The following is a 144,179-nucleotide window of genomic DNA, read 5'->3' on the forward strand; positions in this document are numbered from 1 at the left end:
TCTTTTGAGGCCAAATAAAAGTGCAACATATGTGTTGTCCCCCTGTAACCCCCCCCCCCCAAATGGTTTTACCCACTAAATTGATGGAGATCAACGGTTTCGAAGGCCATTGGTTAAATTAATAAGGGACGTGAAATAATTTATCTTCTCACTCCTATATATTTTCATAAATACAGTGACTTCTAAAATATAAGAACAATCTTATTGCATGATCTCTCAATCCCCTCAAATAAAAATAATAATATGCCTGATTATTAACAAGCTCAAAGTCCAAATGAAACATACTGCATAACAATGTCAAACATTTTAAGCCAGTCCTTAACCATGAGTTATAGAGAAACCAGAAGAGTAGCCACAAAATACATTTTTTTATACCTGTATCTACTGCTCGAAAATACCTTTAAACTTTAAATCTAGGTAACCAAACATCTTACCTAACAAGGAACATATCTTTAAAACTAGAGGAGGATTCCAATCACATTTTAATCAGGGAATGAGCTTCATGACCCTCTATCAATAGGGTATTATACGGAATATATTCATAGCTGCAGCTGGTTGGATTCGTTTGGGAAAGGGTAGATTAGGGCCATTGCCAAATTAATGCTAGGAGGTATGCTGTTGGCAAGTATGAGGTTGAACTGGTTTCTTGTTGCTGTTTATTATTAGCAGGCTTTTAAAGTCGGTGAATACATCAGAAGAAGGATGCCGAAATCAAATATAAATTTGTTATAAATTATACAACCATCTTTGACCAGGGAAATACAGCTTGGGTGTATATTTTCTAAACTGGTAATAGAGATAGCATTGACATACATGTAAAACCTCCAGCTTATGGTATATAAATAAAAATGTATTTATTGTATTATTCTATCAAACTGGTAGTTTCATGAATTTTCTTGCTGGAGACAAACAAAATTAATAGTCTGCTGACCGGCTCCTGTTCACATGACCAGTTCCCAGGAGCGACGTTCCTTAGAACTTGGGCTATTAAGAGTTTTTCCTGAGGACTGATTTTGGAATCACTTTTGACAGAAGTCTTTCAAATCAAATATGGCACTTACAAGAAGTATGTTAAAGCTTATTAGAAAAAAATGTTAGTTAAGAGAGAGAGGGAAAAACACACCCAACTGATGGATAGTTCATTATAGGCCCTACCTACAAGACAACCACATATGTTTCGTTGAAAAGTAACAGTAAGCCTTTTTCCATGGAAAAATCTATTTCAATGTAAATACTGGTTTTTGAACAGTCCATTTTAAGTTTCCAACAGTAGTGAAACATGGCATTCAGAAAAGTCTTACTTTAACCCAATAGGTAAAATATCACCAAGACTTTAAAGGGATACTGTCATGGGGAAAAAAAAAATTTCAAAATGAATCAGTTAATAGTGCTTCTCCAGCAGAATTCTACACTGAAATCCATTACTCAAAAGAGCAAACAGATTTTTTTATATTCAATTTTGAAATCTGACATGGGGCTAGACATATTGTCAATTTCCCAGCTGCCCCAAGTCATGTGACTTGTGCTCTGATAAACTTCAATCACTCTTTATTACTGTACTGCAAGTTGGAGTGATATCACCCCCTCCCTTTTTCCCCCCAGCAGCCAAATAAAAAAACAATGGGAAGGTAACCAGATAACAGCTCCCTAACACAAGATAACAGCTGCCTGGTAGCTATAAGTACAACACTCAATAGTAAAAACCCATGTCTCACTGAGACACATTCAGTTACATTGAGAAGGAAAAACAGCAGCCTGCCAGAAAGCATGTCTCTCCTAAAGTGCAGGCACAAGTCACATGACTGGGGGCAGCTGGGAAATTGACAAAATGTCTAGCCCCATGTCAGATTTCAAAATTGAATATAAAAAAATCTGTTTGCTCTTTTGAGAAATGGATTTCAATGCAGAATTCTGATGGAGTGACTCTATTAACTGATGTGTTCTAAAAATGATTCTGATGACAGGATCCCTTTAACTAATTATGCTGCACTGATGATATAACAATAGTTGGAGAAACATGCATAAAATGTTATTCTACAATAATATGAGACATACAAATATGTATAATGCGCAATGAGTAACCTGTAAAATATATCCTTAGAAATGGGGCTTAGAAATGTCACAGGGCTCCTTGAAATGTCTCTCATACCCATTTATGACCAGGAACACTGCATTTAAATGTGTGCCTACCAGTAGTTGAATGCAAGAGCATGGTGAATGCAGTGTATTGCTATCAAAACCATCTGCTTTAAAGGGAGAGAGTTGTGTTGATTTATTTTTGTGCACTCTAATGTGATTCAATACGATGAGTAAGCAGTGAAGTACAATTCTCGCTTTGCGTGGATTCCATTGGAGAACTTAGAACTATATATATTAATATATAATTGCTGCTCTCCTTTAGGGGAGGGCTAAGACTCTCTATAAATGATCATTATTCTTTGCCTTTGAAGATGAACACTTGATTAAAACAATGTTCGCCATTATAGCCCTTGTATAGCCACTGGAAGATGTACATTTAAATGCACAAAAGCTTGTAAGGGGAAAAGGATGACTGTATTTCAAGCCACATCTGAGCATTTTTTGGCAGGATTTGGAGTGCTGAACTCTTTAAATAATGTATTTAGACCAAGTGACAATGAAAGGTGCTGAATTTTTCCTATGCGCATGTTATACCCCCTTGAGATTTTACAAATTTTCATATGCAAATTAGGGTACGAATTCAGTTCGAGTTTAAACCAGATCCGGAAGTTTGTAAAGCAGGCACTCAAAGGAGGCAGTCTTTCACCAGTCGATTGGAATCAAGTAAAAGGCATTTATTATAGCAATACATATACGGCCTTACGCGTACACAAACACATAGTCATAGGCTGTAAGTGTTTGTAACGTGAAACGCGTAAGGCTGTATATGTATTGCCTGGTGGAGTGCCTGCTCTACAAACTCCTGGTTTGATCCACTCCCCTTGCTGAAGGCTCGGGGTAGTGCACCTTGGCCTCTTCCTCAATTCGGTGGGTTATTATTTGATGTTGGACCATTGTATATTTGTCTACCTATTTATTAAACCAAATCCGTCATGGAAGATGCAGAAATCAGCCGAATTTGATTAAAAAAAAGTGGATTTGATGCGCTTAGTATATAAGCCCTCAAATAATTGAACCATGATCTAAATCCAATGACTTTTAGTGGAGTGCCCTAAATGAGACTGGCAAAACTACAATTACTATTAAATATTTTAACCAGGTTGCTTTTATACATTTCAGCCCTCTAAAATTCCATCACGTCTGAAAAATAATAATGGCAACATGTCATTACTATTAAAAAAAAAATCGTGAAGAACGATAAACTATGCAAACATATTGGGCATATCTTCTTAGTGAATAAAGGTTGTCCTTTAAGGGTCACTGCACCTACTTCAGAGGTGGTCAGAACTACGTGTGCCAAGGTCCTTAAGAATATTCTGATCCAGAATTCAACCTTAAAATGTATAAATTTGATTAATAAAATATATAACCAGGGCAAGAAGGGGCGGGGTTCCTATTTTTAAAGGCTTACTGACTTTTGAAACATGGATAGTAAAAAAAGAATACAGAGGAAACGTGAATGATACCCAGCAATGTTATTTAGACAATTCATCTACAAATGTGTACAATTATTTACAGTGGTGCTTTTATAAAAAAAAAAAAACAAAGGTAGCACTTCCTAAAAGATTTTGAAAATTATTATTTTTTTTTTTTAAAACGTTTTCAGTTTTTCTTAAAACTCCCTTGTCAGAAAAGCCAACTTACATTAAAATATACTTACTACAAGACAACACAACTAAAAATATATAATAAAACTTATACAGGTATAAAATTCTGAGGTATTTCTGGTTTGAGGTGGTCTATGGTCATGAGATTTGTATTGTGATTTTGTTTTTTTTACCTTTTATTTTTTTTAAATCTTTCTTTCGTTTATCATTGGCAGGGCCGGAGTTAGAGGTGTGGGGAGACCAAGGCTGGCACCCCATAATACCAGGATGTACAACATGCAACCCGTCCATTGTTATTAAACCAAACAGTAGATTGGAGAGCAGCAGGTAGGACATACTTGATGTTTATACTGTACATATAACGAATAACCAGGAAACAACATGGAATCTCCTTTGTTATTTTAACAGTTTACTGGGGGCCGAAGGCAAATACCCTTTCTGCCCTACCCCTAAAACCGGCTCTGAACATTGGCCACCAGCCTTTGCTTGATCAACAGCTACCGCTCAAGTCGGTGGTTGATCCAGCACAGGATTAGAGAGGCCTCGGAAGCCACGGAAATCTGAATGCTTTTACGGTTTGACAACATTGCTTGTTTTTTTTAGATGAACATAAAAAAAATGTATGCAAGTGTTTGATAATCAGCAGCATCAGAAAAATTCACGGACTTGAGCAAGATAATGTCAGATCTTGTGGGTTCTCTGAATATGCACCAAGCTAGATTTAAACTTAGAATACAGAGAAAGAGAGCCTTACACCAAAGAAGAAATGGAATCCTTTTTCCTCCGCCAGATGTTTTGAGATTAAATCAAGTGGTCTAATGTTTGGTAAGAGCCCCCAAAACATGGTTGCGGATATAAAAAAACATTACATCTAGGACAAAAACCATATGTGATTCCCCAACCTTTGCCTCACTGCCCTTCAGGTTGGGCTTCCAGTGGTATCTAGGAGAGCAAATAAGTTCTCACCTTGAAATTGGACTTCAACTATTTTGAGCCCCCCTAGATGGTCAGCCCCACAGTTTGGAAACCTCAGGTTTAGGCCATGATTAATTTGGGCCATGTGCCACTAGAGCATGATGGTTCATTCTGCTCAGCAGAAATATTACTATATATTATATCCAGAAATTCTGGTACTGTCACAGGCAGCGAATATATATTTTAAACTGGTGTTTGCATAAAAACTGCCTTTGGTGCACAAAGATTTTTCACACTGAGTCATATTTTTGTGTTACAATAGCCAAAAAGCATCAAGAACTCCCTTCTCTGTACCGCTGTTTCGCAGCAATGCTCTGCACTGGACAATAAAAGCATCCTTCCCCTTTAGAATATTTACCTGAGAAGTTGCTCCACAGCAGTTAATGCTTTTGCCAAATTCTACAAAGGGCACCCAACCCCACCCTCGAATCTACCCTGCCCACACCTAGAACCTCCCAAACAACTTAGTTCTCACAAATGAGAACATTCACTTCCAAATTCCTCTGCGTGTTACACCCGTTAGATCCGTTTAAAAAAAAAAAAAAGACACAACAGATTTTTTGGTGTGTTTTTTGGAACACACTTTCTAAACTAAGAGGGTGATTATGGTGGTTGGGATAAAATCCTTGTTTTCAGAAGGGGTATCCTGTGTAACAGTCTTCAGCGTACTACAAAGTTCTGCAGCATTTGCTTGACTTAGGTGTTTTCCTATGGGTCCTCTTCTGAGATAAAGGAAACCAGGAGAACATTCTCTAGAAATGAGTTTGTTGAGGTTCTGAAGTTCCTGCACCTATTGGCATTCATAAGTCGGCACCTGAATGCTTGCTGAGATGTCTGTTTTTGCTTTTTTTTTTTGTTTTTTTTTTTAATACTTTCGAATGACGTGCTGGTAAAATTGATCCGATCCAAGTAAAATCCAAGAAAAAAAATATTAAAAAGTCAAGATAAAATAGCAGCTGCATTCGTGAGTTTTTTATTTAAAAGTCACTGAGTCTGGAAAGACCAAAGAAACCTCAGATACTGGACTCTTTGGGCGGCAAGTCCACATTGGTGACAGATGTAACAATGGATACAAGGCAGTCCGAGGTAGTGCCGTTCACTGATTTACGGATTTGGGAAATACGCTCCTCTACGCAGCCTGCCGAAAGCCGTGCTTCCGCATCATGGTCCCAGCATTCTTCAATGGTGACGCACAGTTGGGCCAGACCCTGTTCAGGTAGAAAAATGGATGTTTCAGAAAATTTTTCATAAAAGCTAGGTCAATACATGGTTATATATTTGATCACGGAAAAATTCAATAAAACTGAGCTAAAACCCATATTGCTCAAATTTTTAGGGCTTTTTCCTCAAATTGCTCAAATTTTTCTGACTTTTTTCCCCGAATCAATAGATTTATCCCAGTTTTTGCCGAAACCCCCTCAAAAAAAAGTCGTATTTGGATTTGGGCTTTTTGCAGCATCGTGTATAATAAATCTCAAAAAATTCTAGTTTTTTTTCCTCTAAAAATTTGAGTTTTCTAGATTTGTTTTAACATTTGGATTTTAATAAATAATGTAATTTAAATTCTGCTTTCCTAAGATGCCCTTATATTGGCTGAAATTTGCTCTAGATCATGTCTACAGTTGATTGGCTCATGTATAAGGGAAATCGATCAGCCTGCCTGACCAATATTCCTGGCCAGATATCTACTGGGCAAGTTAGAAAATCCCATCAGATTAGGTGCTCTCCCGATGGACTTCCCAACGCACCTATTATGATGGCCACGACGCTGGCAAAGTCAGACAGTTATTGGTTATGACCACCAGCCAAGCAGATTTATACACATATGCTCATCAAATATCCACCAGTCCAATCAAAGGCATAACAATGGTATGCAGGACCCCCAGAAAAAAAATCTTTTGAGGGGCCCACGCACACCTCTCCTTCCAACTACCAGCCCAGAGGTTTCCCCCTGCTCCCTGCCACAAATGCAAATGATATAAGACATCGTCCGGGAAGGGTGAATTTCTTAAAAGTCATAAAGGAAGCAGAACCGATGGTCCCGGCCCCCCAGAGACCACGGGGTCTGCTTCCTCTAGTGTTACATCAATAAGTCCAATGAAACCAGTACAGTCTTACGGATTTTATCATACATTCCAAAGAACTTATAAGGAGTCTAGTCTACACAATAAGCCTTACAGGGTGTTTCAGCCAGTGGTCTTTGAATACAGGGCGTATCTTCTTGTGAACGACAACTTCTTGCAGATCCTCTAGGGAAGGATGTTGCCCAATCTCTTCTTCGAATGGGAGCAGATACTCATCTACTGGCCCTGTCGACAAGGATGAGTAAAAGTCAGTTTAACGCAGCGAAGTACAGACGGTTTCCTAAAGCGTAAATAGAGTCAGAAATGATTTTGCCTTTGGAGCTTATTGGTAGAGGAATGCAAATACCAGCTAGCTGTGGTTTTGCCCATGGCCCTGCATGAAAAAGCATGAAGGCCCAGGCCAGCAGTCACCTTTTTTGATAGAAAACATCTGATCGGTTACTAGACCTGGAGCAAACATTACATTTATGGTTATAAAGTATAGCAGATATGATGTTAATATTCCACATAATGTTCAGGAAATATGCTAATAATCCAGACTTAACAATAAAACAAACCCAGTTTTGCTGTATTTTATTTATATTAAACACAATCCACTGTACCTGAAAAGCAGCTTACAGTTATTATACAGTCGAAAGCTTGTAATAATGACCACAAGGGGGTAGCAAAGACTCACCATCTGCTGCTGTACATCGGGATACTATTTCCCAGAGTACCAGTCCCATGGCATACATATCTATCCTGAGAAAGGAATCTCGCTGAAAGTTAATTGCTCCCTCTAGAACCTCAGGAGCCATATACCTCCTGGTGCCAACCTAGAGAAAGAACATTTATTAAAGTATAACCGTCGGGCTTTTTAGTATAATTCAGATCTACCACTTTCTGTATGTAAAGGAGCAGTAACGGCAAAATGGTAGTGACAAATATATGATATATAGGATGTAGTAATGCACAGGCCGTCCCGAAACCCATGAGAGCCGCGGGTCAGGGCCGGTTCCTGCACAAAATCTTCGGGTCTTGGGCGGGTCTGGATTAAGCTCTTCTCCTGCTCTTCCAGTCTGTGACCTAGTACTGCTGGCTTCCCGAGCCTAAATTTATAGGCTCCCGCCCCACAGTGACATCACAAAAGGGGCGGGATGGGCACGGCTTTATAAATAGAGGGGGAACAGCAGGCTGGGCCAGATACGGGTTGGGAGGGTGCCAGTTAGGGTCGTGTGTAAGTGGAGAATTTCTCAACTCACACACCACTAATAGGTTGCTGTGTAGCCATGGGGGCAGTCATTCAAGTTAAAGGAGAACTAAAGCCTACAAATGAATATGGCTGAAAATGCCATATTTTATATAAAAAAAATTTACTGCACCAGCCTAAAGTTTCAGCTTCTCAATAGCAGCAATGATCCAGGACTTCAAACTTGTCACAGGGGGTCACCATCTTGGAAAGTGTCTGTGACACTCACATGCTCAGTGGGCTCTGATTGGCTGTTGAGAAGCTAAGCTTAGGGCTCGTCACTAATTATCCAGCAGAAAATGAGCTTCCCTGGCTGTAATATAAGCTGATGCTACAGGTTTGCTGATTATTAAATTCTGATGCTAATTGCACTCTTTTCTGTGCTGCCATGTAGTAATTATCTGTATTAATTACTAATCAGCCTTATATTGTGACATTTCTATTCTATGTGTACTGTATATTGTGAGTGGGTCCCTAAGCTCAGTAAGTGACAGCAGCACAGAGCATGTGCAGTGAATTAGCAGAAAAGAAGATGGGGAGCTACTGGGGCATCTTTGGAGACACAGATCTTTACTGCTAAAGGGCTGTGGTTGCCTTGGGCTGGTATAGAAGCACAAAACATAATGTACAACATTTCTAGCTACTTCTTTAGTTAGGCTTTAGTTCTCCTTTAAATAGGGCAATGGGGCATAGGATCAGATAAGGTGTACAGAAAACCGGTTTCTGACTGGAAACTGTGGCTTTTTTTATTTTTCAGGCAAGAATCCTACCCACGAGGCACAAGCAGCACAGTTCTGCTGGAAGGAATGCGTGTGTATAAAGACATCATACCTCTTGTACACAAAGGTATTTAGCATTTTTATTACAGATTTATTGCTGCGCAAGTGATTACCTGCCCGTGTGTATCTCCCGGAGGTTTTCCAGGCTCAAATCGTACGGCCAGCCCGAAGTCTGCTAATATCGCAGTCAGGTCGTTTCTTAGCAATACATTCTTACTTTTAAAATCTCTAAAATGGGACAGGAAAGAGACAGAAAAAAAAAAATTCAATTAACATACAGAGAAGATTCCCTATCTGGATAAAAGCAGTGTTGGATTAGGGTGTCTGGGAAGCACTGAGCGTAATAATAACTTTGTACATTTATTAGCCTTCCTCCCTCCCCCTTTGGGGCACTTGTGATTTGGGAGCCCATCACAAACCCCCTTGCTGCCCTTCCCTGGTGTTAGCCAGGCCATAATCCCTGTTTCTGTCATCTTGTGCATCTGGTTACAGGCCCAGATTTGTGGCGAGGCCACAAAGGCCAGGGCCTAGGGCGGCAAGTTGTTAGGGGCGGCATGTCTCCCAGCCACTTGCTGAAGAGCACCAGTGCTCCGGTACGCCGGCAATCCATATAGTGGTGTGGGAGGTGCGCGGCCTGACACTAGGACCACGCAGTGTAATCCGGCCCTGCCTGGTTATAAATGCAGCCCCAGCAAAGGGTACAAAGAAAGATAGTATCTGCTGCCTGCCATTAATACGGCACTATAAGGTTTGACTCCAGCCAGCCCCCGTCTCAGGTGGACTCAAATGCTCTAAATTTGAGATGTGTAATCGCCGGTCTTTCATCTCTTGTTGAACTGCTCCCAGAATGCATACAGAACTTTTACCATCATAACTACCCATTGGCAATAATGCCCTGGCTAGAATCAAACCCAGGACCCTTGATATGGTGGGGACTTAGGTTTCATTCCAGCCAGAGCACGAGAGCCATATAATTATTACCTTTGCATTTGTTTTTAGATGGGGTCAGTGACCCCCATTTGAAAGCTAGAAAGAGTCAGAAGAAGAAGAAGGCAAATAATTGAAAAAAATCAATGTCAATAGAAAAGTTTCTTATAATTAGCCATTCTATAACATACTAAAAGTTAACGTAAAGGTGAACCACCCCTAAAAGTTTGTTAGTTAAACATATCATATAAGAGGAACCAAAGCAGTTGCACTTTCCTCTTCCTCCTTCTCCCCCCCCCCATACACGGAGAACACTGGTTGCCAGGCAACATCACATATTCCCATCAGGACAGTTCATTGATAAGGAGAGGCTATATCTATTTAAATAGAGTCCAAATAACATAGCATTAAGGGGCACTGATCCCATAAATCCAGCAGGGCCGGCACAAAAGAATCCTATTTAAGTCCCTGGCGGCATCCACATACTAGCTGTGAGTTTTGTGCCTTATAAGGGGAAATAAATGGGGGGGCATTTAGTCACTAGATGGCATTTTTTAAACTCCCTTCAAAGATATATTAAAAAACAAAAAAACAGATAATGATCAGTCTTACCTGACAGTCTATATTTTTCTATTCTGTACATATAAAATTCTCTTTTTTGAAAACCGGGACTTATATGTTAAAGGGCCAGTAAACCTTGGTTTCATCAATTCCGCCTTATATGTTTGCCTAATGGAACTATTTAAACCTGAACCTAAATTTATTTTCTATTTTTCAGTCTTGCATAAGAAACAATGGTCTCTTAGTCTGGAGAGACTCCTTCCTGCCATATACCTCCCACAACGAACCTGTTCTGTTCATAATGCCACTAGAAAATGCCAGGAGACTGAGACATACTGTAGTATGACTGCTCATAGCCTGTATATAGAACTATGGCAGCATAGGTATTCCCCTGTACTAAGCACAATTCAGCAGGAACATCCCCTACATTTGCTCATAGTCTGTACAGAGAGATTCCATAAAACTATGGCAGCATAGGTATTCCCCTGTACTAAGCACAATTCAGCAGGAACAGCCCCTAAATTTGCTCATAGTCTGTACAGAGAGATCCCATAAAACTATGGCAGCATAGGTATTCCCCTGTACTAAGCACAATTCAGCAGGAACAGCCCCTAAGTTTGTCGTAGTCTGTACAGAGAGATTCCATAAAACTATGGCAGCATAGGTATTCCCCTGTACTAAGCACAATTCAGCAGGAACAGCCCCTAAATTTGCTCATAGTCTGTACCGAGAGATCCCATAAAACTATGGCAGCATAGGTATTCCCTGTACTAAGCACAATTCAGCAGGAACAGCCCCTAAATTTGCTCATAGTCTGTACAGAGAGATACCATCAGACCCGGACTGGCAATCTGTGGATTCTGGCAAATGCCAGAGGGACTACCCTAAGATGCCATAGAAAGTGACTATTCAGTGGGTTGGTGGGGATCAGAGTGGGCCTCTCTGTACTTGGAATGCCAGGGCCTATTTTGACTCCCAGTCCAGACCTGTATACCATAAAACTATGGCAGCATAGGTATTCCCCTGTACTAAGCACAATTCAGCAGGAACAGCCCCCTAAGTTTGCTCAGCCTGTACAAATAGAGCAGCACTGTTTTAACATATGAAGAAGCAATTTCTTTAGAAGACAAAAATCCCTCTGAAAAGCAGTGATATGGTTAGCAAATATTCAATTGTATTTATTTGCAGTGCTCAGACAATAACCATCTATGGCCTTAAGCATTTATTGTATCTGAAAAATCATTCAAACTGATCAAAGCTGAAAGGATGAAATAGAAACTCTGATGATAATGAGAAAGGAAAATGACTCCTGACATCTCTCTTGATTAATTTATATTGCCAGAAAAAGATGTTGGGGTGGGTGGATAGATCCTGCTTATAAATAAGGCTTGTCTTGCGTTTATATCCGTATAGTATAGGGATGCAAGGAATCCAGGATTTGGTTTGGGATTCGGCCTTTTTCAGCAGGATTCTGATTCAATCAAATCCAAGTGCCTGTCTGAACCGAATCGGAAAAAATCACGTGACTTTTCAGCACACAAACAAGAAAATAGACATTGTTTAATAGGGATGTAGCGAACGGCGGAAAAAATGTTCGCGAACATATTCGCGAACTTGCGTCAAAAATGCGAACGGTTCGCGAACGTCGCGAACCCCATAGACTTCAATGGGAAGGCGAATTTTAAAAGCTAGAAAAGACATTTCTGGCCAGAAAAATGATTTTAAAGTTGTTTAAAGGGTGCAACGACCTGGACAGTGGCATGCCAGAGGGGGATCAAGGGCAAAAATGTATCTGAAAAATACATTGTTGACACAGCGCTGCGTTTTGTGCTGTAAAGGGCAGAAATCACACTACGTCACTCAGGTGATGTTTCTGGACACGGAATGTGAAAAAGCTCACACAGCTAGGTGGCACTTGGTTAAAGACTGGGCAAACAATGCCTGCAAGGGCAACGTATACAGTAGTGGGTACGGAATATATTATTGCTGCTGTAAAAACATCACTCAGGTGATGTTTACGGACACGGAATTATTATTGTTATTTAGACAGAATGTGAAAAAGCTCACACAGCTAGGTGGCACTTGCATACCTCCCAACTGTCCCTCTTTTGACCACTCAACCCCCTGTCCCTCTTTTGTACTGGAAAGTCCCTCTTTTCTCTGCACTGAACAGCCAGAAAAAAAACAGTTTCTAACTTAATTAGCTTTTGGCAGAGAGCTCAGAACAGCTAACAGGTGCAAATAAGATACTTTGTAACAATTTTGACTCTGGTTGGTGCTGGTAGTGGTGAACTACTAGGAGGAGCAGCACACCAGTCCCACTCCCCAACACAGCTAGACTAATAGCACTGGGCTCTTATAGTAGCAAAGTAAAAAAACAAAAAAGAAAATAAAAGCAGTCCTTACAAGGACTATTGGGTTATTACAGCAGTCAGCAGATGAGAGATCAGCAGCAGTGCCCACAGCAGCTACATACAGAGCACTGCAGTAGAAGGTAGATTACTAGCCAGCAAAGCTACCTAACCTAAAATGTCCCTCAAATCCCTGCAGAGTTCTGTCCCTACAATACAGAGCAGTATCAAGTAGATTACTAGCCAGCAAACTTACTATCAACTGTCCCTCAAATCACTAACAGCTCTCTCCCTACACTAGCTCTTCCAAGCACACACAGGCAGAATGAAAAAACGCTGCAGGGCTTCAGTTTATATATGGAAGGGGAGTGGTCCAGGGGGTGTGGGGGTGGTCCAGGAGGGAGAGCTTCCTGATTGGCTGCCATGTATCTGCTGGTCTGGGGTGAGAGGGCAAAAATAAGCGTCAGCTAAGGCGAACCCAAATTGGCGAACGTCGCGCGACGTTCGCGAACATTCGGCGGACGCGAACAGTCGATGTTCGCGCGAATTAGTTCGCGGGCGAACAGTCCGCGACATCCCTATTGTTTAACCACGCATGCTCTCTTTCCCCCTTAATTTACATATGCAAATTCGGATACGGTTTGGTATTCGGCCGAATCTTTCACAGAGTATTCGGCTGAATCCTAATATAGTGGATTTGGTGCATCCTAAGTACAGTAGACTGGAATGTACATAAGTTCCTTTTGGACTTAACTTTTGGAACTTATCTGGAGATGCCATACTGCCACCCACTTGGTTCCTAATTTCAGAGTTTAAAAGAACAGAACCTGCCATAAAATGGGTAGGACTGGGGCAGATCGAAGAGAGGGAGGATAACGGGCTGGGTCTAATTATTGAGCGTTATTGTTTTTAACATTTTGATAGTAAAAAGCAGCATCCTTGGAGGAACATGGGGTGCTGCTCCTACTCAAATGCTTGAATGCAAACATACAGGCAAGGAAAGCTTTGTTCAGCTCAATAAACAATGTCCACATAATGTAGTGGGGATATATTGGGGTGTGGGGGTACAGTCAGGGGAAACATGCCGTTCTACGTGGAGTCTTGCAGAGCAGCAGTAGTATATGGGGGAAAATAATAGCACTAATCATTAGCTGCTCACACTATTCAGTATGACAGCTATACAGATGCTGCCCCAGCTGCTGGTTTATGATTGAGGCCGCATGTAATAATGTTGTGATTCTCACTGTATGATGTGATCAGATACAATGATGCCGCTATACACACAGATATGATGTTACAACACGCTCATACATGTTTCGTTTTGCAAACGGTTACTATCGCTTTGCTTTTTGATTTTTTACTCCTTATATTATTTGTGTTTCTTTTCTACACCAGTTGTGTCTTTTTATAGTTTGCTTGTTCCATTTCACTTGTCGATGCCATCCCACTACATTGACGTAATCTGACGTCATCGCCTTCACTTTCCTGCTTCGTTTTCCGAAGTCGCCCGATGTTTCCTCACGAGGCAGCTTAGGGAAACGAATCGATCCAAGGGGGAGATTAGTCGCCCCCCCGAAGAAGAAGAGATTTGTCTCAGGCGACCCCAATCGCATCGCGTGTCCTGTGAGTGTGAGTATCCTTCAATGTTCTCTCTATATTTTGGTACTTTGCACCCAGACATTTTTTTTTTACTATTTCTACGAGTGCCAGCATATACTATGTGCACAGTATATATATATATATATATATACACAGACATATATACATACATACATACATAATACATGAATATCTTGTATATTATATCCTTATAAACAGTGAGTTCTGATGTCATCAGTTATAAACGGTGAGTTCTGATGTCATTTCTGTCACATGACTCCCTAAAACTTGTGTATTATAATAAATAAAGTACCCCCTCTTGTAAAATATAAGGATATTATAAGTTACCGAGGAGTTTCATGACCATATAAAAACACGAGGCCTTCCGCCTCGTACTTTTATATGGTCATGAAACTCCTCGGTAACTTATAATATCCTTATATTTTACAAGAGGGGGTACTTTATTCAATATATATATATATATATACACACACATACACTTTTTTTACAGAGTAGAAAATGGTGATTTTGTGGAAATCGGAGTAATAAATTTGGGCCGACACATAAAACTCTTTTAGGAGCGATTGTAACGACTCCACACAAGGCTGAGAAATGGATGAAGGAACTAATCTGTCACACAACTCCTGATCAGAGAGCCCATTACCCAGAGAAAATCTCTTTTCCCAGCTTGAGTCCCACTCTTCCCGCACTAGGCGGCCATTACAGCAAGAGATAACAATGTTTTTTTCTAGGAGGATAATAGGAAAGATGAAATATAAGATAGCAGTCTCTCCTGCAGTGAACTGTCCAGATAATCCCTGTAGAAGGGCCCTAACAGATAACGTGTAAACATTGTATAGGAAAGTAACTAAAACAGATGAATGTCATGGATAACAGAACCGTAAATTCCCTGAATAAACATTCAATGTTTCTGCCCTCTATAACTCAGCCTGCAGCCTTGTGTCTTTATATGGTCACAGAACAACCCCTCAGTGACTTCTAATATCCTTATCATTTACAGTAGGGGGTACATTATCCCTTATAATACATGAGTGATACTCAGAGTTCCTGTATAACTCAGCCTGCAGCCTTGTGTCTTTATATGGTCACAGAACCCCTCAGTGACTTCTAATATCCTTATCATTTACAGTAGGGGGTACATTATCCCTTATAATACAGGAGTGATACTCAGAGTTCCCTGTATAACTCAGCCTGCAGCCTTGTGTCTTTATATGGTCACAGAACAACCCCTCAGTGACTTCTAATATCCTTATCATTTACAGTAGGGGGTACATTATCCCTTATAATACATGAGTGATACTCAGAGTTCCCTGTATAACTCAGCCTGCAGCCTTGTGCCTTTATATGGTCACAGAACCCCTCAGTGACGTCTAATATCCTTATCATTTACAGTAGGGGGTACATTATCCCTTATAATACATGAGTGATACTCAGAGTTCCCTGTATAACTCAGCCTGCAGCCTTGTGCCTTTATATGGTTACAGAACCCCTCAGTGACTTCTAATATCCTTATCATTTACAGTAGGGGGTACATTATCCCTTATAATACATGAGTGATACTCAGAGTTCCCTGTATAACTCAGCCTGCAGCCTTGTGCCTTTATATGGTCACAGAACCCCTCAGTGACGTCTAATATCCTTATCATTTACAGTAGGGGATACATTATCCCTTATAATACATGAGTGAGACTTACCTGTGAGCGATTGCAGGTTTGTGCCCTTCCCCTTTACAGCGGGGCACATCTTCATGTAAGTAGGCCAGCCCACGAGCCATTGTTTCTGTTATGTGACACAGTTCATTCCAGCTCACCAAGTTCCCTTTCAGGTAGTCCGTCAGAGAACCCTGCATTACACAGACACAGGAAAGGAAATATCTCTATAAGAGGAATAGTTCACATCGGGGGTTATTTTGGAATTGCAGATGTGCCAATAGAAGACCTGCCTTATCATGAAATGCAGTGATGAGCCACAGCTCCATCTCCAGGTTGCTTCCCCTCTTCTCAGCGGCAATGAACTCCAATAGGTTTTCATGTTTCATGCCCGGCGTGGTGAAGATCTCTTTCTCACACTGCCACGACTGCTTATCCTAAAAGAAAAACGGGATTTTCTTTATGACTGTGGGGTAACTAAATAACCCCCCCCCCCCCCACATCCACCCGTTTCTATGAGAATTGCCTGCACCCACTGTTGGCAGTGTAAATCACGCATTGGGTAAATTTATTACACAGGTATGGGACCCTTTATCCAGAACACATGGGACCTGGGGATTTTCAGATAACGGATCTTTCCATGATTTGGATCTTCATACCTTAACCTACTAGAAAATCATGTAAACATTAAATAGGCTTCCAATAATGATGAATTATTTCTTAGTTGGGATCAAGTACAGGTATGGGACCTGTTATCCAGAATGCTTGGGACCTGGGGCTTTCCGGATAAAGGATCTTTCCGTAACTTGGATCTAGTACACGAAGTCTACTAGAAAATAAAAACATTTAATAAACCCAATAGGCTGGTTTTGCTTCCAATAAGGATTAATTATATCTTAGTTGGGATCAAGTACAAGTTACTGTTTTATTATTACACAGAAAAAGGAAATAATTTTTACAATTTTGGATTATTTGAACAAAATGGAATCTATGGGAGACGGCCTTTTTGTAATGTGGAGTTTTCTGGATAACAGGTTTCCAGATAATGGATCCCATACCTGTACAAGGTACGCTTTTATTACAGGTATGGGACCTGTTAACCAGAATGCTCGGGACCTGGGGTTTTCCAGATAACTGATATTTTCCGTAATTTGGATCTTCATACCTTAAAGGCAGAATTCAGGGGTAAGACTTATCAGGGGGGAGGCAGGGAGGGGGGCCAATGGGGACCTTACATTGTGGGTGGGGGGGGTTAGTTCTCCTTTAAGTCTGCTAGAAAATCATGTAAACATTAAATAACAGGCTGGTTTTGCTTCCAATAAGGATTAATTATATCTTAGTTGGGATCAAGTACAAGTTACTGTTTTATTATTACACAGAAAAAGGAAATCGTTTTTAAAAATTGTGATTATTTGGATAAAATGGAGTCTACGGTAGACAGCCTTTCCGTAATTTGGAGCTTTATGGATAACAGGTCTCTGTATAATGGATCCCATACCTGTATTACAGAGAAAAGGAGATGGCCTTTCCGTAATTCATAGCTTTCTGGATAACGGGTTACCAGATAACGGATCCCATCCCTGTACAAGGTGCAGTTTTATCATTACAGAGAAAAAGGAAATAATTTAAAAAAAATTGGATTATTTGGATAAAATGGAGTCTATGGGAGACAGCCTTTGCGTAATTTGGAGCTTTCTGGATAATGGGTTTCTGGATAACAGACCCCATAATTGTACAAGCTACTGTTTTATTATTACAGAGAAAAAGGAAATGATTTTAAAAAATGTGGATTATTTGGACAACATGGAGTCTAAGGGAGATGGCCTTTCCGTAATTCATAGCTTTCTGGATAACGGGTTACCAGATAACTTATCCCATCCCTGAACAAGGTACGGTTTTATCATTACAGAGAAAAAGGAAATCATTTTTAAAAATCTGGATTATTTGGACAACATGGAGTCTAAGGGAGATGGCCTTTGCGTAATTCAGAGTTTTTTGGATAACGGGTTGCCAGATCACAGATCCGCATATACTCAGCCGCTAAGGTACTTACAGCTACATGTGTTTCGATGGCTCGGCAGGGATTTTATCCCGGACATATTCAATCTTTTCAGTTTGCATTAAGTAGCCATTGGGGAGCAGTTGCACATGATAACTTGTCGTTTCCAGATTGATTAAAAAAATCAATTAGTGAAGGGGGAAAAAAATAATGGAAGCCAGTTTAAAGGGCAAGTAAAAGCCAGATTAAACATGGGTTGTTTTTAATTAGGGTACAGAGCTGCTGTACTGCTTGTTGTTAGCAGCAGCCAAATGCCTTGCACAAGGACGTTAATGCCAAAAAGTTGAAATTATGGATGCACCGAATCCACTATTTTGGATTCAGCCGAAACCCCTGAATCCTTCGCGAAAGATTCAGCCGAATACCAATCCGGGTGGAAAGGGGAAAACATTTTTTACTTCCTTGTCCAAAAAGTCACGCAATTTCCATTCCCGCCTCTAATTTGAATATACAAATTAGGATTCGGATTTGGTTCAACCGGGCAGAAGGATTCGGCCGAATCCTGCTGAAAAAGGCAGAATCCTGGATTCGGTGCATCTCTAGTTGAAATGGCGCGCCCCTTAGGGGGGTCTTCATAAATGAGCCTTGAGAAATTGCCCCTTTCCAAGAGTAACCTGATGAATGAAGAATGACGAGTGCATCCTACCTGCACGGGGAAGATTTTCACTGCAACATATTCATTCAGCAGACGAGCTTTCCAGACGCAACCGAAACGGCCTCGCGCCTTTATCTCCAGCAACTGCAGCGGCTTCAGCCCGACCAGAGGAGATGGAGGAGGCAGACCGGGGTCCTGAGGGAGAAGAGGAAAATTCGCTCAGTATCTATCCGGAACATTGCTGCCTCCCAATTCCCCGTGTTTCTCGGAAGAGAACAAAGCTGTAATCGGATTAGGGAGCTAAAACATGAGATTTACCTCTGCAATAATCACAAAACCTTATGGGACTTATACTGGGTAACAGCTCTGATGCACACGGATGGGTTAACCCTTTCCTTGCCACAAACTGCTAAATCTGACCATAGCTTATTGGGTTACAAATAAGTCAATAGAAAACTAGGAGTTGCGTTGTGCCTGAACATGCGGAAAAAGAAGGCTAAGGGGCCAGTAAGCGAAACTATCAAAACCTGAATATGAATATATATTAATATATATATTTATATTTATTTAAATAAGGAGTTACTAGCAGAGTCTGTAGTTTCAGCCTTGCTCAACCAATCTAGCATAAAAACTATGCATAGGTATTCCCTTCTAATAAGCAAATTCAGCAGGAACAGCCCCTACATTTGCTCATAGTTTGTACAGAGATACCATAGGTATTCCCCTGTTCTAAGCACAATTCAGCAGGAACAGTCCCCTAAATTTGCTCATAGTCTGTACAGAGAGATCCCATAAAACTATGGCAGCATAGGTATTCTCCTGTACTAAGCACAATTCAGCAGGAACAGTCCCTAAGTTTGCTCATAGTCTGTACAGTGATATACCATAAAACTATGGCAGAATAAATATTCCCCTGTACTGAGCACAATTCAGCAGGAACAGTCCCTAAGTTTGCTCATAGTCTGTACAGAGAGATCCCATAAAACTATGGCAGCATAGGTATTCCCTGTACTAAGCACAATTCAGCAGGAACAGTCCCCTAAGTTTGCTCATAGTCTGTACAGAGAGATACCATAAAACTATGGCAGCATAGGTATTCCCCTGTACTAAGCACAATTCAGCAGGAACAGTCCCCTAAGTTTGCTCATAGTCTGTACAGAGAGATCCCATAAAACTATGACAGCATAGGTATTCCTCTGTACTAAGCACAATTCAGCAGGAACAGTCCCTAAGTTTGCTCATAGTCTGTACAGAGAGATACCATAAAACTATGGCAGCATAGGTATTCCCCTGTACTAAGCACAATTCAGCAGGAACAGCACCCTGCGATTGTTTATAGCGCAGAGAGACCCATACAAATATAAAAGAATAGGAATTCCCCTAAACTCAATTCTGCAGGAACAGCCTACTAAGTCTGCTTTTAGCCTGTAATTGATCAGTGCTGAATTGCTTGTCCCAGTCAGTTGCAGGGGTTAGCAAATGATACCCCAATTTTCCCTGCAACTGCCATGATCCCTGATTAGTTTTTGGATTTTGTAGGCCACAATGGCTTGAGGGATACCTGCTGACACCCCTGAATTCAGTTGCTCCAAACAGGTACAATGTGCATCCTACTCGTACACAAATGCACAACTGCTGTGTCATTGCAGTATAGTAAAGGACCCCCAGCCGTGAACATGATTTCCTCCTGTTAGAGCTTTACTGTATTTGTACAGAGAGAGAGAGAGAGAGAGAGAGAGGTTGGAATGCTGAGTGTACAGTAACAGGCTGCACTCTCCCCTTGTTTATTGTGCTGGCATTCGTACAAGAGCACCCAGGGCCTCTGCAATGTCCGTTATGCAACTGTTGCCTTGATAAATTGCTCCTCCTATAGAGGCCAACACTGCAGAGGAGCCATAAACCCTATTACTTTTTATTGTCAATTAGCACTTCGGCATTAAAAGTGCTGTAATTGAACTCTATTTAAAGATGCTGGGGGGGGGGCGCAGCCATTCCAACACACTCTCTTAAATTATGTTTAATGTCAAACGCATAAAAAAAACAACAACAACAGATCCGGTATTGATTCCCTATATCCTGCAGTTAAGGCTTTGCTTAATAAGGGCCACTTGGCGTTGAGTCAGGTGGAATTGTTCAGCAATTTGTTTATAGAAAAAATAATTTAAAGGACATTAAAGTTGCTCATTGCCAATGTTTATAACAGCTACAATAGCAGCTTGTGATCCTCTGCTGGGACTGCATCATTATAATTAATGGTGGGGGCCATCAGCCTTCCCTAGCCACTAGGGTCACCATATGATTCTTGAGGCACCTTGGGTCTTTCCAAGAAATCGCTTGTTTCCAGATCAAAGGTAAAAAGTGATGTACTTTATTTCAACATCTAATTAATTAAAGATAACGTCTAAGGTCTGACGCGTTTCGAGTGCTCACACTTCCTTTGCCCACATGGTCAAGCTGGCCCAATGGGGTACTACTGTCATAGGTTCATAGCAGCCGCCAGATCAAGCTCCTAGATGCCTGCTACTGCCTCCTCAAAGAGTTCAACAGAAGGCTTGGTTGTTGGTAGTGAAGAGCAAATTTATTCGGCAGCTATGGATTTGCAGCAAAATTCCGGCGAAAAGTTGCCGAGAAAAACGCCCATTGACTTTAATGCATTAGGACAAAAAAAGCCGCCATAAGAAAAAATGCCCATTGACTTTATTGCATTAGGACAAATAAGTCACCATAAGAAAAAATGCCCATTGACTTATGCATTTTGAGTTAGAAAAATTGTCATGTGCGTAAAAAAAAAAAGTCATGCGTAAGACGGGACAGCTAAACGGGACAGATTCGCTCATCACTAGTCATTGGGCATGCTCCCCCTGCAGTTGGTTCTTACAGGCAGCTTAGCCAGTAGGAATTATGGTGTTTCTCAATCAGTCATTCTTTTAACCTGCCCTTACAGTGGGCAATTCAAGTCTATATACCCCCATCTAAGCTCTATAATATGACCTCCTCAGGGGAAACACAGGCTTATAGTTCTTCTTCAAGGGCACCACAGGGTCTATGCTTTCAGCAGGTGCACCTTGGATATAGAAACTCCATATGGACAACCAACTGGGATATTGGTAGGCCCTACAGTAGGTACCCCAGTCCAACACTTCCCCTGATATACCAAAACCCACCTCTGATTTGCCCAAATTCCCCAATCTATCCAAACCCTTCCCCTTTTGTGACAGCCAAAGCCAATCTGGAACGCTGTTCTCATGAGCGGACGGAAAGTGTACGAGGAGCCACGCGTATTATTGGCCACCTTTGTACTGATCCAATCATTCATGCAAAACTTACAAACAATCAAGACAGCAGAAAGCAAAGAGGAGCTGAAGTTGCAGGCAGTCTCTCAGGCAGATTTACTAATACAGACCCCTTCCTAAATATCAACTTACCTCATTAATCTCTACATGCCCGTAGGGAGGCTTTCTATGACGGTACATCCAGAACGCCAGGAGAATTGCCATGGAAAGACCAACAATTGGAAGCAGGGAATAGATCAGAATGTTCAGTACGGAGGCTGACGGCTGGGGCTTCGGATCAAATGTTTCTACAAAGATCACAGGAAGGAGAAAAAAAATAAGTAGGGAGGGGGAGAATAGGAGATTTAAATTTTAGGAGCTTTTAATAGACAGTCTGTCTGAAGCAAAACTCCCATCCGTATATATAAATACATATATATATATGCAAAGAAGTAGTGCTTTATACACACCATATAGTTGAAACCTTCATACTATATGCAGGTGATCTGTCCTAATAATATCATTATTAATAATAATATTAACAGATTATATGGATTTTCTTGGTTAAATAAAGTTTAAAACATTTTCAGGAAAAGTGTATAAAAAAGTGTTATCATCATCAGCAGGCATTTAATACTGGATTGGACTTTGGGCTTCCCTCATCAGCTGTGTAGGGCAAGAGCTTCGCTGGACAATGTGAATGCTCGCTAATGCTGATTTATGTTTGTCTGCATTGCTCCTCTGGCTTTTACCCAAGCGAGGGACCTTGCAGGCACACAAAATAATGGGATACAGGAGCGCAAGGGCAAAAACAATTATTCCACCACCTCTGGGCCTTGCCCTTACTAGGATAATACAAAATAGCTACCTGGGGATGGAGACACTTTACTGAATGTTAAAGAAACGATTGTGAGCTTGGTGTGCAGTGTACTCTATGGGGTTGTATATAACCCCCAGCAATTCTGCTCTACATGCCAGGGGTCAAGGCCTGAAGACCGATGTATGGTGATGAGTCCCCTTCAGACTGAGTTTGCAGTTTATTGGCCGTGTATGAGGCACTCAAGAGGACATGCCCGACTGTTATTTACCAGGCAGATTTAAAAATCACATTGGTCAAGGACTGCACTTGTGTTCTGATGAGATCCTTGTGTGATGTCTACATAGGCCCGCAGTTTGATTAGATCAGCCTAATCATGTGGGTGGCCAAAATTCAAAGTGTATGGCCAGCTTGGCAAAGGAAGCCTGATTTATCAACAAACTCAATTTCGACTAAACTCGATTCGAATTTTTTTCCTCCGAAAAAAAAACAAATGTCAGGAAGGCTACTAACATGTCCAAACTGGTCCCTGGACCTCTCCCATTGACTTATACATGAACTCGGCAGGTTTTAGGTGGCGAATAGTCGAATTTGAGTTCTAGAAGGAGAACTAAACCCTAAAATGAATGTGGCTAAAAATGCAATGTTTTATATACTGAGCTTATTGCACCAGCCTAAAGTTTCAGCTTGTCAATAGCAGCAATGATCCGGGACTTCAAACTTGTCACAGGGGGTCACCATCTTGGAAAGTGTCTGTGACACTCACATGCTCAGTGGGCTCTGATTGGCTGTTGAGAAGCTAAGCTTAGGGCTCGTCACTAATTATCCAGCAGAAAATGAGCTTCCCTGGCTGTAATATAAGCTGATGCTACAGGTTTGCTGATTATTAAATTCTGATGCTAATTGCACTGGTTTCTGTGCTGCCATGTAGTAATTATCTGTATTAATTACTAATCAGCCTTATATTGTGACATTTCTATTCTATGTGTACTGTATATTGTGAGTGGTTCCCTAAGCTCAGTAAGTGACAGCAGCACAGAGCATGTGCAGTGAATCAGCAGAAAAGAAGATGGGGAGCTACTGGGGCATCTTTGGTAACACAGATCTTTCCTGTTAAAGGGCTTTGGTTGTTTGCGGCTGGTACAGAAGCCAAAACATAATGTACAACATTTCTAGCTACTTCTTTAGTTTAACTTTCCTTGTCCTATAAAGGACCAGAGTGTGATAAATCTCAAAATTCGAATTTGAATTAAAACTCGAAACGAGTTTGGATAATACAATAATTTGAGAGTTTTGACCATAAAAAAATTCAAGAATTCGAATTTTCAATTAAATCTGCCTCTATTTTTTTCCAACCAAACCATGCCTCCAATTCTAAAATAAGCACCTGCTTTGAGGGGGGCAAGGGGTTGGTGAGTAACATGTTACTTGCGAGCCACTGGTTGGGGATCACTGCTGTAGAATATGGTACATGTCATGAGTCGAATTGCTAAGTAGCTATGCAGCCTGTACATATGATATGCCTCCTGTTTCCAATGGGTGATGTTTCAACCCCAAAGCTGGTGGGACAGGCAGTATCAGAACCATAAAGTTCCCCCGGTACTAACCCTAGTTTTCACAGCAAGAATGGACCCCTTCATTTAATGGGTTAACAGCGAGCGCACACCTGGACACTTCAGGAGCTCACCGGCCGAGCATTCATCAGTCACTTACCGACTTCAGGCAAATGAGTAAATTTCTTGTTGCAGTAGTTTCCCTCGCAGCAGCAGAAAAAGACTTGGGGGTTTTCTTCCTTGGCAATACATTCCTGTCTGGGAGGCAAAGTAAGAATCATATGCAAGTGTCACTTTCGGGACGGGGGAATCCATCTTGTTTTGGGAGTTTATATCACGTTACCTACACCTGCACTAATGGAGGGGCAGTGGATAAGGGCGATTGCATCTCTGTTGAGCCCTAATGTCCTCGGTGAAGTGTATAGCTCTGCTTTTAAAGCGACAGCACAACCGAATTTAAAGAGCAAGAAAGTGCTATTTGCTGGGGGTTGGCAATGCACCACTTTGGAGTGCTTTGCCCCCATTTTCTAGCATTTACGAAGGGTCCCTAGCGGCGGTCTGGGACTGTTCACATGGGCAGTATGATCTGAAGAAATGCACCCCAACATGCTCAAGGTTAGCGACTATATTCACTGGTAGTGTTCCAAATGGGCACCCCCCCCCAATGAATATCTGTTCCTTTTCCATTAAGAGAAAAAGTCTCTGTACTCAGCACTAGTGATGAGCAATTTTCTTTGCCAGCCATGGATTCGCTGCAAAATTCCGCATTTCGCCATGCGAAACTGCATCAAAAATTCAGCGTCGACAAAAAGGTCGCCGTAAGAAAAAATACCTATTGACTTTAATGCATTTGGATAAAAGTCGCTATAAAAAAAAAAAAACGCCCATTAATTGTAATGCATTTGGTGCGAGAAAAATTGTTGCACGCGTAAAAAAAAATTGACACTCATTGACTTTTTGCGAATTTCTTTGTAGTTTTGCAACTACCGAAGCGAAACAGGACAGATTCGCTTATCACTACTTAGCACCTCACACATAGAACACATGATATAAGTCTAGCACCCCAACATATACTCTGGGGTAGCCCCAAACTACTACTTTATTGCTGCTATGTATTTATCCGCTCTCACACCATGCAATAGAAGTAAAAGGGGAGTGCCATTGCAGGGAAACAAGGATATTCTGGAGGGTCTGTTTGCTAAGGAATGAGTTTACGGCTCTTTAATGAGAGCGACATCCCTGATCATTAATAGGACACCACCCTATGTCAATAATAAGAGTATGTGTTGCTTTAAGTCTGACTCATCTAGTCTGGGGGTGATGGGAACAGGGAGAGCCTGTGCATTTAGGCAAAGCTTTCCATCACACGGTGCCTTGGCTCTCGTAGCTCCCGAGTCATAAATAACCTGCTGTATTATCTTGCAATTTATATTCTGCCAATGTGCAGCGGCAGCGCCCCATCCCATAGTATATTCTGCAGGATTTTAGCAGACAATTTTAGCTGCTCCGCCGCTCTGAATAAATTCAACCCACCTGTGCCTGCAGCTAAAGGAAATCAATTGGAAAACATCATCGAGCAGAAGCTGCCCTGGACCACGTAGAAACCCGACTCGTTTTTCATTTTACCAAACGCAGATCGACCGAGATTTAAGGTTAAAGCATTCCAAATGATATGCCTCGTTCACAAATGTTATAATTGTTTAATTGTTTAATGGGGCAATATATCCCCTTCAACGAATAGGGTTATTACTGAACATATTTCAATAGGCAAAACATATCTATGGTTCTCGTTATTTCATGCACTAAACAACTGAATCACTTTTGCTTTGCAACTTCCTAGTTCTGCCAAGTCGCTGTTTTAGGAGGAAAAGGTAGTAAAATAAGTCACCACTCCACAGATAAGCCCTCTGTATACTGAAATCCTTAACTCACACACTGGATAAGGAAATAGTTTCCTTTGCAAGTATTGCACTAGTTAAAAAGCAACTAAGTGGCAACTATGCCCATTGTATAGGTTGGAATGGTTATGTATACGCGAACACGGCATGTGTACAGTATCCACAGATAAGTCGAGAGCAATAGTGTTGGTAGACCTCAGTTGCTCATGAACTACAAGTCCCAGCGTGCCTTTAAGAAATTAAAATTATTGAGAAATGCTGTTGGCTGTAGTCTGGAAATAGCATAGGACACTTACATTAACTCTCTATGATGCTGCGAGTTCCTCTGGGAGTCTGGCTCTATTAATATGACATATTGGCTTCAAAGTAGCTGGAAACCTGTGTATGTTCTGTAATAAAATTGATGGGCAGTTTTTTGCCTACCTTGCTACATTTTGTTATATAGCCACAATATGTTTTCAACCTAATTAATGTTGTCAACCACTTTATTGTCTTCTTCTCTTGTACAATTTACATGCACTTCAAAAATAATATTTACATTGTAGCATATGTTATCCACTGACTTTTATGGAAGATTTATGGATGGTGCTTATTGTAACAATGGGATAATAGTCTCTGGGAAGGGAGTGTGACTGTGGGATAGCAGGTATAGTAGGGAGAGATGGTGCCTATAGCAACAGTGTGATAATAGTCTCTGGGAAGGGAGTGTGACTGTGGGATAGCAGGTATAGTAGGGAAAGATGGTGCCTATAGTAACAGTGGGATAATAGTCTTTGGGAAGGGAGTGTGACTGTGGGATAGCAGGTATAGTAGGGAGAGATGGTGCCTATAGTAACAGTGGATAATAGTCTCTGGGAAGGGTGTCGACTGTGGGATCGCAGGTATAGTAGGGAGAGATGGTGTCTATAGTAACAGTGGATAATAGTCTCTGGGAAGGGAGTGTGACTGAGGGATAGCAGGTATAGTAGGGAGAGATGGTGTCTATAGTAACAGTGGATAATAGTCTCTGGGAAGGGAGTGTGACTGAGGGATAGCAGGTATAGTAGGGAGAGATGGTGCCTATAGTAACAGTGGATAATAGTCTCTGGGAAGGGAGTGTGACTGAGGGATAGCAGGTATAGTAGGGAGAGATGGTGCCTATAGTAACAGTGGATAATAGTCTCTGGGAAGGGAGTGTGACTGTGGGATAGCAGGTATAGTAGGGAGAGATGGTGTCTATAGTAACAGTGGATAATAGTCTCTGGGAAGGGAGTGTGACTGAGGGATAGCAGGTATAGTAGGGAGAGATGGTGCCTATAGTAACAGTGGATAATAGTCTCTGGGAAGGGAGTGTGACTGTGGGATAGCAGGTATAGTAGGGAGAGATGGTGCCTGTAGTAACAGTGGGATAATAGTCTTTGGGAAGGGAGTGTGACTGTGGGATAGCAGGTATAGTAGGGAGAGATGGTGCCTATAGTAACAGTGGATAATAGTCTCTGGGAAGGGTGTCGACTGTGGGATAGCAGGTATAGTAGGGAGAGATGGTGCCTATAGTAACAGTGGGATAATAGTCTCTGGGAAGGGAGTGTGACTGTGGGATAGCAGGTATAGTAGGGAGAGATGGTGCCTATAGTAACAGTGGATAATAGTCTCTGGGAAGGGAGTGTGACTGTGGGATAACAGGTATAGTAGGGAGAGATGGTGCCTATAGTAACAGTGGGATAATAGTCTCTGGGAAGGGAGTGTGACTGTGGGATAGCAGGTATAGTAGGGAGAGATGGTGTCTATAGTAACAGTGGGATAATAGTCTCTGGGAAGGGAGTGTGGCTGTGGGATAGCAGGTATAGTAGGGAGAGATGGTGCCTATAGTAACAGTGGGATAATAGTCTCTGGGAAGGGAGTGTGACTGTGGGATAGCAGGTATAGTAGGGAGAGATGGTGCCTATAGTAACAGTGGATAATAGTCTCTGGGAAGGGAGTGTGACTGTGGGATAACAGGTATAGTAGGGAGAGATGGTGCCTATAGTAGCAGTGGGGCTAATAGTCTCTGGGAAGGGAGTGTGACTGTGGGATAGCAGGTATAGTAGGGAGAGATGGTGCCTATAGTAACAGTGGATAATAGTCTCTGGGAAGGGAGTGTGACTGTGGGATAGCAGGTATAGTAGGGAGAGATGGTGTCTATAGTAACAGTGGGATAATAGTCTCTGGGAAAGGAGTGTAACTGTGGGATAGCAGGTATAGTAGGGAGAGATGGTGCCTATAGTAACAGTGGATAATAGTCTCTGGGAAGGGAGTGTGATTGTGGGATAGCAGGTATAGTAGGGAGAGATGGTGTCTATAGTAACAATGGGATAATAGTCTCTGGGAAGGGAGTGTGACTGTGGGATAGCAGGTATAGTAGGGAGAGATGGTGCCTATAGTAACAGTGGGATAATAGTCTCTGGGAAGGGAGTGTGACTGTGGGATAGCAGGTATAGTAGGGAGAGATGGTGCCTATAGTAACAGTGGGATAATAGTCTCTGGGAAGGAATAGTAACTGTGGAATAGCAGGTATACGTAGGTCATAGAATATAATAAAAAGCACCTCACTTACCTGTCATAACAGTTGAAGTCATCCAGCCAGCATCCTTTTTTCACCAGCTCTATGAAGCCCGAATTGTTCCTCCAAGACGCGTAACAGTGGAGTCGCTTGTCCTTTTCCCCTTCGCAGCTTTCCACCCCACTTTGGTTGGTCTTCTCCAGTTCCCAGTTGGCATTGTAATAGATGCACTCTCTTGTCTCCACTTCATCGTGTCCTGAGCCTGAACCAGAGGAACAAGATCACATTAAATTCACATAAAACCATTAGCAGTTGTATGAACATTTATAGTTCAGTAAATTACTGACATGACTGGTGTTCCCAATATTCCAGCATGGCTGATGTCTTAAAAAAAGAAAGAAAGCTACAGAGACAGTTTATTGCCAATAAATTAGCCACAATAGTGCAAGCTATAACATTGTATTTATTCTGTAGAATGCTCTTGTTTAGGATAGCAACTGACATATTAGCTTGGTGTAACATCACTTCCTGCCTGAGTCTCTTCCTGCTCCCTCATAGCTCTGAGCTCAGATTACAGCAGGGAGGGGGAGAGGAGCAAACTGAGCATGCTCAAGCCCAAGCCCTGGAGGTTTAAGGAAAGAAATGCTGTTTCTTTTGACAGAGGACTCAGAGCAGCATTACTTTGAGGGTTTACTGGTATATTTATATAGACCTTTCTTAGTTTTAATCTTTCCTTCTCCTTTAAAGGGGAACTATGTTAAACGGGTTAGTTATATCCTAACCAGTTAAATAAGGAAGAATAAACTGGTGTATATATATATATATATATATATATATATATATATATATATATATATATATATATATATATATATATATATATATATATATATATATATATATATAACTCATGTAACACATTCTCAGAAAGTTTAATAGGCAAAAGCGAGAGGGAAAAATCTATTGTGAGAAAGCACGAAGTAAACGGAGACAAGAGCGGAGACAAGTAGACGGCATTTTCCTCGAAACAGCTTCTCAAGCACCGCCGCTGCCAAGAACGTGTAAACACTGGGCACAGAAATAGCAGCCATTGTCTGCGCTGCTCCTGGCACAATAACTCATTCACGCCAAGATTCCTGGTCCCAAAAGATTTTGGAGGAAAGGGTTGCAAAACTCTGTATTCTAAGGAGCGCATGCATAAAGCAAACCTGTATAAGTTACCATCACCATCATCGTTTATATATTTATAAAGTGTCAGGCACTTATAACAAACCAGCTCTTTCCAATAGTTTTACTTCTTTTTTTAAACATACCTGCAAATTTAAGGGCAAATATTCCCAATGGTTTACTTTCTCTTAGGTGGTGCTGCTTTATAAGGAGTAGTGAAAGCAAGGATCGGCTTACACTGAACATTAGTATCAACGGACATATCTCTTCCATCCTCTAGAGGGAGCACTTGTTCCATAAGGCAACCAAACCATGTAAAATGCATGTTCAAGAAACACAGTGCAGATTTGTACAAAGTTACTGTGCAGCCTTTCAGCTGTTGCTAAATACACTTCCCAGCATCCTCAGCAAGTCACTGCAGCCTTCATTAGGAATTGTCATATGGTTAATGAAACAACCCCTAATAATGCAGCTTTCGTACTGATATTGTATGTTGGTTAATAATACTCAACACTCTCTCCTTGCTTACCCCTACTGCTTTATGAGGTCTCCCAAATTACAGGTTTCCTGGCAGAACTCACAGTGGCCCTTCTTAACCTCCCCTCCAGCAATTATTTACCCCTAGTGATAGGTTCTAATCCTGCAAAATGTTCTCCCTCCCCTAAAGGCAGGTTAAAATTCTCCAACAGACATGAAAAGATAAGGTTCCAAAGTGCAACCAACTGCCTCCCCTGTCTTTGAAACATCGGCCACTTGAGATCCAACCCAGCCAGCTGAGAGTGCTAGTTCAGCTATAAATGAATGCATTGTTATTTCACAATCCGTAAAATTTGGGGAGGAATCATGGCATAAAAAATGAATACCATGATACAGGTATGAGACCTGTTATCCAGAATGATGGGGACCTGGGGTTTTCCAGCTAACCAATATTTCTGTAATTTGGATCTTCATACTTTAAGTCTGCTAAAAAATAGTGTAAACATTAAATAAACCCAATAGACTGGTTTTGCTTCGAATAAGGATTAAGTGCATCTTAGTTGGGCTCAAGTGAAAGCTACTGTTTTACTGTTACAGAGAAAAAGGAAATCAATTTTAAAAATATGGATAAAATAGAATCTATGGGAGAAGGCCTTCCCATATTCAGAGCTTTCTGGATAATGGGGTTCCAGATAACAGATTCCAATACCTGTATCAAAAAAAAAAAAAAAGTCTCATAGAGGCTATAATTAGGTGAAGCTGCTTCCTATTGATTTTCCCCACTGAGAAACCCAATTTGTTGTTGGAAATTTGGAATAAAAAAAAAGAAGAATAACGCAAGGCCACAAAAATCAATTGCAAAGTAAATTGCTTCACCCCCTACACCACCCCTGACTCGCCGCTCCGGTGTCATGTAATCAGCTCTCAGGGAGTGAACTTGTGAGCAAAACCAATGCGGGGGGCACAAAGAGAAAGCACTTCTCTTTAAAATACTTTCAAACCATTGGAAATGTATCAGATGTACGTGGGAAGGTTCCATGGGATTACATTTTCTTTCATTATACTTAAAAAAACTGATTTTGGGAGGAGTTCCCTTTAAAAGAGGATTCAACACTAAAGTTGAAAAAACCCTACCCCTCTACTCTACATAGACCACCCTCCGTGCAGATTTGTTCCAGCGGAGTTCACGGGCGGAATCTTCAGCCACTTCGGTAATCTTTGGAATGAGTGTGGTGCTTCGGCAATTCTCATGAGCACATGCGCAGTTGTCGCGCAACAAAAAATTGCTCCAACAGCACATGCGCCTCTACGCCAGTCTCATTCTGAAGATTACCGAAGCGGCTGAAGATGGCGTCCGTGAACTCCGCTGGACAGAATCTGCACTGAGGGTTAGTAAAGACTTAGGGGCATTTGCCCGGGGTGGCAGCTAGGCTGGGGGGGGGGGGAGGGGGTCTATGTGTAATTGGTAGGGTTTTTTTAACTTTAGGGTTAAGTTTTCCTTTAAATATCAGGTTAGTTCTAGATATACGACGAAGTTCATTGCAGACGACAAGACTTTTTTCATGTTATGGCAGTGTCCAAAGGAAGGCCCTCAGAGAATACCCAGGTCACGGTGTCTCATGAGCAAGTCCACGCATCCCTCAGGAGCATACCAAGAGGCAGATATATCAAGGGTCGAATTGCAAATTTGAATTTTCGAGTTATTTTTAAGGTCAAAACTGTCAAATTCGACTAGGGAGTTATTCAAATTCAATTTGAGTTTTTAAAAAAATTTAAAATTCGATTCCAGTTTTCAGGTCTATCCTATTCATCCGAGTTTAAAAAAATTAGTTGTTTTTTTTTAAATAAATTTCGATTGGTCGAATTTCATGAGCGATAAATGTGCCTTCCTGTGTTAAGAAAGTCTGACATCATAATGCAGCTTGTGAAAAAGAATACCTCGGCCATCTGTCCCTGGAATCTTTTAGGATGAATACAGCAGCCTTTCCCAATTTACTGTATTGCATATGGTCTCCTTCTGCAATGCAACCAAGCCTGGGAGCCATCATTCTTTATTTTATATACAGGTATGGGATCCATTATCTGGAAACCCATTATCCAGAAAGCTCCGAATTACGGCAAGGCACATTTTTAAATAGGATAACCTTTTTCTGTGTAATAATAAAACAGTAGCTTGTACTTGATTCAAACTAAGATATAATTAACCCTTATTGGAAGCAAAACCAGCCTATTGGGTTTATTTAGAGGCACATTTATCAAAGGTCGAATTTTTCATGTAAGTTTTTTTAAAATCCCATAAACTCGAAATTCGACCAAAATGTATTATTAATCGAATTTTTAAATTTTTAAAATCAAATTTGTAAACTCTGGTGAATAGGATCGACCCGAAAACTCAAATCATATTCAAATCAAATTTTAGTTTTTAAAAACTCCATTTGAGTTGTTTCTCCAAAAGAAATTTGAATGTCAGGAAGGCTGCAAACGTCTCCCATTGACTTAAAGTAGACCTGTCACCTACACATAAAAATCTATATAACAAAAGTGCAAATTAAACATGGAACACGTATTTTTTTTTTTTTTTTTAAAGCATCCATACTTGTTTAAAGGCGTTTAAATATCTGAGCTGTCAATCAAGTATTACCTGCCCCGCCTCTATGCCTGAGGCATAGAAGTGGGGCTGTCAATTAGTTTCACTTTCCATTCAGCACTTCCTACATGTCACTGCTCTCCCTACATTCCCCCTCCCTCCTTACACTCTTTAATTATGTAGGGCAATGTGTATGGGCATTAGGTCCCCCATTTAGTCGCATACACAAGATTTTGGGGTGATACACAACTTGTCTTAATAACAATGTCTGCAAAATGGCTCCAAAACTGTCAGATTCCCTAGTCGAATCTGCCAGTTTTGACCATAAGCAAAAAAAATCAAAAATTCAAATTTTGAATTTGACCCTTGATAAATCTGCCCCTTAATGTTTACATGATTTTCTAGTAGACTTAAGGTATGAAGATCCAAATTATGGAAAGATCAGTTATCCGGAAAACCCCAGGTCCCGAGCATTCTGGATAACAGGTCACATACCTGTATCTGAAATTTCTGTTCTGTTCATTGCCCCCTTACGGACCCTTATTTTGGGCCCCCTAGTTGGGGGCTATTGCCACAGTTGAGAGAGCACTGCTTTAGAAGGTTAAGAAAAACAAAAAACTTCCCATTAAGTACCATAAGAGAACCAATAAGATAATCTATTCTGCGCCTTCTGTCGGGTCAGCGAGGACAGAGGCAGCAAAGGAACATAATCCCATTAGCTCTTTACGTGGCAAGGCATCAAGCCATATACCGCTTCATTAGCTCCAATGTACAAACAGTGCAAAAAGAGCCACACAGCCATTCAACGTTATATAGACACAATGGATAAGTTAATGTACACTTCTCGGCAACATGGCCCTGAAGTCAAGGGGAGCAACATGTATGAAGGTTACAGTATAAAGAGACTCGTATAAATGCTCCTGCGGCTACAGGGCAACAGCTCTGAGAACAGCAGTTCTATTTTCTAAACCTTTTTCCATTTTCTGTCCATGGAAACCAATTGCCTCCAGATACCCACCACAGAATAATGGCAATCTTTATTATCTGTTATTCTTGAATAGATTTATAGATACTATACCACTACTGGCACCGTTTTTGAGGTTTACCAAAGGGATGGGGGTTTGGTGCAAGCTTGCAATATCTCAAGGTATATGGAGCCTTGCCAAAAAGATCTTGGTATCCTAACTGGGAATGAACATGTCCAAGCCCCAGTCTTATTGAACTTTGAGGACACTTGTGACCCATGCATTAAAGAATAAGATCTCAGTCAGCTGGGCCCTATGCATCGTGGGACAAAACATGGTCTATTGACACTTAGATGAACACCTAAATCTCAGCATTTAATAACTCACCATTGATTAACGGAAAGATCAGTTAAGGCCTAATGCCTCGTCAGTCGACACTGCATGCTACTACTCCTTTACTACCATACTAAATGTTTCTTCTTAAAGGCAATAGATCACCAACATGGTTTGCTCTCTCTCTCTCTCGCTGCAATAGAGACAGTTGTTCCTCTTGACCCAACTGAACCCGACTGGTTTCTTGTAAGGGGATTGCAACATAATAAGATGGCTATAATATTGATAATATGGAAGGTTGACATCAAAAAGCCTAGCAACAATGGAAGATTAGCCAACACTGAAACTGCCAACAGGCCATAAACACTTTCCATGAAGAGCTAAAGAACTTAGCATTGGCTTCTACCATCAGTGATCCAACCAAATAGTGTTGATGCCTCCAAATAGAATGGTGGAGAACTTGGGTTTTCCATGGACTCCATCCCATGAAAGAAGCTAAACAGCTAATGATGGTGCAGAAAAGCCGTCACTTCACAGGGGAATATATATATTTACAGCATTCTGCACCATACCCAAACTGAAGGAGCTTTGTTGTGTCTGAATGATCTGAACTTGCTGACTCATTTGGCCTGTGTGTGCAGTGGCCCGAGACTAGAAAACAACCACCAGCACTGTTTATTCTTCGTACAAAGTCCAGTTAAAGAGGAGTCAAGCCTGAATGATCTTTGGACGGCGACCTCAGAAAACCCCTTTGCGATTCAGAAACCCCCAGCTGTGTGTGTGTGATCAAAAAAGGTCTGCAGATTCCAGAGCACGTCGACTTTCAATTATACATCGGAGCTGCTCGGCAGTTCACCACCTGCACTAGGGCACAATATGTATTCATTGTTGTTTATGGGCAACGTGCCTCCTAAAGCACGGAGGGGGATTTTGTGGCTTCTGCCACTACCACTCGGAGGGAGAAAGGGGACATTTTAAAGCAAAAAGCTTGCGTGTCTAAGTGGCTGACACAAATGCATTCGGAAAACATGCCACTTCCAATGAAGCCAGCCGTGTATGAAGTGGGCTGGCTAAACAAGTCGGAGAGAAGCTTCACTAGGACTATGCATCTTTGACTCCCATGGGCTGTGCTGCATCTCTCTGGTAGGAGATTCCAATGGGCTTTGGTGCCCCACTGCCCCACATGCCAATTTCTCACCATGTTCCCAAGCTGTTTCTAAGAACCACCATACAGTCCTATAGCACCTATAGTCTGAAATATTGCAACACCAAACTATTAACCCACATCCTAAATCATCTCCCTCCTTGTCTGCTGTAATATTTTCTTTACCATTATATTCATCCAGATTTTGTGCCCACTCCATGGAGCCTCAATTCTTATATGTTGCCAATACCTACATTAGTCCCTCAAATACACCTCACTATGCCACCAGTTGTGTTTACAATTTTACTCCACCATACAAATGCTCTTCTAATGTGGGAGTGGCATGGGTGGTTTGGGGTGTTTCTCCGTCTTTTGTGATGAGGGGCATCCTTTGTTCTTTCCACAGGGATCATTCATTACCCCTACACTTAGGGGTTATTTATTAAAGGAAAACTATATCCCCCAAACAATGTAGGTCTCCATAAAAAGATATTGCATAAAACAGCTCATATGTAAAATCCTGCTTCATGTAAATGAACCATTTCATAATAATATACTTTTCTAGTAGTATGTGCCATTGGGTAATCATAAATAGAAAATTGCCATTTTAAAAAATAAGGGCCGCCCCCTGGGATTCACAGTGCACACAAACATACCAACAAACCATACTTGTTAGGTCACATGAGCCAATTAATAGACAGAGTTGTGTCTTTTGCTTCCACACTTCTTCCTGTTACAGTTGCAGTATTTCTGGTCAGGTGATCTCTGAGGCAGCACACAGACCATCACAAAATGGTGGCTCAAGGCAAGAGATGTAAAAGGGCAAGATTTACTTAAATATGTCACTTAATATGATGTAAACTATCTGTTGCTTAAGTATTCATTTTTGGGGTATAGTTTTCCTTTACGGTTCGTTTTCTCCAGGAAAATTCAAGTTTCCAAGGTTATTTTTTTGGTCAAAACTCAAGTTTTCAAGATTTATCATACCCCGACCCTGGAAATAGCTTGAATCTGAAAATACACCATCTAAGGGGTGAATTTATCAAAGAGTGAAGTTCCGCCACTAGAGTGAAATTCCGCAGCTCTCAATTCATTTCTATGGGATTTTGAAAGGCGTATTTATCAATGGGTGAAAGTGAAAGTTCACCCTTTGATGAATACGCCTTTAAAAATCCCATAGAAATGAATGGGGAGTGGCGGCATTTCACTCTAGTGGCGGAACTTCACTATTAACTTCACTCTTTGATAAATATACCCCTAAAACTTGTCAAGGTCATGTGGGGGTCAATGGCAGAGGTCACTGGAACCATTTGAAGATGTTAATAGCTTTAATAATGTTGAGTTCTTTCAGATGGTTTTGCCTGAAATCTCAATCAATTTGAGCAGAGTTTTTTTTCACTGAAGACTCAATTAATTTGAGTTTTCAGGTTACGCAACTCCTGCAGGGTAGTAGTCCACATGGGTTTATCAATTACCCTATCACATCCCTTATTTGTCACCCCATTGAAATTTTTCTTGCTTATGCGGCTCAACAGTTTTTAGATTTGAGTGTGGCTCACGGGGTTAAAAAGGTTGGGGACCCCTGCTCTAAACACACACCCACTCTCCTAAATAAATGTCACAGTTACGGAACAGAATGCTAATAGTCTTTATACTGTTCGGGTATTCACCTAACACTGTCTGCACCAATTATACCAACCCACTAATTTATCTAACATTACCCTTGTAGGGGTTATCTCAAGCTGTCTCACTAGAAAACCCTACCTAGGAAACGTCGGCTGTATTTTTATGTTCTTCTCTGCTCATTATGGACACTTACTGCTAGGGATGATTTCCTTACATTACTACATCCTAAAACTATTATATCTTATCACCTCTCCCTACTACTTGGTTTTTCTTTCACCCACCTTCTAGCTTCTCTATGGTGTAGAAGGAGCTTAAGATTCTTAAAGGGATACGGTCATCGGAAAACATGTTTTTTTCAAAACACATCAGTTGATAGAGCTACTCCAGCAGAATTCTGCACTGAAATCCATTTCACAAAAGAGCAAACAGATTTTTTTATATTCAATTTTGAAATCTGACATGGGGCTAGACATTTTGTCAATTTCCCAGCTACCCCCAGTTATGTGACTTGTGCCTGCACTTTAGGAGAGAAATGCTTTCTGGCAGGCTGCTGTTTTTCCTTCTCAATGTAACTGAATGTGTCTCAGTGAGACATGGGTTTTTACTATTGAGTGCTGTTCTTAGATCTACCAGGCAGCTGTTATCTTGTGTTAGGGAGCTGTTATCTGGTTACCTTCCCATTGTTCTTTTGTTTGGCTGCTGGGGGGAAAAAGGGAGGGGGTGATATCACTCCAACTTGCAGTACAGCAGTAAAGAGTGATTGAAGTTTATCAGAGCACAAGTCACATGACTTGGGGCAGCTGGGAAATTGACAATATGTCTAGCCCCATGTCAGATTTCAAAATTGAATATAAAAAAATCTGTTTGCTCTTTTGAGAAATGGATTTCAGTGCAGAATTATGCTGGAGCAGCACTATTAACTGATTCATTTTGAAAAAAAAATTTTTTCCATGACAGTATCCCTTTAAGGAAAATTAATAAAGTTTTTAACAAAATAATCCTAAAAACGTTTTCCCCATTCCCCTCGGGTGAACTCGTTTGGGACTCGATCCATCAGTCCATTTTGGAAGTGACACGAAAAGCCTTTGCAGCAGGTGCACAGTGTGACATCCTTGCCCAGGGAACTTGATTAATGATGACACTTGGGACTCAAAGCTGTAAAAGAATCTGCATAAAGTCCAGGCTGTGAGTATGTCGGTTCCACCCAGCCAAGAATTTTAGACAGATGATACTAGGGGATTTCCCTCCTCCCCACACTCTTTTCTCACTTCCTACTGTTTTTAAAAGGTCCATATTATCTGCTTTCCAACCTGAAAAAGGGATATAGGTGCGTCACTAAACTACACAATTAATTAGGTTCAACTTCAATTTTTTAAAATAACGGTTTGCACTGGGCTGCTGCTCAAGTTTACCACAAACAGCAGCTCTAATTAAATTAAGTTCTTGCCCATTGGCCAGCTTACCTTTATTGTGGGTCCTACCATCAGCTGGCATGATTAGAGTGCTCAAGTCTAGGAAGCTACTCATGAATAGCACTGTAGGTAAACTACAGTTTACTAACACTGTTTACACTCTCTAACTGTCATATTGATGGGCAGGTAATCTTACATTGGCTGCTCAGTAGCCACATACAAAGCAAAAAAAGAGAAGCGAGTGCTAAATATCAAGCTTTGTCACACTGCAAACACCTAACTAATCTGCTGAATTCATGCATGGAAGCATGTGCAGGTGTCCCCATGGGTTGAAAGCTCCAAGTACCATAACCTAGTTAAAAAGACCATGACGTAGTGGCAAAGTACACTTCACTGTTCATCTATGCATGAGTTCTTGCAGGGGTTCTTTAAGGTCCAGCATTCAGTCATAACCACTACTGTGGGTCAGGAAAAACTCAACCCACATCTGACCCTAACCCACAAAATGTTGCCATTGTAGGACCTGCACCAAACCCTACTTGTGTCTTCTCTCTTTGTACACTACTTCTGGGCACGTCTCTGGTTCCAAGAGAACCAATGTTTGGGAGCAATGGAGGAGCGCATGTCCCCAGTCTGATCTGCACCCAACCCTTAATGCAATGGTTGGCCAGATTTCAACCCAACCCCGTGGGTTTCAGGTCAACCCACACATCACCAATAACTGCCCTTAGCCTATAACATGGCCAGAGACATATGAAAGCACAGAGATCTCAGCCATTGAGCCATAGTTTCATAAGTCTAGGACAGTGTCCAACTAAAATCTCACCCAAATTAATCTTGGGGCTGTGGGCCTCCTGTACTGCCGAGGAGGGCAATAAGCCATTCACCCCAAGCCTCATCCTAAATTAAATGGATATATGCAGAAACTTCCAGCAGAACAAACTCAGAAAGCTCAGAATTCTGATGAATATATTCTCTTTCGAAGCAGATGATTTCATTGCCAAGAAGCAGCATCATTATATCTGAATTTAAACAACGGAGGGAAAAAAACTACTTTCGTGCTATATTTGTTCAGGTATTATTTCTCCCCCCCCCATCTCTGTCACTTGCATAGCCATATTACGCCTTTCAAAATGTCTGCTGGGGAACGCTTAAAGCGATGTCGACATCTCATTTCCTACGGTTCGCAGCTGTCACAGTTTCTCTGCGAGAGCAAGGGTTTTGTCGAGCTCTGAATCTAATGCTTTTACACAACATCGCTAAGTAGAAATCCAATTTTTTACTGATTTTCTGGCAGAAATCACAACCCTTCAAGGGGGGAAAAAAAAAATATGCGAATATCCTTCATGAGGGAAATAGCGGCAATCGAGCGAAGAACATCGGGGTAGCTCGTAAATGCCAAGCGTTTATTGAGAAGATAAAAGGATATCATTGAAATTATTATTGGAGACATACTATGAGCAAAACTCCCCCCCCCCCCACAGATGGAACGGATTAGACTGGCCAAAAGTTCAAGTTCATCAGCTCCTAAGGATATTGTTTCTACTGTGGCACCTGAAGCAGCATCAAGCGTTTTGCCTTCCACATGCAACAAAGCATCAAAATGCCCTAAATTGGCTCCAAATGCTTGCCCCACTGCTCCCCCACATGACTTTCATACAAACTTTTTTGAGCACATGGCGGAGCTTCTCGTATGCAGCAATAGGAGTCATTTTGGTCCAAGACGATGAATTTTTAGCATGAAATAGTCACTGTAGGTTAAATGGCTACATCTCATGTGCTATGGGTTTTAGGGCAATTCAAAAGGACAAGAGAAGCACAACACTGCCTGCCAGCCACAAGCCATCCGGCCACCCACCAGCATGTACCTTATTTCCTCTTCTCTCGGCCACAAAGTCAGGTGGGAGGTCACAATGACTGGGGCCCATCAGATTTTTTCCCAGTGTCCCGTCAGCCAAGTCTGAACTTGTTGATGATTCCTGACTACCCCCTAAAGCTTAGCTTCTTAACAGCATCCTGGAGCCTACTGAGCATGTGCTGTGCCACTGACACACAAATGGGAGCTTCTAGGGGCAAGTTTGAAAGCCTGGACCATTCCAGCTTTAGGGCTCTTCCTATTTGCTTGCACTGGTAGGGGCTAGAAGCACCACAACACAATCTTCTTCCTCATCTTCCTCATCTTAGATCTTCTCTTGGCCCCCCAGGCCAGTGTGCATGAGCAGTACAGAGAAAAGCCAGCTTTTTGCTTTTAACATTTTGGAATACCCTAGTGATTTTCCTTTTCCTTCTCTTTTAATATCTGGAGAGTTTTCCTTGTCATCAGGTGCTAAATAAAGCTAAGCACTTACAATCCAATAAACCCTGGCCGGGCATTCCCAGAGGAAACCCTTAGTGTCTCTGAAACAGATGAAAGGGACTCTGCACCCGACACTGCTCTGCCGCCCCCCCAGCACCCATGCTCTAACACACCAGTGACAAGCCTTCTGACTGTGCCATTGGGGCTCATCAGGGAAAAGGCAGTGACAGGAGAGCATTAGAGCACGGCAGTTTTATGTGACATTTATTTACTAGGCAATAGGGAAGCTGAGTTTATGGGGAAAGTCATTCCCGTGTACTGTACATTTAAATACACAGACTGTATAAAGGAGGACAAGTTCTACCCTGTGTTATTATAACAACAGATGGGTTGCTATTGGTTCCTAGACCAGGATAAAACTTGCCCCAATTTTTATACCTGTTTCTATTTTACAAGTACCTGCACATGTAAAATCATGGGGGGGGGAATCTGGTCCCTGAACTTGCTCCCCTGGGGTTTAGTCTGGGCACATTGGGGTTGTTTACAAAACATCTCTCTGTACAGCCTATAAGCAAACTTTGGAGGTTGTTCCTGCTGGAATTGTGCTTAGTACAGGGGAATACCTATACTGCCATAGTTTTAAGGGATCTCTCTGTACAGACTATGTGCAAACTTAGGGGACTGTTCCTGCTGAATTGTGCTTAGTACAGAGGAATACACACACATATATACATATATGGGGCAGTTAGCTCTCCTGGCTTTTAGCGGGCTGAGAGAACTCGCTTTGTGATAACTATAATTGTCTGAGGTTCTTTTAAGGACATGGGTTTTGCATTGCAAAGATGTTGGACCCTTCCACCTGCTGAATTGTGCTTAGTACAGGGGAATACCTATGCTGCCATAGTTTTATGGGATCTCTCTGTACAGACTATGAGCAAACTTAGGGGACTGTTCCTGCTGAATTGTGCTTAGTACAGAGGAATACCTATGCTGCCATAGTTTTATGGGATCTCTCTGTACAGACTATGAGCAAACTTAGGGGACTGTTCCTGCTGAATTGTGCTTAGTACAGAGGAATACCTATGCTGCCATAGTTTTATGGGATCTCTCTGTACAGACTATGAGCAAACTTAGGGGCTGTTCCTGCTGAATTGTGCTTAGTACAGGGAATACCTATGCTGCCATAGTTTTATGGGATCTCTCTGTACAGACTATGAGCAAACTTAGGGGACTGTTCCTGCTGAATTGTGCTTAGTACAGAGGAATACCTATGCTGCCATAGTTTTATGGGATCTCTCTGTACAGACTATGAGCAAACTTAGGTGACTGTTCCTGCTGAATTGTGCTTAGTACAGGGAATACCTATGCTGCCATAGTTTTATGGGATCTCTCTGTACAGACTATGAGCAAACTTAGGGGACTGTTCCTGCTGAATTGTGCTTAGTACCAGGGTCGGACTGGGAGGCATGGGGCCCACCGGGGCTACTGCCCCAGGGCCCCCTCCAGCCGCCACTGCCGCTCCGGAGTGCTGCAGGGGGCTAGTGCGCATGCACGCGGCGCCGCGTTTGTGCGCATGCGCGTGGCACCACGTTTGTGCGCATGTGCAGCCATTCTATTCTACCGCGACCCCAAACAAAGTGGGGTCGCGCCGCCCCACTAAGTAGCGGATCTGGGCCGGCGGGGCCCACAAGAGCCAGGGGCCCCCGGGGTTTTTCCTGGTGTCCCGCCGGCCCAGTCCGACACTGCTTAGTACAGAGGAATACCTATGCTGCCATAGTTTTATGGGATCTCTCTGTACAGACTATGAGCAAACTTAGGGGGCTGTTCCTGCTGAATTGTGCTTAGTACACGGAATACCTATGCTGCCATAGTTTTATGGGATCTCTCTGTACAGACTATGAGCAAACTTAGGGGCTGTTCCTGCTGAATTGTGCTGCTTCTTTTCAGGTCTGTGAAGGAAGCATTTACACTAGCAAAAGTCGGTTACTCTTATTCATAACCAGCAGTGAAATAGTGGCCTCTAGTGTCTAAACTGTCATGAAAAAAAACAGTACAGTCCCAGCTTGTCTGTACTAATCAATTGCTTTAATAGAGCAAATACTCAATATTCTGTGTGCAAGCGGCTGAACAGCAGTGACTGTAAGCAAGCTGGAAGTGTAAGAGAGAGCATTGTGCTTTATATGATATTTTATCCCCCTCTGTCTCTCTGGGTTTCTCTCCTACTGAGAATGTCTGTCCAACTAATGTAATCCCTCAGTCCTGCCTAGCAACTGTGCCATTCAAACCCCTAAAGAGTTCAATGCAATCCAACCGGCATTGTCTCGCCGCACAATGGCCGCAATGTATCCGAGAGGGTCGGCAGCGAACAACTATCGAATGTAAAACATCTATTAAAAAGCATCCCGCGTCGGGGCCTGGAGCAGCAACACCACCGTTGGGATCACTGCGCCATAGGGCTCGCCGCTTAATCAGATCACACGAATAAAACCCCAACCAATGGACAAAACCAAATTCAAGAAGTCACCTCTTTTCAGAATGTATCACGCTTTCCCGGAGAAATGGCGTCCGCTGAGCCCTTTGCTTCCATATACATTCTCTGCTTCTACAACAAAAGCAAGAGTTCGGAAATTACCTGTTTCTGCTTTCAATAAAACAGAGTGGGGGGGGGGGAAAAGTCTCTTGCCACTAGGGATGCACCGAATCCAGGATTTGGTATGGGATTTGGCCTTTTTCAGCAGGATTCGGATTCGGCTGAATCCTTCTGCCCGGCCGAATCGAATCCGAACCCTAATTTGCTTATGCAAATTAGCCGCGGGGAGGGAAAAGGAAGTAAAAAAAAGTTTTCCCCTTCCCACTCCTAGTTTGCATATGCAAATTAGGATTTGGTTCGGTATTCTGCGCTGCTCAGCGCCATCTGCGGGGGAGTGGAGGGCCAGAGGGGGGCCCTAGACAGCAGTCCCGGTGGGCCCCGGCCCACCCAGTCCGACCCGGCCATAGTCACCCACTTGGCTTAAATCTTAAACTGAAGATAATTTGGGGAGGGAGAGAGAATTTTGATTTGAAGTTTGTCGGCAGGCGACAAATCTCCTCTTCGCTGCGACTAATCTCCCCGATCTGCCTTCCGCCTACTAAAATGTAAATCGCCTGGGGGCAGGCACATGGAGCACTTCATTTTACAGAGTCGCCCGAAGTTTCCTCATGAGGCAATTACGGGAGACTTCGGAAAACGGAGCGCTCCGTGTGCCTGTCCCCAGGCGATTTACATTTTAGCCGGGAAAAGGAAGGCGAAGGCAGATCGGGGAGATTAGTCGCCACGAAGAAGAGGAGATTTGTCGCCTGAATCTGCCTGTGTGGCCAGACCCAAATCTCTATTTCAACATTTTTATAGGGTTTTCCAAAGCGTGAAAGATTTACTTTTTAACAAAGCATATCTAAAATGATGAAAATACATATGATCATATACCATGCAGTTTACAGTACAAGAATATACAACAATTGTATATGAAAACTATTAGAGATCCAAATCTCCCTGAATCTTCATGTGTGCCCATGCCCGTGCCCTAACTTGTACAATATTTCAGGAATATATCCTCTGGAATGTTGCGACATCTATTGTCTGCCACATTCAATGCTGTTGAACGCTCCCTGGAAGGTTTAATAACACCTCAAAGCTCCAATCATGCTAATACAATCAACAACTAACTTCATGACATCCTTACTGATTGTGAAAAACAGATTATGCCGATTGGAGCAAGTCTTCAAGGAATATAAAAAACGCAACAAGTCCAGTTGAGTTGACGTATGTCTACAGCTATACAGCGCTACGCAATATGTTGGCGCTATATAAAAATACATGTTAATAAATACCATGACCTGGATGAATGAGAAACTTCACAAACAAAGAAGTGACCCTTTCTTAAAACCATTGCTATCCACGGCTTCCTTATGTGACATTCACACTAAAACAAGCAGACAAGGTAAAAGTCATTGTAATGCAATCTAAAATAAAGAATGTAACAGAAAGCGGATACACGGATACCCTGAAACAGATACGGAGTCAGATGTTTATGGGGTATCGGTGCAGAAAATTGTCTGGGATGTGTCGGAGGGCAGCGTCACGGAGAACGGTGCAAAATCAAATCATGAAAGCGGAATAGGGAAAATGGAATTCTTCTTCATGCCCAGTAACGTGGCCTTGCTATGATGGATGTGCTAGCAGATGTTTCCCTGTTTAATTGATTCCCAGAATGGTCATATTCAAAATAAGGAATTCAAAATTGAGGAACTAAAAAATAAGGACTAAGTAGAGAAAAAAAATATATAATCTGGCGCAGTAATGGGGACTAGCCTGAAACCCAAAAAAGTCACAACTAGAATCAGAGATCTGCAGAATTATTTTTTTTTCTATATAAATATCTACAGATACTAAATACTTGGCACCAGCATTAAGTTTCTACCAATGGTGCCAGCTTATTGGGTTGTGCATCAAAAAGACAAACATCTGATGCCCCCCAAAGCAAAATAATGTACTTCTAGACATTTATTATTTAAATATATTATACATTAATTAAAAATGTATAATATGGCCAAATAATTAGATCAACTCAAGTAGGCTCACTACCCCATCGGGTATACCCCTGTATAACTCAGCCTGCAGCCTTGTGCCTTTATATGGTCACAGAACAACCCCTCAGTGACTTCTAATATCCTTATCATTTACAGTAAGGGGTACATTATCCCTTATAATACATGAGTGATACTCAGAGTTCCCTGTATAACTCAGCCTGCAGCCTTGTGCCTTTATATGGTCACAGAACCCCTCAGTGACTTCTAATATCCTTATCATTTACAGTAGGGTTACATTATCCCTTATAATACACGAGTGATACTCAGAGTTCCCTGTATAACTCAGCCTGCAGCCTTGTGCCTTTATATGGTCACAGAACAACCCCTCAGTGACTTCTAATATCCTTATCATTTACAGTAGGGGGTACATTATCACTTATAATACATGAGTGATACTCAGAGTTCCCTGTATAACTCAGCCTGCAGCCTTGTGCCTTTATATGGTCACAGAACAACCCCTCAGTGACTTCTAATATCCTTATCATTTACAGTAGGGGGTACATTATCCCTTATAATACATGAGTGATACTTAGAGTTCCCTGTATAACTCAGCCTTGTGCCTTTATATGGTCACAGAACAACCCCTCAGTGACTTCTAATATCCTTATCATTTACAGTAGGGGGTACATTATCCCTTATAATACATGAGTGATACTCAGAGTTCCCTGTATAACTCAGCCTGCAGCCTTGTGCCTTTATATGGTCACAGAACAACCCCTCAGTGACTTCTAATATCCTTATCATTTACAGTAGGGGGTACATTATCCCTTATAATACATGAGTGATACTCAGAGTTCCCTGTATAACTCAGCCTGCAGCCTTGTGCCTTTATATGGTCACAGCACAACCCCTCAGTGACTTCTAATATCCTTATCATTTACAGTAGGGGGTACATTATCCCTTATAATACATGAGTGATACTCAGAGTTCCCTGTATAACTCAGCCTGCAGCCTTGTGTCTTTATATGGTCACAGAACCCTTCAGTGACTTTTAATATTCTTATCATTTACAGTAGGGGGATATACATTACACTGGAAGTATACGATACATTCAGGTGTACAATAACACACTCCTCTGTCCGCTCAGGCTGTAGTCATTTCCCACTGTAACTGTTACTCTGGGACCTGCGTTCGACGCTCTCTAATCAGGAGTTAAAATAAACGTTCTAAGAGCACAGAAAAAAGCGTTTTATAGGACAGTCTGTAAAACAAATCTTAGAAACATCTTTGTAAATGCTCAGCCATCTGTTTATTTGGAATAATAAAGTAATAATTAGTGATCATGAAGGAACCGAGAGCAATTGATGGCGTCGTTAAATGCACCTGTTTCCCATCAAAGCGGAGCTACTGTACAGAAATATAAAGCCGTGGAAAGAGGCTTTAAAATGTATACAGGCTTGTTAGGCGGATTCGGCTCAGAAAAAGGGGGGACGAGAAAAGGAGGCGAGGAAGAGGCCGCATAGAGTGATCCGCATTTAGCCATAGACAGATGCACGGAAACTCTCACCGAAATGTTTAGGAAAGAAGAAAAGTGAGGGAAGACTTGAAAGAGTGAGAACCATCTGCTTCTTTATTTGCCTAACAATACCAAGGAAGGGGGCTGGCGGCTCTTTGACCCTCTCAAAGAAATACCCACGGACACACATGCCCTCAAATGAACTGCAGAAATCCATCAAAACACAACTGACTTCTTATTTTTTTGGGGTGGAGGGATGGGGGGGGCAGAGTGGGGAACTTAGAAAGTAACAAAGGAATTAACTAAAGGAGCCCAGCTCATAAGTAAAAAAAAATAAAAAGCATGTGTTATGGGAATGAAGGCATGATTAGCTTCTCATCTTTTTTATGGGATTTGGCGCACTGCTAGTGCTCTCCCCATTATTAATGCACTGCTGAGTAAAGTAGGAGGATCCAGACATTCACATATATACAAATGAGTAGAAAGTGTGTTTTACAGAGCAGAAGCAGAACAACATGAGAAAGAGAAAAGAACTGTGGCTGTTGGATTGCAGATATAGTAGGGAAACATGGTGTCTATAGTAACAGTGGGATAATAGTCTCTGGGAAGGGAGTGTGACTGTGGGATAGCAGGTATAGTAGGGAGAGATGGTGTCTATAGTAACAGTGGATAATGGTCTCTGGGAAGGGAGTGTGACTGTGGGATAGCAGGTATAGTAGGGAGAGATGGTGCCTATAGTAACAGTGGGATAATAGTCTCTGGGAAGGGAGTGTGACTGTGGGATAGCAGGTATAGTAGGGAGAGATGGTGTCTATAGTAACAGTGGGATAATAGTCTCTGGGAAGGGAGTGTGACTGTGGGATAGCAGGTATAGTAGGGAGAGATGGTGCCTATAGTAACAGTGGATAATAGTCTCTGGGAAGGGAGTGTGACTGTGGGATACCAGGTATAGTAGGGAGAGATGGTGTCTATAGTAACAGTGGATAATAGTCTCTGGGAAGGGAGTGTGACTGTGGGATAGCAGGTATAGTAGGGAGAGATGGTGCCTATAGTAACAGTGGGATAATAGTCTCTGGGAAGGGAGTGTGACTGTGGGATACCAGGTATAGTAGGGAGAGATGGTGTCTATAGTAACAGTGGATAATAGTCTCTGGGAAGGGAGTGTGACTGTGGGATAGCAGGTATAGTAGGGAGAGATGGTGCCTATAGTAACAGTGGATAATAGTCTCTGGGAAGGGAGTGTGACTGTGGGATAGCAGGTATAGTAGGGAGAGATGGTGCCTATAGTAACAGTGGAGACCCAGCAGTGATTCAATCTGTAGCAGTTCAGTAGTTGTTCAAGAGCACCAACCATTTTGGGGAGTTGCAGCACAGCCACTCTACATTATTAACATGTCTCCACAACTTCGGCTTTGCCCTACCCCTAAATGAGGCCCAGTGTGTCGGAAGCAGAGAGGGGAAACGTATGGCAGAGGGAAGCTCACGCATGTTGTGCTGAAAGAGAGCAGAAGCCGTTTCTTGCAATAACAAAGCATGGGAAATACACACCAGCACAGGCTTTGTAGCTGCAGGGAATCATGTTACACCGGTGGAGGACAAGTCAATCAGGAGCACAATAAATATTCAAATCATATTGTCTGGCAGCCAAGACATTGGTGACCCTCCTCTCCTTTCACCATGACCCACTGGGGTCCCAGACACAGACTCATAGAAACTCCAGGACAGAACTAAACCCTGCACTATGGGATACACGCCTAAATCAATATGAAGCTCCATCTCTAGACACCTAATTAAACAGCTTGTCTGGGAGCAGTTTTGGCCCATTGAAAACAAATTCCTGACTTAAAGGGGAAGTTACACTAAAGTGATAAGTGTTGACAAAAAGGGTTTAACTTGCACATCACAACTAAATGGGAGCAAAAAGATTATTTTTTAAAACCATTTATTTTACTTTGTGTGAATCTGTTGTAGTTAATCACCACTGTCCCGGAATGTAAGGGCAGAGACAAAGGCTCAGATTCGAGGAGATTTAATCACCCGCCGATAAATTGCCTCTTCTTCGGAGCGACTAATCTCCCTGAACTGCCTCCCGTCGGCTAGAATGTAAATCGCCGGCGGGGTGACAATTGGTGCACTTTGTTTTCCGATGTTGCCTCACGAGGAAACTTCGGAAAATGAAGCGTTCCGAGTGCCATCCCGAAGTCGATTTAGATTCTAGCTGGCGGAAGGCGGTTCGGGGAGATTAGTCGCCCCAAAGAAAAGGCGATTTATCGGCAGGTGACGAAATCTCCCCTTATCCGAGCGTGTGTCTCTGCCCTAAAAGCTATTTGGGTGCAGCTCAAGGTTATTCGGGTGCAGCTCAGCAGTGATCCGATTAGTAGCCCATTATATATTTAATATATATTGCACATGGGATAAGCCCCCCTAAGCAGCCCCTTGTTACTAGAGGTTGTCAGACTTTGACTCAGGGCATCTCATTTGAGAAAATGAAAGGAAACATCTGATTAATCTCTGCTATTCGGCAGCGACCACTTCCAGCCAGCACTTCATTCCAGGAGACTCTGAGAAATTGGATAATTAAAAGACAATTAACTTCCCATCGAAGAGCCCATTTGTTTTATTTGCGTGCCATTATGCCAATGCACCTTTCATGCCCAGTGCTTCTTAAATTTCCTCTGACATATGGCGACTATGCTGGGGAAAAAACAAAACGCCAAAAATTTGTATTTGGTTATGTCCCCTTTGGGTTGGGAATTAGTTTTTTGCAGGTTTGGTACAGCCAAACCCAATCAGAACCATGATACATGTCTCTTTAAAGGGATTCGGTCATGATTTTTATGATGTCGTTTTTATTTCTAAATGACACTGTTTACACTGCAAATAATTCACTCTACAATATAAAATGTCATTCCTGAACCAGCAAGTGTGTTTTTTAGTTGTAATATTGGTGTGTAGGCTCCATCTCAGGTCATACGAGGCACCTGGTAATATATATATATATATATATACAGGGCCACCATCAGGGGGGGACGGGGGGGACAAGCGTACCGGGCCCGGGCATGAAGGGGAGCCGGCAGCGCTGCATTTTTTGAAGATCCGGGCCCCCCTTACGAGCGCCCGAGCCGTACGTCTTGCCCTTGCCTCTTGCGTTGCCGAATGCGGAAGTGCCGAAAAGCCGATGCGCCGAAAAGACCCGAAGTCACGGAAAAAGCCGAAGTCCTGAAGAGCCGAAAAGACCCGAAGTCACGGAAAAAGCCGAAGTCCTGAAGAGCCGAAAAGACCCGAAGTCACGAAGCGCCGAAAAGACCCGAAGTCACGAAGCGCCGAAAAGACCCGAAGTCACGAAAACAGCCGAAGTCCTGAAGCAGCGCAAAGACCCGAAGTCACGAAAACAGCCGAAATTGAAGTCCTGAAGCAGCGCAAAGACCCGAAAGGAGGCGAAGTTGAAGTACTGAAGCCATGAGTTCAATTCTACTGAACACGTTTGTGTGTTTTTTTTTTTTAATCCCCTGGCCACCAATGTATTATTTTAATATTCTATAGGCCCCTGCAACCAATCTTTTTTTTTTAAACATTTTTTTTTGGGGCCCCAATTTTTTTTTAACTCGTAAGGGGCCCCTTGCCACCATTGTTTTTTGTTTGTTTTTTTAAAAAAAAATGTAATTATTTTTTTGGCGGCCCCAATTTTTTTTAACTTGTAAGGGGGCCCCTGCCGCCAATGGTTTTTTTTTTCAAAAAAAAATTATTTTTTTTTCAAATTTTTTTTGGGGCCCCAATTTGTTTTTAACTGATAAGGGGGCCCCTGCCACCAATGTTTGTTTTTTTTTTACATTTTTTTTGTTGGGGCCCCAAGTTTTTTTTTACTTATAAGGGGGCCCCTGCCACCAATGTTTTATAAGGGGGCCCTGACCATCAATAGCTTTTTACAACTTGTGTGGAGGGGGGTTACTTTTTTAGCGCTGATGTCTGTGTGGTCTTTTAACTGCGATGTGGAGTGGGCGGGATATGGGGTGGAGCTTGGACGTCAGTGTGGGCGGGGCCCAGGGGGCCCCAAAAATTTTGTTGTACAGAGCCCCGTGATTTCTAATGGTGGCCCTGTATATATATATATAGGTAATATTCCCGGGTGCAGCGGAGGAGCAGATTCTCCGCAGGCCGAGATTCTTAGATATGAGAACTCGTTGCCTTAGATAGGATCTGGGCACATTAAGATTAGAACAAGCTCTATGAAATCTCTGATTGGACCTTTGGCTATCTGGTTGCAGAGGATTCTGGAAGTTGTAGTTTAGCTGCCAGCTGGAGAGTTAAAAGTTGCATATCCCTGGAGCAGTCAGTGATTTAGATTTGCAACACATTAGTCGACCATTTGAACTCTTCTTTGGCCTCAAACCAAAGGTTCAGCTCTTCTGACTCGGAGCCAACTCATCCAAAGCCAAATTTAACTGGCACCCCCAACACTCCCCCAACCCTCACACACACTGTCCTGTCAAAGTGCCTGTAAACTTGAGTGTTGTTGTTGGCAGGTGAACTCGATCCTCAACAATTTCCTCCACTTCCCAAACACACAGATGATTAATGGAAAGTCTTCCAAGGGAACACCCCATGCGTGGGAGCATTCCCACATATCAGCCCAATAGCCAGCAACACTAGGGGGGGGGGATCTGGCCACATGGAAATAACATATTAACCATTTTTTGCTGCGCTCCCCTGCATTGCACTTTCTTCCATTCAGCCGCAGGGGAGCAGGAGTAAATGAACTCAATTATTGTCAATGGGGCTGTACTCACACAGACGCAAGTAAGCGGCAAACGCAGGTGAAATGCAACATGCTGCGTCCCACCTGCATTTGGCGCTTACATGCATCTGTGTGAGTACAGCCCCATTGACAATAATTGAGTGCGTTTACTCCTGCGCTCCCCTGCAGCAGAACAGGAAGAAAGTGGAACGCAGGGGAGTGCAGCAAAAAATGCCCGTGTGTAAAAGCCCTTATAAAAGGTTTATCGGTTGCCAGTGCAAACAAAGGTAGACCACTCATCGTCAGAAGATTAACCTGCCACAGCCTAGTGGGGCTCATTTATCAACACTGGGCAAATTTGCCCATGGGCAGTTACCTATAGCAACCAATCAGTGATTAGCTTTTTGAAGCCAACTGCAAGTAGAACAATAAATGCAGCAATTTGATTGGTTGCCGTGAGTTACTGCCCATGGGCAAATTTGCCCAGTGTTGATAAATGACCCCCACTGTTGTTGAAGTACAACTCAGCTGCCTAAGGGCCCTTACTCACGGCGTTTGAAGCTGCGCTCCCCTGCATTCTGGGTTTATGTGTTCAGCTGCAGGGGAGCGCAGGAGTAGATGCGATGAATTCTTTTCAATGCAGCTGTACACACACAAACGCATGTAAGCGCCGAACACAGGTTGGGACGCAGCATTTTGCATTTTTCCTGCGTCGCTTACATGCATCTGTGAGAGTACAGCCGCATTGAAAAGAATTCATTGCATCTACTCCTGCGCTCCCCTGAGGCTGAATGCATAAAACCGGGACGCAGGGGAGCGCAGCTTCAAACGCCCGTGAGTAAGGGCCCTAAAGATGCTGGGAGAAGCAGATAAATGACTACTAGCCCTGGCTCGCATACACACAAGTGTCAATTTCACACCATAAGAAGCTATTGGAGTAATGACCGGGCCAGTTCATTTTAAAGCACCTGGTTGAAAAAGGTTTATTAATGGCCAATCCAAGAAACTGTAAATGGATTCCTGGATAAATGGATCGTTCCCAGATACTCATCAGCGCCGCAAGACTTCCTTCCCTACGTGCACGTTAAAGGAGAAGGAAAGGCTAAAAGTAAGTAAGCTTCATCAGAAAGGCCTATATAAATACACCAGTAACCCCTCAAAGTAATGCTGCTCTGTCAAAAGAAACACCACAATTTTTCCCCTTCTATTGTGTACTCATGGGTTTCTGTATCAGACTTCCTGTTTTCAGCTTAAACCTCCAGGGCTAGGGCTTGAGCATGCTCAGTTTGCTCCTATCTCCCTCCCTTTTCACCCCTCCCCTGCCTGCTGTAATCTGAGCTCAGAGCTACGAGTGAGCAAGGAGAGACTAAGGCCGGAAGTGATGTCACAACAAGCTAATATGGCAGCTGCTATCCTAAACAAACAGAGAGCTTCTAGAGCTGTTTACTATGGTAAATAATTCTGTAGAATAAATATAGTGTTATAGCTTGCACTATTGTGGCTAATCTATTGGCAATAATCTGTTCGGTATCTTTCTCTCTTCTTGAACCATTGGTCACTTGGAGATTCGCAAATAACCCACCAAATGATTTTGTTGATGGAAGTGACTACAGTAAGGAGTCACTAATGCAGAAAAGGGGGATTATTATTATTTTCTAACTAACCACATGACTGATGCTTTCTGCTCTCTGGACAGCAGAACAGTAGAGGCTGGGATTAAAAACAAAATTCCCATTGAGCCTAAAACATATTGGGCTGCGCAGAAACAATTGCATTATTATGATCAAGCAGGAAAAGAAGAATTTCTTTGCTTTCATGCGTACTGAGCTCTGTATAAACAAACCTTACACTTTGTTGTGATTGTTGTTTCTTAAGATGGCCATACCTAAAGATATCCGCTCGTCTAGTGACAATGCCAAACAAGCGGATCTTTCCTGATATGCCCACCAACGGTAGGGCTATATAGAGGTGATCAGAACAATTGGCCCTAGGGCCGAGCAATCGGATTACAATGAGGAGCCATGGGCTCTGATGGGTAGGTCGCCGGACCTTCCCGATCGATTTCGTGGCCATAATCGATCGGGAACACCCGTCGGAAGCCCCCATACACAGGCAGATAAATTGCCGAAATGGAAGCTTTATTTGCCCGGGTATGGCCACCGTTACAATTAAGCAGAATTTCCCTCGCAAGAACCAGGAAGTTAGAAGCACAGGGTAGGGGCTGGAAATAAAAAAAAATGCTCATCATGCCTAATACCCTGTGCAGAGCATTATTATTAGAAAGCAGTAAAGAATGATTGTTTTGCTTTCACACTTACTCACAGATACTGAGCTCTGTATAAACAAACACCCCCCTTGCACTTTGTCGTCACTTTTCAGGCGTACAGATAAGCAGAAGCTGCCTTGTTAGAAATGCAGAGCAGTTTCAGTTTTCCTGTTTTCGCTGTTCAGCTGAAGAAATAAGAAAAACCCTCTATTTTTCTTCATTAAAACAATAAACAAATGGTATGTTCAGCGCAAGCAGCAGTGAGGCCGTCTCTACTTGTGTCCCCCTCCAACCCTTCCCTCACCCCTCAGCATGTTGAAAGCCACCTCCGTGCCGAGCACAAGATTCCAAGAGTAAAAAAAGCCACATTCAGCCTTATTTGTTCTATTGAGCAAATATATACATTGTTTCCGTTCATACTGCTGACCTCAAATAAAAGAATGTTTGTATTGTGAAGCCAAACGCAAGGCAACGGCGGGAGGAAATGTTCGGGGAAGTGATGAATGGCTGCGCCTATTCTCTACAGCAGCCACTAAAGACTTTATTGTGGGTCACACACAAACACCCAAATCAGGTGAAGTTGTTGGACACGTGACACCAAGATCCCCCAAAACTACAGTCCAGTCCTGGCTCTGGAAATATGTTTTATAGCACAGTACCTTTTATATACACATCTGACTTTCTAAATAAATACCAACGTTTTCTAATAGATTCTGCATTTGGACACTAGGTGGAGCATGCATTAGAAGCGATAACAGTCTGATGAAATCTGCGGTTTACGGCATTGCTGTAAAGATTCCAAACCAGCTCTCTAATCATTTTGGCCACTTCTACTGTAGGTAAACTGGGAAAACCTAAAATCTGATGGGTAATTTGATTAACAACCTTCTTCTCTTCCTCTGTTGATCGTAAGAACCAAGAAATGAAGCGGTTTCACTTTAGGGCAGAGACACACGGTCAGATTCGAGGAGATTAGTCGCCCTCATTTTCCAGAACTACCTTCCCCTGCCGACCCGCTGGCTAGAATGTAAATCGCCGGCGGGATGGCAGTTGGAGCGGTTCGTTATGCGAAGTCGCCCCGAAGTTTCCTCCCAAGGCAACTTCGGGCGACTTCAGAAAACGGAGGGCTCTGGGTGCCATGCCGCCGGTGATTTGCATTCTAAGCGGCGGGCAGGCAGTTCGGGGAGATTAGTCGCCTCCAAGAAGAGGAGATTTGTCGCTGGGCAACTAATCTCCCCGAATCTGACCGTGTGTCTCTGCCCTTAGCATTACTTAGAAATAGCCGAAACCATAGATATTCCACGCACTAGCATTGAAGGGGGAGGGGCACAGAGCCAATTTAAAGGGTATATATGACACCCCTTCCTTTTTATTTATTTCTAACCACCTCCACCCCTTACTTAAATCACTGATGCCAGGACAGTAGTAGCAGAATGATCAAGTACTCTGAATGGCAGGATTTCTAGGCCCAGTTAAAAAACAGAATACACAAAGTGCTGTATAATTTGTTGGTTTGGGCACATATACTTTTGAACGTTGGGCATATGGCAGACCCTTGACCCATACCTCCCAACATTTTGGAAATAGAAACGATTTGCCGCTTGCTTAAATGTTTTGACCACACCCATTTGTGTGGCCACACCCCCTAATTACCATGTAATATTTACAAAATTTAGCAGGTTAAGAAAGCTTGAACACATTTCTTGTTTTTTTGTGTTATTACAGTTTTCCTTATGAAGGTGAATAGCCCTTTAATTTGCAAGTCACAGTTTCCCCAAGAGACCTGCTTATCTTAAATTTTTAAAATAGTTGCTTTGCTTATATTTAATTGTTACAATTGTTTCTTTGTTTATCTTAAATTGGTACAAATGTATCAAAGTCCACCTGCCATGTATTTTGGGCTCTCTGCCAAAAGCCAATTACGTTTTAGAAACTTTGTATCTGTTCAGTGCAGGAGATCAAAGAGAAAGTCGGGACGTTTCAGTAACAATCCGGGACTGCAGGTTGAGCGGTCAAAATCGGGACTGTTCTGCAAAAAAAACGGACAGTTGGGAGGTATGTAAAGGAGTCTATGGGTGGGACTAGTGCACAATAACATCAGCCTTGCCATTTATCCTTCGGCCTCTGTAGACTTCTTCCAGCGCAAGCAACATGGCAGCTCCAATTCTGCATATGACCACGCAGAGAAGCAATACTCAGTGGACAGTAATTGAGCTTTGCACTTATTTATTAGGTGAAAAAGAGGGGCAGGAAACATATTTACCATATTCAAACGCCTCTTTTGACGGTCAATTGGATTAAAAGGGAGACAGATGCACAATATAAATAATAGAGGATTAAATCCTAGAATTTCGGGCTGTTCCTCTCCCACTAAAGCAATGGCCAATGTTCCACGCAGCTTCTCCCAATAAATAAAGCCAGGGAGGCATCTCATTTATAGCCTGGCCCAGATGCAACATCACTGCAATTCCTGATTAGACACAGCAATGCGGGAAATAGATGAATACATGAAATTAGCAGGGGAATATTCCAGATATTTCTCTCACATTTCAGACTGTGAAGCAATGAAAAAACAAAGTCTTTGTACATTCCTCTGGCCAGGATTCTTCCAACAAAGGGGAAACTGTGACATGAGAATTATTTTTTATTCTTGGTTATGTTCCATGTCCCACACCTCAAAAGCAACTGTCTAATATCAATCACTGACTACAAGATGCAATATACGACCATGGTATATCTGTGCTGTAGGGCACAATTAAAGGTATTTTATCTGATTCTCCCTCCTACTAAAATGTATTAAATCTGATTGTCCCTCCTATATCCTCCCCGGATAATAAAGGCAGGGCACGTTTAAGGCCAACTCAACCTATTTATGCCAACCTGGCCCCATGCCCACAGGGAGCCCTCCACCTGGCTTTGAAAAATAAGTAATGCCCAAGGGAAGCAGCTGGGGGTGAGGGAGCTGGCAGAGAATAAAGTTTAAAAATTATGTAACCAAAAACAGAATTCCTACCATCCGCCAGCAACAACATTGTTGATTACGATCAGTCTGTTTTCATTGACTCGACAGTAAGGGTGGTGGCACACGTAACGTTTTGGAGAGATTAGTCATCCATTGACAAAGCTCCTCTTTTTCGGGCGACTAATCTCCCTGAAATGCCTTCCTGTCGGCTAGAATGTGAATCGCCGGCGGGATGGCACTCGGATCTCTTAATTTTTTCCGAAGTCGCCCAAAGAAACGAAGTAGCGATCAGAGTAACATCCCACCAGCGATTCACATTCTAGCCGACGGGAAGGCATTTCTGGGAGATTAGTCGCCCGAAGAAGAGGAGCTCTGTCGATGGGCATGTAATCTCCCCAAAACGCTACATGTGACAACACCCAAACAGAGCTTGTGGCTGGTGATTTTTGTTACCAATTGCCCTGATGCCCCCACAACCCCAATTTTTAGACTGCTGAACATTATGCAGATAAAGACACAGCCCTAAGGCCCCATACACAGGCCAATAAAAGCTGCAGACAGACCAAGTCGGCAGCTTATCGGCCCATGTGTAGAGCCCCCCGACGGGATTTCCCGATCGATATCTGGCTGAAAGTCGGCCAAATGCCAATCGGACAGGTTAGAAAATCCGGTCGGATCGCGGCCGCATCTTTTCATTGATACGGTCCCACAATCCGACTGCCCGTTTGGCCTCCGTTATATCGCCCACTTCAATTGCCAAACGAGAGGATCTGTAAGTCTATGGCCACCTTTAGACACAGTCTCCTGATCTCTTTTGGAACAAAGTGAAAGGGAACAAGGTTAAAAACAAAACCATAATCGATCTGATACTTGTGGTACTTCACCCCTTTTTGTAGGTTATAGAATTCCCTATTCTTTGCATCTTCAGTTGCTCTTCATCTTTTATAGGACTTTTGAATTATTTTCCACTCCTCTCTGCCTCGTTTCAGCTTTTGAATAGGGTCACTGACCCCGACATCCAAAACAAAAAAACTATTCATTTATGAGGCTACAATGTTATTGCTATTATTACTTTATTTTCCTATAGATCACTCGATTCAGGTCCTCTCCTGTTCATCTTCCAGTCTCACATTCAAACCACTTCCTGATTCGGGGTTGGACTGGGCCAGTAGGACACCAAGAAAAACTCAGTGGGCCCAGACCCAGACCCGCTCCCTACATTAAACTAATGCTGCTGCCCTTGACCTTCATCCTTGGCCCTGGTCATGGGCCTTAGAAGAAAAAAAGTGCACACAGGGGGGCCGGAGGGGGCTTTACGGCTGGGGACAGTGGCCCGGTGGGTGGGGGGCCGGATGGGGCCGGGCAGCAGAACCAATGGGCCCCAGACCCCCCAGTCCGACACTGGCCTGATTGCGAGGGCAAACTTGACAACTGATCATTAGAGGCTTGAAGCTTGTGAAACTGTAGCCATAAACCATTACAAACCCCGGGATCCATAATACGCTGAAAGCAGCAAAGAAATGTCCTTGTTCTATTAATTAATTTGTTTGAATAACAAGTAAAAACCTTGTTTTGAAAGAATTCAGAAACTATGTAAGAAAATAATATAAAAAAGCTATTTAGCTCCATTCAAGGTGTGAATACACGGCACACAAATAAAGCTTGCCGGCGTAGTCATCCTCCGAATGTTCCGAGCGCTCATCGGATGAAGCCATTCAGTGTTTGGCTAGTAGCCAGCTGGACTCCATCGGGGGCTTTTCCTTTCCTGCCGTTAACGCTCAATTCAGACTCTCGCTCTCGTACGGATCTCTATTTATAGCAACTGGCGAGAAACCAGCCACAATTCAACCACAACTCAGGCACCACGGGAAGGGAAAAACACTACAATCATTTTGTTTTCATTATGTTCTGCAATAAGCAGTGGCCACGTGCGCCCGCGGATGCAGGAAGGGAAAAATGAGTAGAGGAAATAAGATCGGGATTTATAGCAAACTGCCCTGGTGGTTATAGAGGCACCATGACCTCCGATTCTCCTGTAGAATTCCTCAGAATTTAGTACAGGGAATACCTATGCTGCCATAGTTTTATGGGATCTCTCTGTACAGACTATGAGCAAACTTAGGGACTGTTCCTGCTGAATTGTGCTTAGTACAGGGGAATACCTATGCTGCCATAAGTTTATGGGATCTCTCTGTACAGACTATGAGCAAACTTAGGGGCTGTTCCTGCTGAATTGTGCTTAGTACAGGGAATACCTATGCTGCCATAGTTTTATGGGATCTCTCTGTACAGACTATGAGTTAAAGTAGAGGGCTGTTCCTGCTGAAATGTGCTTAGTACAGAGGAATACACACACATATATACATATATGGGGCAGTTAGCTTTCCTGGCTTTTAGCGGCCTGAGAGAACTCACTTTGAGATAACTATAATTGTCGGAGGTTCTTTTAAGGACATGTGTTTTGCATTGCAAAGATTTTGGACCCTTCCACCTGCAAAAGAGTCAGCTTATCCCAAAATGCTTGGGAATCTCAATCTCATGTCAAGCACAGCAAAGACTCTCAGTGAATTAACCTTGCTCCACGGTGCATGGGCAGAACCTAGAAAACCATCACTGACATAAGGCACAAGCAGAAAAGAGACTAAAAAGACTGATCTGATGACATTATATTGTGCCACCCTGAGGACAAGGAAGGTGCTAAATATGGTGTCAGAAACTATAGAAGCAGCCAGTGCGATAAAGTACAGTGACCTCATTTGACTTATTTCTAAACCCTTATGTTGGCCACACCAGCCGATATATACAGGGATGGAATCCTTCATCCAGAAACCAGTTATTAAGAAAGTTCCAAATGAAGGCACGTCCATCTCCCATAGACTCCATTTTCATCAAATAATTCACTTTTAACAGCCATTTCCTTTTTTGTAATAATAAAATAGCACTACCCTGTACTTGATCATGGATCCTTTAAGACAAAACAATCCTATTGGGAGTATGGAGATCCACATTACGGAAAGACTGGAAAACACCAGGTCTTGAGCATTTTGGATAACAGGTCCCATACCTGTTTTTCTCTTTTGGGATTTTGGATAACGACCCGTTATCCAAAATCCCAAAAGATTTTAGCAGTTTTTCTCTTTTTTTTTTTGGTGGGGTCGCAGGAGATGGTCACTAGCTGAATAGATTTTTGAAGAATGACTTATAATCTAATAGTATCAGATCCATAACAATAATCAAGAATCACCACGAGAGAAGCAGCTGGACAGTTTGCTTGGGAATCATTGAATATCCACCCGTGTCGGACATGGTACCATACAATTTAATCTGCTGCCATTGAACAAATGAGGCAAAGAAATATATCAGCCCTATATCTTCCCCAAGACTTCAAGCCATGAGGTCACACATGTACGTGATGTCATACCTGAAACAAAACATGTCAGTTTCCATTTCCCAGTACAAGGCACATCAAACTATATTTCACCAAAAAAAAAATGTAAATTTCAGATTGGCCCTTAAGCGGCACGAGAACTAGAGACAACACGTCTCATCCCACTTCTCTGCCGTAATATTCTCTGGCATCGCCCGCGGCAGATCTCTGCAGAACGGGAACTATCTAACATATTAAATGATGTTTCCATTTAATTTTAATACGGAACAGTCAGGTTTTATCCGATACTGGGAGAAAAATCAATTAGCGTTTCCTTTCTGTGGTTAAATTAATAGTTTCTTCGGAGACTCTCTAAAAGGCAATAATAGAAAACCTTTTACACGTCATGGGTGAATAGAGGCCGGATGACAAGAGCAGGGAGCCACAACCAGTGCCTGACAGTCTGCAGTCAGAACTACAGCTCCCAGCATTCCTGGAAAATGTTTAAGCTAATGATACACAGCATTTGTTTTATCCTCCAGTGCAAAAATGCCTGTTACTACTCGTACTACCTGTCATTGACTTAAAGGGTTGGTTCACCTTTAGGTTACGTTTTAGGGCAGAGACGCTCAGATTCAGGGAGATTTAGTCGCACAGTGATAAATTGTCTCTTCTTCGGGGTGAATAATCCCCCCACGAACTGCCTGCTGCCGGCTAGAATGTAAATCGCCGGCCGGATGGCACTCCGGGTGCATCGTTTTCCGAAGTCGCCCGAAGTTTCCTTGTGAGGCAAACTCGGATGACTTTGGAAAACGAAAGGCAATATTAAGGAGATTTATTGATGTGTGACTAGATCTCCCATGTCTCTACCCTTACTCTCAGCCTTTTGGCTAAGATCAAGGGGCTGATTCACTAAGGGTCGAATATCGAGGGTTAACCCTCGATATTCGACTGGGAATTGAAATCCTTCGACTTCGAATATCAAAGGATTTAGCGCAGATAGTACGATCGAAGGATTATTCCTTCGATCGAACGAAAAAAATCCTTCGAATCGAACAATTCGAAGGATTTAAATCCAACGATCGAAGGAATATCCTTCGATCAAAAAAAGTTAGGAAAGCCTATGGGGACCTTCCCCATAGGCTAACATTGACTTCGGTAGCTTTTAGATGGCGAACTAGGGGGTCGAAGTTTTTTTTAAAGAGACAGTACTTTGACTATCGAATGGTCGAATAGTCGAACGATTTTTAGTTTGAATCCTTCGATTCGAAGTCGTATTCGTACTCGAAGGTCGAAGTAGCCCAAAAAAACCTTCGAAATTCTAAGTTTTTTTACTTCGAATCCTTCACTCGAAGTTAGTGAATCGGCCCCCAAGTGTAGTATCTGTTCTTACAAACTGTCCCGTTTTTAGAGGGACAGTCCCTCTTTTGACAGGTCAAGCTGCAGTCCCTCAATGAATAGCCAGAAAAAGAAACAAAGTTTCTAACTTAATTGGCTCCTGGCAGAGACCCTAAAACAGCCACAACAGAAGATAAGATACATTTCTAACAATTCATACATATAACAAATGTATCTAGATAAGCAAATAAGTAATTGTAACAGTATAAGATAACAGGTCCCTTGGGAAATGTTAGACTCACAGCTTAAAGGGCAATTCAAACTTTTATAACCTGCGAAATTTTGTAAAATTAACATGGTAATTAGGGGGTGTGGCCACAAATGGGAGTGGTCAAAAAATTTGCACCACACTTCGCGCGGCAACTTTTTTTTTTTTTTTTTTTTACAAAATGTTGGGAGGTATGTCCAATCCTCTGGTCATGGGCCTAAACATTATGGAAGCCTAGGTGCTGAGCGTCCTACGGGGGGTGCCTGACTCGTGCTGGATCTCACACATATGCACTAGGCACTTTAGGGTTTTTATTTTACTTATTTCTTTGCTCTGGCCAGGGTTGTCAGGTCTAATTTTCTAAATTTCTAATAAAAACAGCCAAAGTCAACTACAAAACCAGTTCAAAACTAGCCAAGTGGCACTTCGAAAGTCCGAAAATAGCAAAAATTTGTGCAGTGAAAAAAAAATCGAAAAAAACACCTTTTTAAAATATTCATTGTTTCACAAATTTTTTCATTTTAAAGCAAAATGGGATAGATTCAAAGCCCTAGATTTGTGGAAAAGCCACCAAGGCCCGGCCCTAGGGCGACAGGATTTTAGGGGGCGGCATTCTGCCCAACCACACCCACATTGGTTCAGAAACACTGGGTTTTTTACATTTCCTGTGCGCCAATGTCTATTGCTCTGGTCCCGATGGTGAAAATTTGCAGGAATAAAGAGCAGGGGAGGGGGCAATGAACGGCAGCGGACCTAAAGGTCATGGATTTGGTGCCCTGGGGAAAGCTTTGGTGGAACCCATGGTTAAAGGGACTCTCCCTAGCCATAAGGCGAAGAAGAGTCCGAAGACCCTTGCTCAATGTAGCTTCGGTGAAAGAGACGGCCGAAGACTTTGGACACCTTTAGCGCCTTTTGGACTAAGGCTCTAGAGTATTTTGGAGCCTATTCCTTTTGGTAGGATTCACTGGCGACACCCACACTTTGCACTTTTCAGCACTGTGCACTTTGGGTGTAAGCAGGGCCGAATTTACATAGAGGGCGTCCCTAGACCCACTGCCATTCGTCACCCCTGTCCCCTCCCCTTTATTCGTGCAAATTTTCATCATCAATGGGGAAATTTAAAAAAATGATTGTATCTCCAGCACATCCCCAGTGTTTTTGAATCAATGTGGGTGTGGTTGGGCAGCATGCCGCCCCCCTAAAATCCTGTCGCCCTAGCCCCGGGCCTAGGTGGCCTTTCCACAAATCCAGGCCTGGGTGTAAGAAAGCACGACCTCGGGCTTTCAAAAAAAAATAAAAATTAGTATGTCATAGAATGTCCAATTTTTAGCAACTTTTCAACTGGTCTTCATTATTTGTTTTATAGTTTTTTTAATTATTTGACTTTTAGCTTTCAAATGGGGGTCACCGAACCCACCTAAAAATAATTTCTCTGTAAGTCTACACCTGTATTGTTAATAATACTTTATATTACTCATCTTCCTGTTTACACCCTCTACAATTCATAATCTATTCTCTTGTTCAAACCAATGTATAGTTGCTAGGGTAATTTGAACCCTAGCAACCAGATGGCTGAAATTGCAAACTGGAGAGCTGCTGAATAAAAAGCTAAATAACTCAACAGCCACAATTAATAAAAAATGAAAACCAATTGCAAATGGTCTCAGAATATCACTCTCTACATCATAAAATGAAACTTTTCAAAGGTGCAAACCCCCTTTAAAATGGCAACTGCCTCCCCCGTCATCCAAATCACTGGCAGGCAACAGATTTTGGGGGTTATTTCTATACTGAAGCAGTGAATGTGTAACAGAGGCTGTTCGTGCTTTGCTTACTGCTCCATAATGCTGAGTCAATGAACTGCTTTGTCTCTTGTGGATTAGTAAAGGATATTCCGCATACCAGGCATTCTGCACCTTTGCAATCTTTGTGCTCAAGCAGAAAGAAACACTGCTGCCTTCGTAGTCTGAAATAGAACGAATGTAAAGAAAAAAAAATATCCAGTCGACTGCTGGGCTATTGTTCTTAAATGTATTTTATTGGGCCTGACACGTTGCAAAACCCGAGTGGTTTCCATTTACAGCACAAGAGTGCAGCTGGGCCTTAGGGTCAGGGCACACAATCAGATTCGGGGAGATTAGTCATCCGGCGACAAATATCCTCTTCTTCGGGCGACTAATCTCCCCGAATCTGAGTGTGTGCCCTGACCCTAAGGCCCAGCTGCACTCTTGTGCTGTGAGATTAGTCACCCGGCGACAAATATCCTCTTCTTCGGGTGACTAATCTCCCAGAACAGCCGCCCGCTAGAATGTAAATTGCAGGCGGTATGGCACTCGGATCGCTTCGTTTTCCAAAGTCACCCAAAGTTGCCTCACGAGGAAACTTCGGGTGACTTCGGAAAACAAATCGTTCGGGGAGATAAGTCGCCCCGAAGAAGAGGAGATTTGGAAAGATAAGATAGGTTGGCAGAAGATCAAGGGACAGAATGCAGTTATATATTTATTGTTTTATAACGCTGGCCACCTCCTTCCCAGCGAAGAGTTGAGCTTTGCTGTCCATTTATGCAACACATACAACAGTAAAGTTGCAGCTGACCTGCATGCCAATGATTCCGTTTATTTCCTGGGGGTGAATAACCTTCCATTGGCGCCAGCCAAAGGTATCTTCATTCTACAGTCACCATAAAAACAGGAGGGGGATGAAGGATAAACTAGAGAATGTAAATGTGTGCAGTAAAGGAGAACGAACAACTAAAATAAAATCTGGATATAAATGGTGTATATTATATACAGACCTTACTGTACCAGCCAAAACAGCCCTATAACAGTAAAGATCCAGGCCTTAAAAGTTGTCCCCAGCGGCTCCCCATCTTGGATCTTGTTAGGCCATCTTTTGTGTGTCAGTGGCACTGCACATGCTCAGTGAGCCCTGGGCTGCTGCTGAGAAGCTAAGCTTAGGGATGGTCGGAAATCATCAGCAAAAAAATAATAATAATCAGTCATAGAAATTAATGTTACAGGGCTGATCTAAGCTGCCTTGTAGCATGACTTTGACTTTATTGCTTATTAATCTTGTGTGACTTTTTATTTTATATATATATATATATATATATATATATATATATACACACACATACACACAGTGTATATTATTGTGACATTTCTGTCTGTTTCTGTGTGTACTGTATATTGTGAGTGGGTCCCTAAGCTCAGTAAGTGACAGCAGCACAGAGCATGTGCAGTGAATCAGCAGAAAAGAAGATGGGGAGCTACTGGGGCATCTTTGGAGACACAGATCTTTACTGCTAAAGGGCTGTGGTTGCCGTGGGCTGGTCTGATAATGTTTAGCATTTGTACTCTTCTTCTTTAAGCTTTCATTCTCCTTAGGGCCCTCTATGTTTCTAAGACTCAAGGGAAAATGCCCTTTCTGTCCTACCCTTAAACCAGCTCTGGGCTCATCAAGCACAAGCCTGTATTTAGCATTGAGTCACGGTGCTGGAAAGCCCATTAGGCTATAGGTTAGCTTGGTAGTCAGAGCTATACATTGGGAAAGGGGAGAAATTCTGTATTAATGTAATTGTTCTATGAAATGGTCTTAAAGGACCAGTAACATCAGAAAATGAAATTGCTTTAAAGTAATAAAAATATAATGCAGTGTTGCCCTGCACTGGTAAAACTGCAGTGTTTGCTTGAGAAACTCTACTATAGTTTATATAAAAAGGCTGCTGTGTAGCAATGGGGGCAGCCATTCAAATGAGAAAAAGTTCAGGTTACACAGCAGATAAGCTCTGTAGAACATAATGGTGTTATCTGTTATCTACTATTTAACCTGTGCCATATAGCCTTTTTTAAATTTCCCTTATTGCTACACAGCAGCTTGTTTATATAAACTATAGTAGTACTTATCTGTTATCTACTGTGTATCCTGTGCTTGAATGGCTGCCCCCATGGCTACACAGCAGCTTGTTTATATAAACTATAGTAGTACTTATCTGTTATCTACTGTGTATCCTGTGCTTGAATGGCTGCCCCCATGGCTACACAGCAGCTTGTTTATATAAACTATAGTAGTACTTATCTGTTATCTACTGTGTATCCTGTGCTTGAATGGCTTCCCCAATGGCTACACAGCACCTTGTTTATATAAACTATAGCAGAGTTTCTGAAGCAAACACGTCAGTTTTACCAGTGCAGGGCAACACTACATGATATTTTCATTACTTTAAGACACTTTAAATTTTTGGTGGTACTGTTTCTTTAAAAGTGCTTGGGCATAAGAGAGACCAATTTAAATTAAAGCAGCAGACAAGGCGATAGGTTTCCATATACAAGATGGATTGCTTGTAGGGTTTCGCTTCTAACCAGTTTTGTTATGCTAGGCCAATACAAAGACCAGACTTCAAGCACCTAAAAGACATGACATCAGCAGCCCCCCTACCCCAAACACCCAGTGTGCCCTGAGCCTCGGCACGGCAAGCTATTAGCGGAATTAGGGAACAAAGAGCAGCAAAGAAAGTAGAAATTTCACCATGCTGAATCGAGCAGACAAATCTGGTGAGTTGCAGTTTATTTCTAGACTGCGCCTATTCATCCCGTGGCAATGCCATCCTCGCAGAGAAAGAAAGGGGCTCCTCGAATGAAAGGGACTCGGCCGGCTGTGTGCAAATAGAGGCGAAATTAATTTAGAGGAACGCAATCTATTGACGTGGCCGCACTCAAACTGGAGTCAATTTAAAATTTAAATCACTTCTCAGAACAAATGGCGAGGCCAGGGTGGTTACCGGCGCTGGTATTTCTAAAAAAAACAACCAATTGAAGGCATCTCTCTCCCCAAACAGAATAGCGAAAACTGGCAGCACAGCCCATCCGTGCCCCATTTTCATGCAAATGGACATTGTTTTTCCGGGGGGGGATGGGGGCACAGCAGGTGTTAGACTATGCGCTCCCTGTCTGAAATAAGAAGCCCAGAGAAGGGATCCTGAGAAATTTTGGGGTTGGTTTCTGTACAAAGGAACATTTTCTCTCTCTCAGCCATAATAATTATAATATAATGCCAAAGTGCTGAACCTGGGAGGGAAAAAATAAAAGGCTTGGGGGGGGCCACAAATCCTTCAGTCAGCGTGCATACAGCCCACTGGGTTAATTGAATTAAAGGATTAATATAAAGATAGGGGCAATTAAGGGATGTGATGAAGGCAATTTTATCCATTATCCAATTTTATCCATTTTAAGAGATATAAAAAGATTGATAATACAGTGATGACTTGTTTCACATTAAATATCTTCTCTATGCAGTTGTATTATATTAAAGGGATACTGTCATGGGAAAAAAATGTTTTTCATAATGAATCAGTTAATAGTGTTGCTCCAGCAGAATTCTGCACTGAAATTCATTTCTCAAAAGAGCAAACAGATTTTTTTATATTTAATTTTGAAATCTGACATGGGGCTAGACATTTTGTCAATTTCCCAGCTGCCCCTGGTCATGTGACTTGTGCCTGCACTTTAGGAGAGAAATGCTTTCTGGCAGGCTGCTGTTTTTCCTTCTCAATGTAACTGAATGTGTCTCAGTGGGACATGGGTTTTTACTATTGAGTGTTGTTCTTAGATCTACCAGGGGGCGGTTATCTTGTGTTAGGGAGCTGTTATCTGGTTACCTTCCCATTGTTCTTTTGTTTGGCTGCTGGGGGGGAAAGGGAGGGGGTGATATCAATCCAAAGTACAGCTGTAAAGAGTGATTGAAGTTTATCAGAGCACAAGTCACATGACTTGGGGCATCTGGGAAATTGGCAAAATGTCTAGCCCCATGTCAGATTTCAAAATTAAATATAAAAAAATCTGTTTGCTCTTTTGAGAAATGAATTTCAGTGCAGAATTCTACTGGAGCAGCACTATTAACGGATTCATTTTGAAATTTTTTTTTTCCATGACAGTATCCCTTTAAGGAGTGGGAGCTGGGTTGACGTTGAGTATGGGGGCACAGGACACTCCTACTGTACATATGCCCATTAAGGTTGCCACAAGGCCAGTATTTTACAGGCCTGGCTGGTAAAAATGATGGTTGATTCGAATGTTATTAATAGGGAAAAAAGATAAATGTATAGGAAGGCCAGTATTTTTTTCCAAAAAAGGTGGCAACCCTAATGCCCATGTATACATGAGTGAAAGCTGCCATACTGTTTGCTGGTGCTGTGAAGTTATAGCTACGGTCTGCAGCAAGTAGATAATCAAAGAATCAACGTCAACATCAACCAATTTAGAAAAAAGGACTGAGCTGAGCTGTTGATACACCTAAAGGCAGCCATACACATACAGATCCGCCCGTTTGGCGATTCCGATATGCCCACATTGAGACGGGCGATATCGGGCTGATCCAATCGTGGGCCCAACGATCGGATCATAATGCAGCCAATTCGGGCTGTCGGATCGTGGAACTGCACCAATGAACAGATGTGGCCGCAATCCAAAGGGGTTTTCAACCCTGCCCGATCTACATCTGGCTGACTGTTGGCCAGATATCGATCGGGGAAGCCCGTCGGAGCCCGACTCGGTCTGTCGGCAGCTTTTATCGGCCCGTGTATGGCCAGCTTAAGGGTTATGGCACGTGGTATATTTTGCGCCCACAGGGAATCATGCACCCAAAATTGCCATCATTTGAGCCAAACCAAAGATGATGACCAATTAGATGTCTGGTTGAATTGTAGGGGGGTATCAGACAGACAGACTGTCAGGAGGGTCCCATACTTGAGTAAATATCTCAAAGCACAAGTGTTGAGTATTAGAAGGATGTAGGCATGGAAATTAAATGAAAAACGTTTATACTTCACCCCCATGATGTTAGATCAAAAGTAGCAGCCCGAACTAGGGATGCACTTTTTGGAATTCGGCCAAACCCCTGAATCCTTTGTGACTCGGCCGAATACCGAACCAAAGACTAATTTGCATATGTAAATTAGGGGAGGGAAAGTAAAAGGTGGGACAAATGTTTTTTACTTCCTTGTTTTGTTGGAAAAGTCACGTCATTTTCCTTCCCATACCTATTTTACATATGCAAATTAGGATTCAGTTTGGCCCTGCACAAGGATTCCGAATCCTGCTTAAAAAGGCCAAATCCAGAACTGAATCCTGGATTCGGTGCATCCCTAGCCTGAACCCTAAAATCAGAAAACATCTACTTTAAGCCGCAGCCTGGTGTGACATTAGCCTTTGGACGTCATTATATTGGTCTACGTTTTCCAGGGGGGTCCCTGAATGAACGGCTCCGCTACTCTTGAGATTGTATGGTGGGCAGGGAGAATAGTTTTTTTTCCCACGGAGAGAACTCAATTGTTCAGCCAGCAAAAAGGCAAATAACAATGTGCAGTTAAAAGAGATACATTTGTTTGACACAATGTAACAATATAACCATTGATCATGAAAAGAGAGATCAAAGGAGCGTGAGAGTGAAAGGGGTGGGAGAGTGGGAGAGACAATAGGGGGCGCATGCTAATTTAGACAAAACGCGCCTTTATAGACGCATCGGACCCACCATCCACGTTTGTGGAAACAGCTGTCGCCCTACTAGTCAATGTCTATGGCGGCCAAGGGTCCACCAGCAATCAATAGGGGCTGCCATTAGAGATGCACATAGATAATGCTCAAGGAAAAGCTGATTAGTGCAAATGACTGCTTCTCTCTCCTCATCTGATTGATTGTTATAAGATATAAAGGAAGGGGGGGGGACAAATATATACACAGGGCTAGATTAGGGGGGGGGCGCTCACACTCTTGGTGCTAAACATTTCAGCAGGTCTTTTCTCCAGAAGGTTTTTCCATTTTAGGATATATAAAATAAGGGGACTGTGATCGGCACCGATCTGGCAGAAACATGCACATCTACATTAGCACACTTAATATATACACACTCATTTCTATACATTACCATAAAAGCAAATCATTTACACAATACAAAGTCCTTTGCTCCCGACTCTGCACTTTAGACTTCCATTTGTTAATGCCATTTTATACATAGGGCCCTACCGCAAACAGACTGCGTACATCAAATCCAAATCGAACAAAATTGATTTAAATTAAATATATCCGTGTCACATTGCTGTCTGATAAAGCCAGTACCTTTCTTATGTTTCAAATACAGCCATATCCTCATTTGGTTTATCTATGGCTTGTGCCTGATGAAGATATAATAGGCTGAATGTGTTTTCATTTTCACTTTTTTTGCTGGATTTCGTCAAGATTGGGGAAGCTATATTATGCAACAAAGATGCGGCGTTGGAGCAGATGCATTCGTCTCCATTGCTGCCTATGGGAAAAAAATATGAACCCTCTACCACGGCATAGGTAATTTTCACAGCACAGAGCCTGCTTGTACCCCCCAAAGACCGGCTTTGAAGTCACAAAGGAAATCGAAAAGGAAATTGCTGGAGAAGAGACGTTATTAGTTGAGATGTTTACTTGCCATTATGAAGAATAGAAACATGGCAGAACAATGGCACACTTATGCCTGTCTAGTCGCAGAGATTCTCAAGGACTACAAAGCACTGAAGGCAGCTCCCAATCACTCACAGGGTTGTTATCAATGGATTCCGATAATCAGCAGAAGACAGACCCTGGGCAGCACCCAAAAGAAAAACAAGCAGCACTTCTGTCGACAGCCCCTCATGACGTCCAATATTCTCACGTCCTCGCTGCCTCTTCGATGACGTACAGGAGTGTTAGATCTAGAGGTGATTTATTGTATATCCAGTCTGCTCAAGATGTATGTAAAGGATCATCAATGAAACCGGGGCAGCCCTTCATGGCATCCAATATTCTCATGCTCTTAATGCTTCTATGACTACGTAGTAGAGTGCTAGACCTGGAGGTGATCTATTGTATATCCAGTCTGCTCAAGATGTATGTCAATTATCATCAAGGTAACCAGGGCAGCCCTTCATGGCATCCAATATTCTCATGCTCTTGCTGCTTCTATGAAGACGTAGTAGAGTGCTAGACCTAGAGGTGATCTATTGTATATCCAGTCTGCTCAAGATGAATGTTAAGAATCTTCATAGTAACTGTGGCAACTGTGGAATCTACCTCTACAATGACGTAGTAGAGTGCTAGACCTAGAAAGGATGTTTTGTTTATCAAGGTTCTTATTGATTCTATGAAGATGCCAAAGAGTGATAGACCTAGAGGTGATCTATTGTACAGTATATCCAGACTGCTGAGGCTGTATATTAAGCAACACCATGGTTATTCTCATGTTCTTTATGTGTCTATGATGAAGAGTGCTAGACCTAGGTGATCTATCTGTTCTGCTCAAGATGTATGCTAGGGATCAGGTAACCGTGCCAGCCACTTATGGCACAAAATATTCTTAGGTTTTTGCTGCTTCTATGATGTAGAAGACCTAGAAGTGATCCAGATTGCTCAAGATGTATGTTGAGCAACATCATGGTAACTGTAGCAGCCCCTCATGGCATCAAATATTCTAATGCTCAGTCTGTGATGATGGGTGCTAGACCTAGAGGTGATCTAATGTATATCCAGTCTGCTCAAGATGCATGTCAAGGTAACGGCTTTCCACATAGAGGAACAATTCCCACACACGGATAGACAAATAGCCTTTGGATTGCCTAGAAAGTATGGGAGATACAAGTGCTCACAAATTTTCAACAACCAAAGACATCCCACAAGAAAGTTTTTAATTTCAGTGAATTCCAACTAGGTTTCGATTGCTCAGAAATTACATTGATAAGGTTAGGGTTACAGGGGGAAACATCCCCATTGTATGAAAACATTGAAAGAAGTCAACATTTTGAGTGAAGCAAGTGTCAATGAAATGAAAGTACAAAGACAAATACATGAGAGCATGGATACAACATTTTTCTATAGTTCCAGTTTCAGTTCCATCAGACTACGCCCACTATTTCCAATACTTTGGGCCTTCCTCAGTGAGCCAGCCCTTGGGTTTGGGAACCATTCTCTTTTGTTTTATGAGCAGCCATCCCGCAAAAAGCCTGCAGGGTACATCTTCCTTTTTCTCTCAGTGGAATAATATAAGCAGACACCATCTGTCCAGAAAGAGGTCACACACAGTGCTTCACAAAAAGTGGGCAGCATAGCCCAATGAGGAACATATTTGTCTTAGCTTCAAGATAATCTTAATGGAGTATCTTGGAGAGCACAGTTAGAGCAAGACTTGAAATGAACAGTTCTTATCACTTCTGGGAATTATGGCTAAGATGGGTACTGGACAAATATTTGGAAGCGCAATGTTTGTGGCCGACAATCATTACTTTAATGGCACAAGTAGGGACATTGTAAAACTATCCCATCATAACTATTCCCCTGTATGCAGCATAGTTCTGCTGGGTATATGAAGGGTATAGTACAAAGGAAGGTATAATTGTAGGATGAGTTGCCACCAAACGAGCGTGCTTATCGGCTAAGTGCAGAAATATTGTTTAATTATTTTCCTCGATAACTAGACCTTCTTGGCGTGATTCTACTGGAGTCCAATCCTGGCATTTCTACCAGGAGTCATCGAAGAAACTTTCAATCTAACTTTAATTAAGCACTGTTCTGTGTGGCACCATTCCATGGCACCACTAGCGGTGGCCCACAGCCCAGCATAGTAAATTGTAGTGCTAAAGCCAAACACAAAACTGGATTGAAACTTAAGGTGTTAGTGCCAGGGCTTCCCTCAAAGAACTTCACAGAAGGAAACTACTTATTTCATTATAATTTTAGGCATCGTACCTACATTTAAGGGATTTTATAATAAGGTGTGATACAGTTGGCAGAGGTCTATGAAGCAAGGCCAACTACTTCTTCTTTGCTTCTAATAATATGCCCCTTCTTCATGGCCTCTATCAGAAATAATGGGGCTCCATACTACTTAGTTATAATGGTGATTCCCCCGGGAACCTTAGTTGTTAGTACACTCCCTGCATGGACTTCCCTGGGTGATGGGCCATACCAACTAAGAAGAATAGCAGGACTGGAAATGTAGGCAGAAGAGGCATATGCCTAGGGTGCAATGGATGGTGGGTGCCAGCACGTATCTCATATATAGCCTACCCCTAGTTCTAGTCCCACCCCACTTCCATGGGTTCCTGACACATGCCTTTGCCGTCTTCTTTAACTCTGGCCCAGTTTTCTGCCCTAAAAGGACAACCTACGTTCCTTTCATAAAACAGAATCATGCAGGTATCATTTTAACAGACTACTTAAGTCTGAGCAGTATCCTGGAGAGAACATATGCACCCACATTCTTCCTAGGGTTGCCGGCTGCTTTGGCATATAACATACCTTCCAACTGTCCCGCTTTGAGCGGGACAGTCCCGCTTTTGACAGCTCAACCTGCTGTCACGGATTTGTACTAAGTCCCGGGTTTCTCTTTCATATGCTGCACTGAACAGCCAGAAACAGATACAAAGTATCTAACTTAATTGTGTCTTGGCAGACAGCCCAGAATAGATACTTGACATTCTTTTGTAACAGTTTGATAAGATAAGAACTCAGACTCACAGCTTAAAGGGCAATTCACCGTCATTTGCAAAACTGTAATAATATATAAAGACCATTAGAAATGTGTTCAAACTTTCATAACCTGCCAAAATTATGTAAAATGAACATGGCAATTAGGGGGTGTGGCCACAAAAATGGGCGCACCAAATCTTTATGTCCCTCTTTCTGTTTCCTAAATGTTGGGAGGTATGCGTATAATACTGGCACTGGTACATTTGTAAATCCAGCCCGGCCCTAGATGGTAATTTAGTAGCTAGGCTGGTCAAATACCAACTGGCTTGCAACCCTAATTCTACCCTTTATTAGGAGCCTGGGCCTCCTTATTCACAGCATTGGGCAAACCGGGCTTTCCTGTTAATAAATAAGACTGTGTATAATACAATGAGATTCACTGGGAAGGCAAATCTGATTCAGGGTTGAACTGGGCCGGTGAGACACCCCCCTCTGACCCAGACCCTGGGCTGCCCTGTAATCTCCCCCCTAATCACGGGCACAAATAGAAAACAGGTACACTATGCTCAGGGGCAGGGGGGAGGTTGGAGGGGGGTTGCAGCTGGGGCAGGGAGGCTTGAGGCAAAATCCCCAGTGGGCCTCGTATCGTCTAGTCCGACGCTGATCTGATTACACAGCATTTCCTCCCCAAAATTTTCTCTGAATACACACACACAAAGTGGGACATGTAATAAATGGCAACCATGATTGAATTGCACTGCCCTGTGACAGTTGCCTCTGAAGGAAACTTTGGGTTGGCGATATGTTGGGCATAACAACAGCGATTTCAATTATTGGCAATGTAAAGGCGTTTTCGGGAGATTTGTCACCCACAGCCGCTCATGAAAATATCGGGGTTGTCAAATCTTCCCGTGTGCAACTGCCCTCACCCTTTTTCTGTTGTTATCCAGCAGGTCTGGCTCTTGCTGGGCTCCCGCATGGCTGAGGATAGAGGAATGTGCAAGCGCCCTTGCATGTAATAAACATCAGCCATTCCTAATGCAGCACAATTCAAATGCTTTTCCCCTTCACATCTCATCAGCATCAAACTTGCCTTACGGGTCAGTGAGCCTTTGATCTTTCCTTTTAGCAGCAGAAACACATGACACTTCAAAGCCTTCTAATAGCCCCTAGTTGTAATGAGGATTAAATTGTACAGGCCTCCATTTAGGGAGGAAAAATGCCATCGTTATTTCAGGAGGGGTATTTTGTTTTAGAAAACAATGGAGATTTGCACCTTCGTGCTCCCTAAGCGGCCCGACCTGCAAGGAGATCGTACTCTGGAAGCAGAAACTCTCTGCTTTTAGCTTTTATAGTGGAAAATGTATGTTTTTATAAGTGTAGTATGGGAATACATTTGTTAAGGGAGCACTTAAGGTGGCCATAGATGTAGAGATCCACTCGTTTGGCAATGTCGCCAAAAGAACGGATCTTTCCCCGATATGCCCACATTGAAGTGGACGATATCGGATCAGAACGGAGGCCAAATGGGCGGTCGGATTGCGGGACCACATCAACGAAAAGATGCGGCCGCTATCCAATGGAGTTTTTTAACCTGCCCGACTTTCGGCCAGATATGGGAAAGCCCGTCGGGGGGCTCTACACACAGGCCGATAAGCTGCTGACTTGGTCTGTCTGCAGCTTTTATTGGCCAGTGTAAGGGGACTTTAGGCCAGTCCGAGATGTTGTGGGCTGCGGTATACCCTCCATCGTACAGCATCTGTATACATGGATTAAAGCACAAGCAGCAGTCCTATAGAAATTGTTGATTATAACTTTCCAGAACCCCTGCTTCAACTTCTGCAATCTGTAAAGGTGGCCATACACGGGCCGATAAAAGCTGCCGACAGACTGAGTCGGCAGTTTATTGGCCCGTGTATGGGGGCCCCTGACGGGCTTCACCGATCGAGATCTGGCCGAAAGTCGGCCAGATCTCGATCAGATGGGACGGGACAAAAAAATCCCGTCGGATCGCGGCCGCATCTATTCGTTGATGCAGTCCCGCGATCCGACCGCCCGTTTGCGAACGCTAGGAATTGTTGGGCCCTAGGGCCCACGATCGGATCAGCCTGATATTGCGCACCTCAAGGTGGGCATATCGGAGGGAGATCCGCTCGTTTGGCGACATCGCCAAACGAGCGGATCTATCCATGTATGGCCGCCTTTAGTCAAAAAAAAGTCTAGAGGGGAGCTGCCTTCCAACATGGCATCAGACTAATCTCTTTAGGATTCAGGACGGTCTAAATTTTTAACCAATGGGACCCTGACCCATTGGGCTAACTGGGCCCTGGGGCCCACCATACAAGCTTTCTAACTGCAGAATTGCACATGGATTGGCAGCTTCTATCTTTGTCCACATCACATATGGTGCCGGACTCCCTGCACATTACATTGGTATCAAGCATCTGAAATTTGAAATTTGATCCACGATAAATGTGCCTCTAGAAGTTAACGTAATGGCGAACCACCCCATTGAAGGGGAATTACAAAAGCTGCTTTTTTTGTGGCCTTCGTTTTCCAAAGTCGCCCGAAGTTGCCTCACGAGGAAACTTTGGGCGACATTGGAAAACTAAGCGCTCCGAGTGCCACCCCGCTGGAGAGGAACGCAGTTCAGGGAGATTTGTCGCCCCCGAGAAGAAGTAATTTGTCGACCGGCCGACTAATCTCCCCGAATTGCCGCGTGTGTTTCTGCCCTAAAGGGGAAGACCACATAAAAACAAACAAAAAAAAAAAAACAAATAAAGCAGTTTTTGGAATTTCCCTTCAATGGGGTGGTTCACCATTACGTTAACTTCTAGAGGCACATTTATCATGGGTCGAATTTCGAATTCATGAGAGTTTTTATAAACTCTAAGAAATTAGATTTTACTCAAAATCTGATTGGGGGGTTATTTTTTAAGACAAACTTTAACGACCCGAAAACTCGAATTGAAATCGAACGAATTCGACCAAACTTGAATTGAGTTTTTTTCTCTGAAAAAAAACTCGAATTTCAGGAAAGCTACAAACATCTTCAAACTGGTCACTGGACCTCTCCCATTGAGGCAAATAGTCGAGTGGCAAATAGTCGAATTAGAATTCTTAACGTTAAATCTTGAATATAGTTTTTATTAAAAAAAAAAAAAAAAGTCGAGTTTGGATAATTCACTAATTGTATTTGACAGTTCGGACCATAAATTTTTTTTTAAAAATAAATCTGCCCTTTAGTATGTTATAGAATGGCCAATTCTAAGCAACTGTTCAATTGGTCTTCATTATTTAAAATCTTTATTTTTTTTTTTTAATTATTTGCCTTTTTCGTCTGACTCTTTTCAGTATTCAAATGGGGGGTCACTGACCCCATCTAAAAATCAACTTCTCTGTAAGGCTACAAATGTATTGTTATTGCTACTTTTTATTACTCATCTTTCAATTCAGTCCTCTCCTATTCATATTCCAGTCTCTTATTCAAATCAATGCATGGTTGCTAGGGAATTTGGATCCTAACAACCAGATGGCTGACACTGCAAACTGGAGAGCTGCTGAATAAAAAGCTAAATAACTCAAAAACCACAAATGATAAAAAATGACAACCAATTGCAAATTGTATCAGAATATCACTCTGTACGTCATACTAAAAGTTATCTTAAAGGGGAACAACCATGGATGCCGGAAGCCGGCAGTGTGAGGTCGCGGACTGGGAGAGCAGAAGGGAGCACTTAACCCGCGACTGAAGAATGTTTTCGGCCCAAACCAGTTCAACCTGTGGGTAAACTCACTGGTCCTGTGGGTTTTGGGCCGGCCCACACATCACTACTACAAACCAAATATTAAAGGGGAACTCCACCACAAAAACTGGGATTCTGCATAAAGGAAGAACGTTATTGCACTGAATAGTCATTCATTAGACACTGGGTTTAACTTTTAACGCGGTAGAAAGCAGAGTTTATTTATCTCAGAGTTGGACTCTCAGACCTGGCTTCTGCAGTATTATTTCCTCTGTTCCGCTGGTTTTGACTCCTGAAACAACCGGCCAGGCAGGTGCTGCTTTCAATGGTAGTTCCATTTACAAATAACTCTAAAAACCATTAAGAATGTTTACAGGGGTTGTTCTCCTTTAAATGAAATTTTAGAATGATATAGAGAGAGATATTCTGAGACAATATGCAATGGGTTTTTATTTTTTATTACTGTATTAGTGGTTTGCGATTTCTTCTCGTTGCTAGGGTCCAAATTTCCCTAGCAACCATGCATTGATTTGAATAAGAGACTGGAATATGAATAGGAGAGGCCTGAATAAAAAGAAGAGTAATAAAAAGTAGCAATGACAATACATTAGTAGACTTGCAAAACAATTTGTTTTTTTGGATGGGTCAGTGACCCCCGATTGAAGGCTGAAAAGAGTCAGAAGGAAAAGGTAAATAAGTAAAAAGCTATAACAAATAAATTATTATTGAATAAAGTTGCTTAGAATTGGACAGTGTATGACACACTAAAAGTTAACTTAAAAGGTGAACCACCCCTTCAATTAATGAATAGGGGAAATTTGTTTAGAAGAATAAATGTTTCCAGTCTCGCTCACGAGGAAACTTCGGGTGACTTTGGAAAACGAAGCACCACGTTTTTTCATTCTAGCAGATGGAAGACACGGGGAAGGCAGTTCAGGGAGATTAGTCGCCCCAAAGAAGAGGCAATTAGTCGCCGAATCGACTAAATCTCCCCGAATCTCACAGTGTGACCCTAACAGAGTCAACAATGCTGTTCACCAGGGATCCCCAACCTTTTGAACCTGTGAGCAACATTCAGAGGTAAAAGGAGTTGGGGAGCAAAACTACCATGAAAAATCTTCTTGGGGTGCCAAATAAGTGTTACGATTGGTCATTTGTTAGTCCCTATGTGGATTGTCAACCTACATTGAGGCTCTGTTTGGCAGTACACATGGTTTTTATACAACCAAAACTTGCCTCCAAGCCTGGAATTCAAAAATAAGCTCCTGCTTTGAGGCCACTGGGAGCAACATCCAAGGGGTTGGAGAGTAACATGTTGTTTGCAAGCTACTGGTTGGGAATCACTGCTCTACACAAATCAGGTGGAATTGAACTCATCCTCTTGAGTGGCAGCTCCTTAAATTGCCTCTCTATGAAAGCCCTGCCATGTAGGGTGAACAGCCAAGGTCACATTACCCACAGCGGCTGAAGAGCTCAGATATAATTGCTAGCCCTGTGAATAGAAAGAACTATTTATTTGCTTAAAGGGAAACGAGTAGATGGCAGAAAGGCAAGGTAATATTGCTTACATCGATTAGCATTTCTTTACATTCCCAGGCACTGATTGATTAGCAAGAGCGTAGAAAAATAAATATTAAAAAAAAAACCCTTACAGAGGTGGTTAACTTTTAGTATGTTATAGAATGACTTACTCCAAGCAACTTTTCCATTGGTCTTCATTTTTTTAATAGTTTTTGAATGATTTGCCTTTTTTTCTAACTCTTTGCAGCTTTCAAATGGGGGTCACTGACCCCATCTAAAAAACAAATACTCTGTAAGGCTACAAATGTATTGTTATTGTTACTTTTTATGACTCATCTTTCTATTCAGGCCTCTGCTATTCACATTCCAGTCTCTTATTCCAATCAATACATGGTTGCTAGGGGAATATGGACCCTGGCAACACACTTCAAACTGGAGAGCTGCTGAATAAAAAAACGAATTTCTCTAGCAACCATGCGTTGATTTGAATAAGAGACTGGAATATGTATAGGAGAGGCCTGAATAGAAAGATGAGAAATAAAAAGTAGCAATAACAATACATTTGTAGCCTTACAGAGCATTTGTTTTTTTAGATGGGGTCAGTGACCCCCATTTGAAAGCTGGAAAGAGCCAGTAGAAGAAGGCAAATAACTAAAATTATGAAATTATTAAAAAAAATAAAAATAAAAATTATAAAAAATAAATAATGAAAGCCAATTGAAAAGTTGTTTAGAATTGGCCATTCTGTAACATAATAAAAGTTGCCTTAAAGGTGAATCGCTCCTTTAACAGCAGGTGTCGACGTTGAAAATGCCTTATACAGTTGTAGCAGTGTAAAAAATATATATATATTTTTTTAGCGGATTCTGTTAACCGTCACAATGTATGAAGTATCAAAGGAGAAGTGGAATAAAACAACAGGAACAGCATTAAAGGGGAAACAAGCGCACAAATAAAAAATTTTGCCCAATGAAGGAAAATGGAATTCTAAGCAGCTTTCTAGAAAAGAAAATCTTTCCAATGGTTTTTACGTTATTTGCTATTGAAGCACAGTATTTGTCCCTTGTTTCTGTAGTCTAGAAATCTGCTCTCCTCCAAGCAGGACTCCAGTTCCCATAATGCACTTTTCTGGTCTGTTAATTGTAGAGCATGCAAGGCATCATGGGAACTGAAGTGTTGGCTGGACTATGGATTAAATGCTGCAATGATGTCAGTACTCAGGCAAAGGAGACAGAGGCAAAGTTTTTAATACTATTATAGATATTAAAAAAAACAATGATTGTTTGTAATGAATGTATATTGGGAATTTGCTTAAAATCGAATTTTTTTTTCATTATGCAAAAAAGACTATTTTTGGGTGCAGTTACCCTTTAATAGGTCCTAAAACTAGAGTGGAGAGGCCGTATTTCTGTGTTATATGAGGAGGAATTAACATTTTATGTGTTACGGGTACCAGGCTAGTGAATTGGATTTATAAGACACTAAAGGAAGATTAATTTGATAACCCAGAGCATAAACCGTTGGCTAGAGACGAAATCTGTGAGCTAAATCACTTGCAGGGAATTTGGTTGCCTTATATTAACCCTTACCTGACTGAACTACTTACAGGTTTCCTGCATATTAATATATAAAGTCTTACCTTAGGGTCAGGCCACACTGGGCGTTTTGAGGGGGAGATTTGGTCACCTGGCGACTAATCGCCTTGTTTTTGTGGCAACCAATCCCCCCAAACACCTTTCCTGACTCTGCGCCCGGCTAAAATGAAAAAATGCCGGCGATAATCACACGCGGCAATTTGTTTTCCGAAGTCGCCCGAAGTTTCCTCGCGAGGCAACTTTGGAAAATGAACAGCCGCGTGCGATTAGCGCCGGCGTTTTGTGTTTTATTTTGTGTTTTGTAGATGGGGTCAGTGATCCCCATTTAAAGGGATACGGTCATGGGAAAAAACTTTTTTTTTTTCAAAACGCATCAGTTATTAATGCTGCTCCAGCAGAATTCTTCACTGAAATCCATTTCTCAAAAGAGCAAATTTTGAGAAATTTTTCTATATTTAATTTTGAAATCTGACATGGGGCTAGACATATTTTCAGTTTCCCAGCTGCCCCCAGTCATGTGACTTGTGCTCTGATAAACTTCAGTCACTCTTTACTGCTGTACTGCTGATATTACCCCCCTCCCTTCCTATACCTTCCAACATTTTGGAAATAAAAAGACAGATAGAAAAGTTGCTGTGCGTACCACAGCGAATTTTACCACACCCTTTTTGTTGCCACACCCCCTAATTACCATGTTCATTTTACAAAATTTGGCAGGTTATGAAAGTTTGAACATATTTCTGTAGTTTTTTTCAGTTATTACAGTTTTGCTAATGAAGGTGAATTGCCCTTTAAGATGTGAAGGGACCTGTTATCTTATATTATTACAATTACTTATTTGCTTATCTCAAAATTGTAACACAAGTATCTTATCTGCAGCTGTGGCTGTTCTGGGCTGTCTGCCAAAAGCCAATTAAGTTTGGCTTTCTGTTTCTTTTTCTGGCCACAGTGCAGAGAAAGTACAAATGAGGGACAGCGGGTTGCGCTGTCAAAAGAGGTACTGTCCCTCTAAAAACGGGACAGTTAGGAGGTATTCCCCTCCCCCCAACAGCCTAACAACAGAACAATGGGAAGGTAACCAGATAACAGCTCCCTAACACAAGATAACAGCTGCCTGGTAGATCTAAGAACAGCACTCAAAAGTAAAATCCAGGTCCCACTGAGACACATTCAGTTACATTGAGTAGGAGAAACAACAGCCTGCCAGAAAGCAGTTCCATCCTAAAGTGCTGGCTCTTTCTGAAAGCACATGACCAGACAAAATGAGCTGAGATGCAAGTACACACCAATATTACAACTAAAAAATACACTTGCTGCTTCATTCTATAACATACTCAAAGGTTTACTTAAAGGACCTTTTAAAAAACCTTTCAAAACATATCCCCAACCAAAAATGCAGGCTAATAGAGCCCACACTCCGGTTGGAGGTAAGAGTAACTATTTTTTTAAAAAAAAAATTGCCCCTGCCAACGCTAGGAGACTCGGATGGGGGTTCCAGGTGAGAGCGGCCATGGCGCATGACTTTGTTTATGATGTCACGCACATGCCCATAATGAGCGAGTTGCGGCATTTACTCATTATGGAACAGAAAATCACCAGCACAACTGGGTAATACTAGCAGGGAGAAACATTGCATCCGCAATAAACGAGCAAGGGTTCTTCTCCCTGTTAGTATTACCCAGTTGTGCCTGCGATTTTCTGTTCTTCTACACTGAAATTGAGGTTGCCAGTCCCCAAGCACCGGGGATTCATGCCTATTGGACGGCCAGGGTGTGCGAGGGTAATTCCTATTTTTCCATTTACTCATTATGCACGTGCATGTTCCCCAACATGGAGCTCCCTCCCAGTGCGGGGGGGGGCATAAAAAAAAAAAAAACTACTGTTACCCCCAACCGGAGTACAAGCTTAAATAGCCTGCACCTTTGGTTGAGGATAATATTTTTTGCATACCTCCCAACTAGGGTTGCCACCTTTTCTGGAAAAAAAATACCGGCCTTCCTATATATTTAACTTTTTTCCCTATTAATAACATTGGGATCAACCATCATTTTTACCAGCCAGGCCAGTACAATACTGGCCAGGTGGCAACCCTACTCCAAACTGTCCCGTTTTGAGCGGGACAATCCCTCTTTTGACAGCTCAACTCGCAGTCCCTCATTTGTACTAGAAAGTACCGATTTCTCTGCACTAAACAGCCAAAAAAAGATACAAACTTTCTAACTTAATTGGCTCTTGGCAGAGAGCCCAGAATAGATACTTAAGATACATTTGTAACAGTTTTGTCTCTTGGGAGAAGTTAGACTCAAGCTTAAAGGGCAATTCACCTTCATTAGTGAAACTGTAATAAAACATAAAAACGACAGAAATGTCTTCATACTTTCATAACCTGGCAAATTTTGTAAAATGGGCATGGTAATGTGTGTGGCCGCAAAAGGGGCGTGGTCAACTTTTTTTTTTTTTTTTAACCGGTATTCCCCTATATAGTAAGGTCAGTTCTGCAGGAACATTCCCCTAAATGTGTTCATAGCCTATACAGATAGATATCATGAAACCTACCAGTAAATGTATTCCTCTGTACAACATAAAAAAAGGGTTAAAAAAAGAAAAAAAAGAAAGTACAGTGCACTTTTAAAGGGACACTACTTTATCAGCACTTCAATTGCCGTCAGCCAGGCTGTGGGGATGGAGATCACCGATAAGCGAATATGAAAGGCAAGAATGCATGCGAGTCTTCCAGAGCATGATGTAATAATACTGGCGAATACATATGCTCAGCTTTGCATATATTGATAAGATGGAAAGCATGCAGTGACGCACATTCTATTTTCAGTAACATCAGGGGGGGAGCCGTTTCCCTGCACTTCTCACATCCCATGGAGAATAGACGGAAGGAACCATGCCAGCCCCCTCCCAGGTACTGTACTTGCAGCAGAAGCTCTAGAACATAATGGGGAATTTTACACGTATCTGTGAATATCGCTAGGGGCACTTTATCACGTAAATGCAATTTGCACAAGGTGGTTATAAGCAGTACATTCAAATTTTGGCTCATGGGGTCCCAGCAGGTCCCACTGTTTGTAGGGTGCCACTTATCTCTACCCCCTCCATGTCTCCATCTTTTTAAGGGCAGAGACACACGTGGAGATTCGGGAAGATTAGTCGCCTGGTGACAAATCGCCTCTTCTTCCTCGTGAGGCAACAACGGGCGAATTCGGAAAAGGAAGTGCTCAGAGTGCCATCCCGCCGACGATTTAGATTCTAGCTGGCGGAAAGGTAGTTCTGGGACATTAGTCGCCCGAAGAAGAGGCGATTTGTCGCTGGGCAACTAAATCGCCCTGAATCTCCACGTGTGTCTCTGCCCTTCTACTGTTCCACTGAGGAATACAATACAATATGTATAGAAACAATTCTGCTGGAATGGATTAAATGAGAATACGGCAGCTCACGGGTGATCAACTTTTACCAATCAACTCACAAGCCAATCAGACAGACATTTGTACAAGGGGGCCCAGACATAGGCCCATGGGGGTTATTCAGTGCAGAGATATCAAAAAATCTTTAAAGGAATAGTAACACCAAAAAAAGTTAGCCAAAAATGTAATGTATAAAGGCTGGAGTGATTTGATGTATAACATGTCAGTCACAACACTACTTCCTGCTTTACACTGACTGGTTACCCTGGTTACCAGGCAGTAACCAATCAGAGACTTGAGGGGGGGCACATGGGTCATATCTGTTGCTTTTGAATCTGAGCTGAATGCCGAGGATCAATTGCAAACTCACTGAACAGTTATGTCCCATGTGGCCCCCCTTATAGTCACTGACTAACTCAGAGTTAGAGAGCTGAAAAGCAGGAAGTAGTGTTCTGGCTATTATGTTACACATCCAGTCACTCCAGCCTTTATACATTACATTTTTGGCTAACTAACTATATTAGAAACATTTTTTATTTTGCACAGCCTGTCTATTTACACAGTTTTTATTTTCACACTGAACTGTTCCTTTAAAACTGGTTGGATATTGCCTAATTTTTCTTAATTTAATATGTTATTATGTTCCTTTTCAGTGAGAAAGATGCGGCTGCCCCATAGTTTGAAATATAATAGAAACAAGATTTCGTACAGGATCAGATGAGATGTATTGGGCAGTACCGCTACATTGTTATATAATGCAACACGGTCAAAGAGTTTTGCAGCAAACGACTCTTTTTGTAGGCGAATTGCAATACAGGGGGTAAAGTGTAACCTGCCATTGTTCATGGTTTTATTTGTTATCTAAAGGACTTTTTGGACTTTTCACTACACTGGACTCAGTAACCACAGTTACGCTGATCACTATGAGGTCAGGCTAACAAATCCCCAATGCAGTGACCTCGTTGAGTTAAGTTTTTAGCAACCTATCACGTCAAGGGGGTGGAGTTTATATGGATTTAAAAGCTTGTTTGTAATGTGCACCGATTAACACTTGAAAAAGAGCCACTCGAAACATGTGATAAATAAAACCTTGCAGTACCTGCGGTTTTTCATTCCTGTTTGTCCACAATTCTAAAGACTTGGCATTTATGAAAGAGCTGGCCTCAGGTCACAGAACCCCTCAGTGACTTCTAATATCCTTATCATTTACAGTAGGGGGTACATTATCCCTTATAATACATGAGTGGTACTCAGAGTTCCCTGTATAACTCAGCCTGCAGCCTTGTGCCTTTATATGGTCACAGAACAACCCCTCAGTGACTTCTAATATCCTTATCATTTACAGTAGGGGGTACGTTATCCCTTATAATACATGAGTGATACTCAGAGTTCCCTGTATAACTCAGCCTGTAGCCTTGTGCCTTTATATGGTCACAGAACAACCCCTCAGTGACTTCTAATATCCTTATCATTTACAGTAGGGGGTACATTATCCCTTATAATACACGAGTGATACTCAGAGTTCCCTGTATAACTCAGCCTGCAGCCTTGTGCCTTTATATGGTCACAGAACCTCTCAGTGATTTCCAATATCCTTATTTACAGCAGGAGGTACATTGATATTTATTATGATAAATTCACTGTCTAAAACATGACAAATATTTAAGTCTGCTCAGGAAGCAGTAGTAAATCTAGGGTGAATCACAACTGCAGAAACAGCTTTTGTCAATTAAACCAGTTTCCAATCAAAGTAGGGAGAAAGACATTAATGAAGAGAAAGTCAGTCCCCAGCCTTTCGGAATAATAAGCCAAAAAGCAGACTTTCTCTGGCTCAATCAACTTCTGTTTAAAGTAATAATTTCCCGGCTATCAGATCCACTCAGAACTGGGAGAGAGGTCAGCTTTCTGTATATTGTATCGCATCTGCAGTCGGGAACAGCGGAGATTAAAGTCTGAGTGTAAATTAAGAAAGTCTTCTCTCTGCTGTTATTGTACCAGTCACTCGCTATGTTTTATCTCTGAACAGAAACATATGTTCTGCTAGACGGTATAGCTTCTTTCACTTGGGATATAAGTCTGCTTAACCCATCTGGTGCCACTGGAGATGAGTGTGTATGTAAAATGGTGTGAATTAAAGGGTAACTCACCCAAAAATAGTCATCTGAAGCATCTTTCCAATAAAGCTTCATTATAAGCGTTCAGTGGTTTTATTATTATCTGAAAATAATCTGCATGTATGTTTTAGGAGTGTGTGGGGGGGGGACCAGTGTACCCAGAGAAAACCCACACAGACACGGAAAGAACATACAAACTTATTGCCCTGGTTGGAATCAAACCGGGGACCCCAGTGCTGATCAGTCACCATGGAGTGATGCTGGAAGGCTTGGGGGCACATACATTAATATGCATTAAACAGTTTTGAGAAATATTTGTTTTCAACAGCAAACCTGCAACTGTGCACTTAAGTTTGCAGACATTACAATAAAAACTTAATAGTGAAAATATAAGTGACTGCAGCACAGGCAATAATGTACACAATGAAATTAGCACTACTATAGACTGGAAGGGCAGCTGGTTGGTTTAGGTTATTAATTTTATAAGCTTTTGTAATGAAGTTTACATGACATTATTTATATAGAGAAAATGGTATAGAAAAGAGCACATTTAATAGATTAGCACAGCCAATTCCAGGAGTGTGTATGTGTGTGTTTGTGCATATGTTTCTACACAATAAAACTGTGTTTTTATTAGCAGTGGGGCTAATAGCCTCTGGGAAGGGAGTGTGACTGTGGGATAGCAGGTATAGTAGGGAGAGATGGTGCCTATAGTAACAGTGGATAATAGTCTCTGGGAAGGGAGTGTGACTGTGGGATAACAGGTATAGTAGGGAGAGATGGTGCCTATAGTAACAGTGGGATAATAGTCTCTGGGAAGGGAGTGTGACTGTGGGATAGCAGGTATAGTAGGGAGAGATGGTGTCTATAGTAACAGTGGATAATAGCCTCTGGGAAGGGAGTGTGACTGTGGGATAGCAGGTATAGTAGGGAGAGATGGTGCCTATAGTAACAGTGGGATAATAGTCTCTGGGAAGGGAGTGTGACTGTGGGATAGCAGGTATAGTAGGGAGAGATGGTGCCTATAGTAACAGTGGGATAATAGTCTCTGGGAAGGGAGTGTGACTGTGGGATAGCAGGTATAGTAGGGAGAGATGGTGCCTATAGTAACAGTGGGATAATAGTCTCTGGGAAGGGAGTGTGACTGTGGGATAGCAGGTATAGTAGGGAGAGATGGTGCCTATAGTAACAGTGGGATAATAGTCTCTGGGAAGGGAGTGTGACTGTGGGATAGCAGGTATAGTAGGGAGAGATGGTGCCTATAATAACAGTGGATAATAGTCTCTGGGAAGGGAGTGTGACTGTGGGATAGCAGGTATAGTAGGGAGAGATGGTGCCTATAGTAACAGTGGGATAAGTCTCTGGGAAGGGAGTGTGGCTGTGGGATAGCAGGTATAGTAGGGAGAGATGGTGTCTATAGTAACAGTGGATAATAGTCTCTGGGAAGGGAGTGTGACTGTGGGATAGCAAGTATAGTAGGGAGAGATGGTGTCTATAGTAACAGTGGGATAATAGTCTCTGGGAAGGGAGTGTGACTGTGGGATAGCAAGTATAGTAGGGAGAGATGGTGTCTATAGTAACAGTGGGATAATAGTCTCTGGGAAGGGAGTGTGACTGTGGGATAGCAGGTATAGTAGGGAGAGATGGTGCCTATAGTAACAGTGGATAATAGTCTCTGGGAAGGGAGTGTGACTGTGGGATAGCAGGTATAGTAGGGAGAGATGGTGCCTATAGTAACAGTGGATAATAGTCTCTGGGAAGGGAGTGTGACTGTGGGATAGCAGGTATAGTAGGGAGAGATGGTGTCTATAGTAACAGTGGGATAATAGTCTCTGGGAAGGGAGTGTGACTGTGGGATAGCAGGTATAGTAGGGAGAGATGGTGTCTATAATAACAGTGGGATAATAGTCTCTGGGAAGGGACTGTGACTGTGGGATAGCAGGTATAGTAGGGAGAGATGGTGTCTATAGTAACAGTGGATAATAGTCTCTGGGAAGGGAGTGTGACTGTGGGATAGCAGGTATAGTAGGGAGAGATGGTGCCTATAGTAACAGTGGGATAATAGTCTCTGGGAAGGGAGTGTGACTGTGGGATAGCAGGTATAGTAGGGAGAGATGGTGCCTATAGTAACAGTGGGATAATAGTCTCTGGGAAGGGAGTGTGACTGTGGGATAGCAGGTATAGTAGGGAGAGATGGTGCCTATAATAACAGTGGATAATAGTCTCTGGGAAGGGAGTGTGACTGTGGGATAGCAGGTATAGTAGGGAGAGATGGTGCCTATAGTAACAGTGGGATAAGTCTCTGGGAAGGGAGTGTGGCTGTGGGATAGCAGGTATAGTAGGGAGAGATGGTGTCTATAGTAACAGTGGATAATAGTCTCTGGGAAGGGAGTGTGACTGTGGGATAGCAAGTATAGTAGGGAGAGATGGTGTCTATAGTAACAGTGGGATAATAGTCTCTGGGAAGGGAGTGTGACTGTGGGATAGCAAGTATAGTAGGGAGAGATGGTGTCTATAGTAACAGTGGGATAATAGTCTCTGGGAAGGGAGTGTGACTGTGGGATAGCAGGTATAGTAGGGAGAGATGGTGCCTATAGTAACAGTGGATAATAGTCTCTGGGAAGGGAGTGTGACTGTGGGATAGCAGGTATAGTAGGGAGAGATGGTGCCTATAGTAACAGTGGATAATAGTCTCTGGGAAGGGAGTGTGACTGTGGGATAGCAGGTATAGTAGGGAGAGATGGTGTCTATAGTAACAGTGGGATAATAGTCTCTGGGAAGGGAGTGTGACTGTGGGATAGCAGGTATAGTAGGGAGAGATGGTGTCTATAATAACAGTGGGATAATAGTCTCTGGGAAGGGAGTGTGACTGTGGGATAGCAGGTATAGTAGGGAGAGATGGTGCCTATAGTAACAGTGGGATAAGTCTCTGGGAAGGGAGTGTGGCTGTGGGATAGCAGGTATAGTAGGGAGAGATGGTGTCTATAGTAACAGTGGATAATAGTCTCTGGGAAGGGAGTGTGACTGTGGGATAGCAGGTATAGTAGGGAGAGATGGTGTCTATAATAACAGTGGGATAATAGTCTCTGGGAAGGGAGTGTGACTGTGGGATAGCAGGTATAGTAGGGAGAGATGGTGCCTATAGTAACAGTGGGATAAGTCTCTGGGAAGGGAGTGTGGCTGTGGGATAGCAGGTATAGTAGGGAGAGATGGTGTCTATAGTAACAGTGGATAATAGTCTCTGGGAAGGGAGTGTGACTGTGGGATAGCAGGTATAGTAGGGAGAGATGGTGCCTATAGTAACAGTGGGATAAAAGTCTCTGGGAAGGGAGTGTGACTGTGGGATAGCAGGTATAGTAGGGAGAGATGGTGTCTATAGTAACAGTGGATAATAGTCTCTGGGAAGGGAGTGTGACTGTGGGATAGCAGGTATAGTAGGGAGAGATGGTGCCTATAGTAACAGTGGGATAAAAGTCTCTGGGAAGGGAGTGTGACTGTGGGATAGCAGGTATAGTAGGGAGAGATGGTGTCTATAGTAACAGTGGATAATAGTCTCTGGGAAGGGAGTGTGACTGTGGGATAGCAGGTATAGTAGGGAGAGATGGTGCCTATAGTAACAGTGGATAATAGTCTCTGGGAAGGGAGTGTGACTGTGGGATAGCAGGTATAGTAGGGAGAGATGGTGCCTATAGTAGCAGTGGAATAGCAGGTATAATCAGTATTCAGTACTATAAGGGTAAGGGCAAATCTAGAGATTCAGGGAGATTTAGTTGCCCGGCGACTAATCGCCTCTTCTATGGAGCGACTAATCTCCCCGAACTGCTTCCCCGTGTCTTCTGCCTGCTCCAACGAAGAAACACCTGCGGCAATGCACTCGCGCCGCTTCAATTTCCGAAGTTGCCCGAAATTTCCTCGGGAAATTAAACGATCCGAGTGCCATCCCGCCGGAAATTTTGATTCTAGCCGGCGGAAAAGCAGCTTGAGAGGCGATTTGTCACTGGGAGACTAATCTCTTCGAATATCCACGTGTCTCTGCCCTTATAAAAACTCTGGATAATTACTAATAGAAACGGGATTATATAAATGATTCCTTTCTTTGCATTGCATGAGCGAATAAAAATACGAAAGACAGAGGTTCAGTGTCCCTTTAAGCCAAGGATTGCAATGTGCCTGTGGCTATTTATTGCTCATTATGTAATGGGTCAGTAAATAGAAGGCAATCACACACAGTTCATGCTCACAACATTCCAAAACACACTGACACCAAAGATCTGCTAAGTCTATCTCTCCAGAACATGATAAGAGTCAGGCCTCAAAAGCATTAAGGGCTGCAGATCCCTGTGTAACACTGAGCACAAACCTTGGGCATCACTTGCCCTTAATTAGACAGACTAAAAACTGGAATGGCAATCAGGAAAATGGAGCAAAGCTTAAAGGAACAGTAAAACCAAAAAATTAAAGTGTTTTAAAATATAATATAGTGATGTCCTGCACTGGTAAAACTGATGTGTTTGCTTCAGAAACACTACTATAGTTTATATAAACAAGCTGCTGTGTAGCAATGGCAGAAATTGAAAAGAGTCTATATGGCACAGGTTAAATAGTGGATAACAGATAACATCATTATGTTCTACAGAGCTTATCTGCTGTGTAACCTGAGCCTTTTCTCCTTTGAATGGCTGCCCCCATTGCTACACAGCAGTTTATTTATATAAACCAGTGATCCCCAACCAGTAGCTCGTGAGTAACATGTTGCTCTCCAACCCCTTGGATGTTGCTCTCTGGGTCCTCAGAGCAGGAGCTTATTTTTGAATTCCAGGCTTGGAAGCAAGTTTTAATGGCATAAAAACTAAGTATAGTATCAAGTAGAGCCTCTTATAGGCTGCCAGTCCACATAGGGGCAACCAAATAGCCAATCACAGCCCTTATTTTGGCACCCCAAGGGACTATTTTATGCTTGTGTTGCTCTCCAACTCTTTTTATATTTGAATGTGGCTCACGGGTAAAAAAAAAGGTTGGGGACCCCTGATATAAACTATAGTAGTACTTATCTGTTATCTACTGTGTATCCTGTGCTTGAATGGCTGCCCCCATGGCTACACAGCAGCTTATTTATATGAACTATAGTAGTACTTATCTGTTATCTACTGTGTATCCTGTGCTTGAATGGCTGCCCCCATGGTTACACAGCAGCTTGTTTATATAAACTATAGTAGTACTTATCTGTTATCTACTGTGTATCCTGTGCTTGAATGGCTGCCCCCATGGCTACACAGCAGCTTATTTATATGAACTATAGTAGTACTTATCTGTTATCTACTGTGTATCCTGTGCTTGAATGGCTGCCCCCATGGCTACACAGCAGCTTGTTTATATGAACTATAGTAGTGTTTCTGAAGCAAACACAGCAGTTTTACCAGTGCAGGGCAACACTACATTATATTTTTATTATTTTAAAACACTTTCATGTTTTGGTGTTACTGTTCCTTTAAAGAAGACATATAGTATAAATGAAAAACCCATAATTTTTGGAAGCAATTATGAGTAATATATAGTGTTGCTTTTACATGGTGTTAAAAAAAAATATTATCTTTAAAAATCACAACTTTATTGGAGCTCCCTATAGATGTTCTCTTGTCCCTGTCTGTGTTTAAATGGGGGTGGGCGTGTCCTTATGGTCCCTGCCAGAAGCACAGTAGGAGGGGGACAGCCAATCACAGCTCTGCAGGCACAAAAGCACAGACAAGCTTCAGTTTCCTATCAGGTCCTGCTGGCTGCTGATTGGTTCCTGTCCTACAGTGCAGTGAGTTTAGTGCCGCCGGCTCCCCTGCACACCCTGGGAATTCAGGGAGCAGGAAGTGGAAGGGAGGGATTATTAGGGTTTCTGCAGAAATATTCAATAAATCAGCCTGAAACACTACTTTTTTTTTCCAATTCTTCTATATCTAAATGAGTAAAATGCACTGGTACATTCTTATTTTTTACACAAAATGTCTCCTTTAAGGTCACAATACCATTTGGATCTCGGTTGCAGCCTTTAAATGTAGTAGTTTGTATTTTAAGGTCCCTTTAAGTGTGAAAGCAATAATGTGTTTGAGCCTGACAGTTCTTGACAAACTCATCTCTATATAATGAGGCTGAATGGCCGTGCGTTGGATCTGGGGGAGGCTTGAAGGGCTGGGGTGTACGCTCATATCTGTGTAATACAGCCGCACAATGAGAGTCTTATTATTCTAAATGAATGAGGAGTATTAATAGCGGCTGGAATATGAATTCTTATGAACAGGCAATGATTTATTGTATCAACTCACAGATTAAAAAAAAAAACGTCAACATTTGGTAATTAAAGAAACAGTCTTTTAAAGGAATGAAAATATAATGTACAGTCGTGATGCACTGGTAAAACTGGTGTGTTTTGCGTCAGACATTCTAAAATAGTTTATATAAACAAGCTGCTGTGTAGCCATGGGGGCAGCCATTCAAGCACAGGATACACAGTAGATAACAGATAAGTACTACTATAGTTTATATAAACAAGCTGCTGTGTAGCCATGGGGCAGCCATTCAAGCACAGGATACACAGTAGATAACAGATAAGTACTACTATAGTTTATATAAACAAGCTGCTGTGTAGCCATGGGGACAGTCATTCAAGCACAGGATACACAGTAGATAACAGATAAGTACTACTATAGTTTATATAAACAAGCTGCTGTGTAGCCATGGGGACAGTCATTCAAGCACAGGATACACAGTAGATAACAGATAAGTACTACTATAGTTTATATAAACAAGCTGCTGTGTAGCCATGGGGACAGTCATTCAAGCACAGGATACACAGTAGATAACAGATAAGTACTATTATAGTTTATATAAACAAGCTGTTGTGTAGCCATGGGGGCAGCCATTCATGCACAGGATACACAGTAGATAACAGATAAGTACTACTATAGTTTATATAAACAAGTACTACTATAGTTTATATAAACAAGCTGCTGTGTAGCCATGGGGGCAGCCATTCAAGCACAGGACACAAAGTAGATAACAGATAGTTACTACTATAGTTTATATAAACAAGCTGCTGTGTAACCATGGGGGCAGCCATTCAAGCACACGATACACAGTAGATAACAGATAAGTACTACTATAGTTTATATAAACAAGCTGCTGTGTAACCATGGGGGCAGCCATTCAAGCACAGGATACACAGTAGATAACAGATAAGTACTACTATAGTTTATATAAACAAGCTGCTGTGTAGCCATGGGGGCAGCCATTCAAGCACAGGATACACTGTAGATAACAGATAAGTACTACTATAGTTTATATAAACAAGCCGCTGTGTAACCATGGGGGGCAGCCATTCAAGCACAGGATACACAGTAGATAACAGATAAGTACTACTATAGTTTATATAAACTAGCCGCTGTGTAACCATGGGGGCAGCCATTCAAGCACAGGATACACAGTAGATAACATACGTACTACTATAGTTTATATAAACAAACCGCTGTGTAACCATGGGGGCAGCCATTCAAGCACAGGATACACAGTAGATAACAGATAAGTACTACTATAGTTTATATAAACAAACTGCTGTGTAACCATGGGGGCAGCCATTCAAGCAAAGGATACACAGTAGATAACAGATAAGTACTACTATAGTTTATATAAACAAGCTGCTGTGTAACCATGGGGGCAGCCATTCAAGCACAGGATACACAGTAGATAACAGATAAGTACTACTATAGTTTATATAAACAAGCTGCTGTGTAGCCATGGGGGCAGCCATTCAAGCACAGGATACACTGTAGATAACAGATAAGTACTACTATAGTTTATATAAACAAGCCGCTGTGTAACCATGGGGGGCAGCCATTCAAGCACAGGATACACAGTAGATAACAGATAAGTACTACTATAGTTTATATAAACTAGCCGCTGTGTAACCATGGGGGCAGCCATTCAAGCACAGGATACACAGTAGATAACATACGTACTACTATAGTTTATATAAACAAACCGCTGTGTAACCATGGGGGCAGCCATTCAAGCACAGGATACACAGTAGATAACAGATAAGTACTACTATAGTTTATATAAACAAACTGCTGTGTAACCATGGGGGCAGCCATTCAAGCAAAGGATACACAGTAGATAACAGATAAGTACTACTATAGTTTATATAAACAAGCTGCTGTGTAGCCATGGGGGCAGCCATTCAAGCACAGGATACACAGTAGATAACAGATAAGTACTACTATAGTTTATATAAACAAACTGCTGTGTAACCATGGGGGAAGCCATTCAAGCACAGGATACACAGTAGATAACAGATAAGTACGACTGTAGTTTATAAAAACCATGGCCATGGGGGCAGCCATTCAAGCACAGGATACACAGTAGATAACCAATAAGTACTACTATAGTTTATATAAACAAGCTGCCGTGTAGCCACAGGGTCAGCCATTCAAAGGAGAAAAAGGAGAAAAGGCAAAGGACACACAGTAGATAACAGATAAGTTCTGAAGAATCCCATTGTATACTATAACACTTATCTGATATCTGCTGTGTATCCTGTGCATTTTCTCCTTTTTATAGCTGCCCCCATGGCTACACAGCGGCTTGTTTATATAAACTATAGTAGTTGATTAGTAGTAGTTAGTAGACGTTGATACGCCGATCATCGTGTCAATCTTTGGGAGTCCTGTCCAGTTTCCCAATCTAGAAAACCAGGCAGGCAGTTTTGACCAGGGCGGCCCTTCCAAAAACAAGGGTGTCCGGGTCAAAATCGGACAGGTGGCCACGCTACTATCCTATTGCCGTCAAAAAAAAAAAATGTAGGGCAGGGGTGGGATTTAAAGAAATAGTAACACCAAAAAAACCAAAGTGTTAAAAGGAATAGCTCAGAATAAAAATAAAAAACTGGGTAAATTGATAGGCTGTACAAAATAAAAAATGTTTTTAATATAGTTAGTAGTATTTTTATCATCAAACATTGAAGCAGACCAAGTAGCTTGATGGGGCTGTTATGAGCAGTGGCCGGTCACACCAAAGGCCCCATCAAGCTACTTGTTCTGCTTCAATGTTTGATGATAAAAATACAAATGTTTCCAGACATGAAAAACTGGTTTCATGCAGAGTAAGAGCCCCCCACAAGTCCCTGTGACCCACAAGCAAGTGACTCGTTGGAGCTTCAGAAGAAACAAACCACGGTTTCCCTTTAATGGCTGTATATTTTATATCAAAGAACTGGTGGGAAGAGAAGAGTGAAGGGACAGATGTTGCTTTCTATCGGGAGATAGCGTTCCCATATCGAATCGCTCAGAGGGGCCGTCGTGAAATGAATCTTTTGTTTAATTAATACGAGCGCCCTCCTGCCAAACGGAGATTCCTGACGGACAGGCGCAGCTGCTCCCGACAAACACGCAGCTTCCATTCTCGGGACCTTAAAATTCCAGTTCCACAATGAACTGCAAAGAGACCCGGCCCGTTGTCCCTTCTCAGCTCGCTTCCGTCGCCACGACTATTATTAGCGCCGAGAGAAAAAGTCGCTCTTTAGCCTCCAACACAACAACACGAATGTGTCAAAGTAATACGGTTATTAAAGTGAATGTGATTCTAAGCAACTTTCCCATTTACAGAAACTTAAATGTAACTGTTCTTGAAAGCAATATCTGTTCCTTTCTGTTTTCTGGTTCTGACTGTTGAAACAATGTAGCAGAAGTCCGGTTTCCTCCAGGCCTGTTAATCAGCTGGGTTCTACTAGATTGTTTCTTGAATGAGAACCAGCAGTGCAGAGAATAATAGACAGATAAGGGGGCCCAGTCTGAAGGTTAAGTTAGGGGGAGATTTGGGGTGAGTGCTTATTTCAGCCCTGGGTACCCCTGGAACTATAGCAGGGTGACTGTTACCCCAATGTTTCTATATATCTGTAACCTTGTTATGAGCTAAGGGGGCCCAGTCTGAAGGCCATTTAGGAGGAGATTTGGGGGGAGTACTTATTTGTACCCTGAGTACCCCTGGAACTATAGCAGGGTGACACCCCAATGTTTCTATATATCTGTAACCTTGTTATGAGCTAAGGGGCGCAGTCTGAAGGCCATTTAGGGGGAGATTTGGGATGAGTGCTTATTTGAGCCCTGGGTACCCCTGGAACTATAGCAGGGTGACACCCCAATATTTCTATATACTGTATCTATAACCTTGTTATGAGCTAAGGGGCCCAGCCTGAAGGTCAGTTAGGGGGAGAATTGGGGTGAATGTTTATTTGTGCCCTGGGTTCCCCTAAATAGTTACACAAACCAGCCTTTCTACATCGTTATGGTTACCGATTCTCTTTATTAGCTTGTTTACAGTCTATACAATAATGCAGATTGGTTACTATTTGAAGGACATTGTATCTAATCTCATCACAGAGACTGCACACACTTATCTTCATGCTGTTGTAAGCTTTATGACAGCATCATTTAGTGGACGAGGGGGGGGGTGTTCTGATGTAAGAGAGGGGCGTGGCCAGCTAAAAGCAGTAGGTCATGGAACTATACGACATGAAAGCATTAGCTCCTTACTCACACACAGCACAGGAGGAACATGGGGGCACAACAGAGACTCCAGCTACTAAAGCTGCACCAATTGCATTTTATTTCAATTAAATTAACTGACAATCAGTTAAGCAACTTGCTTTTATTAAAAGTGGAGTTGATTACTTTCAAATAGTCCTGTAACCTTATTATATTTGGTACAAAGAGATTCACTATATGGCCAAAGGTATCCAGGCACCTGCCTGTGCAGCATCTCATTCCCAATCCAAGGGATTCAGCAGGAACAGCCCCCTATGTTTGTGCACAGTCTGTACAGAGAGATCCCATAAAACTATGGCAGCATAGGTATTCCCTGTACTAAGCACAATTTAGCAGGAACAGTCCCCTAAATTTGCTCATAGTCTGTACAGAGAGATCCCATAAAACTATGGCAGCATAGGTATTCCCCTGTACTAAGCACAATTTAGCAGGAACAGTCCCCTAAATTTGCTCATAGTCTGTACAGAGAGATCCCATAAAACTATGGCAGCATAGGTATTCCTCTGTACTAAGCACAATTTAGCAGGAACAGTCCCCTAAGTTTGCTCATAGTCTGTACAGAGAGATCCCATAAAACCATCGCAGCATAGGTATTCCTCTGTACTAAGCACAATTCAGCAGGAACATTCCCCTAAATTTGCTCATAGTCTGTACAGAGAGATCCCATAAAACTATGGCAGCATAGGTATTCCCCAGTACTAAGCACAATTTAGCAGGAACAGTCCCCTAAATTTGCTCATAGTCTGTACAGAGAGATCCCATAAAACTATGGAAGCATAGGTATTCCCCTGTACTAAGCACAATTTAGCAGGAACAGTCCCCTAAATTTGATCATAGTCTGTACAGAGAGATCCCATAAAACTATGGCAGCATAGGTATTCTCTGTACTAAGCACAATTCAGCAGGAACAGTCCCCTAAGTTTGCTCATAGTCTGTACAGAGAGATCCCATAAAACTATGGCAGCATAGGTATTCCCCTGTACTAAGCACAATTCAGCAGGAACATTCCCCTAAATTTGCTCATAGTCTGTACAGAGAGATCCCATAAAACTATGGCAGCATAGGTATTCTCTGTACTAAGCACAATTCAGCAGGAACAGTCCCCTAAGTTTGCTCATAGTCTGTACAGAGAGATCCCATAAAACTATGGCAGCATAGGTATTCCCCTGTACTAAGCACAATTCAGCAGGAACAGTCCCCTAAGTAAGCATTTATAGAATGGCACACTCATCCACCAAACATTGTTTAACTTTCGTATATTGCTGATCTCTGGCTTCCACTAGGGGAAAGTAGCAGCAGTCAGTATGCACAGCCCATTGGAGTCCTTACAATAACAGGACAGGCATGAGAGGGGGCAGGGAGTAAGGAGACTTCCAGGCACATGAACACAGAAGACAAACTGCCTTAATTGAAATCTGATCCCCTATCCTTCCCCCCCCCCACAAACTCTCAAAAGCTATGGACAAGTGACAAGCAATTTTCTGCTGAGCAACAGCTGACCCTGTATGTGTGAAACTATCACTGGCAGCCCTCCAGCTGTGGCCTATAGAGCAACTCCCAGTAGCCTTTTACTGTCTGCAGGAATTATATAAGGGAGCAACACATTCTGTAAAATCATTCTTTGTACTGTGACCCCTATTTTCTGACAAACTGATGGCTGCCCTGAGTAGGGATCCTGCAGAATTTATTTGGGATTGAGCTGATCCCCAAACTGGATCCTGAGTCGCAAGACAAACTATTTTGGCTGTGGAAAAACGCTAGTGTGGTCATCAGGCTACGGCGCATTCTGATCACCAATAGACATCCCACTTCCCACATGGGTACAATTCCAGGTTTTTGGGGTCTATTCCCAAGGGAACTTCATTTATTCAAGTTGGCGGTAGGGATCTCCTGCCCTAGGGGCTGTGGTGCACGGGTGGGTTTTGATACTGGTAATAAAAACACCGCCACCCGCAGCTTTGGAACAGAAGCAAAAAAAAGAAGTATTTTTATAAAAGGAAAGCCCCCTCATCTTCTAGACAAGGAAAAGTCACAAGAAGTGTGCGTGGGAGTAACACATTTTGGAAATATTTTAAAGGCAGGTAATTACTCTGAACATAAACATTGCAGTGTTTGGGTTACTTTGCTGAGAAGGAGAGGAGCACAACTCGCGCCGTCGCACGCGCTCATTAACATCCAGTCTGACTGCTATGGGGGCAATGATACAGATATTTATACAGGGAGCCGACTACAAACATGATATAGCTATATAGTGTATAACTGTATCCATATCAAATTCACTTTACATTCCTTTATGTATTATCCCTGTGTTTGTCTTGTACAGGTATGGGACCTGGGAATGGTTGGGGCCTGGGGTTTTCCGGATATGGGGTCTTACTGTAATACATAATACTATATATATATATATATATATATATATATATATATATATATATATATATAGATATATAGATATATAGATATATAGATATATATATACACCTTATAGCTACTAAAACATAGTTAATATAAACATTAACTCACTAATTCAATAGGCTGGTTTTGCTTCCAATAAGGATTAATTATATCTTAGTTGGGATCAAGTACAAGCTACTGTTTTATTATTACTACAGAGAACATGAAGGGACCTTCATGTTCACATTCAAGTATGATTGTAGAGAGGGATATTCTGTGACAATTTGTAATTGGTTTTAATTGTTTATTATTTGTGGTTTTTAAGATATTTAGCTTTTTATTCAGCAGCTCTCCAGTTTGCAGTTTCAGCAGTCTGGTTGTTAGGGTCCAAATTACCCTAGCAACCTGGGCCTACGGAGACCCGTCAGACCTTCCCCGGTGGGAATTTCCATGTCCAATTAAAATATGATCTCATGATTTCTGACCAATGGGGCAGCCAGTACTAAGCCCCCACCCCTATACATTGGGCTATAAGCTGGCAACTTGGTGTGGAGCAGTTAAATCTGAAACCGGAGAGATGCAGAACAAAACAAACAGCGTCTGACTGGGGGAATCTGGGCCCACCGAGGATGCTCCCTCAGGGCCCCCCACCCCAGCTGCAACCAGGGCCAGGGAGGAAGGTAAGGTCTGGGGCAGCAGCAATGGTTTCAGGCAGAGAACATGTCTGGGCCGGTGGGCCCCCACCAGGTTTTTTCCCAGTTTCCGCCGGCCCAGTCTGACCCTGAATATAAATATTTAAAAAAAAACTCCCAAAAGATAAAAATGAAGACCAAGTGCAATTTTTCATGAGTAATAAAAAGGAAATTCATGGAAATCAAACTAGACGGGTGATCTTTGCCTTTAAAACTAGCCCACTAGCTGGCCACACTAGATCAGGGACATGGACGCCGACACAGAGAACTTTTTCATTGCATTTTTTTGCTGTCGGCCTGACACAAAGATTTCAGCAATTATAAAATCTTCTAAAATAAATCAGCAGGTGGGAAAGGGGCGGCCCACAGATACGTAGTAAGTTAGGTTGAAAAAAAAGACATGTCCATCAACCTTTTATCTTTTTTTAACCTGCCTAAGGGCTCTTACCAGGGGTGCTTCGCCAATGAGGCAAGTTGAGGCTGTCGCCTCAGGCAGCAGCGCCCCACTAGGTACCAGGGGCAGCAATAATGCTGCTCCTGGTACTTTAAGAGCGAATTTCCGGGGGAGGGGGGGCAGCAGCAACTGCTGCTGCCTCAGGCGGCGGAGGGGCCAGGATCGCCCCTGGCTCTTACTGACGAGCGTTTTTACCTGCGCTCCCCTGCGTTCCGTTTTTCTGCATTCAGCCGCAGGGGAGCGCAGGAATAGACGCATTACATTTTTTCCAATGGGGCTGTACTCACACAATGTGTAAAAGAAACGGATCCGCACACACACCGATTAGTGCAGTCGGGGATTATCCCCTTTTTATTCAGCCACCAAACATCAACGTTTCGGGGGGGAGCACCCACCCTTCATCATTGATCCTGATGAAGGGTGGGTGCTCCCCCCCGAAACGTTGATGTTTGGTGGCTGAATAAAAGGGGATAATCCCCGACTGCACTAATCGGTGTGTGCGGATCCGTTTCTTTTACACATTGGTTGCTAAGGGACCCGGCCGGGTCAACGGAAGGAACGCACCACCAGCTTGCAGGATTGGTGAACTACAGGTGTGCGGTAGGAGAATTACATTGTAATCAAGCTGTACTCACACAGGCGCGTGTAGGCGCCGAACGCAGGAAAAATGCAGCATGTTGCGTCTCAACCTGCATTCGGCGCCTACACGCGCCTGTGTGAGTACAGCCCCATTGGAAAAAATGTAATGCGTCGATTCCTGCGCTCCCATGTGGCTGAATGCAGAAAAACGGAACGTAGTGGAGTGCAGGTAAAAACGCTCGTCAGTAAGAGCCCTAACTGCCAGTTGATCCAGAGGAAGGCAAAAAACCCCATCTGAAGCCTCTCCAATTTGCCTCATAGGGGGAAAAATTCTTTCCTGCCGCCAAAATGGCAATTGGATGCGTTGCTCTCTTTAGCTGCCGAAGAGGAAATTACCGCCCCCGAAGCTTTTAGGGCCCGTCCGGATTTCAGAGGATTAAATGTGAAAGTGTCACACTGGGTCTGAATGGCAGCAGGGAGAATCTGGATTTAAACATTCACGTTTGTGACCTTCAAATCCCGCTGTATAATAGCATTACTCCGCTAAGCAACTAAGCGCTTGTGCACGCGGACTAAAGTGACGTTAGCCCTTCTCTTGCTTGTATTTAATATTTACCAGAGAGATAGCGCAGGGGGGCTAGAGATGAAGGTGCCCCACAATACTTGAGGGCCGTGGTCTCCATTTCGGGTGAAATGATCTACATCATAAACAAAACATCAAAAATTGAAAGGAAAGAGAACTCCAGCAGATTTACTGCAAAAACATTTATTCCGGGTAGCGGCAACACTGTTTCGGGTCAGAACCCTTTATCAAGTTTACAAGGACCATAACTATGTGTTTCTATTCAAAGCAAAATTGACCTTTAACCCATTAAGTCCAAAACATTCTGGGTAAGCAATTAAGGTAAGAGCCAATTAAGCTCAGACTAAAATGGGAGTGAACCCTTACTATTATTGGGATAGCGATGGGCGAATAAATTCGGCAGGCATGAATTCACTGCAAATTTCCGCCACCAAAACTGCAGCGGAAATTTGCCGGCGTCAAAAAAATGTTGGACGCGCGTCAGAAAAGTCGCTTGCGTCAAAACTGTTGCACCTCAACATTATTCGGACGCCCATTGACGCAAGCGCCAGAATTGACGCGGGCATCAAAATTCGCAAATTTTTCGGTGAAAAAAAAAAACATTTGCCCATCGCTAGTTACAAAGTGTCATAGATTTACAAAACATCTGGTAATAAGGCATAAAACATCAATTGATGTTTTAAAACCAACATTAGAAAGCTCATTTTGTGCATAAAAGTACATCATTGTGATTTAGTCAATGCGTAATATGTTGCAAAGTGTCATGTATTTACAAAACATCTGGTGATAATGTGTAAAACAACCAACCAAGTGATAATACATAAAGCCAACATTAAAAGACATTTTTGTGCAGTCGTATGTATCAGTCCATAATATTCAGAAGGAATTCGGGAAAAAGTATCCAAAATTATATTACAATATTATGAAAACTAAAGTCTTTCAGAGACTGTATAATCTTAATCTGGAAAAGAATCCAGGATTAGTGATGGGCGAATAAATTTGGCAGAAATAAATTTACAGCAAATTTCCACGTTTCGCCTCCGGCGAATAAAATCGCGAAACTGGCGTGAAATTTCAACATGCGTCAGAAAAGTTGCTTGCGTCAAAACCATTGCACATCACACGTCAACATTATTTGGACACCCATTGGTTTTAATGCTGGCATCAAAATTCGCACTTGCGCTTGTAAGACCATTAGCAAGATTCACACTTCTAGAGGCCACTGCAAAGAAACCTAACTTCATTAGATGATAGGAAACTGCCCCAGCTAGGATTGAACCTAGATCCCTTGTAGCGCCGGAGTCACAAGTTTGATTCCAGCCAGGGTACTATTTACATGGAGTTTGTGTAATACATATACCACATAGTACATTTTAAATCTAATAGCGCATAGAGTGGGCCCTTGATGCCAGGCTCTCTGATGGGCCCAAGTCCAACATCAGTTTATAGCAAATAGGTTCTGACAACAACCATGGCTTACAGAATAAATCACTTATATGAGAGAGCCGCAAGAGCTTATACAGGTATGGGGCCTGTTATCCAGAATGCTCGGGACCTGGGGTTTCCCGGATAATGGATCTTTCTGTAATTTGAGTCTTCATGCCTTAAGTCTACTAGAAATTCATTCAAACATTAAATAACCCCAATAGGCTGGTTTTGCCCCCAATAAGGATTCATTATATCTTAGTTGGGATCAAGTACAAGCTACTGTTTTATTATTACAGAGAAAAAGGACATCATTTTTAGAAATTCTGATTATTTAGTTAAAATGGAGTCTATGGTAGCCATTCCGTAATTCGGAGCTTTCTGGATATCGGGTTTCCGGATAAGGGATCCTATACCTGTACTACGAAACACTAGTCTTTGCTTTATTTGTTGTGTTCATAGTATTATCTGGTTGCTATGATCTCACTTCCCTTAGCAACAAGGCCGTTGTTTGACTGATCTATTCAGGTCCTTCGCTTATTAATCAGGGGCGCACAGGCTAGTTTGCATGGGGCCTTCTGGGGGTATAACAGCCTGAATGTACCATGAAACCTGAACCCCAGTGAAATTAGGAGACATCTCAGAGAGAGACGCAGTGGGAGCCAGCCAAGCACAGTAACTATCAGCAACAACTTAATGTTTATTTAAATGCTGCAAAGCCATTTTTCTGCATTAAGCCCATTAGCGTGTTTTCCTTCCCAGAACGAGAGATCCTTACACGCAAGTGAATGGCAAATGGAAGTGCCCAACAAAGAGAGGGCTGGAAATTTGGGAGGTTCTTAGCACAGGAAGGCAAAGTCTGTAGCAGTGAGGCCTAAAGGCAGTGTTTTCTTCCCAAGGGAGACATTCTTCACCCACCCCCATCACAATGGCCCCCAGCAAGAGGCCAGGAGGTCAGGCAGCTGTAACATGTTTTCTACTTCAAGGGCAGTTGCAAAGAAATTGCCAACCAGGAATTCCAGTCTGGAAAAGCCTCGCTCATTTAAAAACATCTCGATTTTTAAACCTAATTTGTCATTTAGTGTTCACTGTCCATTTATTTTGCCTACTAATGGCCAGTAAGCTCCAATTTTGTGGCCAATATTGGTAATCTGCCATTACTTTTTCAAACCTATGGAAAGCCGCCTAGAATTTAACCTGCATGGTCGCCTTTTCCAATATGAAACAATATGGTTTTTTTCCCTAAATGACTCAACATTATATTTAATAATAACAAGTTTGCAATTGGTCTAATGTGACATCATAGACGGCTATGGAGGATTCCAAGCAGATCAAGGTTGGCGAAACTCTGAGCCACACACAAGACTGGTCGGTCATGCAGCAACCAATCAGCTGGAGCTTTGCCTGCATCCCCCAATACAATACGCTGCTCTACTTATAGATCTAAACACAATCTGCAAATATATCCCCAGGCACTCAGCACTGCATATCTCTACCATTCAAAAACCCAATCTGATTGCAAGCTCCTTGAAACAGTTTCCTTTTCCAGTGCCATTCAGCAGCATTCACTCCCACTGCAATAATTACTCACAGGAGTCCCATGTCCTCCATTGTCCTCTCCGCACGACTAACCTGTCCGTGCCACAATGGCCCTATTTGCTTACACCATCACTTTCTCTGACAGCTTTCCCCAAGGACTGCAAGCTTGCTGAGCAATGGCCCTGCATGGTTGCCAATATAACGGTTTTAAAACCTTCTTTCGGAGGGGAATTTTTACAGATACCGACAGAGAGAGAGAAGTTTGTTTCCCTTTAAAGTTAGAAGTTTCCATTCTAGTGACAGCATGTTTTACATTTTACATATTTTGCATCAGTAAGAGATACGTTTCACACGTTTGCTGTAGGAGATGTTTGTGTCCACCACTGTCAGCACTTAAGGTGGTCATACACAGGCCGATAAAAACTGCCGGCAGACTGATTTGGCAGTTTATTGGCCCGTGTGTGGGGCCCTCAGACTGGCTTTCCCGATCGACATCTGGCCGAAAGTCGGCAGATGTCGGGCAGGGTTAAGAATCCCATCGGATCGTGGACCATATCTGTTAGTTGATGTGGTCCTGAGATCTGACTGCTCACGATCGGAAGAGCCCAATATCGCCCACATCAAGGTGGGATCAAGGAGAGATCTGCTCGTTTGGCGAAATCGCCAAAAGAGCGGATCTCTATGTGTATGGCCACAATCAGAGTCAGATAATGCATTTTATGCATCTTGGAAACGTAAGATCTACGGTGGTGGTACTTCGTATTAGCTCTGTAGATTCTACATACTCCAACGCTAAATGGTGAAACATAAATGCCAGAAGACTGCTAGACTGCTGACTCTCCATAGCCATGCAGTGTCATCTGATCTTTGGCCAACTAAACTTGGCCAACATGTGGTCAACAAATGAGAAGATCTTAGGCTAGGGCCAGGCGATGGAAAGGACTGTGGATTCTCCGCAAGTGGAGAACCCTGCTGCTCCCTTTGTTCTGAAGGTTCAGGGTGGATCTCATTGTGAAATGCAAAATGTTGTGTTTCGGTGTCAAAATCCATTGGGTCTACTTGCACCCACGCAGAAATAATGCTTCTCGTTACAGGCAGAGCATGAGCAGCAGGGGAAAAGAGTCTCCGCAGGTCAAGGTTCGCAGTCATCTGGCCCTAACCTTATAGGAGCCCAGAAAGGCAAAGGTCAGGGCCTGAACTAGGGTCATCAAAAGAAGCAAGACCCCAACAGCATAAGACCACCATGCCCCTTCCCCCACAAAAGAACCTTCAGAGTAGCCCAGCACACACAACTACCTACCTGCCGTTTCAGGAAAATCACACAGTTTGCAGTGAGCGTGCAAATTTTCCAGGACTCGAGCGGCTACAGAGGGAGCAGACCCTCATAGTCAAGGCCCCCCTGTCTCCTCTGCAGGGTCTGCTTCCTCTATAGTTACACTACTGCATGGTGGGAACTTAGGTGAATGGAAAATGGGCAGTTGCCGTATGGACCAGGAAGTGTGGTGGCAATGTGTGCCTGGAAATTGCGGTTTATCAACATCATCATCATCTTATCTATAGGGCAGAACTTTTCAGTAAACTTTATTTTTAAAATTCAGAAATTGCAGTAAAACAAGGTTTACTTCCCACTCCTGTATGTGTATTTTCTTTTAAAGGTTAGTTCAGATTGGTTAAATTTTAATACATTATAGACTTTCCTATTCTTAGTGAGTCTTAACTTGGTCTTTATTTTCTTTTATAGTTTTTTTCCCCCCAACATTTGCCTTCCCCTTCGGCTTCATTCCAGCTTTGAAATGGGGGTCACTGACCCCGGGAGCTCTCTGAGGCTACAATTTTATTGTTACTTTGTATTACTTTTCTTACTTTTTCAGACCCTCTCCTGTTTTGAAAACCAAAATGAGTGAAGAGCAAGAGATGGCCTGAATATAAAGCTAAAGCAATAAAAACAAGAACAAAAATCTAAGCCCAGGGTCACCGACCTTTGCAGCCAGCCAGAATCTTAAGTTTCACTTTGGAGTTAGGCAGAATTAAAGGATAAAAAAATAAAAAAAATAAAGTAAAAAAGAGAACAGCTTGCTAGGTTATTTCCATCTGCAACATAGAAAAGAGCAATTTAAAGGGCATACTAAACCAACAACAGTGATATTGCCTTAATGAAAGAAAATATAAATTGAAGCAACGTCCCAATATGCATTAATTACAAGTTTGCATGAGTTTTGAGAGTTATTTGTAAAAGTAATTGCTATTGACAACAGTATCCACCCGTTTCTACTCTGGTGGGGAGCTGATTTTGCAACATTCTTTTGGGTCAGATTAGAGAAAGGGATTCACAGATGCGGCTTCGGATAACAATTACATTTGCAAACAACTATATAACCATTGATTTTTTTTTTTAATGAATGTATATTGGTAAGTTGCTTAGAATTACATTTTTCTTTGTAATGCAAATTTTCATTTGTGGTTTTTAAACCTCTTTTTAAACACTGAAACACCCGCATTTAGGGCAGAGACACATGCTCAGATTTGGGGAGATTAGTCACCCAGCGACAAATCTCCTCTTCTTCGGGGCGACTAATCTCCCCAAACTGCCTCCCAGCCGGCTAGAATTTAGGATGGCGATAGGTGCGCTTCATTTTCCGAAGTCGCTCGAAGTTGCCTCACGAGGAAACTTCGGACGTCTTCTGAAAAACGAAGCATTCGAAGCAGACGATTTAGACTCTAGCCGGCAGGAGGCATTTCGGGGAGATTAGTGCCCCAAAGAAGAGGCCTCACGAGGAAACTTCTGTCAACTTGTGCCATCCCGCCGGCGATTTACATTCTAGCCAGCGGGAGGCAGTTTGCGGAGATTAGTCGTCCCGAAGAAGAGGCGACTTATCAAGATGCGACTAAATCTCCCGAATCTGAGCGGGTGTCTCTACCCTTAAAGTTAGTCTTTTGTCTTATCTGTAGTTAGGGTTGCCACCTTTACTTAAAAATAATACCGGCCAGTGGAGGGCGGGCACCAAAAGGGGGAGGTCCGCATTGCAAAAGGGGGTGGAGCTACATGGTGTGCCGCAAAAGGGGCGGAGCAACATCGCAGAGACGTCTACGGCGCTGGAAAAAGGTAAGTTCTTTGCGAATTGGGAGCAGGCCAGGGACCTTTTTTAAAGGGTATTACAAATTACCGGCAATTGTATTGCCGGTAAATTTGTAGTACCGGCCCCAGCCTTGGCAGGTGTTTTACAGGCTAGGATGGTAAAATACCGGCCAGGTGGCAACTCTATCTGTAGTCCCTTTATTGTGAAGCCATTCAGATACAACAGTATAACAGTATAACAGCAATGATCTACATCAGAGCTTTCCAACTGGAGGCCCATGGGCTGGATGTGGTCCTCCAAAGGATTAGAAGCTCAGAAGATCCTTAGATTTCCCTATAAAACATCATACATGTAATTTAATCCAGCTCACCATCATGCTGTACGAGATATATTTAGCCCACTACATGTAATAAATTAGACAACTCTGATCTACATAATAAACCATGACTAAACCAGATCTCCCATGTCACAAACACGACAAAAAAAGGCCAACAAATGTAAATCAAGGTCTCCTGTTATTGAGCATTTATTCAAGGGCTTCAGCAGTGATACCTCGAGGAGTACATATTTAATGCTACTCTAAACTGTGCGGTGTAGTTTAACACCACAACACTTTGCCATTGTTACCCTAGGAAGCAGCACGTGAGGCTGCCAGTGACATCAGCAAGCTCAGCATTTCCAAAGTGTAAACATAATGAATCACATCCCATTGCTGCTTAGCAAACCGCTGCCTGCACTTGTTAATTAGCTAAAAATAAAAATCCCCATTGAACTTGGGCGTTTGTTATTTTCGGTCATTGTAAAAGAATTTACTCTACTGTTCCACGGATCAGCGCGTCGTTCTAGATGGAAGTAGCACAACAGACAACCCCTGGGTTAAAAGTGAGTTGACACAATTAAGCAGGTTAGAGAAAGCATTTCCCCCAGCATTACAGGGGACACACTATAGATAAAACAAAGGACATATTTTCCTATATGAAACAACTGGTAGATATTCTCAATATATCTGTTGGAGATGTTCAATGTGCCCAACCATCATCAACCAAAATCCATTGCCTATTGGCGGGAGGCTGTGTTGGAAATCTAATTCATCAATATCTTGCTCGAATTGCCTACGTCAATACATTGCTCACCAGACAGGATTTTAGAAACCACCATTGGTTTGCCTCATACAAAGACCAATAAGGTACCAACCGCATTGACTGGCGTGTGTAGGACTAGCTTAATATTCCAGAGACCAATTTACTTAAGAAGGAATCCCTTAAACTGGTCATAGATGTTGAGATTTTTAAAAGATCCGATCCTCATCGTGAGACCACGATTTTCTCGGAACGATCGTGCGATCGTACGAGTTGACCATCAACTAAAAAGTCCAATTTGCCAGGAAAACAAAGGGGAGCTGCCTGCTTGGCCCTGCAAACATAGAGAGATTGCACTGGGACCGACAAAGATGTTTTGACCTGGCCGATCAATTTCCTGACAGATGTCGGCCGAAAAATCGGAAGAGGAACGATCGTTCGAATCCCACTATTATTGCCCCATTTTCAGGAGATTAGCCGCGCGACCATTTCGAAGGATTGGTCGGACTTCGCTAAAATCGCTTGTTCTGCAAGAAGAATCGTCGTGTCTATGGGGGGCTTTACACAATGCATATACTCACTGCTAGTTGGTCACCCAGCAGACCCTGACTTTACAAACAAATAGGAGCAATGTATTAACTGGTGCAAAGTTTCTCCAGATCCAGTAACCATTAAGATGTTTGCTTTTTATCCCTCAAGCAAACTGATGAAAAGCAAACATCAGATCGATTACTGGACCAGGTGAAACGTTGCCTCTATCCTAACTACACTAGAGCATGACCACCGCAGTTTGGCTCCTATGGGTTACTAGAATCAACACTTGCCACTCTCTAAATTCCTCACATTATTTTGGAGTTGGACTGTGAAGCAATTTCCTTACAGCACGGCTTGTTGGACCTTTGTGGTTAAGACCTCCACTTGCAGAAACATCATTTGTTCAGGACCATTTTAGCTCATAGTAAGATAACAGATATAAGGAACAAGTGTTCAGCTCTAAAGCTGGCCATACACAGGCCGATAAAAGCTGCCATCAGACCGAGTCGGCATCTTATCGGCCCATGTGTGTGGCCCTCAAACGGGCTTCCCAGATCATTATCTGCCTGAAAGTCAATTGGGCATGGTTAAAAATCCCTTTGGATCGCGGCCGCATTTGTTGGTAGATGCGGTCTCGCAATCTGACCGCCCATATTGGCAGCATTATGATCTCAGGCCCTAAGGCACACGATCGGATCAGCCCGATATCGCTCAACTTAAACAAGCAGATCTATATGTGTATGGCCACCTTTAACCTCATCCTATTTGACCTTCTATGTGGGTCTCAATGGGTACATAGAAGACCATATAAGTGACACACCCAGATCTGACCCTAAATGACCTTCAAGCTGAGCTCCTTGTGTCATTGCCCCAGTACCATCCAAGGAAGCCAAGTGCCCTAAAACCAGGCAGCTAAGCAATGAGGAAGAGGAGTTTGACTTCTTGCTCAGCCAAGTCTATTGTTTACCCAGTTGAGACCAGTATTCAGCAAAGAACTGTTCCACACATCCTTAATGGCTTTTTATATGTTTGCCTTCCTCTGGATCAACTAACAGTTAGGCAAAATAAGTTAGGTTAAAATAAAGTTAAAAGGTTGAACGTGTGTCTTTTTTCAACCTACCTTACTATGTTACTATCCTGATTGCATCTATGACATTGGTACCTATAACCAGTCCCCCTCTTGGTTCTGAAGGACAACGCAGTTCTACACTACAGGTTGGCAAAGGTGCTAACTACTTGCCATCTGCTGACCAGGCTCACGGAAAGTACTTAACCAATCCCTAAATTAAAGTTCACGGCCAAAACTGGAGGCAGGCAGCTCTGTATTTCCATAGTAACAAGAAAGTGTTTGGCTCAAACAATAATATCCAATGGTTGATCTCACAGTAACGACAAATGTTCCTTGTTGGTTCCTGATGGACATCTTTACTTGCATGGTCCATCTGCATCTTGTTAATGATTCATCATTCTACATACAGAACGATCGGTCTTATGACCTTTCACTGGTGATATGATAAGATCTCTGCGTGTTTATCCGCTTTAAGTTTCCAATAACCTCAAGATAATGTCGCACTAAGCAAACTCCCAGCAGCACATAAACATCAATGGAAGGTGAGGAAAATATAAACAGCATGGAAATGATCAGCAGAGACCACACCAGGAGGATCTTCTCTGCAACCCTACCTGCATTTAAACAATACTTGGACACTACTGAGACACCCACATGGCACCACTTCCTGGGTATAGGGTTGTTCTGCATTGTGGGTTGGGTACTGGTGGTAGGTCCAAGGTTATTTGTGAGACCTGTCACCTAAACACTGACTACCATTTAGGGATGCACCAAATCCAGGATTCAATTCTGGATTCTTCCTTTTTCAGCAGGATTCAGATTCGGCCGACTCCTTCAGCCCATCTGAACCGAATCTGAATCCTAATTTGCATATGCAAGTTAGGGACGGGGAGGTAAATTGTGTGACTTTTTATCAAAAAACATATGCATATGCAAATTATGCATATGCAAATTAGGATTTGGATTCAGTTTGGCCGAATCCAAAATAGTGGATTCAGTGCATCCCTACTACCATTAGGGTCGGTTTTGATTACTAAGGGTTAGTTCACACGAGGTGATTCGGGGAGATTTTTGTCGCCTGGCGACTAATCGCCTCTTTTTCTGGGCGACAACCTCCCCGAACTGCCTCCGTTATAATGAAAAGTCGCCTGCGCTACAGCACACGCGGTGCTTCGTTTTCCGAAGTCACCCGAAGTCGCCTCACGAGTCAACTTCATTATAGCTGGCGACTTTTCATGGATGGGAAGACACACGGAGGCAGTTCGGGGAGGTGGTCGCCGAGAAGAAAAGGCGATTAGACGCCAGGCGACAAAATCTCCCCGAATCTCCTCGTGTGAACTAACCCTGTGATCAAAAGAGACTATTAAACGCCAATGCATTTGTAGCTTTGGTCTAATTTAACAAGGACCTGAGTTCAAATCCTCCTTGTGCACCTGGCATCCACATTCACATAATCAAACTCTTTACCTGATTATTTCCTCCTACAGAACTGAACGATACAGCATAAAAAAAACCCAAAGATCTTTATAGTCCCTTATACCATCAATCGCCCATCCAAAATCACAGAAGCCGAGAGGACAAAGGCATGTGGCACTTGCTCTAATAAAAAAAAAAAAAACTTTCCTGCTCTAAATAAAGCAAATGTTCCGCAGGAATAAGCAGCATGTGTCCCATTTCCTAATGCCTCAACCACCACTTTCTTTTTATTTCTCAATTGCATTTGTTAATCAGCCTCCTCTCCTGTGGTTTTAATGTGAAAATGAGAGAGAAAAAAAAGCAGATGACAGTGCCATGTCTGTTGTGTGTTATAAACAGTGTCACTGCATATTTAATGAGCGTCGCGAACAAAGGAAAAAACAGGGGATGGTGGATTCAGTGTACAGCTTTCTTTCTTTTTTTAACTTCAGCTGGCTGACCACATTCCTAAAGAAAAAGCAGCAGCTCCTACGTACCAGCCCCAGCCCCACTGGTCCTCCCTATGTTAGAGAAAGAGAGAAAAGCAGGGCTCACAAAAGAAGCAGCACACACCCATCTACCTTTATAAACCCGCAAAAGCAATAAGGCACTTTCCGAAACTAAGCACCCACTGCAACGGCATAGCCATCCCCTTGTATAAGCGTCAAAAATAAGACCAAAAACAAGAATACAATGTCGATACAGAACAGAAGCCCCTTCGATGCCAACGATCACAATATTTAGACATGGGGGGAGGCTCATTCACAAGAATTTTAGGAATATATTGCATTTTCTAATGCCTTGCTGTATTCACTCCATTGTATTGTCTGCAACAATTAAGAAAATGGTGTCTCGATGCGAGCGAGTGAAAACGGCGCTCTCTTTATTTAGCCTTTAAAAACATGATTTTTTTTTTTTTTTTTGGAGGGTGTGCGTTAACAGATTTGTTTACATATCGAACAAGAACTCGTTTTAATCCAAATCTCCTCCCCACTCCCCCTGAAGTCATCATAACACGGGGGGGAAGGAAAAGCAGCCATAGACCAGACTCAAATCCAAAATTAGATCTGCCAGCCATAGGTATTTTGGGGTGAAGGACGAGCTGCTGAGTCGGTATGGGTTGGGGGGGGGGTTATATTTTAAATGTGCGGCACAGATAAAGGCAAGGCAGGCACAGAGATGCCAATTCTGTCGTCCAAATAGTTTATACCCAGCCACAAGCAGCATTTTCAGCTTTCTGCAATAGAGTTGTATGAAACAGGGGTTAAATGAGGTTTGATAAGGACATGGAGAGAGAGAAAGAGAGAGGGGGGCGCTGCACACACACCAGCAGGGGAATCATGGTATAAATCTGTACGAGCTGCTTCAGCTGCCATCTCTATATATACTGTATATACTGCACGCATGACACAGCCAAGGAGCATATTGATTCATGATAGAAGACTGTAAAAAGCACCCACTACACACACACAAAGAGACAGACACACACACACAGAGACACACATATACAAACAGACAGACAGACACACACAGACAAACAGACACACACACACACACAGAGAGACACACATAGACAGACAAACACACAGACACACACACAGAAACACACACAGAGACACACACAGAGACACACACAGAGACAAACAGACAGACACAAACACACACACAGACAGACACAGACACACACGTGTATCATGCAGCCCCCTCCATACAGTATAGAGTAGAGTTTATAGAGTACAGTTTCAGACCTTCAGCGACACCATTGTTAAGGGAAAAGTATTAAATTAGGCTGATATTTATATCCACAATGTATTATTTAATAAAGCGAGAGAAGCCAGGCGTGGGTGGCACGGTATCAGGGTGCTACGGGGTGGGGGGCATCTTTATATAGAGACATTGTGGCACTAGTACAACACACTCCAGTTGGGCATCATGATGTGGAGGTGCTATGGCAGTAGAACAATGCAGCACAGTCACTATATGGACTCAGCACTGTATGGTGGCACTACAAGGAGGCATCACTATAAGGAGGGCGTTACTGTATTCATGTTAATGTAGCGACACATCCCAATAACACAATACAGGGTCAATCATTTTAAACAAGGGGGCACAGGATCCGTGTAGAGAAGAGGCTGGCGCTGTACATTGTATCAACAGGCACATTATACAGAGGGTGGCATTGTGTATAGAACCTGCAGCCTGGCACTGTGGGAAGGAACCATTATAAGGAGGGTGGCATTGTGTATAGAACCTGCAGCCTGGCACTGTGGGAAGGAACCATTATAAGGAGGGTGGCACGGAGCATAGAAATAGGAGGTTGGCACTGCTGTGTGAGCTGATAGCTGGATGCCATTCTGAAATAGAACAGTCGGCTAAAAATATACCGAGATCTTACAAATCCAGCAACGTGACTATGGGGAGGGCATGTTATTATGTTTCATATCAGTACTGAGTATTACACACCTCCCAACCACAAATCAAAGGCAAATGATTCATCTGACAAAAATACCCCCCCCCATAGAATGAAGATCAATCACACAAGGCTTCATTAATACAAAAATCACCCCCCCCCCCTCCACAATCAGGAAACACTAGAAGGAAACAAAAGCCCCCAGTTTATCAGACACGATCCAATCGCTCCCCAGGTGAAACGAAAGCATCCAATCCAATCCAGGGAAATGAGCTGGAGTAACACATGGCAGTAGTGTAGTACTAGTATTATTATTATTATTATTATTATACTGGATCTGACACAGGGGGGGGGGGGGTGCACAGTAAGGTCTCCCCACCCCCACTCTCCTGGGTTATTAATGGGATCCTGCTGCTCTTAACCCTTTCACTGCTGCAGCTCTCCAGCCAGTACATTCCCATCAGCTTTACTTTGTATTTGTAAATAAATCAGCAGCAGCCCATGGGGAAGAACATTGTGCCAAGGGGAGACACGTGCACTTTCTCTTATGCCCAATACAATGCACCCCCCCCACACACACACAGGGAATGCTGGGAGATGTAGTTCAGTAAAGCACAGCAGCAAGGAAAATAAACAAACGCCGCCCCCTTCTTTAGCTTGAACTTATTTAGCATAAACACGTTCTGTTATCCGGAGCTTCCCAGTTAAACCTCTGGCAGGTTAAATATAAGGCAAGTTCTTTACTAGTTGCCCTGTTGGAGCAGGAGGAGGAGGTTTGTACCCCCCAAATGCCCCTCTAAATTAATGCTCCACCCCCCCCCCAAATAAATGCCCCATTCCGCCCTCCCCCATCGTGTCACTCACCTGCGCGGAAAGTTGCAAGAAGAAGTAGAAAAGTCAGCGCTACAGACGCCCCCATGCTCCTGGGATCCGCTTCTCTCACCGACACAGATAAAATCCCATTCGGCCGAGTTAATTCCTTTACAGTCGCAACGTTGTATCAGTTCCCCCCCAGCAGCTCCGATTATTCGCAACAATGTCGCCCAATCCCCCGCCGCAACAATGTCGCGCTCTGGTCGCTCAGCGGCCGCGGCAGGAGGGATGAAAGACGCGTGGGCTCCGCCAGGGAAAGGGTTAAAGGCGAGTTGTAATGTGGATCCGTGGGAATGAAATGAGAGTGTGAATGGGGAGCAGAGGCAGATCAAACAGCAGCGACTCCCCCCACCCTCATGCAACGACTCCACCTTCTGCAGCAGCAGCTTCACATGAGACACAGGGGGAGGCTCAGACTCACAGGAGCCCAAACTTCAATGTGACAGATACACAACTGCCAGGGAAAGAGGGGAGGGGCCGCACCGGCTATTATTCACTGCACTGTGTGGGGCCCCCCAAAATCCTGAACTCAGTCCAAAATGGCTTCTAAAAAAAGAAAGGAGAGAGGGAGAAAGAGGAGCAGAGGCAGGAGGGAAACCCGGATGTTTGATACAAAGGCAGGAGGGAGGGAGGGAGAGGGGTGGTAAAAGCACAGGAGGGAGGGGAGCAGGGCACGGCCCCCAGGCATGGGAAAAAGAGAAAGGGGAGGGAGATTCCTGCTAGCTGATTGGCCGGCTGCTCTGCCGCTCATTAAGCACAGAGGGCCCTGGGGTAGTAAAGAGGGAAGGTGAGAGGGTCCCACACAGTCTGTTGGGGAGAGCGAAACGCGCAACGTGAGAGGAACTCATTGTCTTACACTGTCATTATTATTATTATTATTATTTTATACACAGACACTAAGGGACTTGTACTGTATGTACACGCGTGACTGATAGCTCTGTCTACTTTACATATATCTATCTATCTATAGTCATATGACAAGTTACATATGTGTGTGTATATGAGAAAAGCACCGAGGTCTCAGACTTTTTTATATTTATTTGACCTTTAAAATTGCAAGTTCAACGAGATCTATCTATCTATCTATCATCTATCTATCATCTATCTATCTATCTATCTATCTATCTATCTATCATCTATCTATCTATCATCTGTCTCTTCTCTCTCTCTCTCTCTCTCTCTCTCTCTCTCTCTCTCTCTCTCTATCTATCATATATCTATCTATCTATCTATCTATCTATCTATCTATCTATCTATCTATCTATCTATCTATCATCTATCTATCTATCATCTGTCTCTTCTCTCTCTCTCTCTCTCTCTCTCTCTCTATCTATCATATATCTATCTATCTATCTATCTATCTATCTATCTATCTATCTATCTATCTATCTATCTATCTATTATATATCTATCTATCTATCTATCTATCTATCTATCTATCTATCTATCTATCTATCTATCTATGCTCTAAGGGCACTTTATCTTTGTAATTGCATATATTTATTTATTGTCCCTGTACTGTAAAAAAAATAATAATGTTGTGTACAGAAATAGTGTTATATAAAGCTAAAAATACTTGTTTATTGACTGATCATATATATTTATTGGAATATTATTCATCTCCTGCTGGCACTGTATCAGGCAAGTCAATCTCCAATGATGGGAAGAGACAAAATAAAAGGCTAATGTGGGGGTTCCTTTGACTGTAGAAAAAGTATTACGGTGGGTACAGAAGCCTTTATATGTATTGCATCCTGATACTGTGTATAAGAATATATGCAGTACCTAAAGACCAATGGAGGTGTCCAGCCGGAGGTATAAAATCACCCCTGTCTTTTTCTCAGAGCAACCCCACAAGCAATGTACACCAGATTAAAGGGGAAGTAACCCTTTCCCTGCGGCTGGACTTAGAATTGTGATGCCAATAGGTTTCCAGCATGCTGTGACAGGCAGAGGGCAGCCCACAAGTAAATGTGGTTTGAAGCTCTGCTCTATTCCTCGTGGCGGCAGGAGAACTTTTTCTTTCATACTGCGGCGGCTCCCTGGAATCCGGTTGCTTGTTAGGAGGAGAATAATGGGGGTTGCGGGAGGCATAGCTCCCCAAAAAGACACCAAACACTCTATATTCAGATATCATTCTAAATTCTTCAGGAGAAAGATTTCTGTTGGTGTGATCCCTGGATTCAGACTGCGTATTAGGCGGAATATAATGAAGGTCTGGGGAGGCATAGCACCCCCAAAAGAGACCAACTGCTATATATTCATATACACCTCTAAATTCTACAGTGGAAAGCTTTCTGCTGGTGGGCTCCCTGGATTCAGGCTGCTTGTTTATATACACATACAGGGTTATTTATCAAAGGTCAAGTTTGTGAGGATTTTTCTACCTTGAATAAACTCAAAACTCAAATGTTTCCTTATTTATGAAAAAACTTGAATGTAAAAACCTCGCATTAATGCAATCGGGGGGGGGGGGGGAGGGAACTCGAACTGGTTGAGTTATTGGTGAAAAAAAAAACTCAAATGGCTCGAATTTATCAAGTTTACGAGCGCAGTCCACCAAACCACCCCCCCCCCCCAAAAAATCATGAAGGCTAAAAGCATCTTCAGGGGACCTTAATGACTTCTACATGACCTCAACAGGTTTTAGCCAGAGAATTTTCAGTTTCAAGTTACTGGCAGCTTCAGGGCATAATAAATCTTTAAAAATTCAAGTTTTTTTTAACCCGAAAAACTTGAGTTTTTCAAGGGTAGTTTCAGTAAAAAAAAAAAATTTCGGGTTAAAAAAAAAAACTTGACTTTAGAATTCTTACTGAAACTACCCTTGAAAAACTTGAATCGATTAAGAAAACACAACTCGGCCCTTGATAAATAACTCCCATAATATTTTGGATTTGTTCATAAAGTCATCTAGATCAGGTCTGTGCAGCTGGTGGCCCCTGGGCTGGAAGTGGCCCCTGGGCTGGAAGTGGCCCCTGGGCTGGAAGTGGCCCCTGGGCTGGAAGTGAGCCTGCAACAATAACAGAACTATCAGTGCTGTCGCCCGTGTAGGCAGAGCAGCCGGGCCCTCCATCTACCCTCCAGACCTAGTTTTCAGCCCAAGGGGGTCCAGGCCTGAGTACAATCGCACCCCCAGTAGTTCAGCCCCTGGCACGCAAAGGACATTTATGGTATTTAGTCTGGTTAAAGGTCCAACAGACTTTGACATTATACACAATCAGCTCACACCATGGAAACAGACAGACATCACTGCTTTGAATGTTGTCGAACTACACTCTTCAAGTCATAGCAGCCAGAAACATTAGTGGGATGCTGGAACTTGATGTTTAAAAACAATTAAAGGGCCATGCATGCTCTATTTCATCAAGTCCAGTCTGTCGGACTGATCTTGTTGGCTGCAACTCCCAGTCTGGTGTGTAGGTGGGGAGTAAAGGGAATTGTTGTACAACAGCTTGTAGGCTGTGGGTTGTACACCTCTGTTCTGTATACACACACACACACATTAGGTCTTAACCACTCTGGAGCAGGTCATCAGGAGAAGACCACCATCAACAAGCCCATGTGGTCCTTGCCCTCTCCAATGAGTATCTGACTAAATCATGGTGGAAAATCCCATCAGAATATAGTCCTCAGCTCTCTGAACAATCTGATTGCCCTGATTTGACCTACTGTGTGGGCCAGTAGGTCAAATCTATCCGAGATCCAAATGTACCAAATCTATCCGAGATCCACTCAAAAGTAAGAGCCACACAACACCACCTGCTGGTGGAACATGGTATTACAACAGATGGGATTCCCACACTCTTCACGCCTTGCAGGGTGGGCAATGATGATGATGAGAACTATAGTTGCTTTTGCAGTGTTCACTAGTAGAGTAATATAGTTCATTACTAGAAATAGACCAACCAGCCCCCCACTCAGTGTAGTTATTTTCCATGTTGGGCAACATAGTGGCACAGTGGATTTGCACTGCTACTCTGCACAATTAGGGTCGTGGGTATATTTTCAACCAGGTGACCGTCATGTATTGTTGCTAGTTTGTGTGGGATTCACCTGAACGCTCTGCTTTCTTCCTACACGTAGTTAATTGGCTTCCGATGAAATTGACCACAGTTTGCGAGAAAAGGAGAATAGATTGTAAGCTCTAATGGGACAGGACTTGCTGTGAATGTCTGAACATTAGTTACAGCTGTGACTGCCCCCCTGGCTGTTTGTCTCCTGTCAGACCAGACCCCTCTACCTGTGCCCCATAGTCATCAGTACAGCCCTTGTTTATAAAGATCTGCACCATTTGTCTAATTAATCAAGGAATCACATTCCCATCTTGTCTGACAATTAACCCTGTTAATTCAGCGCGCTGCCTGGCGGTCATCTTTGGAGTTACTGCTAAGGGTATTGGCACACGTAGCATTTGGGGGAGACTAATCTCCCCGAAATGCCTCACGAGGAAACTTCGGGCGACTTTAGAAAACCGAAGCGATCTGAGTGCCATCCTGCCAGTAATTCACATTCTAGCTGGCGGGAAGGCATTTCGGGGAGATTAGTTGCCCGAAGAAGAGGAGATTTGTTGCTGGGCGACTAATTCCCCCAAATGCTATGCGTGCCACCACCCTAAACTTACCTTTTTCTCTGCAATATTGCCAAGATACTCCCCTTTCTTTTACAAATAACAGCTAAAACGTATCCACCTTAGACTATTGCAATCTCCTACTAACCGCTCTCCCTGACTCCCAGCTCTCTCCCCTGCATTAATTAAAGAGATTTTACATGGCTTTTCATCGGTTAATAGAGCTGCTTCAGCAGAATCCTACACTGAAATCCATTTGTCAAAAGAGGAAACAGTTTTTTTTTATATTAATTTTGAAATCTGACATGGGACTTGACAAATTGTCCGTTTCCCAGGTGTTCTCAACTATGTGCTGATAAACTTCCGTCACTCTTTACTGCTGTACTGCAAGTTGGAGTGATATCACCCCTCCCCCCCCAGAAGCCTAACAACAGAACAATGGGAAGGTAACCAGATAGCAGCTCTCTTGCACCTGCATTGCTAAAAATTCTTCCATATGTGAATAGCACTCAATAGTAAAAATTCAAGTTGTGACTCCTCCAGTCACATTGAGTAGGAGAAACAGTAGCTGATCAGAAAGCAGTTCCATTGTAAAGTGCTGGCTCTTTCTGAAATCGCATGACCAGGCAAAATGATCGGAGATGGCTGCCTACACACCAATACAAAAAAATTACACTTGTTAGTTCAGGAAAAACACTTTATATGGAAGAGTGAATTATTTGTAATGTACACAGTGTAATTTAAAAATGAAAACTACACCATAAAAACCATGACAGAATCCCTCTAACCTCTGCTATTAGGATCCTCCTGCTCTCTCCTAAGAGGGAACTTGTTCCACCCTAATTAAAATCCTTAGCATGGCCACCTGTTAAGCAAAGGATAGCATATAAAACCCTTCTGCTTACATGCAAAGCCCCCACTCCTCTGCTCCTCACTACATTTCTTCTCTTGTCTGACTTTACGGTCCTGGTCATCTCCTCCACCAGTGTCGGACTGGCCCGGCGGGAAACCGGGAAAAAACCCGGTGGGCTCCGACCCCTAATGGGCCCCCACTGGGCCAGACCCCTCTCCCGACCAGTTTGTTAAAAAAAAAAAAGATTTCTTTAGGCGCCGCGCTGCGCCATCTGTGCATGCGCGCATGCAGAGCCCTGAGCGGTGCCTTTCAAGCAGGAGCGTCGAGCCGCGCCGTAAAGCAGGCGCACAGTGTGCATCACAGTAGGGGGTCGGAGGGGGCCCTGGACAGTAGTCTCAGTGGGCCCCGGGCCCCCCAGTCCGACCCTGTCCTCCACTCCTTTCAGACACCATCCACACCCACTTCCACCTCCCATCTTAAACCTTTCTGTCTCGCTGCTCCTTACCCAATCTCGGTGTCATAATTCAAAGATGGGGCCCTAGTTCTGCAATTATGGAAGGACAAACAGCAGCTGAGATGCAGACAGTTTAGGATTAATTCAAGGGATTAAATAGATTTATTGTATCTGATCCTTTGTATTTGCACTCCAGGGACTTTATGATCCAAAGAAGTGGTTCTGATTGGATGGATTTGCACCAGGACGTCAAAACTCTGTATTTATTTACAAGCAACTCGCCCAATTCAGATCCCTTATTGTGCCAACAAGAGTGACGCCCTACACTCTAGATGCCAATGTTGCTCTTCTAGTGGAGGTTGTTAAATTTAACCTCCAGAATCTCGGAATTATCGTTTTATATCAAGTGTGTTTGGAAGTGAGTCAGCTCCTTCTTGTTCTTGAAGTTGTGTTTTTTAAGTTGTGTTATTTTCTGGCTACAGGCATTGGCGTTTCCACCTAATATTGGATGTGTTTGGAACTGAGAAACTGTCAATTGGCAAGTTTTTGTGGTAGCAATCGTTTTTTGTCTGAATCCATTGGATTTTGTCATATATGTTTTTTTAAAGATAGTTTGAACTTGAATGATATGAATTGTAAGGATAATTACAGTCAAAAGTGTATATGAATTTTAAGGGTCTTTTTATTGATTGATTTTGAATTATTTTTGTGAATTCTTAGACTGGCCCGTCACTGATTAATTATATTGTGTAAATTGTAAAATGTAAAAGATAATCATTTTTAATTCCACTTTGTGTTTTTCTAAGGTCTTTATATTGCATAATTGGAATAGTTTTCGGTTGGTTTGAGCCACCAACACGTGGAATGAAAACAGCACCAAATGGGGCAGGGAGGTGTTTTAGGAAAATCAAAGGGTTACATTCATTATTTATTTTCTTTTTATTCCAAGATATTAAGGGATACATGTGCTGTTAATATGTATGAATTGTGTTACAACAGCGCCACCTGCTGGTCATTTTCCCATCAGTCTGACCACCAAGTAGTCAAGGAAGTTGTCAGGAGAAAGAAAGAGGCTGCTCTGATGTTCTTCTGCTTAGGAAAGATTTGAGAAACGTTTCTAATGTATTTCCTAAGCAGAAGAACATCAGAGCAGCCTCTTTCTTTCTCCTGACAACTTCCTTGACTACTTGGTGGTCAGACTGATGGGAAACTGACCAGCAGGTGGCGTGGTTGGAACAAAATTCATTCATATTAACAGTACATGTAACCTTAATATCTTGAATAAAAAAAAAATAATTAATAATAATTAATAAAGAATAGCACTCTTTTACCATACTTGTGCTTTAAAGGGCAGTTTGCCTCAGTTCATCTGAGTTCAAGTCTAAAAGCCCTATACAGGTGAATAGAGAGCTCTCCAGTTCCTACCTTGGGAAGTCTCCTTCAACCTATATGTTAACGTGAACTTGGCCTTTAAACAGACAATGGAATACACTGCTTATTAGCAACTCGTACCCAGAGTAGATCTGATCTGAGCTGTCAGTGCTTGCACAGTGGCCCTACCAGGTTTGGTAGAGAAGCGATGCATCTGGCGCACAGTCGTGCTTTTCTCTCTGCAGTTTGCCAATTAAGGAGCTGCCAATACATTCTTGAACATTCATATTTCATATCCCGTCAGAGCCGTGTTTCTCGTGTAGGAAGAAACCCCTTCCAAGCCATTTGATCAAACATTTATGGGATGCCCATGAAGAGGTGTCTCTGCCAGTGCCCTTAAAGGGACAGTGCATCCCTGTGCTGCGTTATTTCTGTTCAGTTCATTAGAACGGCAGGAAAAGAAAGATGATGTTCTTACGATAGGTGCAAAAGGGAACGGTTTTTAATGTGATCTTACCTGCTTCCATTCTAGCTGTCTGTATAGCATAAGCTATATGATCAGTGTTCTTCCATTGGATTTGTAGTGCTTGTAAAATAAAATAAAACATATCCCTTTAGGTTGGAAGCAACTCTTATGAGTCATATTTTCCCAATGCTCATATTTCCCTTAGCGATGCATATTCATGAGAAGCAAAGATGGAGATCCGGCATAGGCCACTTCATTATTTATTTAATGCTCCTTACCCAGCAGCACGTGCACTTGCACACTCACACACACACTCACACACACACTCACACACACACTCACACACACACACATATATAAATATGTACAAAAAAAACCCGCACCACCAGGTCTTGATAAGAAAAGTGAAAATCAAAATGTATTCAAGGTTTTGGCTTAATTTATTCAACGTTTCAGGGTTCAAAGACGGCTCAAGTAAGAGAGCCGAAACGTTGAATAAATTTTGATTATCCCATTTCTTATAAAGACCTGGTGGTGCGTTTTTTGTTGTTGTAAATATAATTGTTTTGTAACCTAACCAGCACACAGGCATTGCGGCTATTGTTTATCGGTGCACCAGTCTGGACTTTCTTTGTATATATATGTGTGTGTATGGGATCCGGAAACCCATTATCCAGAAAGCTCCGAATTACAGAAAGGCCATCTCCCATAGATTCCATTTTATCCAAAGAATCCAAACTTTTCAAAATGATTTCCTTTTTCTCTGTAATAATAAAACAGTAGCACTTGTACTTGATCCCAACTAAGATATAATTAATCCTTATTGGAAGTAAAACCAGCCTATTGGGTTTATTTAATGTTTACTTGATTTTCTAGTAGACTTAAGGTATGAAGATCTAAATTACAGAAAGCCCCAGGTCCCAAGCATTCTGGATAACAGGTCCCATACCTGTACTCTGCGGTCCTGCGCTTTAGACAGTTTGTTCCAGTGTATTGTAGTTTATCTGGAAGTGATAAAAAGAGTATGAGCACTGCTCTCAATGGTGTTTGGAGTCATTGCAGCAATGTCGTATTTCAAAGATTTCAGTACAAAGTCCTTTTAGCAGTTCATTTTCTGTGCATGCTCCACCTAGTGGCAAAATGCATTAGTGTCTATTCATAAGACCTTAGATTAGGATTGTTCACAAGTTTAGTATGATGTAGAGAGGGATATTCTGAGACAATTTGCAATTGATTTTCATTTTTTATTATTTGTGGGTTTTAAGTTATTTAGCTTTTTATTCAGCAGTTCTCCAGTTTGCAAATTTCAGCAAACTGGTTGCTTGGCCCAAATCACCCTAGAAACCATACACTGATTTGAATAAGAGACTGATATATGAACAGAAAAGATGAGTAATAAAAAGTAGCAATAATAATACATTTGTAGCCTTACAGAGCATTTGTTTTTTAGAAGGGGTAAGTGACCCCCATTTGAAAGCTGGAAACAATCAGACGCAGAAGCCAAATAATTCAAAAACTTTCAAAAATAAATAATGATGACCAATTGAAAAGTAGCTTAGAATTAGCCATTCTATAACACGCTAAAAGTTAACTTAAAGGAAAACTATACCCCCAAAATGAATACTTAAGCAACAGATAGTTTATATTAAATTGAATGACGTATTAAAGAATCTTATCAAACTGGAATATATATTTACATAAATATTGCCCTTTTACATCTCTTGCCTTGAACCACCATTTCGTGACTCTATCTGTGCTGCCTCAGAGATCACCTGACCAGAAATACTACAACACTAACTGTAACAGGAAGAAGTGAGGAAGCAAAAGGCAGAACTCTGTCTGTTAATTGGCTCATGTGACCTTACATGTGGTTTGTATGTGTGCACAGTGAATCTTACGATCTCAGGGGGCGGCCCTTATTTTTTAAAATGGCAATTTTCTATTTATGATTACCCAATGGCACATACTACTAAAAAAGTATATTATTATGATAATGGTTCATTTACATGAAGCAGGGTTTTACACATGAGCTGTTTTACTCAGAATCTTTTAATAGAGACCTACATTGTTTGGGGGGTATAGTTTTCCTTTAAAGGTGAGCCACCCCTTTAATTCAGATATGGGTTAGGCTAAATCTATGTAAATCTATGTAAACATCGCAATACTGTAAATAGCAAACAGCATATTTTAAATAATTAAAAAAATAATAAATGTCACAAAATAGACTTGCTACAAATTCTCTCTGTACAGACTATGAGCAAACTTAGGGACTGTTCCTGCTGAATTGTGCTTAGTACAGGGGAATATCTATGCTGCCATAGTTTTATGGTATCTCTCTGTACAGACTATGAGCAAACTTAGGGACTGTTCCTGCTGAATTGTGCTTAGTACAGAGGAATACCTTTGCTGCCATAGTTATATGGGATCTCTCTGTACAGACTATGAGTAAACTTAGGGGCTGTTCCTGCTGAATTGTGCTTAGTACAGGGAATACCTATGCTGCCATAGTTTTATGGGATCTCTCTGTACAGACTATGAGCAAACTTAGGGGCTGTTCCTGCTGAATTGTGCTTAGTACAGGGAATACCTATGCTGCCATAGTTTTATGGGATCTCTCTGTACAGACTATGAGCAAACTTAGGGACTGTTCCTGCTGAATTGTGCTTAGTACAGAGGAATACCTTTGCTGCCATAGTTTTATGGGATCTCTCTGTACAGACTATGAGCAAACTTAGGGGCTGTTCCTGCTACATGTGTGTAGTCAGTCAGCCTGGTTCAATGACAGTTTGAGCAACAGCTTTGAAACTGAAATGAGAATCGGAGGCGTTTTAGTATTTCCATTAGGGAATTGCAATGAAAGGTGCAATATAAATAGAAGGTATAGTTGCCCTTTAACTGCCAGCTCAAAGCATGACCTATTATTATTAATAATAAGTTCTGTTTAGGTTTCTTTCACTCATGTTCCCATAAAGACAAAACAACGCGACCCCCTCGCTCCGGCTTTCCTATCTCTCCGATGCTGGAGCTTCAGATGGATCGTAACTAGACTATAGCATGAAGCCCTGATTGATTTTACAGCCTATTCACACACACGGGCTATAAAGCACATAATGGCTAAACAGCACATGGCAACTGCTTCCATAATATATATATGTCTTATATGACAACCAATAAAACGGACAATGGTTTATTAGGAGGCTCCGGGGAGCAGCTCTCGCTGTGTCTTTCATTTTTCCCGAATTGTTGCATTTTCCAGTCGTGCAGCTTCCCTGTCTCTGAGCAGAACGCAGGCCGGGCTCATCCCTGAAACAGAACATGTTCTATTTCAATATGGGATACACTGCAACTTGGAAGCAGCAACTAAATCTCAGCTGCAGTTTTATTATAGGTACAGCAGTGCCATCTTACCAGCTGCCTCCCCCCTCCGCATGGAGATGCCACATGGAATTACTGGAACCTGTATCAGACCCACCAAAGAACCTGACAGCAATTAGATATCGATAGAGACACTGGCAAACTGGGTTTTATATAATTCTGAAGAGGAAATAATGATGGGAATTCTCCTAGGCTGGGGCCCATAGAGTCTGTGGTACTCAGGTAGGCCAGTCCCATCTCCAATAGGACAGCCAACCAGTACTCGGGTAGAGCAGTCTAACCGGAACTCAGGTAGGTCAGGCCAACCAGAAATCAGATAGTGCAGGCAACCAGAATTTAGGTAGGGCAATACAACCAGAACTCAGGTAGGGCAGTCCAACAGAACTCAGGTAGGGCAGTCCAACCAGAACTCAGATAGAGCAGTCCAACAAGAATTTAGGTAGGGCAATCCAACCAGAACTCAGGTAGGGCAGTCCAACCAGAACTCAGATAGGGTAGTCCAACAAGAATTTAGGTAGGGCAATCCAACCAGAACTCAGGTAGGGCAGTCCAACCAGAACTTATATAAAGCAGTCCAACCAAAATTTAGGTAGGGCAATCCAACCAGAACTCAGGTAGGGCAGTCCAACCAGAACTCAGGTAGGGCAGTCCAACCAGAACTCAGATAGGGGAGTCCAACCATAACTCAGATAGGGCAGTCCAACAAGAATTTAGGTAGGGCAAGCCAACCAGAACTCAGGTAGGGCAATCCAACCAGAACTCAGATAGGGTTGTCCAACAAGAATTTAGGTAGGGCAATCCAACCAGAACTCAGGTAGGGCAGTCCAACCAGAACTCAGATAAGGCAGTCCAACCAGAATTTAGGTAGGGCAATCCAACCAGAACTCAGGTAGGGCAGTGCAAGCAGAACTCAGGTAGGGCAGTCCAACCAGAACTCAGATAGGGCAGTCCAACAAGAATTTAGGTAGGCCAATCCAACCAGAACTCAGGTAGGGCAGTCCAACAAGAATTTAGGTAGGCCAATCCAACCAGAACTCAGGTAGTGCAGTTCAACCAGTACTCAGGTAGGGCAGTCCAACCAGAACTCAGATAGGGCAGTCCAACAAGAATTTAGGTAGGCCAATCCAACCAGAACTCAGGTAGTGCAGTTCAACCAGTACTCAGGTAGGGCAGTCCAACCAGAACTCAGGTAGGTCAGTTCAGCCAGTAGTCAGGTAGGGCAGTCCAACCAGAACTCAGGTAGGTCAGTTCAGCCAGTAGTCAGGTAGGGCAGTCCAACCAGAACTCAGGTAGGTCAGTTCAGCCAGTAGTCAGGTAGGGCAGTCCAACCAGAACTCAGGTAGAGCAGTCCAACCATGAGGGGGGCAGCAAGCAAGATGATTCTGCTGAGGGTCCACCAGGGATGTTGTAATGTGATCTTTTCGGTAAGTAGGCTGTATGGTTGCAGGTGTCAGGAATCCTGCCTGCTCTGTGCACTCCCAACTCCCTGTACTTCTTAAGAATATGTCTGACCCGCATCTGTAATACATTTTTGATGGCCCCCTTTCAGCAACAATCAAGACCCACCTATACATTGGCATTTGCTGCCGCCCTTATAAACACATGCCATGTAATGGGCGCCAGAGAATACACATGTTGCATCTATTTAAAGGCAACATCACTCTGCATTTTCAGAACGTCTCGTCTTTAAACAAGAAAAGGTATAAATTATTTATCTGAGGCAGAATCTCCGGCTTGTCAAATCTTACTTGAAACATATATTTCTATTTTTCTTTTCCGCTGCAAAACACAATAGAGAAACATTGATCCATTGAAAAATAATCACTGGCTTAAATGCACCGGGGTCTCTCCTCTTAAGCACCGCCGCCAATAAATAAAAAAGGCAATTTTTTTTTTTTGGTTGATGTTTCCATAGCGATGGCAAGTGTGAGGCTTTTGATTTCTATTTTTAAGTGAATGTATGTTATTTATTAATGGGAATATTGGAAAAAAAGGAATGAGTAATGCCACCGGTAATGAGAAGTATTTTATTATATGCTTAGCGCAGGTAGTGCCGATGAAACGACTCCGAATGAAATGTATAAGAGGAAAAGCGACAGTCATTAACTGACAAAAGCACCTGCCTTGTTGTACCGTAATGTGACACATATCCCTCTGCCCATAAATGTCTCAGCTTCCTTATTATAATCCACAGATTATCTGTCTCACCATGTGTTATAACACACTTCTAAATTAGGGTCGGAATATCACTCATGAATTAAAAGCGATAATGTACCCCCTACTGTAAATAATAAGGATATTAGAAGTCACTGAGGGGTTGTTCTGTGACCATATAAAGGCACAAGGCTGCAGGCTGAGTTATACAGGGAACTCTGAGTATCACTCATGTATTATAAGGGATAATGTACCCCCTACTGTAAATGATAAGGATATTAGAAGTCACTGAGGGGTTGTTCTGTGACCATATAAAGGCACAAGGCTGCAGGCTGAGTTACACAGGGAACTCTGAGTATCACTCATGTATTATAAGGGATAATGTACCCCCTACTGTAAATAATAAGGATATTAGAAGTCACTGAGGGGTTGTTCTGTGACCATATAAAGGCACAAGGCTGCAGGCTGAGTTATACAGGGAACTCTGAGTATCACTCATGTATTATAAGGGATAATGTACCCCTACTGTAAATGATATAGTGAATAAAGTACCCCCTCTTGTAAAATATAAGGATATTATTAGTTACCGAGGAGTTTCATGACCATATAAAAACACGAGGCCGAAGGCCGAGTGTTTTTATACAGGTCATGGAACTCCGAGGTAACTTCTAATATCCTCATATTTTACAACTGGGGGTACTTTATTTATTATAATACACAAATTTTAGTGAGTCATGTGACAGAAATGACATCACTACTCACCGTTTATAACTGATGACATCACTACTCACCGTTTATAAGGATATAATTTACAGGATATTCATGGCTTTTGTGTATTATAAGGTTATTAGAAGTCACTTAGGGGGTATGTTACTATATAAAGGCACAAGGCTGAGTTATTCATTGAACTCTGAGTATCACTCATGTATTATAAGGGATAATGTACCCCCTACTGTAAATGATAAGGATATTAGAAGTCACTGAGGGGTTGTTCTGTGACCATATAAAGACACAAGGCTGCAGGCTGAGTTATACAGGGAACTCTGAGTATCACTCATGTATTATAAGGGATAATGTACCCCCTACTGTAAATGATAAGGATATGAGAAGTCACTTAGGGGTTATAATATCTGTATTATCCTCCACATACAGAATAATACTGTGTGGTTAGTTTAAGTATAAAGGTCTATGCCGTCACTATTTTTCGTTGGGCAGTATCCAGAGACAGTCCATGTTCAGCAGTCCAGCCAGTAATATGATTTGCAAAGAATAAAAACACACGTATATTTCTGAGTTGAAGAGGAGGGTTGGGGGCTGCATGTGATATATGAGGCTTATTTTTTACACCTTTCGCTCTGTAGGCAAAGAAGACGTCATGGAATCTGTGTTCCGACAAAAGAGTAGAAGGAAATCTTCAGCTAATCACAGCTACTTAATTCAAGGGCCAGTCAAGCTCCATCTCTCCCTGCTCATCACTCGCTGTCTCATTTGCAACGAGAAGGCAAAACCACTTGTACAATAATAATCCGAAATTGCAACGCAGCAAACAGACTTGGACTATGAAGACGCAGTGATACAGTTAGCACAGATTAGACTAAGGAACAGCGGGATTTTAAATGTTAAAGGGGAAGTAAACCATGGGGCTATATAGTCCGCTCCCTACATAGTAGCCCAGGTGCTGCTCCCCATATTGGGCTTTGTAAGGCAGAGCACATACACACAGTGTGTTACCAGGATGCTGGCAAATAACAGCAGGATACTGTCATGAGAAAAAATGTTTTTTTTTCAAAACACATCAGTTAATAGTGCTGCCCCAGCAGAATTCTGCACTGTAATCCATTTCTCAAAAGAGCAAACTGATTTTTTTCATATTTAATTTTGAAATCTGACATAGGGCTAGACATATTGTCAGCTTCTCAGCTGCCCCCAGTCATGTGACTTGTGCTCTGATAAACTTCAGTCACTCTTTACTGCTGCACTGCAAGATGGAGTGATATAATTACAGGATATTCTTGGCTCTTGAATATCTTAAGCTATGAATATCCTGTAAATTATCTTAGCCGTCGGCCTTTTGTTTTTATATGGTCATGGAACTCCTCGGTAACTTATAATTACTAGCGATGTCTCATTTCGGTTTGCCGAAAAATCCGCAAAACGCTGAAAAAAATTGCGAAACTCCGATATATTCCCGAAACACATTGATGTCAATGGGCCTCAAAATAATTTTGATGCGCAACAGATTTTACGTACGCGTGAGTTTTACATCCAAATGCATTAAAGTCAATGGGTGTCTAAGTTATTTCAACGCCCAACTAGTCCAGATTTGCATTAACCAATTACCTGCCACTGGTGCATTGCCGTGTACCCTACACAGGAGCAATTCTGGACCCAAGGTGCCCTGATGCGGGCACTGTGATGCCTCCCCTTTCCCGACTGATTTTACCTATGTTTTATTGTGAGCACTGTGAAATATGCTGGTGTTATATAAATAAATGTTAATAATGAATGTTAATAATTGTAGGGGCTGGGGTCATATCGCTAGTGCAGAGAGTGCAACCTTTTGTGCAATATATAATATATATATATATATTTTTATATATATATACACAGGTATGGGACCTGTTATCCAGAATGCTCGGGACCTGGGGTTTTCCGGATAACGGATCTTTCCGTAATATGGGTCTTCGTGCCTTATGTCTACTAGAAATTAATTTAAAAATTATATAAACCCAATAGGTTGGTTTTGCTTCCAATAAGGATTAATTATATCTTAGTTGGGATCAAGTACAAGCGACTGTTTTATTATTACAGAGAAAAAGGAAATCATTTTTAAAAATTTGGATTATTTGGATAAAATGGAGTCTATGGAAGACAGCCATTCCGTAATTCGGAGCTTTATGGATATAGGGTTTCCGGATAAGGGATCCTAAACCTGTATATATATATATATATACTGCCAAATTTTGTAAAATGAACATATATATATATATATATATATATATATATATATATATATATATATATATATATGTTCATTTTACAAAATTTGGCAGTTTATGAAAGTTTGAACACATTTATGTTTTTTTCCAGTTATTATAATTTTGCTAATGAAGGTGAGAGACATACGTGGGACTTCGGGCGACTTCAGAAAATGAAGCGATCCGAGTGCCGTCCCGCTGGCAATTTAGATTCTAGATGGCGGGAAGGCATTTCGGGGAGATTAGTCCCCCGAAGAAGAGGCAATTTGTCGCTTGGTGACTAAATCTCCCCGAATCTCCACATGTGTCTCTGCCCTAAGCTGTGAGTCTAAATTCTCCCAAAAGACCTGTTTATCGTATTTGTTACAATTACTTATTTGCTTATCTCAAAATTGTTACAAAATTGTCTTAGTGCACCTGGTGGCTGTTCTGGGCTCTGTGCCAAAAGCCAATTAATTTAGAAACTGTATCTTTTTATCGCTGTTCAGTGCAGAGAAAGTCAGGCCATTTCAGTTCAAATGCGGAACTGCGGGTTGAGCTGTCAAAAGCGGGACTGTCCCGCTCAAAACGGGACAGTTGCGAGGTATGTTTCAACAACTAAAACAACCAACATCTCACAGTAACCAAAGGAGCCGAAACAGAAAACTGGGTCTCTGGTTCTTCCCCATACAGGCAGGGACGGTCCTAGCCCCCGCCCACACTACTCCCCTCCCCCCCAAGCATAGACGCATGCACTGGAGCACTGGAGAGCTGCGCATCCCCAGTGCTCCCCATAAAGTCACTGGGCAGCATGCCACCCTAATATTTTACCTCCCTAGGCCCAGACCTTTGTGGCATCTGCACAAATCCTGACCTGCATGCAGGTGTTAGCTGAGCGTAAACTAAGGTTGCCACCTCACCCCTTTAAAACTGAGACATATCTGCAGCCTGTATGGCAATTCATTTAGATGCATGCTGCAGACTGAACTGATTTATGTGCAGCCATGCATCTAAATGAAGTGCTAATTAGCCATGCAGGCTGTGGATTATTATTAATTATTATTAACATGTATTTATATATTTTGCATCGCTGTATATGTGTTCGGTTTTAAAGGGGTGATATGGCAACCCTAGCGCAAACGTTAATCCGGTAAAAGCGCTGGAGACATTAAAGTGCCGCTAATGACTGGCAGTGCCTGGATCTGTCTAATTGCTTTACTTTCCCCCTAAACCCCCCAAGGATGTGCTGGGCAGCTGTAAACCCCACAACATATGCTCTGTAATTGGATTCTCCCGTCCCAGAGGATTGTGGGACATTCTGGCTCCAGATTTGCTCATTTGTATAGGAATAAATGCTGCAAAATGAGCAAAGTATAGAGCCAACACACACACACTGCTAGCCTTGAGTCCTCTGCCTGTTGCATTATGGGAGAGATATCTCAAATCTAATGTTCTTCTTGCACTTATTAACACAGAACAAAAGCGTTCACCTAAAAATTATCTTTTAGTATTCTGTAGAGAGGGATATTCAATTTGCAATTGGTTTTCATTTTTTATTATTAGTGGTTTTTGAGTTATTTAGCTTTTTATTCAGCGTCTCTCCAGTTTGCAGTTTTAGCAGTCTGGTTTCTAGGGTCCAGATTATGATCATATTGCATATTGGCAGGATTAATATCTCATCACTGAATGTTTAGCTGGCAGTTTGCCGGGACGTCACAGGGTCAGCAGGATCATTAAATAGGAACACATCTAAGGTCAGTGTGTGAATCAGAGGATTGTCCTTATGTAATAATGCTAATAATGAGTAAGAATGCTAATAATGAGTAATTATGCCAATAATGAGTAATAATGCTAATAATGAGTAGTTATGCTAATAATGAGTAATAATGCTAATAATGAGTAGTTATGCTAATAATGAGTAATGCTAATAATGAGTAATAATGCCAATAATTAGTTATTATGCTAATAATGAGTAATAATGCTAATAATGAGTAATAATGCCAATAATGAGTAATTATGAGTAATAATGCTAATAATGAGTAGTTATGCTAATAATGAGTAATACTGCCAATAATGAGTAATAATGCTAATAATGAGTAATAATGCTAATAATGAGTAATAATGCCAATAATGAGTAATTATGCTAATAATGAGTAATTATGCTAATAATGAGTAGTAATGCTAATAATGAGTAATAATGCTAATAATGAGTAATAATGCCAATAATTAGTTATTATGCTAATAATGAGTAATAATGCCAATAATAAGTAAGAATGCTAATAATGAGTAATAATGCCAATAATTAGTTATTATGCTAATAATGAGTAATAATGCTAATAATGAGTAATAATGCCAATAATGAGTAATTATGAGTAATAATGCTAATAATGAGTAATTATGATAATAATGAGTAATAATGCCAATAATGAGTAATTATGCTAATAATGAGTAATTATGCTAATAATGAGTAATAATGCTAATAATGAGTAATAATGCCAATAATGAGTAATAATACCAATAATGATTAATTATGCTAATAATGAGTAAGAATACGTGGCAGGTGCACTTAGATAGTTTTGTGACAATTTAAAATAAGCAAAGAAACAACTGTATAAGTCTCTTGGGGGAACTGTGGCTTGCAGCTTAAAGGACAATTCACCTTCATTAGCAAAACTGTAATAAAACATAAAAAAATTGGTTCAGACTTTCATAACCTGACAAATTTTGTAAAATGAAAATGGTAATTAGGGAGTGTGGCCACAAAAATGGGTGTGGTCAAACAATTTTGCCACGCTCTGCACGGCTAATCATTCTGTCTCTCTTGATATTTCAAAAATGTTGGGGGGTATGCATGAGACTTAACCCTTCACTTAGTACATCAGGCCTAGCTCTTCACTTAGTACATAAGGACTAAATGTGACCATAGACAATTATATGGTAATTATATCGTATAAAACTCATTTTCATATGATATTCAGTGCGTGTATGGATATTGGTCCACTCGCTGATTGCGCTGGCCGGAAATGTTTAACCCAAACATCAGCCATTGCTAATGCTGAATGGTCAGATACAGGTAAAATTCTATTGTTTCTCCCTGTATATCTGACCATTCAGCTCTACACGTGTGTGAAACAAATGATCTTTACTGATGGGCAAATTTTCCCATTTCGCCGGAAAAATTGGCAAAATGCATTGAAGTCAATGGGAATGATTTTGACGCCCGCAACAATTTTTTACGCGCACCTAGGGTTGCCACCTTTTCTGAAAAACTGTACCCGCCGGTGGGGGGCAGGAACAAAAGGGGCGGTCTGTGATGTAAAAGGGGGAGGAGTCACGTAGCATGATGTAAAAGGGGGCGGAGCAACACATGTGATGCTCAGGAGGCTGAAATTAACGGTAAGTTCTGAGCGAATTGGGGGCAAGCGACAATTTTTATGTGCGTGACTATTCTGATGCGCACCCAGATTTTTTTGCCGTGGCGCAAATTTGAACCTGGCCACCTTAACGTTTCACTTAGTACATGAGGCCTGGCCTTCAATTTACTGTTTTGAAAACCCGCCAGCCCAAATTCGCACCCATGTCAGCATTTTAGTGCCGTGACCTTCCTTAGTCTGGAGGTCGCAGCAAAAACATTGCATCCGCACAGACACGTGTTGCGAGCATGCGCATGAATGCGGCGCTGATGAACGTGCCAGAGGGGGCCCTTGAGCAGTAACACCGGTGGGCCCAGGGCCCACCAGTCCGGTTCTGTGTATTAATATCATTTAATACAGGTATGGGACCTGTTATGCAGAATACTCGGGACCTGTTGTCCAGAATGCTTGAGACCTGGGGGTTTCCGGATAGCAGATCTTTTCATTATTTGGATCTTCCTACCTTAAGGGTAGGACTACATGGATGATTTCCACGTGATCCGACAAGCTGCTCATTAACGCAGGTGTCACATCGGATGCGACAGAAATAAGTTAAGTAATGGGATTGTTGGACGGTGTCGCAGCGTTGATCTGAAGTCGACTAGAAAATCATGTAAACATTAAATAAACCCAATAGGCTGGTTTTGCCTCCGATAAGGATTAATTATATCTTAGTTGGGATCAAGTACAAGCGACTGTTTTATTATTACACAGAAAAAGCAAATCAGTTTTAAAACTTTTAATAATTTGATTAAAATGGAGTCTATGGGAAACGGCCTTTCTGTAGTTCTGAGCTTTCTGGATAACGGGTTTCCAGATAGCGAGTCCCATACCTATACAATTATTTTTTACCACTGAGCGGATTCGCTGATATTGTCAGTGCTGCCGGCTGGAGGCGCAGACACGTAAATTCCAACTCCGGTTATTAAATAGCTGAATGACTTATCGTTGTTGGAAATGGCGGGCGCAGTGAGAACACGAGCAGATAAGCGTGTGACTGTGCAAAGCATCAGAGTTAAAGCTCACAGACAAACGGCGACTGGGAAACAGGGGAGTGAGATTTACATGTATTGTCGCTTATAGTTCTCCGCCAACACGAAATGTCACAATAAAAACCTTTCCTGGCGCCCGGAAAAATGACATTTATCTTAATCTTAAATGTTTGTATCTGGTGCTCCCCTTGTAAGAAGTTTAGTCCCACGGCCCAGAGACAAATCTGTAGGGCAGGGGCTTATTATTCTGCACATTATTCAGCCCCCCACCCATCCACATAGTAGCAGCAATAGGATCATGGAGGGCACTATTATTAAAGGCAAAACAAACCCTGTTTCTAGGTTTGTTTATTATCCACACTGTACTTGTATTTATGTACTCGCATTTATCATTTTTCCCTTTGTATGTCATTAAAACTTCAATAGCTAAATGTGTAATTATGTCTTATTTAGCCCTTATAAAAAGGGTTACTATCTGCAGATTCAGCTTTTCATACAGTACATCTGGAATTGTCCTCCCATAGCCCTCCTGTAGTGTTATAATAATGTCTTTGCTGGAAGCATTTTAAGGGTGTAATTAAGGAGCCATGCCCTGTTATTCATGGGTAATTAGAATTTTATTGTGTAGTTGGAATTGACCTCATATAGGAATTGCTGCCATATTTATAACCCTATAAGTTTGATTTAGCTCTTTACTTATCAGATCACAGCTGACCTGTCAAAAACATGATCTGATGATCAGATCCAATCAATGTGTATAAGGGCATTGGCAGATCCAGACAGGTCATGGCTTGTGCCTGCCCAGAGTTCCCTAACATGAGCATCTGAACAACACCCAAGTTCGGGGACAGGTAAGTGACAGGTAGGGGGTGGGTAGGGGACAGGTATGGGATGGGTAGGGGAAAAGTGAGGACAGGAAAGGGAATGGATAGAGGATGGGTAAGAATCAGGCAGAGGATGTGCAGGGAATGTCTAGGGAACAGGTAGGGAATAGGTAGGGAACGAGGCATCTCCACTCCATCTGGTTCAGAGGAAAAACAGAAGAAACAGAAAGAAAACACGGCTAATGCCAAAAAGGGTATCCTGAGAGTTGTGGGGATGCTTAGTGTTGCTGGAAGGGCTCTTGTTTACATATTTGGTAGTAATTCTGTGTGGAGTGGAGGCGCAATATCCATTCAATTAGTGGAGAATCTATTTTGTATAAGGTGAGACTGGAGCTGGAACAGAGACTGTGAAGTGTGGCCTTTTCTGATTTATATTACCCTTCTTGGGTTATTTTCTAAGAGACTTATACTAATGGATTGGGACATATTTAACTAAACCTTTGGTGTTGTGAGCATGTATTGTGGCACTTCTTCATATTCTTATATGACACTTGGGTGAAATTTTGAGCTAAGGAAGCTACACTATATATATTTTTTGTCATGTCTTCCCACAATTCCGTAATTGGAGCACATTGTTTTTGAATTTGAGGGGAGGGGTAGGAAGGGGTAGGGGACAAGTAAGAGGCAGGTAGGTTGACCAGTAAGAGACAGGTAAGGGATGGATAGGTGACAGGTAGGAGACAAGTAAGGAATAGGCAGGAAATGAGTAACCGATGGGTAGGGGCTGAGTTGTGATAGATAAGGGACAGGTAGGGGACAGGTAGGGGAAAAGTAAGGCAAGAGAAGGGGTAGGGGATGAGATGGGGGGTAAGTGATAGGCAGCGGACATGTAAAGTATAAGTAAGGGACAGACAGGAGATAGGTAGGAAAGGGTATGGCACAATTAAGCGATAGATAGGGAATAGGTAGAGGAGGGGTAGGGAAACAGGTAGGGGACAAGTAAGAGACAGGCAGGAGATGGTTTTGTAACAGGAAGGAGGCAAGTAGGTGATTGGTAGGAGACAGGGAGGGGAAAGTCAGCGCACACATTGGGACAGGTTGGAGACAGGTACAGGAAGGGTAAGGACAGGTAATTCATGGGTAAGGGAAAGGCAGGGGATTGGTAGGGGGCAGGTAGAGGTCAGGCAGGGAGCAGGTAGAGTACAGGTAGGGGTTGGGGTGGAGGTTTCCTATGTGCCCTCCTGTAACCCCATTATTAATACACGGCTGCTCAGTGCAGGTAGCTGTGTAGTCAAGGGCCAAATGCAAGTCTCTGCTGTCTGTTTTGGAGCACAGGGACCTGCAGCAATTCTATAAAGTGCAGGACAGGGACAAAGTGCAAAGAACATTGCAGATTATAATGTGTCCGATTATTGCACTTTGCCCTGCACTTAGTAAATGACTTCCAAGTGTAACTCTCCCACCTCGAAATATTACAGTATTCACTAAATCTATTTTACTATCAAATAAACCCCAGTTAGACCAGTAAATCAAATTTACCATTAAACTTTGGGTTGAAGTGAATCTCAGTGGCTCTGACTTGGTGATACAATTGTTTCCTAATCATGCCACTGACCTGCTGGTTAATAACCCCCTAGGGACTGCCATTGGCTTGGTTTGGCTGCAATTGATAAGAGATAATCTAGTTAACGGAGCATGCGCTACCAATGCATGCTGATTTATCCCCCGTCACTAAATTTTATATTATTTCTTTAGAATTAAAGCTAATTTTATGGAAAGTTAATAGCATTAAAAAACAGTTGTAGCAGCTGAAGAGACATGAGGGTTCTGACGTTGCAATTGAGGAAAGAAAGAGGCAGAACTTCCCAACAGGAGTAAAGAAGCAAAATGCACATACATTACCCTGTCCCCCTAGACTGTGAGCTGTGCAACAAAAACAAAAACAACACCCCCTAGAGACTATAAATATAGGCTGCACTGAATGTACAAAGCACATGTTGTTGTCCCTTATTGGAAAGGCTCAGATGAGAGAAGCGTAAAGACTGATTTCAATGCTCATTTATTATTTAACAGTTATTTATGTCGGGGCCTAGAGCAGAGACGGGCCATTGATAGGCATCTAATAACACAAATAAAAGTCCTATAGTAGGTTGTGCACCCATACAGTCAGGCTGTTGAGCAGGCAGGGTGCATGTCAAATTGCCATGCCTTGCAGGGGTTGTCTAGTACAGGTATTGGACATTTTATCCTGAATCCCTGGATCCTGGAATTTTCCAGATAACAGATCTTTCCGTAATTGGGACCATCATACCTTAAGGGTGGTGGCATATGGAGAGATTAGTCGCCCAGAGACAAATCTTCTCTACTGGGGGGCGACTAATCTCTCCAAATGCCTTCCCCCCAGCAAGAATAGCAATCGCCAGCGGGATGGCATTGGTTTGTTTTCCGAAGTCGCAACCAAAACCAAAATGATACATATGCCATCAGCTAAGTCGCTTGCAAGGAAACTCTCACACCTGATGGAGCATAGTCAGCACTTTGATATTTGACAGCCCAGCATATCACACAGAGTCATCCTGCAATGTCAGCATTGCCCACAGTAGCTGGCTGCTTGCCACCTCTGGCTAAATAAGATCATGAGCACTAAAATTCTTTCTTCTCACTCGGAAGAATATCGTGATCCAGGAGAACTTTACTTGACGTCTACTGGAACATTGTGCTCCAGTAGAACTCTACTTGCAATTCTACTCGAACATTGTGCTCAAGTGGAATTATCCTTGACTTCTACCTGCACATTGTGCTCCATTCGACGTCTACTTGACTTCTACCCAAACGTTGTGCTCCAGTAGAACTCTACTTGACTTCTACCCAAACACTGTGCTCCAGTAAAACTCTACATGACTTCTACCCCAACACTGTGCTAAAGTAGAATTGTTACTTGTTGTGAACTTTTTGTAAATCTACTTGACTTCTATTTTGGTAATGTAAATCTGGTCAAAGTTTGACCAAAATTCCATTATGTAGATAGCATTTCAAGGACAAAATTGCTGACGAGGTATCAAATCCTGTTGAATGTCTGCTCTCATTTCGCCCAAAAGAAATTCTTCATCTTCCTCTAGGAAATAATGGGATTTAAGCCCTGGGAACGTGGTGGATTTCAAAGTTCTCTCTAAGTAAGGAGAAGTAAGCAACATATGTAAAGTTGGGAAAATCTTGATGAGTATTTTCCAATTTTGACTCTTTATCAACCTGCCCCAAGAGTGTTGGGTCCAACAGCTGACACTTTCAATGTATTATTTATACCAAAGCTGATCAACTTCTTACGAGATGGTTATGTAAAATGACTATAGTATGAAAAATGACTATAATAATGCACTATAGTAAAAAAGGAAAGGTCAAGAGTGACGAATATCAGTCAGCAAATAATTCCTGCGGACAAGAAAGGGCAACGATCTCTCTGCTATAAGATAAACTCTTTGCTTAGGCCACATTTCCAATGTAGAGAAAGCTCCTGCTCACCTTCTTAAAACAAGGCATGTCGGAATTAGAAAATAAGAGAATGGATGTAAGATTAATCAAGGAGGTCTGGAGCCTCTCTATAGAAAAGAATGATTTCCCTGGGGGAAAAGAGATTAAGAGTGGAACTAATGACTTGGAAAATACATAACATCATACAGTGTGGGGCTTGTAGGGTGAATGCTAACCTTTAGAGTTTTTAGCTGGAACAGAACTGATAACTGGGCTTGAATGCTGATTTCTCGATACACACAAAGGCACCTTGCAAAGAGTTATAGGTCTGGACTTTTTAAAACATGTATTATAAGAGAAAAAGCACCTCCTACTGTAAATGATAAGGATATTAGAAGCCACTGAGGGGTTCTGTGACCATATAAAGGCACAAGGCTGCAGGCTGAGTTATACAGGGAACTCTGAGTATCACTCATGTATTATAAGGGATAATGTACCCCCTACTGTTAATGATAAGGATATTAGAAGTCACTGAGGGGTCCTGTGACCATATAAAGGCACAAGGCTGCAGGCTGAGTTATACAGGGAACTCTGAGTATCACTCATGTATTATAAGGGATAATGTACCCCCTACTGTAAATGATAAGGATATTAGAAGTCACTGAGGGGTTGTTCTGTGACCATATAAAGGCACAAGGCTGCAGGCTGAGTTATCCAGGAACTCTTAGTGTCACTCATTTATTATAAGGTATAACGTACCCCCTACTGTAAATGATAAGGATATTAGAAGTCACTGAGGGGTTTTAATGGCTTTATTCCCAATGATATTGTGAAACAGTTTGGTAGTTATGCACATGCTTTTAACTTTGAAGCGATTTGGCCTTTTGGGGAAAAAAAAGTGAAATGAAATGAGCACATAATGTACATCTGAAATCCAGGGCATTTGGACATCATTTCTGGATATCTCACTGTGTTTCCCAATAGCAGATGGTTACAGTTTGATCAGGAAGCCAAAAAATCCCTGGAACTAAGTGAAATGTTGTTGGGTAAAGGCTTTGTTTTTGGCAAAGTCGCCCATCGCGGCTGATAAACAGCTGAATCAAACTTGGCTCCTGTCCATCACAGAATTATCCTGAATTTTATCAGTGTTTTGCTAATAATTTGGAGTGTGGTGGGTTTGATGGAATAAGCACCTTCAGCAAAGTCAGTTCAGCTTCCCGATGAAGGAGACCTTAGTTCATGGGTGATATAGACACACAGGAACAGCAGGGTTGGAATCTTGTATTGGGGGTCCGGGGCCCACCGAGGTTGCCTCCTCAGGGGCCCCACACCTACCAAGCCACAACCCTTGTTTCTTCTTCTTGCAGCAATGATTGGGGCCAGTGGGAGACATCAAGAAGCAGCACCATGAGTCTCAAGTGTGGAGCAGGTCTGGGTCAGTGGGGCCCATAAGGGTTGGGGCCCATCAGGTTTTTTTTCCGCCAGTCCAGTCCAACCCTGGCAAACGGCATAAAGACTGGCTAAAAACTCTGGTGTGCTTCACGACCAGTTCCTGTATATAATTCCCTAAGTTCCAGTTTTGAAAAAATGAGACAGTTTAGGTCAAGCCCCTCATCCTTCATTCCCCCGAACCAAAAATGCCCCCCCATCTACCTCATACCCTGGGTGAAATTTATTAATGGGATTGATAAAGGAAGAAAGATCTCCTGAAATGGGTGCGTGTAATGAGCCCATAAAAAAGAATCAAATTTATTTGCTCAGATGTCCAAACTGGCTTTATCATGAGTTCTGGAAGCAATTAGAAGCTCAGCCGAGGCCGGAGGAAGCATTACCAGGCAATATCCAGGTGCCGAGCAATATTAAGTCGTTTGTCTTTGGTAATACCTGATAAGATTGGAGCCATGTAATTACAGGCCAGGGTAATTTACTAGAGAATATCCTGAGAATAACTGCTATTGATATTGAAATAATAATTATGGTACTTAATGTGTTCGCATTATGATTTGTACCGTCAGAAACAAACAGATAAAAGCTTGGGGTTGAGATTTCCATGCAGGTGCACTTTCCTCCCGCTGAGACAAACTGCAATAAATAGCAGGTAGGAACACAGACTCAACTCAATTGCAATTCATTACTCTGCATTCTGATACAGATGTGGGACCTGTTATCTAGAATGCCGGGGGTTTCCAGATAACGGATCTTTTCTTGATTTGGATCTTCATGCCTTAAGTCTACCAGAAAATCATGTAAACATTAAATAAACCCAATAGGCTGGTTTTTTGTTTCCAATAAGGATTAATTATATCTTAGTTGAGATCAAGTACAAGCTACTGTTTTATTATTACAGAGAAAAAGGGAATCATTCTTCAACATTGGGATTATTTGGATAAAATGGAGTCTATTGGAGGTGGCCGTAATTCTCAGTTTTCTGGATAACGGCTTTCCAGATAACTGATCCCAAACCTGTTTCTCCATTAAGTTTTCCATGTTATAAAAGGCTTCAATTTAGCTTTTTCTAAAAGTTTATCTAACAAGCTGTCCAGGCTCTTTTTGTTTTTCCACTTGTACATGACCAAGAGTAGAAGTGATCTCTTTGACATCAGAGGCTGCATTCATTGGTCACATTCTTTGCTTTAGTCTTGTGGGCAGATTCAACGGCACTTTCCTTAGCTGCCCAACCCTAGTGATGTCACAATAACAGAGCCTGAATAACTTGTTGGATAGGCTTTATAGCACTGATATGATAGGTCTGCCCCAATGGTTAAAGGGGAAGTAAAGTCTAAGATAGAATAAGGCTAGAAATGCTGTATTTTGTATACTAAATATAAACATGAACTTACTGCACCACAAGCCTAATCAAACAAATGATTTATGCTTTCAAAGTTGGCCACAGGGGGTCACCATCTTGTAACTTTGTTAAACATCTTTGCAAGACCAAGACTGTGCACATGCTCAGTGTGGTCTGGGCTGCTTAGGGATCATCATAAATTATCAAAACAGCACAAGTCAAATAACATCTGCCAGAAGCCGATACAACAAGACTGATTAATAATCAGAATATACAGACTGCACTGGGTCCTGTGTTGTCATGTGATCTTATGTGGATTTTATAGTTTTTGTATTGTTTAATACAAACTTTCTTCCAACTCTGCAGAACCAGTGGCTGCAAAAAATAATCCTCCAAATAGAATCCCAGTTTATCTGTTTAAATCTGGCTCCATGATCTTTTTCCCTGCAGCTGGAGTTGGAAACAGTAAAGGGGATGTAAAGGCAAAAATAAAATCTAATACAAATCTCTACACAGTCGCCGACTGGCCTACTGGGAAACAAACAAAGCTGCTTGAGTCCTGCATGGCTGGGAAGTAAGGCGGGGGCTCCCCCTGCTGTTCATAAGTATGATTGTTTCCCTGCAGAGCAGTTAGGGACTGTCTGACAATTCCTATCAAAAGCAGTTAATGAAGGGAGAATTTCACTGCATACAGTCAGGTTTCTTATAAAAACGGTACACATTTTTTAATTAAAGTATATTGGAGATAGGTTTCTTTTTCATTAAAAAAAAGTAAAAATGGGATTTTATTTTTTTGCCTTTACATGCCCTTTATGGAAAGATTCTGGGTCTGCCCCAATGGTCAAGGAAAGATTTGGGGAGTATGCTGATATGCCAGAAATCCCAGCTTGACTGTCTACACCAAAGGGTTGGACCTCAAAGAAACCATTGACTTTAAAACACAAATAAAAAGACTCAACTATACCTTTTATAACTCAGGCAGCAGAGGATGGGGTTAACAAGAAGGGCAACAAATAATATTCTATAACTGCAAAGTATTCAAAACAACCCACTGGGATGAGATACTCAACGGAGGTATTTTGGTCGGCATTTCATTCATTCAGCCGGCACAAAGCAATGACTCCACTTCAGCAGTAATTGCTAAATCCTGATGCAGGGGATCCTAAACCACTCAGGAGTCGGTACAGCCAGTGCGGAGATGCATTGGAGAGGCACAAGAGATGCAGCGCTCACAGCGGGAGGGAACAGCATTAAGCTTCCTCCTAGTGCAGCGATAGAGAGAGAATGTCAAATGTGTCAGCCATCAGAAATGTCATGGGAAAGCAAGTTATCTTTAAGTTTGTAACATGTTTTTGGACTATCCAGGCAAAAGGGGTTAACATCCAGCTAGCAGTGGCGTAACTAGTTGTTACTGGGCCCCATAGAAAATTCAATTTAGGGCCCCAAAATATTTATAAGTTGGCCTATTTTACCAAGATATATTAAAATTGCTAATTAGGGTCTCACTGGGCCCCCTACACTCCTGGGCCCCCTGCAACCGCAGGGTCTGCTTCCTCTATAGTTACGCCCCTGCCAGCTAGTATATTAGAGCATGGGGTACACCGGACTCTATCCCTTAAGGGCCTTCGCAAAAGGGAAGTATTGAAGGTGTGCTGTAGAGCAACTACAACTCCCACGGGCTACTGTGCTTTAACCAATAAAGAAACAGGTCTGGATCTTACCCAGTTGAGGGGTCAGAGAGTAGAACCTAAGGCCTGATAACCTATCCTCTGTGTCCCTTCACTGTAGGCAAAACTTACAGCCTGGGAAGCTACTCCTCCTTGATGGAGCACAAAGCTGCTTTTTCTCTCTTCCCTCTCTGTCTTACTCCCTTTGAGAGTCTATAACATTATATTCCTGCCACTCACTAGCCTCATTCACTGGGTGCCTCTAGGGCAAACTGGCTTTACTGGGCCTTGTTGTACCCAGGCTCCCTGAAAACATCCGGATGGGTCAAACACCAGGAACCAAAGAGGAAGCTCCACCCCTTCTCACTCACTATACCAGTGTTACAGGAAGTGGTGACAACACCTCTTGGCCAATAACTGGGACAACTAGCTACATGGGCATCAGCAACTAGGGAGATCAGTGTAGGGATTTAAAGCTATATGGTCACATTAACCCTATGGGTCCCTACAGGTTTATAAATTGAGTAGCACTAAATTGTGTATAAAAACTGAAAGGCACCGGCGATGATGATG

At 42.3% G+C, this 144,179-nt stretch overlaps 1 protein-coding gene across 2 annotated transcripts; it reads right to left on the reverse strand.

The window, feature by feature from the left end:
• Nucleotides 1-5,196: 5,196 nt before the first annotated feature.
• On the reverse strand, nt 5,197-114,889 carry acvr2b.L (activin A receptor type 2B L homeolog). Of its 2 annotated transcripts, XM_041565363.1 has the most exons (12): nt 114,249-114,889; nt 64,253-64,327; nt 28,687-28,894; nt 24,377-24,474; nt 22,000-22,154; nt 18,626-18,769; nt 16,214-16,357; nt 15,966-16,114; nt 8,926-9,040; nt 7,482-7,620; nt 6,900-7,030; nt 5,566-5,929 (listed from the first exon to the last, which is right to left on the reverse strand). In XM_041565363.1, exons 2-12 carry the CDS (start codon nt 64,299-64,301, stop codon nt 5,735-5,737), a joined length of 1,527 nt encoding a protein of 508 aa, XP_041421297.1. In that variant the 5' UTR covers nt 64,302-64,327; nt 114,249-114,889; the 3' UTR covers nt 5,566-5,734.
• Nucleotides 114,890-144,179: the final 29,290 nt, after the last annotated feature.

Source organism: Xenopus laevis, chromosome 6L (assembly GCF_017654675.1).
Source record: "Xenopus laevis strain J_2021 chromosome 6L, Xenopus_laevis_v10.1, whole genome shotgun sequence".
NCBI lineage: Eukaryota > Metazoa > Chordata > Amphibia > Anura > Pipidae > Xenopus > Xenopus laevis.

What these genes read in the sequence shown, in the direction of transcription:
- acvr2b.L (XM_041565363.1), bottom strand. Translation starts at nt 64,301, where the DNA reads ATGGAAGGTTATTCACCCCCAGGAAATAAACGGAATCATTGGCATGCA. An exon ending in TGAAAATCTTCCCCGTGCAG is followed by an intron (nt 16,358 to 18,625) that starts GTAGGATGCACT and finishes TTTTTCTTTTAG; the next exon opens with GATAAGCAGTCGTGGCAGTG. An exon ending in CGGGAGATACACACGGGCAG is followed by an intron (nt 7,621 to 8,925) that starts GTAATCACTTGC and finishes TTCTTTCTCTAG; the next exon opens with GTTGGCACCAGGAGGTATAT.